Source organism: Gossypium arboreum, chromosome 13 (assembly GCF_025698485.1).
Source record: "Gossypium arboreum isolate Shixiya-1 chromosome 13, ASM2569848v2, whole genome shotgun sequence".
Taxonomy (NCBI): Eukaryota; Viridiplantae; Streptophyta; class Magnoliopsida; order Malvales; family Malvaceae; genus Gossypium; species Gossypium arboreum.
The window spans coordinates 124,392,940-124,530,064 of record NC_069082.1 but is presented as its reverse complement, the minus strand read 5'-3'; the positions used below and the strand labels follow the sequence as shown (position 1 = coordinate 124,530,064).

Below are 137,125 nucleotides of genomic sequence, written 5' to 3'. Positions count from 1 at the left end.
ATCAATTGAATTACACGAGAGAGAAAACAATTTTGAAAATCAATTTATATGGATAGTGTAGTACAACCCGACTTTGATACCATTATTGAAAAAAAATTTGCACAAAAATTTTTTAAAATTTTTCATAAAATCCAACTTTAATTGTGATTTATATAATAATAAATTTCATCAAATTTAATACATGTATTATTATGATAAGGAGATATGTCGAATCCTAGATCTAGCACCAAGGTGCTAGCATTTTAGTTTAGTTCTTTAGCCATGAGTTGATTGTAATTAAGGGAGATCGATTATAGAGCTAAATTAGACTTAATCATGTGTTGGATCGTTCGTCTAAGCTCAAAGGCTCGTCTGAAAAGTGGGAGGGCTTGACCAAAAATATAAACTTAAAAAATGGACCGAGCTTCTGGTAGGATTATTTGCCCGAGTTTGGCCCGACTTAGTCTAAAAAATTTAATACAGACAGGCCAAGTCGAGCTATGATTTAATATTTTTAACTTGGGTCGGGCTTAAACAGAATTTAAGCTCAATTTTTTGGGCCAACTCAGGCCTAGAAAATGGACCTAAAATTTTGAATCGACACTAACAAGACATCATCGGTTCTAGGTCTAACGCATCAACTGGGACAATTTCTTTGCCTTTTGAAGAAGTTAGAGCAAGTACAGAAGCATTGTCAGTAGAATTTAGCCACCCCTCAATAGAGATGGCGATGTCTACATCAATAATTTCCATTTCAAAAGAGCTACTTTAAACATATCCATGACCATATACGCTATATATTCAAAGGCAAGGCTTCGTTTTGTGGCAGAAGAATAAGGCGTTTATCTTCTCTTTTTAATCATCTGGTAATCTGGTTTTCAGAAGTGCCATTAGCAACTAATGAAAGCCATTTATTATATTCTCTTCGAAACCAGCAGGACTTTATCTGAACCATAAGAAGAATTGCCAGGGAATTGCAGAATGGAATTGGGACTGAGAGATTTTTTTTTTTTTTTTGGGGGGTGGGGCATCAAGAACAGGTTCTTCAAAATTAACATCTTGTAACACAAGAACTTAATTTATCATAACCAATTGAAACTATATGCAAAATCTATGGCATAAAACTTTTGTATTGGACTGAAATTATCGAGATCTTGTTAATCATAACCAACTGGATTTATACTTGTTCATCGGTATCCAAGGATTCTTCAAGGCAACTAATCTTGGGGAATGAGAGTTCATAGGTACAAGAGTTCTTTCAATGTTGAATCAAGATCAACTTGAAGGACTAAAAGTTTACATATAAAATTGGTATGAGATATCCAATCGTCAACTCGAAACCCGAACATAACTCAGACTACTGACTGCAACCCGAGTTTGGACCTCATCAGGTAGAGTCGTTGAGAGGCTCGAGGGAAGAGCTCGTGAGCTCAATTTGTACATCCCCAAGTGTTCGTGAACACATGGTATGAAGCCAAATGAATGAACCGAAAAGCACCCGGACCAGCAAACACATGTTAAGTCTAGGATAGTATATGTGTCGACATGTAAGGAGCCTTCTTAAAACGTCAATTCCATGAACGATAACCATATCATATAAATAATCCAATTCTCCCCACTAAGAGAACACATCAGAAACACTCAACAAAAACAAATGGAGATCCGTGTTAAAATCATTGCCAAAATTAGATATCTGTTGTAACAATGTTTGAATGAAAAATGTCTAAGTGTAAATGTCAATAGAATAATTAAAAATGAATGGTAGGATTTAATTGGATTTGATGAAAGTAATTAGCAAGTTACAGAGATTAGTTTAAATTAATCCATTTACTATTAAATAAATTAATTTAGTTGAACTCCAACACTTTGCCTATTAGTCAAAGATGATCAACCCACACCCACATCATGAGATTGAGAGGCAGGGACCGTGTGTTAGTGGTATTGTGTGTGGAAAATAAATTTCAGTAACGTGTGAGTTAAAAATTATATAAAAATTAACTTTTATTCACATTTTAACTCTAAATAAAATATTTTATTTGCAAAATTATAAATGCTTAAAAAAAAACTACTTTTAAATTTGACTATTTTTGCTAGAAGTGAATCTGATTCTAATGTTTTAAAGTCTATCATTAGCCCAATAAAGCTGCCATTCGCCAATCTCATGGGTCCAAAATCAGCCCAAATAGCTTAAGAACCACTTAAGTCACAAAGAAATCAGAGTTTCGGCCAATCAATAAAAGTTCCCTCACCCAAATTTCAACCTCACTGGAGATAACCTTATCCACCAATTCCAACTTGAGAAGCTGCCACGTAGGACATTGATAGATTTGTGGACGCCACGTGGCATCTGAAAATCTCAATTTCCCACCTCTCATTTCTTCGCCCCATACCCCCCACCTCTCAAAAACACACAATTGCAACCAAACAAAAAGAGGACAATTTCTTTTGGTTTTTAGACTTGCAGGGTGAAGAGAGCAAGCAAAAAGGAAAGAATCAATGGCATCCACTTCAGCTGCTTCAATGGCTCTGCCCTTAGCTGGAGCTACCCAAAACAGGGTGCCAAGCTCTGAGGCATTCTTTAAGCCACTTCCGGTGAAGCCATGGAGGGCAATGGGCGGTGTTAAAAGACCCAACGGAAGGCTCCAAGTCAAGGCTGGTGTTTCTTCGTTCAAGGAAAAGGCGGTGACGGGGTTGACAGCGGCAGCACTGACGACATCGATGATGATGCCACAGATGGCTCAAGCGGCTGATGGAGTCACCCCATCTCTCAAGAACTTCTTGCTCAGCATAGCGGCCGGGGGTGTGGTTCTGGTCGCCATTGTTGGAGCCGTAATTGGTGTGTCTAACTTCGACCCTGTCAAGCGGAGCTAAGCTCATATAATTCTCTCTCATGCTGTACATCTTTTTTCTCATCTTCCCTGTTTAATAATGTTTTCAGTAACGAACTTCTGGATGTATTTTGGCTGAGACCCTGTCAACTTCTGAAATTTCTACCTTTTTATTTACGCTACTTGAGAGGAGATACCGACGCTGCAACAACTCGTGAAAAACTTTTCGAGTAAAATTTGAACTTACGAATTTTACCAACCTTTTCATTTATATATATAATTATATTATTGCTCTTAATGTATATTATTAATCTTAACCTCAATCATTAGTCTGAGCTTGAATATATACAAATTTAAACGAGTTCAAACTTAATTATAAAAATTGATAAATGAGTTTAATTAAACTTTAACTTGAGTAACTCTATTTCAAGTTAAACTCGAGCTTAAAGATAAATATTTAATCGAGCTCAACCAAGTAACGAGCTCCGAATTTCAAACTAAACCCAAACTCAAACTTGCTTGTATCAAGATTATACCTCTAAATGCACCCTAGTGCCAGACAAAAAAGTACTCTCACAAAAAACTCGAACGTGAATGTTGGATAATACAAATATGTATCCGACACAAAATAATGTTCTTTTTTTCTAAAATTTTGCATGTTCAATTCACATATCCATCTTCGGATATCATGTTTACACGTTGTGAGTGTGATATATAAGTAAACAACAAAAACATACATTTTTTTCTCAATTTTTTTGCATGTATATGGAAGTTGCCAATACCATCATATCCTCTTAATCGTGTTTAGATATCATGAATATGCATGACTATATATGGTTGATCTTAATATAAACTATCAACCTCCATATTGGCATAGCAAATTTATGCAATTTAACTACGCATACTATATTCACCTTAGCAACCATAAACAGTAAGTAAAAACTTGCTTGCTAGAGTGTCAAATTGGGATATATATCTTACACGAGTATACTTAAATTTGAAACAGGAATCATATATCTTGAAGATTATCTTTATGTTAATTCATCAACAACGTAAACAAAAGACTGAATGGTGACAACTCGCAAACGTCACCATAGATTTAAAGCTCGATGTATCAAACTAAGAATTCTGAAGCAGTAAACATGCACTAAAATGTTAATGCCAAAGATCAAGAATATGCAGAATTATAGCCGCTATACAATCTTGAAAGGTCTCTACCAATCTGAATCACTAAAAGCAATTATGTAAATCGATGATGCCTAAGAAATGTTAAAGAACTACGTTGAACCAAAGCTACAGCTCCTAAATTCACTACTTAAAGTTCAGAATTGTTTTCTATTCGGCAAATTCTTTGTAACCATATCGAGAAGGTACCTGCTTTCTGCAGAGTAGTTCACCTTGTCAACCTTCACCACAGTGATTTTTACCCTCTGCTCGTCACCATAGAGTTCCTCTTTTATTTTAAGCCTAAACAAATATTGGTGAAAGAGTCGGCTGCGAATTATTTCACCGAATTGGGTATCGTCCTGCAATTCATATTTCAATAAATACATTTCCTTTGCCGAGCATCCCAAGATTTCTTCGCCAGCTTCCTGGAAAGCTGTTACCCAAGTGAGTCCTGTATGGTCTTGAATCTGGACCTGGAGAAGATATCTGTAATCACATTCCTCGAATTCTTGGTTGCAACGGTCACAAAGCCATCTTTTATTACCGGATTGTGTTACTTTCTTATTGCATTGTCTATCTCCAATCATCAATGGGCAGGCTGTATAACAGAAATTATCTGTTTTAATGAAAACTACAGTCGCCTTGGCTGTGACCCAATCTGGCTTATCAGATCTTCCGAGACCTTCGTCCTTGATCTGAGTCAAGGTTTTACGTATCTCATTTTTGGATCCTCCAGGCATAATTTCTTTAGAAATTGAGATAGAAGCTGTATTTCTCCCCCCACTTTCAAACCATGCTCTCAGGCCCTGTGCCTCTGGACAATCTGGATCTATAAAGAGCTGTGTGGAAGAAATAGTGCCAATGGACTTCCCATTGAAGTCATTGACCTTTCCAGCTTTAACCGCCAAAACTGGGAAAAGCCCAGAATCGACCATTTCTTGCAGCTTTTGACCTTCCTTGTTGCAGAAATCACCCCAAAGGGTTAGCTCAACACTCTTTCCAGATACATCCTTTAAATTCAGAATCCTTCTCTGAGTTTCCATACCATTCTTCCTCAAAATAGGAACTGAAGGGTTAACAGATATCACAATACCGATAACATCAAGTATAGAATTGTTTTCAGCACTCTCAATTTCAGTGATAGGTCTGAAGGAGAACTGTTGTCTTGGAATAGAGCCATCTTCATCAGGGCAAAGCTCCACGGTTGAATTTGATTCCAAGAATATCTCCCACTCATTCTTCAAATGGTTGAAATTCTTTTGCGCGGGTTTCAAGCTACCCTTTGAAATCAAGTAAACTTTACCAACTTCAATAACATTGTAGAAGCGATCAACAACAGCGTTGAAGCAAGTTACTCGTATTTCCCCTCCATCAGAGTCAAGGAGGTCAAAGGAGAAGACCTTCCCATCTCCTCTAGCATTGTTGTAGCGACGAAGGTCCCCTTTTGCAGTCACTCGAGCCTTGATAGCCCAACGTCCTTGATAAGGATTTAGAGCAGCAATAGGAATAATGCGTGCTGGTGCTTCATTCTTCATTATTGGGCCCTGAATTTTGTAATTTGGAGGTGGCTGGTATGCAGGTTGAATAGTTGGCTGAAAACTCTGGGCCTTATTAGCAGGAGCTGGGGCGCTATATCTATTATTGGTGGACCTCGTAGAAGGCTCAAACAAATTGTTATTAGGCATTGACTTGTTAGCTTCGGGCTCAGAACCCATAAGAAGTTTAGGATTCCCGATTATTTCATACTCTGGAATTATAGTCTCCATATTCAGCACAACAATAATCCTACACAAAGAGAACAAAAAATAATATATACATCCAAGGCCTCTTAAATGAACATTATGCCAACTCCCAATCAAAATAGCTGAGACTCGAAAGCAACAAAGTTCTTCTAAGGTGTACCCAATATAACATGAGAGCTAATAACTATCCACTGTCTAAAAAATATAAAGCTAATCTAATTTGCTGAAGCTACTAGCAAATTTGGTTTCAAATTATACACTTTGGACAATTAACTTTTATCTTACTTTATAACCAATACTTTGAAGTTGAATAATCTTCTTCACAAAGACCTTTGAACTTGTTACTCAGAAGGGGAAAAGATTAACAATAATTCATCTACTTAAAAGCTCCTTCAACTTTGTACACAGAGGACAATGAACTTTTACCTTACTTTATAACCCATACTTTGAAGTTGAATAATCTTCTTCATAAAGACCTTTTAACTTGTTACTCAGAAGGGGAAAAGATTAACAATAATTCATCTACTTAAAAGCTCCTTCAACGTTGTACACAGAGAACCAATCAAACTAATCGATAATAAATAAGAATTTGAATTTCTGTAACTAAGCAACAACAAAAATAAAAGTCCAAGTCCAACTTTTCTTTGGTATTAAAATAAAACGGTCTAAATTAAAACAAGCAAAAAAATCGTACATCAATATTCAAAGCATTCGGCTAACTGAGAAATTTGATAATCTAATAAAGGAATACAGATGTAAGAAATTTGCACCTGCGATTTTGGACAGTGCTGCAAATGTAATCGATCAACTGGATGATAGATCCTTTCTTGACTCGTCCGGTCCTGACTTGTTCATTGAGCTGAGTGGCGAGCATTGCGTGCTGAGTTGATTCAGAATCGGATAACAAAAACCGGTACCTCTCCTGAGAGTTGCCAATCAGCTTAATATCCACCACCTGAACCAACGGCTTGGAGTTAACATCGCCGCTGTTCATCATGGCAATCGCGTTGCGCGTGAGATTCACCGGCATCTTCTTCGTCGGTAAAAGTAGATCTCTGGTTTTAAAATAAAAGAACCCTAAACCACACAAAAAATATAGCAAAAATAAAAATAAAAAGAAAACACAAACAATGATGGAGTTTTGAATGGATTAATAAAGAGTAAAGATGAATTCAGAGGAGATACTGAGCTTTTGATTATGATAAAAAGGAAATTTTCCTTCGTATTTTTCCCTTGTTGGCGAGAGAGAAAATGAAAATTTGGATTCGATTTTGGAAACGAAAAATGGGCACCAAAATTCCTGTTTGGAGGCAAATTTACAGTTATATCCCCGTATTGCTGGCGCCTTCCGGATGATCCATTTTTTGAACTTATGGTTTAATTGAGCCTCGAGGTTTTCAAACTAAAACGCAGCGTTTTGGGCTTTTCTTCTTTTATAGTACCCAAAAGAATAAAATACTATAATGACGTTAATCAATTTCATTTGGGAAAAATGAATGTCTGATATAAAAGTTTAGGATAAACTATAAAAATAAAAATAGTTATTTTTATTTACTTTAAATTATATTTTAGTCACTTATATTTGAAATGTTATGTTTTAGTCATTTATATTATCGTTTTATTACAAAGTAGTCACTCTACCGTTAAAATCCGTTACCTCCCTAACTGCAGTCCTACGTGCCAGTCCAAATGGGTTTTAAATGTCAAATTAGATGTTCAGTTGCTGGGATGAAAATAGATTTTTAATTAAATAAATTTAATTTGGACCGCCATTAGGGAGATAATGAAACTTAACGGTAGAGTAATCGTTTCATAACAAAACAATAATATAAGTGACTAAAACGTAATATTTCAAACATAAGTAACTAAAATGTAATTTGAGGTAAAATAAAAGTGTCTATTTTATAGTTTACACAAAATTTTATGTTTTGATAATAATTTCTAAAATAAAAGCTTTTCAAAATTAAAATTAAAAGGCATATATTTGATACTGAATACTCTTAATATTTTACTATATTTTATTTATTTAGAGCTTATATTCGCTATTTTACTAAATTAACTTAAAATTTTTGATATTTACAAAATGACCTAGGTTCAAAAATAATCACCAAAATGACCTGAAATGAACAGTAGAATGGGGTTGTGGCCTGTTAATGGCCAGCACCAACACGTATTTTGCACCCATGATTGCCTGATGATTGTGTCAGGCTTTAAAAAATTAATTTTTTTAGTTTTGGCCTGTCAATGGCTGGCACCAGGGTATTTTTTTAAAAAATTATATCATACTGGTATACAAAAATACGAGTTTTTAAAAAAAAATTTGGTCCTAGCCTATCAATGGCTAAAGACACGATATTAAAAAATTAAAATTTTTTGAGTGGCGTGTCAATAGCCGACACCAAAATACGAATTTTTTAAAAAAAAATTTGTGCTGGCATGTCAATGGCCGGCACCATTGACAGGCTAGCATCAAAAAATTATTTTTTTAAAAAAACACGTATTTTGGTGCCGGCCATGGACAGGCCAGCACAAAAAAAATTATTTTTTTAAAAACTCATATTTTGGTGCCGGCCATTGACAGGCCAGCACCAAATAAATTTTTTTTAAAAAAACCCGTTGTAGGGCCCAATTTCAGCCCGGCCTAAACCACCAGGAACCAAAACCAAATACAAGCCAATTAAAGCCCAAATACCTACCTTTAAGTCCAAATCACAGCCTAAATCAAACACCTAATACAAAATTACAGACCAAGCCCAATTACCTAAACCCTAAGCAAACCCCAACAGCCCAAAAAAATAATAAAAACAAAAACAAAAAGCCTAGCAGCCAACACCATCAGCCTCCACAACCCAGGGCAGTCTCCAGGCACCGCACGTCTCACACTTCCTATGTGTCGTGCGCTGCTCCACCATGCCACAACAGTGATGCACTCACGCACGTACCTGAAAACGTGTAAAATGGGTTATAAATATTAGCTATAAAAGCCAATATACGATTTTGTATAGGGGGAGTTTTTTTTGGGGGGGAAGAAAGGGGAGATCTAAAAAAACAACAGTTGTACAACATACAATAGAGAGCACTTCAGGAAATACGAATAGATCAAGGGAGTTATTCTAAGGTTTTTACTTTCTTTATTTGCTCTATTTATTTTACTTTTGAATCTTCTATATATATCTACACATGTTTCGGGAAATATATAAAACGAAGGATATACCTTTCTTCGCCTGGAAAAAGAGCTCCGGCCGTCATGCATGTTGGTCACTGATGACGAAGCCGGTGGTGGTGATCTGCTGGAGTTTGGGTGTGAATCACAGGATGAGAGGGGGGTTTGAGAGCCTTCTCTTTGTTTTTAAAAAAAATGAATGAAGAGTAATGTTTTAATTTTTTTTTAATTTTCTAAAAAGTTTTTTTAATGATAAAAAAGGGAAACAAAATATGGTTTCAATTAATAATAAAACAAAACAACATTGGGGGGTGGGATCAGTATGCGTTTTGCCTGGATCCACGCGCATTTTACCTTTAATTGGGTAATTTGCGCAATTGGTCCCCTCATTCACGCTAGCATTCAATTGTGTCACGTTTAAGTTTTTTTAAATTATTTTAATTTGTCCCTGTAATCTGCGTGCTATTTCAATTTGGCCCTCCCCTTGGCACAGTATTTTGAGATTTGGGGCAGCTCCAATTTTAGTCCTCGAACATTTGTGCACATTTAATTTCGGCCCAAAATTCTGTTTTAATGATTTATTATGTTTATAAATTATCCCTTGGGTTTTGTTTTTTTCTCTTAATCCGGTTTTAGCTATTCATTTTTTTAAACATGTTGTTTTAATTTATTATTTAGAACTATTTTAATTTCACACTTTTTATTTATTTTATTTTCATGTGCATACTTGTCTATCTGAAACACTTCCATGTATTATTATTACTACTATATATATTATTTATATTAGGTTTTTCCAAGTATATATGTGTTGCTTTGTATATTTTATTAACATTATTTATTTTGGAATCTCATTTACACGCTACACATATTATCTGTTCTTATTTTTTATTTTGATACAGTTCAAGTTTTCATTCAAATTATTTACTTTATAATATTTGTTTTGAAATTCATTCGTACATTACTATTTAATATATTATTTCTTTTATTTTTTTCTATTCATTTTAAATTCTTATATCTATTACTGTTTTAAAATTTTCAGATAGTTTGTATATTAATATTTCCAAATTTTCTTCTTCCTATTATTCATTTTATTTTATTTTAAAATTTGTTATATTTTATTTGTGTGATTTATTTGAAACTTCTTTTAAAATTGGTTTCTTATTCATTAGCCCTTGGTTATAAATGGTGGTATTTGTATAATATATGATGTGCTGCTATTGCATGTATTCTAAGTTGTTCCTTGCATTTCCTTATTATTTTAGATTATTCATGAAATGTTATTGCCATGTGTTTTATTCCTTATGTTATCGAATTATCCCTTTTTAATAAAAATACATTTCATTTATTTATTACATTTTATTCAAAATTTTAAACAAGGCAATACTTGGTACTTGGGAGCTTTGAAAAATTGTGCCCTAACTTACTAGGTTCCAATTTTCCTCGTTGAACCTAAGTAACCGAGTACCCTTTTCAATCAAAACGTATAAGTTTCAAATAAAAGCTTATTCTCAGAAATTCGAGGTGTTGTGTCCTAACTCACTGGATATGACATTTTGTATCTCGAGATAATGATTTTTAAAAACATAAAGGCAATATTCTATGTTTGGAATTGTGAGAAATCGGGCCCTAACTTACTGGGTTCCGATTTTTCATTTGACCCAAATGATTGAATATCCTTTTTTAAACTTCACTGCATGAGTTTTAAAAAAATCAAAAGACAAGCTCAGTTTCGAAAATATGAAATTTCGTATCCTAACTCACTGGGTATGACATTTTATTTCTTCGAAATAAGAGGGTCTTAGCATCTCATTTAATTTATTCAAGTGTTTTTTAAAAAAAATAATAAAAGGATCGTATTCTAAACTCTTTTCAAACATTCGACGTTAAGGCATTGATTAATCAATTCGGTACCAATTTGGGACGTTACGAGGGTGCTAACCCTTCCTCGTACGTAACCGACTCCCGAATCCGTTTTCTAGTTTTTCGTAGACCAAAAATGTTGTTTTAATAAACCAAAATGCTTTATTAAAATGATTGATTAAAAGGTGACCCAATCACACCTAAACAAAAAGGATTGGTGGCGACTCCATACCTTGTTTAAAAGTCAATCCCCGTTTTTCAAAATAAAAATGGTTTCGACAACTTAACGACTCCACTGAGGAAGTCAATAAGAGAGTCAAGCCGTAAAATTGATTATTTTCTGTCTTTTTTGTCGAAAATTTAAAGTTTAGTTTTTAACATACGATTCTTTCATTGCGTTTTATTGGTTTTATGGTTCATCATCTTGTTTATGTTTTGTAATTTGAGTTTTTATGTCTCATTGCATCATTTTGCATGACCGTTCTGGCCGCACCTTTTAAGTGGAAGCGAGAAACTATTTCCTTCGTGAGGTTTTCATCTCCATGCAGGATAGTGGATTGCTTTTGGGATACATCTGTACCTATGTCTTTGTGAGGTTTTCACGTTCGTGTAGCCATAGGGAAATGTATCCCCCTGAACTGAACTTAATCCATATGAGCCTATAATGGGTGAGGATTGAGGAATCTGCTGGTTCAGGTACCCTTTTCTTTAGAACCGAACCACATATAGAAAGACTTAGGAGCCTACGCTAGGTAGAGCCATGCCAAATACTAGTAATCGCCCAAATTGATGCTTGATTATTTTTTTCATTTGCTTTTGACTTTTATTTTTGGTATATTATACTAACTTGTTGTGTTTTATTTTGGCCATAATTGCGTGTCATTCCATTTTAAAAAGGTGTCGATTCACGTTCAATTACTAATTTAGGAAGCTTATCATGGGGAACGAATTTCTTGATAAAGTGGAAGATAATGCGGCTGTCTGTGTATGGTCAGAGAAAACGCAATTAGAAAAAGGGGACAGTCTAGTTGAGGGGTATGCATCAGAATTGTGTGATTACACCCGTATCAATGTAACGCAAAATAACTTTCAGGAATTAAAGAAGATATGAGACCAGTGAGATGAAGAAACCAAGCAGTTGTTCTATCGTAGTTATGGGGATTTGCCTTACTTATTTGACATCAAGGTAGACAAGCATTTATTCCAAGCCCTCGCTCAGTATTGGAATCCCGCCTACAGTTGTTTCACCTTTGGGAGGGTAGATTTGGTACCTACTGTAGAAGAATATACAGCTTTACTTCATTGTTTGAAGATCCAGGTAGATAAGGCCTATTCGAGAGCCGCTTATGTCCTAACCTTTTTAAAGAAATTGATGAATATTACAGAAATGAGTGAACAGTGGATTGCTGTAAGGGTCAAGCAAAAAGGAGAATGTAAGTGCATCCCATGGAGGAGTTTAAGGGATTTGATTCTAGTACATCCTGATATGAAGAAGAGAGTTTACGTTTTTGCTTTGAGCATCTATGGTTTAATGATTTTTCCTAGGGCATTAGGGTGTATAGATGAGGCGGTCTCGGATCTCTTTGACCGACTTGACAAATGAGTCACACCTGTTCCTGCAATCTTAGCTGAAACATTTAGATCTTTGAACACATGCAGGAGAGCCGGCGAGGGCAGATTTATATGATGTGTGCAGTTATTATTAGCTTGGTTCTATAGCCATTTTTGGAAAGTGGATAAAGTTTCGTATCGGGTTTTTTCCGATAATTATTCCCCACTAAAGGAGATAACGGCCACGCTCAGAAGAGACGACATATCAGAAGAAAATTGGATCTCGCTTCTTCAAAATCTCCAGGAGGAGGATGTTGAGTGGAGAGCTCATTGGTTAAGTTCTGATGAAATTCTTTTCCGATGTGGGAATTTTAACTGGGTTCCTCTGCTCGAAATTTAGGGAGCCGTTAGGTATGCTCCTTTACTCGTACTAAAGCAATACAGATCGAGACAGTTCATACCGGTAACGCATGGGCTAGCTCAATTTAGATTCACATATGGGGGAGTTAACTGCAAAAAAAAGATTAAGGAGATTTCTACTGCTTGGAACCAGACTCGCTGGATGAACAGAGTTGCTGTAGGTGCAATGACAACCCCTGAATACACTACAGGAAAATAGACTTTTAGCAGCGTTTTTTTTTTGCCTTTAGTGGCGTTTTTAAGCGTCGGTAATACTTTTAGCGGTGCTTTCCCAAGCGCCGCAAAAAACGTCGCTATATGCAACGCCGCAAAAAACGTCGCTATATGCAACGCCGCAAAAATTAGTGGCGTTTTTTCGAAAAAACACCACTAAAGACCAGGACTTTTAGCGGCGCTTTTTTAAAAAACGCTGCTAAAGACCAGGACCTTTCGCGGCGCTTTTATAAAAACGCAGCTAAAGACCGGGACTTTTAGCGGCGCTTTTTTAAAAAACGCCGCTAAAGACCAGGACTTTTACGCTTTTTAAAAACGCCGAATTTGCCAGCTTTTGCAACATGTGTTTTTGCACCTATATCCAACCCTCCTACAAGAAATTCAACCAAAAACAACAAATATACCATGAAATCCAACCAAAACCCGCAAATTTAAATAATACTAAATTATACGAAAAATATATTATATAAATTGTAAATGAATATTCAAAATATTCTTAAAATAATGTTAAAAGTTACAAGAAAACAAATGTTTAAGATGGCGGATTTTGAAATTATCGAACATAGTCATCATAGATCAAGTCAGAGCTGGAGTTCATTGTATTTTCTGCTCGCTCGCCTCCCTCGCTGCTACCTCCGCCTCCTCGCCATCGCCTCCGCCTAAGTTGAGAAATTTGTTCATCTATGCTAGCTTGTATCAATAATAAAATATATAATTTAATTTCACCAAAAATATTCGACTCTACCACTACAAGCAATTTACGCTTAAAAATTTATAAATGTACTAAAACTTCATAGATGACTTTTAACATTAACACAAAAATGGAATCTGAGCTTTTTTTATGAAGAAGAAAGGAAAGGTATGGGGTGGATGGCTGTCCCCTTTCAATATCTAAAGCTTCCAATGCAATCCCTTAAGTTGAGATAATATTTAAAAATAATATATTATTACTATATTGAAATTTAAAAATAAATCAGTAATAAAATAAATCAGGCATTAGAAACTTCAGAACAAACTAACCTTGTCTTTGCTAAACCAACAGAACAACCTGTAATAATCAAGAAATAGTTTTCATTCAATAACAGAGGCAACTAACAAAATTTTGCCTACATCACTATTTAGAGTCCGATCCGCCAACAATAAGCAAACAAATTTGATGGAATGCCCAAACTAACAATGGTCGACAAATAAGCAACAAAAATAATGAAAACCGAACTTGCTCACTTGAATGAGATTATTCAATATCAAAAGACACCATCATATGACTAATTGAAGTAAAGAACTGAAAACATTATAAAATTTATAGAAATGCTTGATTATCATAAGTTTATTTGATGGGTAGTCTATTATTCGCAAATCTAAAACATTATCCCTCTTGAGCTTAATATGATTTATGGAATTTAACCAGATGGCCTAAAGAGTTCTAAGGAAGTGCTAATCACTACGAAAAAGGTCTATGCGCATAAAGAAGAAAAATCCGCTTTTCCTCACTAGAGTTCAAGAAACCTCATCGTCACAAGGACAATTGATGATCCACTTATTTTGTCAACAAGATAATTACCCAAAATAATTGAATGTTTATATTCCCTTAAAGAAACATTGATTAAGATTGGGCAACAGCTATGAGATAGATATCACACATGATATGGCTAGAAAATGAAGTTAACCATTAAATATATGCTTGTATGTATGTACGCACTAAGGGCAAAAATAATTAATTTCAATTCAGAAACTTCAAAACCCATACAGCTAAAAGCCAGCAAGTAACTACCCCAAAAAAGAAAATACAACACATGAAGTTTAACAGGAGAATGATACATTTAGATCTGATTTACAATTCAGATCATAAAGTGGTCAAAACTTCACCAGACTAAAGCAAGCATCATAAACTACTTACCAAAGATTGGTCAAGTTCAAGAGATGCTAATGAAACAACTCCTGCAAGTGTTTCAAGTGCTATTCCTACAAGAGTATAACATGGTTAACAAATAACAATCTCACAACTGGATTGAACAATGGATATTAAAAGAAGGTAAACAACTTTATCAAAGACATAACATCAGTGATAGGAGAAAAATGCTAAATGGTGGTTGTGCTGAACATTGTCTTCAAAAAAACAAGTTTTAGAATCTAGAAAAATCTTTACCAAAGAAAAAGGCATTAGATTCGGGATTATTAGAACTAAAGCGCCACCGCCATCACTCAAGGCGAAAGCCCGAAAACAACTTGTAACATAAAATCAACCATTCATGAAAAACATATATAGCTATACAAATCAGGGCATAGAAGTTGGTGAAGTGAAAAGTTTATATAAACATAAGATTAGAAGTTTGAGTTAGTTCAAGTAAAGAGACGCCACAAAGGCAAATGTCTCCATCCCAACAACTTGTCCCACCAAAATGCTTTTTGACTCTAGGATGAAGTAATAGAATCTGCTCAAACACATGAAATTCAAATCTTCCGAGAATATTTACTCTGGATGAATGATGAATAAAAATCCAAAATGATTAAAAAACACAACCAATCGATCAAACAAAAATCTCAATACAAAGAACAATTTTTTTCTCAATCCTATATTATATAAGCTAACAAACATTACTCTTAACACCATAAATAGATCCAATCAGCAGGTTATTAGTAAATAATAATGAACACTATTAACAAAGAAAAATTAACAGGATCTTTTGGAAAGTAAAGGACTTTGTTGGCTAAGGTTTCTAGCTCGGATTAAAGTTTTGAACTTGGAAGAGTTTTGAGGTACGTAAGAGAAGTTGCAACAGATGAGGTTGATTCTTGCTGACATTGTGAGAAACAGATTTTTTTCCCCTTTTTTATAAATGATTGATTCACATAAAGCTAAAAAATGATGACTTTCTTACAAACCTTAAAATGTGAGCTTAGATATTTGAAAACCCATGATAAAGAATAGGGAGATGGGGAACTAACTTCGGCTAGCTGCTAGATGCGGCTTGCAAAAAGACAAAGTGGATCCAAAACCCATCATTTTCATAAAGCAAATTTATTTGATTTTCCCATCTAAATTAAAACCCTTTAAAACAAGGGGGAGATTGAAGAAGAAAAATACATATTCTTAACCCTAGATTCCTTATATTTTGAACACCATAAACAATGGAACTAACTCATCATTACATACAAAAACCATGCTACAGAGGAACAAGCATGGAGGGGGTTCTTAACATAACAATGAACAAAGAAGATTAAGCCTATTAACAAAATTCACAAACAAATATTTGAAGTTCCATTTACTAATTCTTGAAATGTTCTTTCAAACAAAATTATAAACTAACAAAACTTACTCAAGTAATTAAAGAAAATGGATTTGAGATTCTAAATTTAGCAAAAATCAAAGCAAGAAGTGTACAGAAAGCGAACTGAAACAACACTTACTGCTTTGATGTAGTGATAACGAAGAATGATGGAATTCGTTGCTGGTAAAAGTAAATTTGATCCCTATTTTCAAATATTAATGATAATAAAAAAAACTGTCTTAATACAAGTAATATTTTATTAATATAACTAAATTATAATAGGGTTGACAGTGGCAGATTAGTGCTGGTTATTTAAAGATTATAAGAAGAGAAAAAAGAAGTATCACTTGTCGGCGGATAGGCTCATGAGCGTTCCAAAAGATATATGTTTCGACTGTATCAAGGCCCCCATCTTTAGCTTTTTGTATAAGATCTGGCCACATCTATATATACTACATATAAATAGTGTGTCGAGAAATCAATTCCATGTACCTAGATAGAAATGAAAGGTCAATTTCAAGTAAATATACCAGAGGGGTGCTACTAGGGTAGTGGATTGCACCAAAACAGTCCATTTAATTTGCAAAATTGCATCAAACAAAATCAAGACATAAGACAATAAATTTGAATGCTCAAAGATGAAAGAAGGCAAAAATCAAAACCAGCCTAGATAGAAATCATCAATGGGATTAGTTGTTAAGGGCAACTAACCTTTGATTACTTGTCCACTACCAAGCTCAAACTCAATGGGATCACCTCTTTCAAAACTGGAATCGAAAACCTTCCCATCAGTGAGCTTCCCCTGCAAAAAGGGATGAAAATTTATGTAAACCAAGAAACTCACACCTATTTGGTAGTAAACAATTAATTCTAACCATAAAAGTTTAGAAGCCAATATGTTATTGACCACAAAAATTCACACCAAATCATTTTCTTTTCTTCTTCTTTTTTCCCCTTCTTATACACCCTTTTATACAATGAATTAGAAATCTAATAATGGCACAAGCAAAATAATATTTGAAACTGGCATAAGTTTACATACATATATATTATATCCCAATAAGTAACACCCATAAAATTAGTACAAGTTGATGGCCTCTTACTATAATAAAGTACAGAAAATTGCTTAAACCAAACTTCTATTTCCAAAATCCAACGAAGGAACATGCTATAAAGTCGAAACCAATCTGACATATCAAAATATAAAAAAATGTTTAGCTCCTCATTTGTTACTAACAAAATCGTAAAGAATGACCTAAATTTTAGAAGAAAAGTGCAGGAGAAATAGGCACAATTAAATATTCTTCATTAATGTTTTAAAGGTCAAGAAATATGATATAAAACTTAACATCGAGATGGAGCTATAGAAACATTACCCGATAGTGTACTTTTACTCTATCACCTTTATGAGCCTGGAATTCACATGATGGAGGCTTATACTATGAAAAGGTGAGAATGAAATAGTTAATAAGATCACAAGCAATGATTAAACTGACCAAGAAGTTAGAAACAAAAATAACAGCTTGATTATCTCGTACATAAAAATAACTAAGGTTACCAAATGAAACGGAAAAATGTAAAACCTTACTCTATTTCAACTCTGCATTTCATTTGATTTCATGAAGAAACCTTACTGCTTTATTCGAGATAATGATACATGAACCAACCAATACTGCTAACCCTAAATAAACCAAGGCTTCCTCCGAATTAGAAGTGTACCAAAATAAAATCAGAATTAATTAAAACGAAAGAAAGTTGAATCTGCTACAATTTTTTTAAAAATATTAAATTAGAAGACAAGAGACGTTTCAACAATCGATTAGATCTGGAAATTATGACGCAGGATAATTAATAACCGAAAGAACATAATTGGATAAGAAACTTACCTAATGCGAAAAGAACCAACGGAAGCACAATCGGAACCACCTTCAACGCGCAGCTGATACTCATTTTGTTTCACTCTCTCTAACTCCGACTAATTCTCTCTCGACTTATATTCTCTGTAAATTTTGGCATTGCGATTTTATCTAAAGCAAATGCAATCCGAATACTTAAAATGGGAAAAAGAAATAAGTACAAACTTGTATTTGGGGGATTTGGTTAACGAGCGGGTAACCAAATTGGGTGAGCGGATTTTGCCTTTTTTAATAAAAATAATGGCCTTTTGTATGCTTTTCTAAAAAACGCCGGTAATTTTAGATTTTTATGCGTTTTCACTAAAAAAGGCCGCTATAGTTTGAATTTTTTGCGTTTTACCTAAAAACGCCACTATTGCTCAATTTTAATTTTAATTTATTTTAACATATTTTTTATTTTTTCTTTCAAATTTTTGTGTTGAGATTATCATTTTTGGATTTTTTAAATTTTGAATATTGAACTTTTAACTGAAATATAGACTAAAATTTTAATTTTAAATATTAAATTTTTAAGTTTTTATTTTGATTTAATCATAGAGATTTTAAAAATAAATACATCAATATATTTTTATATTGAATAAATATAAATATTTATGTATGCAATATATAAATATAAAATGATGTTATCTCAATAATTGTGTTAATAATTTATAAGAACTAGATTAAATTAAAGTTCATATATACAATTGCACCCCGATCCCCATATTTATCCCTAAACACCGAAAACTATAAATATCATTAACTCAACATTTTAAAATTAATACTCTATTTTATAATTATATAAGAAAATATTTATCATATAAATTAAAAAACTAATTAATTTAAAACCCTAAACTCTTAATCCTTAAACCATAAATATTAAAACATAAACCCTGAATCATGAACCCTTAACCCTTAACCCTTAACCCCTAACCCCTAACCCCTTACACCTAAACCTTAAACCCCAACCCTTAAACCACACTTAAACCATAATCCCTAAACCTTAAAATAGTAACTCATAAACATTAAACCCTTAACCATATAACGTAAACCCTAAACTATAATGATAATTAATTCAATATTTTAAAATTAATACTATCTCTTTCACAATTATATAAGAAAATATTTAACATATAAATTAAAAACTAATTGGTCATATACCAAAAATAATTACGGAAAACGGGAAAATGATAGATGAGATTACGAGATATTGACCGGAAGGCCCGTGGGAGGGTGAATCTTGGCGGTGGGAGGTTTAGGGTTTTAAGGATATAATTTAGTGTTTAGGGTTTTAAGGTTTAAAGGTTTATTCTTTTAGGGGTTATAGATTAGTGTTTATGATATTTTTTGGGGTTTAAGATTTTAGGGGTTATATAACTTTTAGCGGCGTTTTACAAAAAGCGCCGCTAATGCTCCGGCTTTTAGCGGCGTTTTACCAAAAGCGCCGCTAATGCTTTGTTTTTTAGCGGCGTTTTACCAAAAACGCCGCTATTTCTCTATTTTTAGTGGCGTTTTAACAAAAAAAACAAGTATTGCTCCGTTTTTAGCGGCATTTTTGGTAAAACGCCGCTATTGCTCTGTGTTTTACAATTTTTGCGGCGTTTTTTGATAAAACGCCTCTAAAAATGCCGCTAAAGCCCTATTTTCCTGTAGTGATATGATGGTTGGTGGAGTAGAAGAATTAATGATAATATCCCTCGACCAAGGTAAAAAGCCACTTGACCGATGGAAGAATACCTGCAAGTAGTCCCATCCGAGTTAAATATCATAAAGCAGGACTTCGAAAAGAGAAATTTAGAGTTAGAAAAAAAAGATAGAGCAATTGGATGAGGAAAAGATGCACTTGAGGTTAGATGCCGATGTGCAAAAACTTGAGGCCGATAAGTTAAAGAAGGGGAAGAGGAAGAGGAAGGTCGAAGAGGATTTCGACAGTTTGAAGGCTGACTACAAAAAGATACGTATGTCGATAAGAACAGCTGGATTGGGAAAGACATCAGAACAGTGGCGACAAGAAGTTCAAGAAGAGAAGGCCAGAGCCGATCAGTGGGAGAAAAAATTCCATGATGCTCGAGCACGTGAAAGCGCCTTGAAGAGGAGTTTGGTCGAGGGCCAAGATAAGAAACAGATATTAGCAGGTCGGTAGCTGAGTTAGAAAAGGCTTTGCATCAGAGTCGTGGTCATAAATTTGATATTGAATTAAAGGCTAGCCTGAGCAGAATCGAGGATTTGAAAGGCAGGGTAGAAGAACTTGAGGCTGCGCTACAGAATTGTGAACTTCAAATCCAATTCCTTGAGTCGAGTAATGAGCAGTGAAAAGACCAGCTCCATCGATCACAGGACCAGGTCAGGGATAGAGATTATATCATGGACGAAGCTATAGCTCATATACGAGAAGTGACCGATCATTTAAAGACTTTAGCGGTTCAGGCTGATGTGTTAAGTGTGAAGTATGAGTTAGAGTCAGAATAGGGTTGTGAGTTGGCTTGTCTCCTTAAGAGAATTAAAACTTTGAGCATGAAGGCCAAGCCATATATATGATCTGTTTTATGTAAAGATTTTTGTTTTCTAATAAAGTTTTCTAAATGAAATTGAATTAGAATCGATGCCTCTTTAGTCTTACATAATCTCATGAATTTGCATTACATCACATTATGTGTATCAAACTTCACAAAAGAATCCTAATTAACTAGTAATTATATTATAGTTACCCTAAAATACCAATACTACACGCGCAAAAAAACCAAAGCTATAGATCAAAGGCTGGAGAAGTTGGAACAAATGCAGAAAGAGATGCAGGAACAGATGCAAGCGCAGATGCAAGAACAGTTGGCCAAGATTTAGCAAAATATGAAGGATCAAATGCTGGAATCTCAAGAGGATATGATGAGCCAATTGACCCGGTTATTAGCTGGAAGGCCGAAAAAAGGGAAGAGTCTCATAGTCAATGCTGAGGATGATAGCGAAATCCTTGCTTACCCTCCAGGTTTCACCCCAGAAAACACCCCACCACAAAGGGCGTCTGTCAGCATCAAACCCTCAAATCAGGTTGGTATTTCGACATCGATGAATTTCCTGACGAATTCATGTTTTAAACCTGAAAAAAATCGTGTAAATCCTACAGTCCCTGACTTAAATGAAGTAGCGGAGGCAGAGAAGGGAAAAACGAAATTTCTCAAGCAAATTGAGGACCAATATAAATGGTTGGTGGAGAAATTCAAGGCGTTGGAAAGCGTTGATAATTATTACAGAATGGATGCCAAAGAGTTGAGCTTAATCCCAGATTTGGTACTCTCTCCTAAGTTCAAAATGCCAGAATTTGAAAAATACAGTGGAACTAGTTACCCTGAGGCTCACATCACGATGTTTTGTCAGAAGATGACTGGTCATGTCAATAATGATCAGTTATTAATTCACTATTTTTAGGACAGTTTGGCTGGGGCTGCGGCCTAATGGTACAATCAATTGAGTCGTGCCTAAGTTAAATCATGGAAAGACTTAGCATAGGCCTTCATGAAGCAGTATGGCCATGTGACCGACATAGCATCTGACAGGATAACATTACAGAACATAGAGAAGAAGTCAAATGAGAGTTTCAGGCAATACGCTCGGAGGTAGAGAGAAGTTGAGACACAAGTCCAACCTCCACTATTAGAAAAAGAAACAACTATGCTTGTCATCAATACCTTGAAAGCACCTTTTATTAATCACATACTGGGAAGCGCAACAAAGAGTTTTGCGGATGTAGTTATATCTGGAAAAATGATAGAGAACACAATAAGGTGCGGAAAGATAGAGGCTGGATAAGGCACCAGAAGGACAGCCCCAAAAAAAAGAAAAAATGAAGTCAGCAATGTAAGCGTGGGTTATACGAAACCACTCACCGTAAATCAACCAAAGGTAGTAACCACGGGTCAGCAAGCCTCGGCAAGGCAAGAGCCCAATACAAAATAGAATACGGAGAGACCCCAATTTACTCACATTCTAATAACGTATCGGAAGCTGTATAAAAATTTATTCGATACATACGTTGTATCCCCGTTCTATTTAAAACAGTTGCAGCCCCCATAGCCCAAGTGGTATGATGCAAGTGCCCAATGTGAATATTATGGGGGCATCGCGGGGCACTGATAGAGAACTGCACCTCTTTCAAAAGAGTAGTCGAAAGGCTCATCAATATGGGTGTTGTAAAATTCGATGAAGCACCCGGGGTAGAAAACCCGTTACCCAATTATAATGCTAATGGGGTAAACACATTAGTCGAAGATACAGAAAGTAGAAATAAGTTGGATGTAGCGGAAGTGAAAACCTCGATGAAGGAGGTTTTGAAGAAGATGGTAGAGAGAGGTCTAATTATGCAAAACTTTAGGAGCAAATCCCAAAAAACAGGGAACTATTGTGAGTTCCATAGAGAGGAGGACCATGATATTGAAACATGCGATAAATTCAGAACCCTGGTACAGGGTTTAATGGACAACAAGGAGCTGGAGTTCTTTGAGTTCACTGAGGTGAAAGATGTGTGCACCTCGAAGGTGAGGCTAAGAAAGAAGGTCTGTGAGGTGAATCACCCAGCGGTGATCATTTTAGACCGAGAGTAAATAAAGCTGGAGTAAGAACGACGCCAAAAGTGGTGATTCAAAAACTGGTGGCTTTTCCTTACAAGGATAACAATAAGGTGCCTTGGAAGTATAATTGTAATGCAACGACACCAAGAGAGGGGGGGCTGGTCAGCATGCTAGATATGAAAGCCGAGCCTGTGAAAGAGAAATTTTGATGTTTGAACAAGGGGAAGAGAGGATAAAACCACTGGCTAATGAACCGGTAACAGCGGATGAAGCTAAAGAATTTCTGAAGTTCTTGAAACACAATGAGTATAGTGTTGTGGAGCAGTTGCACAAACAGTCAACCCGCACCTCAGTACTAGCTTTGCTTCAAAATTCGGAGGCACACTGTAATGTGTTGATGAAGGTGTTGAATAAAACCTATGTCGCAGAAGACATTTCAGTGAACAAGCTGGACCGTCTCGTCAGCAATATAAGTGCTGATAACTTCATTTCTTTCAGCAATGATGAGATATCGCCAGGTGGCATAGGGTCCACCACAGCTCTGCAAATCACTACCCAGTGTAAAGGGGATACACTATCGGGGGTATTGATTGATAATGGGTTAGCACTGAATGTCTTACCTCTGTCCAAATTGAATAGGTTGCCTATAGATAGTTCTCATATGAAGACATGCCAGAACACAGTGAGAGCGTTCGATGTCACCGAGAGGAAAGTAATAGGTAGGATTGAGGTCCCCTTTTTGATCGGACCCAACACATACGAGGTAGACTTTCTCGTGATGGACATCAGGCCCTCTTATAATTGTTTACTGGGGAGGCATTGGATTCACTCAGCAGGAGCAGTACCGTCATCATTGCACCAGAAGCTGAAGTTAGTGACGATGGGCCGGTTGATAACTATAAATGCAGAGGAAGACATTATCGCATCCATTGCTAATGATGCGCCATATATCGAGAGTGATGATGAAACAATTGAGTGTTCCTTCCGGTAATTAAAATTCGTAAACGTAACTTTCATCATTAAATGAGGCAGGATTCCAACGCCAGAGATATCTGAAGCTACAAGGATGAGCTTACAACTGATAGTAGGAAAATAAACATTGCCCGGAATGGGGTTCGAAAAATACCTTCACGGACGAGTCGAAGTACTGGTGTTAGTTGAAAAATAGGATCATTTTGGCTTAAGACATAAGCCAGAGGCAAAACAGAAGAAGGAAGAGCTAGAAAAGAAACGGGAGAGACGAAGGGCACGACTGAGTGGGACAAAAGTCAAGTGGGAACCAATGACCTTCCCCCATATATCCAATACATTTGTGTCAGGAGGAATTATTCATCTTGAATCAGAGAGGACAAGAGAAGAGACAGTTGAAGAGCTGATGAGAAGTTTAAGCATTAATGCCATATCGGAGAAGAGGGCGATGGAAGGAAACTTATCAGGCATCCGTCCTTATGAGCTTGGAAGTGTCCTGAATAACTGGACTACGGAGGAAATTCCTTAGAGCTAGTACTGAGTAATGTTCAGAACTCACTTATTGTTTTAAGCCTAGAAACAGTAAGAATATTTTGTGAAATAGGTTCATGTTCAAACACCTTTGTTTTCAATAAGAAATGCATTTTTTTTTGTGTCTCATTCTGGGCAAATCTTTTTTCATATTCATATCATATTCATAATCATGCCATACAAATAAGCCACCATTGGATTTATTCTTTGGATATTTTTTCGTGTTATAATAGGTCTCCAGATATCAATGTCACGAGCAACACTGTTACGAATGCAGAATCTCTTTTTGAGCGGGATATATGTTTAGAGGGATCTCAAGTTTTGAAGATGAAAAAGATTGTGGGTTATCTCTGGATTTGTTAAATATGGTAGAATGAGAAGAGAAACAAATTCTACCCAATAAGGGGACAACCGAGAATGTGCCTTTGGAAGAAGGGAAAGAAGTGAAAATTAGAACTTGCATAACCGAGGGAGCAAGGCGAGACCTCGTTAAACTGCTACAAGAGTTCAAAGATGTCTTCGCATGGTCGTATCAAGACATGCCTGGGTTAAGAGCAGACAATACGGTACATCGAGTCCCCATAAAAGAAGAGCACAAGCCTGTTCAACAGAAGCTTCGAAGGATGAGACCCGATGTTGCAGTAAAAATAAGGGAAGATGTTAGAAAGCAATTCGAAGCTGGGTTTTTGCAAGTGGTGAATTACTCGGAATGGGTTGCCAATGTTGTCCCTGTCCCTAAGAAGGATGGCAAAGTGCGGATGTGTGTGGATTACAGAGACTTGAACAAGGCCAGCCCAAATGACAATTTCCTGTTGCCTCATATCGACACGTTGGTAGATAACATGGCGGGTTACTCGTTATTCTTTTTCATGAATAGTTTTTCTGGATACAATCAGATAAAGATGTATCCTGCAGACATGAAAAAGACCACATTCATAATATTGTGGGGAACATTTTAGTATAAAGTGATGTCATTCGAGTTAAAAAATACGGGAGCAATGTATTAAAGAACCATGGTGACCTTGTTTCACGACATGATGCATAAGGAGATTGAGGTTTACGTCGACGATATTATTGCAAAATCTCGAATAGAGGAAGAGCTCATACAGATTTTGAGGAAATTATTCTTGAGGCTGAGAAAATTCCAGCTAAAGCTCAATCCAACAAAGTGTACTTTCGGGGCTAGGTCAAGAAAGTTACCCGGTTTCGTTATCAATGAGAAAGGAATCGAGGTTGACCCCGACAAAGTCAAAGCTATACAACAATTACCCCCGCCACGTACTCAAAAGGAAGTCTGAGGTTTTCTGAGAAGATTAAATTACATTGCTCGGTTTATTTCGCAACTAACTGAGAAATGTGACCCCATATTTCGTCTTCTCAATAAACACAATCCAGGCGTATGGGATGAAAAGTGTCAGAAGACCTTTGATAAAGTTAAACAATATTTGTTAAATTCCCCAGTGCTAACACTTTCTAGCCCGGGTAAAAAATTAATATTGTATTTGACGGTATTTAACCACTCAATGGGATGTGTGCTTGGTCAACACGATGAGATAGGTAAGAAAGAAAAGGCGATATACTACCTTAGTAAGAAATTCACTGGATGTGAGATGAGATATCCGCCAATTGATAAGCTATGTTGTGCTTTGGTCTGGACAACTTGGAGATTGAGGCAGTACATGTTGTACCATACGACCTGGCTAATCTCGAAATTAGATCCTTTTAAGTTCATGATGGAATCAGCTGCTCTGAATGGAAGGATGGCCCAATTGCAAATTCTACTCTCCAGATTCAACATAATTTATGTGAGCCAGAAGGATATAAAAGAGAGTGCGATAGCGGATTTTCTGGCCAGTAGAGCTTTAGAATATTACGAGCCCTTGAACTTTGATTTCTCCAATGAATATCTAATGTATGTGGCAGCCCCTTGGAAACTGAATTTTGATGGAGTACCGAACGCCGTTGGCAATGGAATTGGGGCAGTCTTGGTATCCCTAAATGGATATCACTATCCTTTCACTTGCAAATTAGATTTTGATTGCACAAGTAATATGGCAGAATATGAAGCATATATCAAGGGTATCCGTGCAGATGTAGAGCACAAAATCAAGGTGTTAGATGTATATGAGGATTCCGCACTAGTGATCTATCAACTCAAATGTGAATGGGAAACAAGAGACTCAAAGTTGATCAGTTACTGAGAGCTGGTTCTAGACTTAATCAAGGTGTTTGATGATATCACTTTCCATTATCTCTCGCGTGATGAAAATCAGATGGCTGATGCCCTGGCTACGTTAATTTCCATGTTCAGCGCAAATAAACAAGAGGATATGAAGCCGATTCAGATGAGTATTTACTATGCTCCAGCTCATTACTGCAATATCAATGAAGAGGAAGAGAGGGATGATCATCCTTGGTATCAGGATATTCTTCGATATGTGAAAAATCGTGTATATCCTGATCAGGCAATCGAAAATGATAAAAGAACATTAAGGAGGAAAGCCGGTGACAATGTCTTAGACAGTGAAATCCTGTATAAAAGAAGAAAGGACCAAGTGCTGCTAAGACATGTTAACACTGTCGAAGCAAAGAAAATCTTGGAAGAAGTCCATGAAGGTGTCTGTGGAACGCATGCCAATGGGTTCACAATGGCTAGACAAATTATGAGATTCGGGTATTACTGGTCTACAATGGAAGGAAATTGCATCAATTATGCCAAAAAATGCCATAAGTGCTAAATTTATGGTGACAAGATCCATGTGCCTCTTTCATTTCTTCATGTCATGACTTCCCCATGGCCTTTCTCAATGTGGGCATGGACGTTATTGGGCCGATTTCGCCGAAGGCTTTTAACGGACATAATTTTATCTTTGTGGTCATTACTTCACCAAGTGGATGGAGGTTGCTTCATACGCCAATGTCACGAAGTCAGCAGTTAGCAAGTTCTTGAAAAAGGAAATTATATGTCAGTTTGGCATGCCAGAGAGAATCATATCTGACAACGAGTTAAATTTAAACAACAGCGTGATTGTAGAGGTCTGCAGTCACTTCAAAATTAAGCACCCCAACTCATCACCATACCGTCCGAAAATAAATGGGGCAGTTGAGGCTGCAAATAAAAATATAAAGAAGATCATGGGGAAAATGGCTGAGATTTACAAGAATTGGCATGAAAAGTTATTGTTTGCCCTCTATGCTTATCGAACGTCTGTCAGAACTTCTACCGGGGCAACACCTTTCTCGTTGGTTTATGAGATGGAGGCAGTTTTGCCTATCGAAGTCGAGATTCCTTCTCTCTGGGTTTTATCTGAATTGAGGCTAGATGAAGTAGAATGGGTCCAATCTCGGTACGACCAGCTGAACTTGATTAAAGAAAAGAGGCTGAAGGCTATCCATCATGGTCACATGTACCAAAAACGAATGATGCAAGCTTACAACAAGAAAGTTCGGCCAAGGGTATTCTAGGAAGGGGACTTGGTATTGAAAAAGATTCTCTCTATGCAAAAGGATTTTAGAGGGAAATGGATGCCAAACTGATAAGGACCTTATGTAGTGAAAAAGGTTTTTTCTGGAGGGGCACTAATATTAGCAGAAATGGATGGCAAAAGCTTCCCCAGCTCGGTAAATTCAGATTCGGTTAAGAAGTACTTCACCTGAAAAAGAAGAGGCCAATACGAAAACGCGCAATGGGCGCTTTGAAAAAAAAATAGAGAGGCTAAGGCGAAAACCCGCAAAGGGCGCTTTGAGACCAAAGGGGTTTTGAGTTGAAAACCTGAAAAAGGGCAGCTGAAATTTTGATCAAAGATGGGGCATGTTGCGACTTTGTTCTACCAGAATTAACAAGAAGGAGGAACATTACATCTTAGAGGCATCAACGAAATACTTCGGACCTCCTAAACACACATCTGGCTCCCAAGGGTTTTGAACAATCCAAATAGAGAAGTTCACGCTGCGATATCTGGGGCACCAATTTTTCATCTTATATATATTTTGTACCTTAGCAAAATCTGTTATCTTGATTAATTTGCTATCTCGAGTTTCGCTCTCAATAAAGTTTCATCTTATCCATTCTGATAGCCTTTTTCAAGCATTTCCTATTGCAATATTGGTTAATGGACTAATAACACTTTCATAAAAGGAGTTTTACATATTATTCTAGAAGCTTCTAAGTGGTGCAAGAACCCGAAACTGGTCAATTATTCAGAACCCACCAAACTTAAGGGTTAAAATTACCTGAGAAGTAGAAGTTTAAAGTTAGAACCATTGTTTCAGATGTTTGTTAAAGAAATCAGTTGAATAAGAAGAAATACGCCAATGACAAACGGGGAGCAATAACAGCTTAAACTTAAAAAAGGGCATTTTCATTACATTTTGCATTCATACAAATGTCATCCATAATACATCTAGTTAAGGGCGTTTGATTCATTTTAATCATAACATCCTAGTCATTTGGCATAAATATAGGCATATGAAACCAAGTCTATAGGACATGTTCTCCGGAGGACGGTGTAACGACATCGGTAGAAGATATAGATATTCCCTAAACAGTAGGGTAATAGGCCAAAAATTATAGATCTTATCTCCATGTATCGACTATGGAGCAGATCTTAGCCACCAGCCTTATCTCTCTAAGATAGCAAGAGAGCAGGTTGAAGATACAAGTCTTATCTTCCTGAAGTTGCAGGAAGCAGACTGGAAATTACAGATCTTATCTCCATGTACCGGCTATGGAGCAGATCAGAAATGGCGAGTCTTATCTCTATGTATCGTTTATGGAGCAGATTTTAGTCACCAGCCTTATCTCTCTAAGATAGCAAGAGAGCAGATTGAAGATACAAGTCTTATCTTCCTGAAGTTGCAAGAAGCAGACTGGAAATTATAGATCTTATCTCCATGTATCGGCTATGGAACAGATCAGAAATGGCAAGTCTTATCTCTATGTATCGGTTATGGGGCAGATTTTAGCCACCAACCTTATCTCTCTGAGGTAACAAGAGAGCAGGTTGAAGATATAAGTCTTATCTTCCTAAAGTTGTAGGAAGTAGGTTGTAAATTACGAATCTTATCTTCATGTATCGGCTATGGAGCAGATCGAAAATAGCGAATCTTATCTCCATGTATTGGCTATGGAGTAGATTTTAGCCACCAGTCTTATCTCTTTGAGGTAGCAAGAGAGCAAGTTGAAGATACAAGTCTTATCTTCCTAAAGTTGTAAGAAGCAGACTGGAAATTACAGATCTTATTGTAATATCCTGAATTAGGGCCTAATCGGAATAGTGGTTTCGTGACCACAAATCCGAGATAGAAATAATTATTTTACAATGATTTTGATGTTTATGATATGATTGCATGATTGTGTGAAAATTTCGTGATGAAATTCTATGCCTAAAGTGCTTAAATTGAAAGTAGGGACTAAATCGAATAAGTTGCAAAACTTGCATTCTAGAAGTTTTTAGTATGAAATTGTTTTGGAATATTAATGAGGAGGTCTTAAATAGCAATTTGACCAATTTTAAGTTCATGGACAAATTAGGACATGGAAGGAATTTTGGAAAGTTTAGTAGTAAGGGTATTTTGGTCATTTAGTTATTAAAATGAATTAAAAACAAAATTAAAAGCCAATTTTGTCCATCTTCTTCATTAGGCCGAAATTTCAAGGGTTCTCCATAGCTAGGGTTTGTTTCAAGCTTCCAAGCTCCATAGTAAGTGATTCCAAGCCCGCTTTTAATGATTTTTACGTTTTGAGATCCCTAACTCGATAAAGCTTATGTTAGCAATAATTTAACCTAGGGTTTATATTTGGAAAAATACCCATAGGTGAAATTTGTGTATTTTGATGTTTTATGATAGAATATGAAGTTTTAAATTATGTTAGACAACTTGTACTACTCGATTTTAAGCAAAAACGAGTAAAAGGGCTTAATCGGTAAAAATACCTAATAGTCACAAGTACATGTTAGAGTGAGAATTTGATGTTGCCATAGAAGAGAAAAGTGATCAGCATGTTGTAAAACATAAGAATAAGGAATAAAGTTTAATCCAGAGCCTAGGGGCAAAAATGTAAATATGCAAAAGTTTAGGGTAAAATTGTAATTTTGCCAAAATTTGAGTTAAGGATTAATTTGATAATTTGAGTATTAAATAAGCTAAATGTGTTATTTTAGATCAAGAAAGACGTGGAATCGACCTCAATCGAGGAAAAGAAAAGATTGTGGACTAAATTGCAAAATCTTTGTATTTTGGTACCAAGGTAAGTTCATGTGTAAATAATGTAGCATAATGGTTATTTTTAAGTTATTGATGTTAATTATATGCTATGCTGAATTTTATTATGAAATGTATGCTTTGTGGTTAATTTCAAATAATATGTAAATTATGTGAACTACTTGTTAAATATAATTGTTACCGAGTATTGATTTCGGCATTCTACGGAAGACGGCAAGGATAAGTGATCGAGGAAAAGCCCGTTTGAACCTTAGGAATAGATTAGGATACAAGTGACATGTCACTAGGATGGTTGAGCATCCGAACTCGTTGAGTTGAGTCCGAGTTCACTTATGGATGCGAATGTTCGAACTCGTTGAGTTGAGTCCGAGTTCGTGAGATGTAACTAGGCATCCGAACTCGTTGAGTTGAGTCCGAGTTCACTTATGGATGCGAACGCCGAGCTCGTTGAGTTGAGTCCGAGTTCGCTTATGGGCGGTTACATGATTGCTTGATTGAATATGTAGCACTTATGTGCAATTTATCCGTATCCAATTATATTCGATGTGTTCAACGGGTAAAGTTCTACTCAAATGGAGGAAAATTTCGAGATGTAAAGAGACGTATTGGTAAGTGATATGAAATGGATATTTTGGACAGGTATGTATTTAACCCTCGGGTTGAGTATTGATACAACCACTATAAGGTAATAAGATGATGAAAAATGATTAGAAATGTGATACGTGTTTTAGTGATGCATGCTAATGTTGATTGGTATGACTGTTTGTTATGTTACTTATTATTTGCATATGAACTTACTAAGCATTTATGCTTACTCCTCCTTCTTACTCATTGTAGTTTTGGACAAGCCACTCAGAGTCGGGATAGGTCAAGGCTCACCACACTATCCGAAGACTTTTGGTAAATGGCTCAGAAATTTAAGTATGGCATGTATAGCAATATACCTTTTGTGTAAATGATCTTATGGTATGGTGATGGAATGGTTGAGGAAATGCTTGATAATGATAAATTATGAAAATAGTTAGTTTAGATTATATTTGATGTTAAGGAAAATTAATAAGATACTTAGTGCATAAAACTCATAAAAGGGATGAAATTTGCCATAAACAGAATACTGCAGCAACACTGACGTGAGTTTGAAAATTTACTAAAATCATAGAAATTGAATTTGGTGATGGACTACATATCAAATTGAAGCTTATTATGTCTAGTTTCACATGAAACAAATGAAACAAGTAAAGGAATTATATGTTAGAAGATATTAGAATTTTAGTGAAACAGGGTCATAGCAGTTTCTGAATCCCTGTTCCAACTTTAGAAATTCACCATAAATTGTAAAGATATAATTAGGTAGTGTATTTTATATTATCAGAATCCTTATTGAGTCTATTTTCAGAATAAATAAACCTCATATTCATATGAATTTTGTACAGAGAGAAATATGGTTCGTAGTAAACAGAGGTCAGACCAGTCAAGTCCTGAAACAGGGGTAACTTTAACTAATAAACTGTACTAATTGGTCCAACCAAAAATTCTAAAAAAAAAAATAGTAGATAGGTATATGAGTCTAGATTTAGGGAAAATTTACGGATCTTGATTTCGAGTTTCGTAACTCGAGATATGATTTTTCTTGTGACTGTGATGCAAGTAGCTTAAAAGCTGCGAATGTAGAAATAAATAATCTAAAGTTCTAAATATGTTAAATTAAGCTTAGTAACACCTCATACTCGACTCCGGCGACGGTCTCGGGCGTGGGGGCGTTACACTTATCCTGCTATAGAGCAGGTCAGAAATGGCGAGTCTTATCTCCATGTATCGGCTACAGAGCAGATTTTAGCCACCGACCTTATCTCTCTAAGGTAGCAGTGGAGCAGATTGAAAATGAGTTTCTATACCCCTGAAGACGCAGTGGGTTAAAGTGAGGATACCAGAAGAAAGAAAGCACAAAGAAGTCAAGACTTAGCAAGACCGGGCAAAATTGGCCCTTTTAAAGTCTTTGCTCCGTTCTCGTTACACGACAATGAGCAAAAAAGGGCAGCTGTAGGGCCCAATTTCAGCACGGCCTAAACCACCAGGAACCAAAACCAAATACAAGCCAATTAAAGCCCAAATACCTACCTTTAAGTCCAAATCACAGCCCAAATCAAACATCTAAAACAAAATTACAGACCAAGCCCAATTACCTAAACCCTAAGCAAACCCCACCAGCCCAAAAAAATAATAAAAACAAAAACAAAAAGCCTAGCAGCCAACACCATCAGCCGCCATAACCCAGGGCAGTCTCCAGGCACCGCATGTCTCACGCTTCCTCCGCGTCGTGCGCTGCTCCACCATGCCACATCAGTGATGCACTTACGCACGTACCTGAAAACGTGTAAAATGGGTTGTAAATATTGGCTATAAAAGCCAATATACGATTTTGTATATGGGGAGGTTTTTTTTTAGGAGAAATGGGAGATCTAAAAAAATAACAGTTGTACAACATACAATAGAGAGCACTTCAGGAAATACGAACAGATCAAGGGAATTATTCTAAGGTTTTTACTTTCTTTATTTGCTCTATTTATTTTACTTTTGAATCTTCTATATATATATCTACACATATTTCGGGAAATATATAAAACGAATGAGATACCTTTCTTCGCCTGGAAAAGGAGCTCCGGCTGCCATACATGTTGGTCACTGATGATGAAGCCGGCGGTGGTGATCTGCTGGAGTTTGGGTGTGAATCACAGGATGAGAGGGGGGTTGAGAGCCTTCTCTCTGTTTTAAAAAAAATGAATGAAGAGTGATGTTTTAAATTTTTTTTTTATTTTCTAAAAAGTTTTTTTAATGATAAAAAGGGAAACAAAATATGGTTTCAATTAATATTAAAACAAAACAGCATTAGGGGGTGGGATCAGTATGCGTTTTGCCTGGATCCACGCGCATTTTACCTTTAATTGGGTAATTTGCGCAATTGGTCCTCTCCTTCGCGTTAGCATTCAATTGTGCCACGTTTAAGTTTTTTTAAATTATTTTAATTTGTCCCTGTAATCTGCGCGCTATTTCAATTTGGCCCTCCCCTTAGCACAGTATTTTGAGATTTGGGGCAGCTTCAGTTTTAGTCCTCGAACATTTGTGCACATTTAATTTCGGCCCAAAATTCTGTTTTAATGACTTATTATGTTTATAAATTATCCCTTGGGTTTTGTTTTTTCTCTTAATCCGGTTTTAGCTATTCATTTTTTTTAAACATGTTGATTTAATATATTATTTAGAACTATTTTAATTTCACACTCTTTTATTTATTTTATTTTCATGTGCATACTTGTCTATCTGAAACACTTTCATGTATTATTATTACTACTATATATATTATTTATATTAGGTTTTTCCAGTATATATGTATTGCTTTGTATATTTTAATTAACATTTTTATTTCGAATCTCATTTACGCGTTACACATATTATTTGTTCTTATTTTTTATTTTGATACAGTTCAAGCTTTTATTCAAATTATTTACTTTATAATATTTGTTTTGAAATTCATTCGTACATTACTATTTAATATATTATTTCTTTTATTTTTTCTATTCTTTTTAAATTCTTATATCTATTACTGCTTTAAATTTTCGTATAGTTTGTATAGTAATATTTCCAAATTTTCTTCTTCCTATTATTCATTTTATTTTATTTTAAAATTTGTTATATTTTATTGTGTGATTTATTTGAAACTTCTTTTAAAATTGGTTTCTTATTCATTAGCCCTTAGTTATAAATGGTGGTATTTGTATAATATATGATGTGCTGCTATTGCATGTATTCTAAGTTGTTCCTTGCATTTCCTTATTATTTTAGATTATTCATGAAATGTTATTGCCACGTGTTTTATTCCTTATGTTATCGAATTATCCCTTTTTAATAAAAATACATTTCACTTATTTATTACATTTTATTCAAAATTTTAAACAATGCAATACTTGGTACTTGGGAGCTTTGAAAAATTGTGTCCTAACTTACTGAGTTTCAATTTTCCTCGTTGAACCTAAGTAACCGAGTACCCTTTTCAATCAAAACGTATAAGTTTCAAATAAAAGCTTATTCTCAGAAATTCGAGGTGTTGTGTCCTAACTTACTGGATATGACATTTTGTATCTCGAGATAATGATTTCTAAAAACATAAAGGCAATATTCTATGTTTGGAATTGTGAGAAATCGAGCCCTAACTTACTGGGTTCCGATTTTTCATTTGACCCAAATGATTGAATATCCTTTTTTAAATTTCACAGCATGAGTTTTAAAAAAATCAAAAGACAAGCTCAGTTTCGAAAATATGAAATGTCGTATCCTAACTCACTGGGTATGACATTTTATTTCTTCGAAATAAGAGGGTCTTAGCATCTCATTTAATTTATTCAAGTGTTTTTTTTAAAATAAAAAAATAAAAGAATCGTATTCTAAACTCTTTTCAAACATTCGACGTTAAGGCATTGATTAATCAATTCGGTACCAATTTTGGACGTTACGAGGGTGCTAACCCTTCCTCGTGCGTAACCGACTCCCGAATCTATTTTTTAGTTTTTCGTAGACCAAAAATGTTGTTTTAATAAACCAAAATACTTTATTAAAATGATCGATTAAAAGGTGACCCGATCACACCTAAATAAAAAGGATTGGTGGCGACTCCATACTTTGTTTAAAAGTCGATCCCCGTTTTTCAAAATAAAAATAGTTTCGACACCCGTATTTTGGTGCCGGCCATTGACAGGCCAGCACAAAAAAAATATTTTTTTAAAAAACTCGTATTTTGGTGCCAAGCACCAATTTTTTTTAAAAAAACTCGTGTTTTTATATACTAGTATGAAACAATTTTAAAAAAAATACCCTAGTGCCTGCCATTGACAGGCCAAAACTAAAAAAATCAAGTTTTTAAAGTCTGACACAATCATCAGGTAATCATGGATGCAAAATACGAGTTGGTGGCGGCCATTGACAGGCCACAACCCCATTTTACTGTTCATTTCAGGTCATTTTGGTGATTACTTTTGAACCTGGGTCATTTTTATAAATATCAAAATTTTTTAGGTTAATTTAATAAAATAGCCTTATATTCTTATACACATTGTGTGCAAAACATAATTAACTAAAAAAACAAAAATAGTGGGGTAAACTTTTGTTTGGTTTGTATTGTTGTTATTGTAATATGCATGAAAATATAAGTTTAAGTGTGTTTAAGCATGAATTTTCTTCGATTCAAGAGTTTGGGAGTTATGAGTAGTAGTAGATTTATTTAATGGTTAGGTTATCTATCAAATTTGAAAGGATTTGGACAAAAATAAAAATATTATACTCGAAGAAAAAAAACTTGGGCAAAGAAATTTGGCCTAACCTGTTTTCAAAACTTCTAATATATTAAATTATGTTATTTATACATTGTATAATTTATAACACAAAAATAAATTTATAATAATATATAATACTATAATATAAATATTAAAAATTCTTAAGTTGTTTATATATAAAGTTTAATAAAGGGGAAATGAATAAAATTATTAAGTATTAAATTAAAAATAATATAAATATATTTTAAATAATTAAAAAATGGATATGTTTAAAATGGGTCTGAATTAATTATTTACAAATATTAAGGCTTGAACAAAATTTTATGTACATATTTCAAATCGAGCTAGACTTTGACAAGCATAATGTGTTTTAACATTATGGTTAAGTCCAACCTGAATCCGACCTGACCGTTAATACTTTTAAATAATATTAAGAACCATATAAAAGGGTAAATTACATTAGTAGTCACCTAAGTATTAATAAATTTATTTTTATCACTTAAATATGAAAAGTTACAAAATGGTCACCCCACTATTAGCAAATTTATTTATTTTAGTCATACAACTATGAGAAGTTACAAAATAGTCATCCAAGAATCATAGTTTTTAAAATTAACATAATAGAAATTTTAACCCTCAACATCTATAAATTATTTTAATTTAATATTGATTCTAAAAAATTAACCCTCAACATTTACACATTATGTAATTTAGTCACTCTCTCTTTCTTTCTTTTTCTTTTATTTGTGACATTGATGGTTAGTTTTAAAAGAATGAGAAAATATGATAATTATTATTTTGAATTTTTGGCGTTTCTATTTTTGTATATTTTAAATTATATTTAGATGATAAATTTATTTTTTAACTTTTTAGATGAAGGAGTCACAAAAAAAACTGCAAAAAATCAAAATACACATTGTGTAAATGTTGATGGTAAGATTTTTTAAAATTAAGATTATATTGACACAATATATAAATATTAAGGGTTGAAGTTATTATTATGCCAATTTTAAAAGCTTCCACCGTTAGCCCGCTTGTGACAAAAAAAGGTAAATTTAAATAGTTAGATGATTATTTTATAACTTTTCATAATTACATAGCCAAAAAAATTACTAATGACTGAGTGACCATTTTTAACTTTCTATAATTATGTGATTAAAAATAAAAGATACAAAAAAAGAACAATATAAAGTTATAAAATTATCATTCAACTATGAAAAATTACAGCTATTTTATTAAATTGACCCAAAAAATTTTAATATGTATAAAAATGACCCAAGTTAAAAAATAATCACTAAAATAACCTGAAATGAACAGTAGAATGGGGTTTTGGCCTGTCAATGGCCACCACCAACTCGTATTTTGGACCCATGATTGTCTGATAATTGTGTCAGGCTTTAAATTTTTTTTATTTTGGCCTGTCAATGGCCAACACCAGGGTAGTTTTTTTTAAAATCATATCATACTAGTATACAAAAATACCAGTATTTAAAAAAAATTGGTGCTGGCCTGTTAGTGGCTGGCACCAGAGTACGAATTTTAAAAAAAATATATATATACACCATAATCGAGAGTAAATGGTATTGCGTGACCGGAGGTGCCGATGGAAAAATATCCTTAGTGGTGGGTGTATGTGCTTCGGGATGCAACTCCAGGTGGTATGAGGACGATTCGGATCATGTCGAATGTTGAGGCTCGATGTCGTCACTAAAAATATCCTCGAACGATGGAGAAATTTCTCGCAACGGATTCGGATCCCGGTTGTGTGATGATGAGCCGGTTGTGTGTTGGCCATTGACAGGCTAGCACAAAAAAAAATTGATTTTTTTTTTGTATTTGGTGTTGGCCAAAAAAAATATTTTTTTTAAAACTCATACTCTGGTGCCGGCCATTGACAGGGCAGCATCAAAAAATTTTGATTTTTTTTTTGTACTTGGTGCCGGCCATTGACAGGCCAGCACCAAATTTTTTTTTTAAATACTGGTATTTTTGTCTACCAGTATGATACGATTTAAAAAAAATACCTTGGTGATGGCCATTGACAGGTCAAAACTAAAAAAAATAATTTTTTAAAGCCTGACACAATTATTAGGTAATAATGGGTCCAAAATACAAGTTGGTGGTGGCCATTAACAGGCCAAAACCCTATTCTATTGTTCATTTCAAATCATTTTGGTGATTGTTTTTGAACCTGGGTCATTTTTGTATATATTAAAATTTTTTGAGTCAATTTAGTAAAATAGCCAAAAATTACCCATATTAGATAGACAAAAAAGAAATTAGTTCCGATAGCTGCTGGTTTTTCCTGTCGCCTTAATGGAGTTTGATGATGCCTTTTTTTTAGGTTGTCGCGGCATGGTCTTCTTACGGAGGTCTTACAGACAGGTACATCTGCCGCCTTCGCCTCTGGCAACTCCACCATTCCTAGCGCTCTCCTCCAATGATGGTGGCATGGTGTTTTACGCACCAAGGTTTTATGGTTTTGTTGAGTCTAGGCTTCTCAAGCACGTTTTAACCACGTGGGCTTTCTTGGTTTTTTGGAGGTTTTTTATTTTTTATTTTTGACTTTTACTCTTGATTTATCTAATTAATTAATTAAAATTTGATGTTCATAATGATGATTTATAACATTAAAAAAAATCTAAACCCCCCAAAAAAAGTGGTCACTTCTAGAAAATCAATGATGCATTCATGTGAGTCTTTGTAGGCTTTCCAAAGATTAAGAAATGAATGGTGGCATATAAAGTAGGACCATCATCATCATCAAAAAGCGTCTTCTCAATCAGACAAATAAACATTTGCTTAATTCCGGGAATCATAGACTTCAACAAAGTCATACCAAGACAATTTTATTTACACAGAGAATCAATAAGTTAAAAGAAAAAAGCAGCCCCAACTATAGGTGTAGGCCCGGGTTGAGCTTGATATTTTGGGATAATACCATGAATGACCCTTGAATTATACTGTTTTTCCAATATGATACTTTTACTTTAAAAAAATGTGGATTTTAATATCTAAAGTCTTTTTCCACCTACTAAATTGGTTACCTCCCTCCATGTTGTTTAAGTGGTTTGCCGTTAAGGGATAGATGTTGGTCAAGAGTTTTAAAGCAGCTCTATACTCAAAGCGAGGATCAAAACTTTGACCACCGATTAAGGTAGGACAACCCCTTACCATATTACCTAACTTTTGTGGTGTATGTCTTCTAAATATTATTTGACTAATGTTCAAATTTTTCATAAATATTTTAAAAATTAATAATTTTCTAGAACATAAAAATAACTTTTACATGATATTTTTGAAAGATATTTTTACATAAAACTTTTAAGTTATTTTCTCTATTTCAAATATAAAATATTTATTTTTATATCATAAAAATAAAATTAATGAAATCAAGTTATGATCTTGCCTGAGTTCGAATTGCAGAATAGCCTTTTGTGATTATTTTAAAGATTATTTTGTAATTTTAAAAATTATTTTGATTATTTTGTAATTTTTGTTGAGAAAGATTAATTTGTTTATTTTCAAAATTAACAAGAACCAAAGGGGTATTTACACCAATTTATTATTCAAACTATTCGAATTATTAGAATTGTAAAATTTAACTCGACTCGAACTCGAAACTTTAATTACTTATTCAAATTGACTCGAATAACTAGAATAATTCAAAAAACTCGAAATTTAATTTTTTTATTTTTTCCAATCGAATTGAGTTTTTCCCACTATTAATTAGGAATTTATATCATGTCTCTTCTTTTTTAATAATTCTAGTGACAAATATCACTTCAAAATGGAAATTTTAAATTTATATATCATAATAAAAAGGATTTACTGTAAATGAGGGACCATTTGTGAAATTATCCCTTATATATTTACCCATATCTATGGCAAGAGCTGATCATGGGCTGGGCGGCCCGGCCCGGCCCGAAGGCCCGCCCGAAAAAAGGGAGGGTTTGGGTAAAAATATAGGCCGAAAAATGGGCTTGGGCAAAAAAGGAGGCCTGTTTAAAAAACGGGCAGGCCTCGAGTAAGAGTTTTTGGCCGGGCCTGCCCGTCCGGCCCGAATTATATATTAATATATATTTTTTATTTATTTTTAATTATTTTAAATTTTTAATATAACTATTTTTTATTATATTGTTAATTTGTGTATTGTTTTAAGAATTGTTTTAGTATTATTTTATTTGTTTTAATATTTATTTTATGTTTTTAAATATATTTGATTTATTATATTTTAAAATTTTTTTATTTAATGAAATAAGAAAAAAAAATTAATATCGGCCGGGCCGGGCCGGGCCGGGCTCGGGCTTAGTAATTTTATTTCGGGGCGGGCTTGGGCAAAATTTTAGGCCCATATTTCGGGCCGGGCCGGGGCCGGGCCTAGTAGACGGGCCTAAAATTTTATTTGGGCCCGGCCCGGCCCATGATCACCTCTAATTGCCATTAGTTTGAATACATATAAATATCTTATAAGCGGTCAAAAGGTCATTATCTTCTTATGTGAGATTCTGTTGTGGTGGTGGTGTGTGATTGGGAATCAAAAGATTATCTTAAATCTGCTTTTAGTTTCTCCAAAAAGCTAAATGAACAGTGATTTCTCATCAAAGAGAGAATCGGAAAATAATAAAATGGTTTTTTTTTTTTAAGAAGAAATGCTTTCTTGCTTGAGTGTAATTTTATTTAGGTTGGAGTGATATTCAAACCTGACAACCATTTGTTAGTATGAAATGTAATTTTGGATAAAATATTAATATTAAAAGTTAGATTACAGTTTGACCTTTTTACTAAATTAAAGTGTAAATTAGTAAAAAATTTAACCAATTTTGTTATTAAAAACTGGTTTATGTACTTTAACATGAGGTATACATAATATGTCACTGTTGTTTGATTACTTCATCAGTCATGTCAGTTTTTAAGAATAAAAATGAATGAAAAAAATAACTATTTTACTTTTTGATCTAATATATGAGATTATTTTACCTATTTTTAAATAAATAAGGCGATATATAATCTGAATCCGAGTAAAGGGTATCCATGGTGTTTTGATATCATAAAAGAAATAGCAACAGAGATCTTAAGATTACAATGGAGACTTTCCATTCAAAAGTAGATACCATTGAACTCAAAGAAAAAAAAAACCTTGAGTTCCTAGTGAAAAATAACTAAATTTTGGCATTTATATCATTGAAAAAAGAGTTTTAAACACATGATTCATACAATGCAATAGAAGGAAAATTTTCAGAATCTGACCATTTCTTTCTACAACCTGATCAACATCATCAAACCTCTGCAAATTCAATGCCACCATGGAAAAAGAATTACTTAAAAAAAAATCAGATTTTCTGTCCAATGGAATCAGGCAGGCCTGTTTCTCTTATGACCAGTTTTGCCGTCTGATTTCATGGCAGCACCACTTGAAGAATCCCCTTCAGATGAAGCATCCATGGATTTAGTGAAAGAACTTGAAAGATCACCATATAAATCAACCACTTTCCTTATGTTGTTATTAAGCTCCCTAATTAGACCAACATTCCTGGTCAAGTTGTGTGGGATCTTGGACTCATGATTCTGGTTTATCTCATTGATCAGCAACCTGTTCTGGTCTAATATGTTCTGCACCTGCACAAAACTCTTTTGAAATGTCTGCACCACCTTGCTGTCTATTTCACCAGTGCCAAGCCCTGAGTATGTATCACTGTCACCCTCCATTTTAAAATTTAAAACCAGACCTGAAACCTCAAATACAAACAAGAACATATATGAGAGAAAACAAAAGATGAGACAAATGTGTTAAATGTGATAATAAAACAACTACTAACATAACCATAGTTATTTTAAACCAAAAAAACCCAACATATAGATATAGGCAATGGGATTGTTTTAAATGGAGAGATAGGGACTCCATTGAAAAATTGGTAAAAGTATTATGAAGGTACCTATATTAGAGTTAGATTATATTTTACTCTTTTTACCGAAAAATAGAGTAAATTAGTTCCTTCTACTAAAAATTATGTTAAAAATTAGTTCTTATATACTAACATAAGTTATATTTGACATGTATTTGACATGTCACATGTGACTGTGTGGTTATTTTGTTATCCCACCACTAGTTTTTAACATTAGAAATTGAAGAAAATTTTAACATAATTAATTTATTCTATAATCTAACGTAAGAATCAACCCACTCAAAGATTTAAGGTAGGGTTGAATGGACGATGCGTTTGCCTACGATTAGTGTAAAAACAGCGATGACAATAAAATTAAATATTATAGCGATATTATAGCGTGAAACAAAATATAAACTAAATGCAACACATCTTACCGCCCATCCATTATGATAGTTTTACCATGAAAATTAATGAGATCTTCAGACCCCATAGGTTCTACTTTTCAGAAAAGGGAATCAGTATAGAAAAAGAATAACAAGCAATCGAATGCTAAAGCTTGGTGCAAGATGAAACGAGCTGCCATTGCTTGAATAAGTAAAAGCAAGGAGAGACTCACGTCGATAATATAGACGGACAACCGTCAATAAGCGAGCATAGTCACCGTGATGCGAAAGATTGATTATTATTATATTATAATAATATATTTATGATGAGATGTGAAAAAAGCAGATCCTATTTCCATAATAGGGAAGACCTTTTGTTTTTTTAAAAAATGTACTCAAGAAAAATAGTAATACCCACCTAAAAGCACTGAGTTTTCAAACAAGGATCTCAATTCTCAGGGACCAAAATGAAAAAAAGATGGCATTAGTAATCTTTTTAACAACAAAAATGAAAATCAGAAACATGAACAAGAAAATAACAAAACAAGAAAAATGCACGCAGATTTCATTTATGAAAATCAAATTAAACACAAAGTAGAAAAAATTTGCTTCAAATTCTGGGAAAAAAAAGATCATTCTAGAACCAAAAATGAAAAACGAAGAACGAAACTTTCGTAAAACTCTCCCAAATTGAAAGAAAAAACCCAGAAAAAAAAAACAGTGTATTACATGGAAATTTTGTATGAGAAACTTGTAATGATTACATTCAATATACTAATAAGATTATAGAAAAAAAAAGAAGATACTGTCATTAATAAGACATTTATGTAAGTACTTACCTTGAAAATCTAAAGCATTATATTCCGGGAAAGAGACACAGACTGAAAGGAGGAAGACGAGGGATTATCGAGGAACAAAGGGAAAAGATCGCCGATTAAATCGAATCTCAGGAACAAAAAAAACATAAAAGTTATTTTTTTCTGAATTATGAGAGAGTTTTTAGAGAGAGAGAGTATGTAGATTTGACGCTTGGAGTTCGGACACCATTATTCTACATATTTTTTAGTTCCACTAATTTTTTTTATATATATTCCACCTGCTTTTTTTATTAGTATTTTTGGAATTAATGTAATGAGATACGTAAATATAATGAAAATTAATAAAAATATGATAAATAAATTTTGTGTTTTGGTTCGATAGATATGATATTCATTATTTCAGGTTAAGGTGTGTAAATTTCGGGTCAAACTAAATTAAACCGAATTAATTTAGTTAGGGGTCAGTTAATAATTTTTTAGAAGTTCGGTTAACGGTTAATTCGGTTCGAAATCAGTCGGTTAACCAAATTAACCGAATATAATAAATAATATTATAATATATAAGTATTCGGTCGGTTCTGTTAATTTTTTGAAAATATAAATTAATCGGTCGGTTAAGTCGGTTAATTTTTTATATGTTTTATACTTGTTTTAACCAAAAATAAAAAAAATATATATAAATTTTGGTTAATTCGATTAACAGACCGAATTAACTGAAAAAGTTCGGTTCGGTTAATTTTTTTGAAAAAATTTTGATTTGGTTGATGGTTAAAGGTTAGAGGTTTAAAAGGGTCGGTTAATTCAGTTAATGGTAGTTCAGGTCGGTTAACTGATTGAACACCTCTAATTCCAGATGTAATTTAGATTTGAGTCGTGCTACTCGCATTGCTGTTATACAAAATCCCTCCTCTTGTAATTCACTAAAAAATGATAAATATGGAAATATTACAAATACGAAAATATTTTAAAATCTACCTAACAATTAGTTATTCTTGCTTCCAAAAAATTATTTTTTATGTAGAAAGAAACAAAACTCAAATACAATCATATGTTCTAAAAATAAATAAATACAATCATATGTCGTTTTTTTTAGGGTAAATTGTCAAAATAGTTACTTTTGTTTGTCTCAGATTACGTTTTAGTCACTTGAAATGTTACGTTTTAGCCAGTTACGTTATCGTGTTGTAATATTTTAGTCACTGAGCCGTTAATTATCGTTAGTGATGTAACAGCAAGCTGATGTGGCATGTTAAATCATCATTTCAAACGAAAATTTTAGGTTAAATCTACAATTGATCCCTATATTTTTTCATTTTTAGCAATTTAATTTTTTAACTTCCTTTTATTTTTTATTTTTCATTCTCTTTTGCTTCTCCTTCTGTCTTCCTCTTTTCTTCATTTTTTTAACGTAGTTTTTTTATGTTTTTCATTTGTTAAAACTAGTCCACAAGCTCGTCTCACTTCAAAAAATTAAATTATTGAAAAAAATAAAAATACAGTGACTAGTTTTAACAAATTAAAAACATAGAAAAACTACATTAAAAAGAAATAAAGAAGGGAGAAAAACAGAGGGAGAAGTAGAAGAAAATGGGGAAAAAAAAAAGAAAGTTAAAAAAAATAAAAGAAAAAATTAAATTACTAAAAACGAAAAAATATGGGGACTGGTTGTATAAATTAACCTAAAATTTTTATTTGAAATGATGATTTAACGTGTCACATCAGCTTACCACTACACGTTAACTGCAAACAGCTCAGTAACTAAAATGATACAATGCAATAACGTAAGTGGCTAAAAGGTAACATTTCAAATATAAGTAATTAAAATGTAACTCGAGATAAACAAAAATAACTATTTTAACAGTTTATCCTTTCTTTTAATACTTAATTCTTTTTAATTTTTTCTTTATGCACTTAAAATTTTAAAATACTTTTATTTTTAATTTTTGAATTTTTATTTCACATTTTAATAAAATTATTATAATCAAATTTTAAATGAAATTATAGAATTATACATCTAAAAACTCATTATAAACTAAAAGTTTTAAATATATATATATTTATTTTTGTTAATATGTACCGTGATATCAGCAGCGTAATGATTAACTCAATGGCAGTTAACAGTCACATTAGTACAACAAAATCAATAATGAAAACCATTGATTAAATAACTTAATTGATAAATTTTTACCTTTTGAAGTATTAATTAAATGCATTTCCATAAAAAAATTAATTATTTTTTTCAAAAAAGTACAAAACTTATTTTTACCCTTAAACTATTTTTTTTTTCTGAACAATTTCATTAAAAGTTCTGATCATAACTGCTCTTTTTAACATAATATTTAGACCTACTCATAGTCCCTCCCCAACTCATAAATAGGAGGGTAATGCGCTTCAGCGCACTCGAACTCACGTCCTCCTATATTGACAGTAATACTCATGTCAATCAATTTAAGACTCAATCGACAACCAATATAATTAAACCTTAAAAAAAACTTGACTCCTACAAAGCAACATCTTTAAATTCAAGCTTTTAGATAAATATATTTTTTATTTTAAAAAATTAAAAATATAAATTAATTTGATTTAGGTATATTTTGTTGATGACATAGACGGGAAGTAATCAGGTTGAGCTAAACTTGAATATTGTCAAGTCCAAACTCAATACTTAGTTCGAGTTTGATCAAATATCTATTTTTAAGCTCGTTTACTAATTTTTATACTCAAGCTCAAATTCAAGTTTGAGCTTAGCTCAATAATTAAGTTTAAAGTTAATAATATTTATTAAGCGCAATAACGTAGTTTAATAATATAAAAAAAACCCAAAAAAAATTACAAGTCGTTCGAATCAATTATTACTAAATTTGAATTTAACTTGATCGATAGCTCAAACTCGAGTTTAGCTCGGTAACTATGGAATCAATTGATGAGTGATTTTAGAGGGGTTCATTTAGGGGTGATTAAACTTCGATTAAAACTAAATTAACCGATCGAACCAATCTAATTAGTTAATTGGTCGGCGGCCAAACTTAATTCGGTTGGAGGTCAATTTATACTTATTTTAACCAAATAATAAAAAATATAAATTTCAATTAACCAATCAAATTAATCAAAATATTTCAATTCGATTAACAATTAAATAATTAAATAATTCCCCCAACCATTTGAAACTCTTAAGTTCATTAATCGCTACGTGGCTACTGAGAAAATGATGAAAATTTGGAAATTGAGGATGAAGGACCCCACAATCCAAAGAAATTTTTAAACAAACGTTAATGTTTGTTTGGTGGATGGAGATTTACTGTTAATTATAGATTATGATTGATGTTAATGTTTGTCTGGATCAAATGATATACATTTCATGTGATATTATGGGTTAACTATTTATTAATTAAATCTTAATTATGTGCTAATTACTTAATAAATTTTAAAACTTAAAGGTGCAATCTTTCTTTTATAGAAATTATAGGTGATTAATGACTTTTATACTTGAGAATATGAATAAATCTGTCCTGATATTTTATCTGGTTGTATTTTTTATTTATTAAACTTTCAATTTTATTCAATTTAAAAGTTTGTTGACGTTATTTCCCTTCTATATGCTGTCATTAGTGCTAGTCTAGTAGTTGGGCTTGGATGAGCGGTGCGTTTACTTGTTAGTGTAAAAACAGTAGTGGTGATGAGATTATATACTGTAGCGATATTATAGTATGAGATAAAAAGTAAACTAAACGCATCGCACCGCACCGCACCTAATAGCCCATCCAATACCACCCTTATCTTGTTCGGAATTCTAGTGTTTGGATTAGAATTACCAGGTAATGAATATATTATGATTTGTTGATAAGGTGGTATCAGGATTTGTGCCAACCTTGACCAGTCCTCTGTCTCAAGGTTCAATCCATTCATCATATGTTCTATAGGTTTGGATAGCTTGATGGAATGCCATTTTTATCACATTGATAAGGTTTGGGAATTTTCTTTCAAACATAACTTTACAACATCAGTTTTTAATATTTGAAATGAATGAAATTTCTAAAGGAACAGATCAATTCACTATTTGATTTGACGTACAAGTATTAATTTATACATTCTTTGAGTAAAAAGCAAAATACATTCTAGTCCTATTACAAAGACGTTTATTGTACTTTTAAGGTTAAAATATAATCTAAAATACTAAAAAGTATATAAATAAGAATAAAATAAATCTCAATATTACCTATAATATAAGGAATAATATAATACATATAATAAAACGTTAAATATTTATAAAATTTAAAATACTATTACGATCGACTAATAATGTCGTTGAAATCGGTTAAATCTATACTAGTCCGGACAAAGATTAAACCGGTTTCTGAATGAATCACTCAAATAACATCTCACTATTATTTGAGAGAAAAAATGGCAATAATGAAATGTAATATCCCAAATTAAGGCCTAATCGGAATAGTGGTTTCGTGACCACAAATCCGAGATAGAAATAATTATTTTATAATTATTTTGAGGTTTATGATATGATTGCATAATTGTGTGAAAATTTCGTGAAGAAATTTTTGGCATAACGAGTTTAATTTAAAGTTAGGGACTAAATCGAATAAGTTGTAAAACTTGCATTCTAGAAGTTTTTAGTATGAAATTGCTTTGAAATATTAATTAGGAGGTCTTAAATGGTAATTTGACCAATTTTAAGTTCATGGACAAAATTAGGACATGGAAGGAATTTTTGAAAAGTTTAGCAGTAAGGGCATTTTGGTCATTTGGATATTAAATGAAATAAAAATAGGAAAAATAACCCAAAATGATCATCTTCTCCATATTGTTCTGCCGATTTTTTCTCTCCTCCATAGCTGGGGTTTCTTCAACTTTCAAACTTCATAGTAAGTGATTTCAAGCCCCGTTTTTAATGATTTTTATGTTTTTGAAATCCCAGTAGCTCGATTTAGCTTATGTTAACAATAATTCAACCTATGGTTCATATTTGGAAAAATACCCATAGGTAAATTTTGTGTATTTTGGTGTTTTATGACAAAATATGAGGTTTTAAATTTTGTTAGACAACTTGTGCTACTCGGTTTTGAGTAAAAACGAGTAAAAAGGCTTAATCGGTAAAAATATTTAGTAGTCATAAATACATGTTAGAGTGAGAATTTGATGTTGCCATAGAAGGGAAAAATGATCAGAATGTCATAAAACATAATAATAAGGGATGAAGTTTAATTCCCGAGCCTAGGGGCAAAAGTGTAATTATGCAAAAGTTTAGGGGCAAAATGGTAATTTTTCCAAAGTTCGTATTAAGGACTGTTTTAATGAATGTATGTATTAAATAAGATTAATTTGGTATTATAGATCAAGAGAAACGAGATTCAAGTCGTGATCGAGGAAAAACAAAGTTCTGAGGAATAGACCCGATTGTTAAAAATTTTGTACCGAGGTAAGTTCATGTGTAAATAAGGTAGCATAATTGTTATTTTTAAGTTATTGATGTTAAATATATGATATGCTGATTTTTATCATAAAATATATGCTTTGTGGTTATTTTCGAATAAAATGCAAATTAAGTGTATTATTTGTTAAATATAAAGTGCTACCGAGTATTGGTTTCGGTATTTTACGGAAGATGGCAAGGAGATGTGTTCGAGGAAAATCCCGTTTGAACCTTAGGAATAGATTAGGATACAAGTGACATGTCATTAGGATGGTTGAACATCCGAACTCGTTGAGTTGAGTCCGAGCTCGTGAGATGTAACTAGGCATCCGAACTCGTTGAGTTGAGTCCGAGTTCACTTATGGATGCGAACGCCCGAGCTCGTTGAGTTGAGTCCAAGTTCACTTATGGGCGGGTTACATGGTAGCTTGGCTACAAATGTGGCACTTATGTGCAAATTATCCATGTATCCGAGTTATATTCCGATGTGTTCAACGGGTAAAATTTCTAGTGAAATGGAAGAACACTTAAGATGCAGGTGACGTATTGGTAAGTATTGTGAAATGGACACTTCGGACAGGTATGTACTTAACCTTCGGGTTGAAAATAGATACAACAACGATAAGGTGGTAAGATGATTAATGATGTTTAGAAATGTGATATATGTTTTGGTGATACCATACTAAGATTGTTTGGTATAATTGTATTGTTATGTTACTTGTTATTTGCATATGACTTACTAAGCATTTATGCTTACTCCCTCCTTTTCATTCACTGTAGTTTTGAACAAGCCGGCTTAGGAATCGGGACAGGTCGAAGGTTCGATCACACTATCCGAAGGACTCTTTTTGGTAAATGGCTTGTAAAACTTAAGTATGGCATGTATAGCAATACACCTATTTTGTGTAAATAATTTTGTGATATGGCCATGATTTGGTTGAGAAAATGCTTAATAATGATAAGTCATGGAAAATGCTAAGTTAGATCATGTTTGATGTCATGGAAGTTTAATATGTTATCTAGATCATAAAAACTCATGGAAAGATGAAATTTGCCATAAACAGAATATTACAGCAACACTGACATGAGTTTGAAAATTTACTAAAAATCATAGAAATTGAATTTGGTGATGGATTAAATATGACATTGAAGCCTAGTATGTCTAGTTTCATATAAAACAAATGAAACAAGTAAAGGAATTATATGTTATAAGATATTTGAATTTTAGTGAAATAGGGCCAGAACGATTTCTGGATTCCCTGTTCCAACTTTAGAAATTTACCATAAAATGTAAAAAAATAATTATGTGGTGTATTTTATATTCTTGGAATTCTTATTGAGTCTAGTTTCAGAATAAATAAACGGCATAGTCATAAAAACTTTTCACAGAGAGAAATATGGTTCGAAGTAAACAGAGGTCAGTCTAGTCAAGTCCTGAAATAGGGGTAACTTTAACTAATAAACTGTATTAATTGGCCCAACGAAAAATTCTAGAAAAAAATTAGTAAATAGATATATGAGTCTATATTTAAGGAAAATTTACAGATCTTGATTTAGAGTTTTGTAACTCAAGATATGATTTTTCTTGTAACTATGACGCAGGTAGCTAGAAAGCTGTGAATGTAGAAATAAATGATTCGAAGTTCTTAATTCGATAAATTATGTTCAGTAACACCTCAAGCTCGACTCCGGCGACGGTCTTGGGCGTGGGGGCGTTACATTTAATGGTATTAGAGCAGGTTTAGTCGGTTCTCGGACTACGTGTTGTATGTACGGATGTTGCTATACATGCCATATGTATAAATTGTGATAGTGTGACGACTTCTGACCTATTAAATGATTTTTTTTATAGTAAATGGATCCCGATCCAACTGCGGCTGATGATGTAGAGAGTAATGCACCAGCTCTGACTGAAGGGGTGGTGCCAACTGAAAATCCACCTCCTACTGTTGGTCAAGGAAGAGGAGAAGGGGCTCGGGAAGCCTTTCTCCAAATGATGAATGCTTGGTATACTGAGTTCGTTTGTACGAACCCAAATGCACAACCTCCCCCACCTCCCCCAATTCCTCAACCTATACCCCCGATGCCTCAGGGTGTGGATATGATAAAATTTCACAGAACTCCAGTTGATAGAATTCGTAAACAAGGGGCCGAAGAATTTAGGGCAAATATTGATGACGATGCTGAGAAAGCAGAGTTCTGGCTTGAAAATTCTATCCGGGTATTTGATGAATTATCTTGTACACCTGAAGAATGTTTGAAATGTGCTATATCTTTGTTGAGGGATTTAGCTTATAATTGGTGGAAGACTTTGATTTCGGTGGTACCGAAAGAGATGGTAACCTGGGAATTCTTTCAAGAAGAGTTTCGAAAGAAATATATTAGTGAAATATTTATTGATCAGAAACGTAAAGAGTTTCTTGAGCTGAAGCAAGGTAATATGATAGTCACAGAATATGAAAGAGAGTTTGTTCGATTGAGTAAGTATGCCAGAGAATATGTTCCTACAGAGGCCAAGATGTGCCGACGATTTGAAGACGGGCTCAACGAAGACATCAAGGTATTTGTTGGGATCCTTGAACTAAAAGAAATGGTGGTACTTGTCAATCGAGCTTGCAAGGTTGAAGAACTACTTAAGGAAAAGAAAAAGGTAGAATCTGAGACACGAAATTGGAAGAAAAGACCAATGAGTAATGCACCCTCACAACAACCCGGAAAGTCAAGAAATATGAATCCTAGTTCCCAAGTTTCAGCTGGGCAATCATATGGGAATTCTAAGAAGAAAAATGTGGGTCCTAAGTCCCAGACTACTTCGGCAGCTAGTGTAGAGAACTCGAGATTTGTTAAACCCGAGTGCCAGCGGTGTGGTAGAAATCATTATGGTCCGTGCAGAGCAAATGAATGTTTTCGATGTGGTTCTCCAAATCATTTTATTAGAGACTGCCCAGAGAGAGCTGAGAAAGAAAAATTTCAGTATACAAAAGCAAGTGATGCGGATTCGAGGGGAAGGTATCCAAGAAAAGCTGGGAATGAGGCAAGCAGTAAGAATGTAGCCAGAGATGCAGCAGTTAGATCTAAAGGTAGGGCTTCGGCTAGAACTTATGCTATTAAAGAGCGTGAAAATGCTTCATCACCCGATGTGATTACTGGTCTGTTTTCTCTTTATGATGTTAATGTTAATGCTTTAATTGATCCCGGTTCTACTCATTCGTATGTATGCATGAAACTGGTGTCTAGTATGAGTATACCTGTTGAGAACACAAAATTTATGATTAGAGTGTCGAATCCACTAGGCAAATGTGTGATAGTTGATAAAGTATGCAAGAAATGCCCTTTAATGATTCGGGGTCATTACTTTCCGGCCGACTTGATGTTGTTGCCGTTTGATGAATTTGATATTATTTTGGGTATGGATTGGTTGACATTGCATGATGCTATAGTAAATTGCAAAGAAAAGGTTATAGAATTAAAGTGTGAAAATGGTGAAACTCTGCGGGTTGAATCAAATAAATCAGAGGGGCATTGTCTAGTGTGATTTCTTCAATGTCGGCTCAAAGATATTTGAGAAAGGGTTATGAAGCTTATTTGGCGTATGTAATTAAATACAAAAGAAGTTGAAAAGAAAGTTGAATCAGTGTCGGTTGTGTGTGAATTTGCGGACGTATTTCCAGAAGAATTGCCGGGTTTGCCTCCAGTCAGGGAAGTAGAATTTGGTATTGATTTGATACCAGGAACAGTTCCTCGATTCCTCCATATAGAATGGCACCAGCAGAGTTGAAAGAATTAAAGTCGCAGTTGCAAGAGTTGACTGATTAAGGCTTTGTGAGACCGAGTTTTTCACCTTGGGGTGCTCCCGTGTTATTTGTGAAAAAGAAGGATGGTTCTATGAGATTGTGTGTTGACTATCGGCAATTAAACAGGGGTAACTTTAACTAATAAACTGTATTAATTGGCCCAACCAAAAATTCTAGAAAAAAATTAGTAAATAGATATATGAGTCTAGATTTAAGGAAAATTTACAGATCTTGATTTCGAGTTTTGTAACTCGAGATATAATTTTTCTTGTAACTGTGACGCAGGTAGCTAGAAAGCTGTGAATGTAGAAATAAATGATTCGAAGTTCTTAATTCGATAAATTATGTTCAGTAACACCTCAAGCTCGACTCCGGCGACGGTCTCGGGCGTGGGGGCGTTACATGAAATGTTATCTATCAGAGAAAAAAAGAGAGAAAAAAAGCATCATCAAAGCCATCAAATATTCATATGCATGAATGCCACAAATCCAATGTTCATTTATAATAATGGAATCAAGCTGGGAATACCCTTTTCTTGTTTCCACCTAAAGAATCATCTGTTTCAAGTTTCATCTGCAAATCCTTAAATAAATCAACTAAATTTGGCTTTCACATCATTTGTTTTCCCTCTGTATTGTGTAGAACTAACATCGAAAATCCGAAAAACCCGAAAAAATTGAACCCATCAGAGTTCACTCAAACTATTTAAAACTGAATCCAAATCTGGTGTTACAACAACATGCTTGTTAACTTCCCCAACAACACAACATTGCTTCTTTGCAGTATCAACAGCTACAACATCCTGTGCAAACACACAACTCAAACCCGGATTTACCTGCATCGATTCGGAGAAGTTGTTCAGACCAATCACCGGCACGACTTCGTCGTGTTGCAATTGAAAACATATGACAAATTCGGATAAATCTATGAATTGTCAAGTCACTTACATCATAAATGGTATCCCCTAACTTCAACTTGACGGCACCGCTTTTATACACTAGCATTTTTCCCATGAGACCTGCAGGTAACTCGGTTAACCCGCACGTCTTCTTTGCCGAACGTACAGTCCTGGATGAACCGGAGCTGCTAGCACCCTCGTGCCCGGCCTTTATAATCGGCAAAGTCGGTGGTAACTGAAGAAATAACATCATTGGTTCCAAGTTCTCCTCCTAAGCCAACCCATCAATAAGCATCATTATAAAAAACCAGGGGACAATAAAAAATATTAGATTCATGTACTTGTTTCATTACTAACCATTAAGCCAAGACCGACTGCAGGCTCAATCGAATTTTCACCGTAAGCTACATTTTGCGCGGCAAACTCCTCTTCGTCGAGAAACTCTACGATTGCGAAGTCAATAAGATGTAAACAGGTTTAAGTGGATAACAATGTCACATAGTCAGTTGTGTAGTATGGTGCAATGTCGGACATCAACAATCCCGTAATAACAGGACATATGACATATGACATACCTGGACTTCCGGAGTACGGTCTCCTCATAGGAAGGGTTAGAGGATAGTAACTGTAATAATCCTACAGGAAGCATTCAAACACAGAAAAACGGAAATACAAAACCAGTAAGTATGCAGGCCAGTCATATTGGATTGCATTAATAAACCAAAGTTAACATACCCATGGTTCTTTGTATTCTTTCTCCACTCTCAATCGCGATCCATGAACGCCACCTATAGAAACATCGACTATAAGAAACCGCTCGAAATTCAACTCGATCACTAGCGAGACATCTTATGTAAGGATAAGCATACCGCCGAAAGTTTCTCCGCTACTATGATTTGCACCTTTGGAAGTACCGAATGTTTTTATCGAAGCTCCTCCTCCGAAACCGAATGCAACTTGTGAAGACGAAACTGAACGTCAAGAAAAGCACAAAACTAAGAGCTTAGATGTAATGTGTCCCAATTTTTGTTCTTTTTATACAACCTTTACAATTACAAGTATCATTAGGATCTACCATTAAAAACAAAGCAACTAATCAACCAAAATTTTGCTCAAATGCTTCTTTGAACGAAATTTCCTAAATAACACATAACATATAGTGAAAAATTTACCTTTCTTTTCAACCTTAGGCTTTGTCCTTGCAGATGTTTGCTGTAAGAAAATAACACATAACGAGAAAAATCAATGCCTGTCATCAAGGAAACAGCAATGGAAAAAAAAAATTAGCGGAAAAAGAGTACATTTAAACGCTGAAGCAAATCCCTGGCTTGAACAGCATCAATGTCTTCGACCACTTCACTGAAACCAAACAATCAACGAAAAACAAACTAAACAAAAAAGACAAAAAAAAAACAGCTTTCGAAGTGAAGAAACCAATAAAAAAACGACATTTACGTTTTAACCTCAAGCTTTGGTGCTTTGCGGGGAGGAGCTTTGGGTGCAAATCTCATCTGCAAGAAACCCCAGAAAAAGAATCACAAAGAAAGCTCAAAAAAAAACATTGATGGAACAATGATCAATGGATATGAAGTTAAAAAAAGGTGTTGAAACAGACCTTTCTGGGGGCATTGGTTTGCTCTTTTTTTGGTTCCATTGGATGAACAAAGAGAATTGAAACAATGATCTGAATGGATTGGATAAACAAGGATTGAATCGAATTTGAATCAATGAATGAATGAATAAGGAGATGCGATTGAAACTTTGTAAAAACAGAGACGCAAAGCGATAGTGAAGAAAAAAAGGCGGCTAAAAGACAATAGCGAAACTATAGGTGTCGCCGAACGTGAAGTATTTATATGTGTAATAAACCTAGATCGAACCAAACTATTAAACAAAAAATAGGTGGCGGTTTAAATATTTAGGGTTAATGTCATGTTTGGCCCCTGCATTTTCACCTAATGTGTAATGTGGTATTCGTAAAAGCCAAATTCCAATTTGGTAATATTATATGGTGTATTAGTGTACCCAAAATCTTAACATCTCTTAATTTACACGATGACTTAATAATATCGGATAAATAAATATCATGTGTTGATTTTGAGTTGTGTTTAATGCTTAAAAAATAGAAATAGAAAAAAATATTCAAATAATTTAATCACTTGATAAAATCAATCAACCGGTAAAATTTATAAGCAAAATTCAAAAACAATTGTATAAAGTCATGTAACATCCATTTATTCGTTGTTGTCAAGTTAGCGGGCACATGACTACGTGATAGCTTAGTACATATACCAAATTAGACTTTTTATTTGTATAAGTACCATATTGTACATTAAGTTAAAGTTTAGAGGCCAACTGTGATATTAATCCAAATATTTAATATGTTATTTGTAAGTATTTAATAGCTTATGGAAGAACCGCAAGCTCTTCATCTTTCAAGGGAAAACTTGGAGTTCAAGCAAGATAATCAAAGTTTCAACTAGTTTGGTCAATCAATTTTCTTTAGTTGTTAGAGATGAATCGATTGACGGCTATGAACTCTTGTATGAGGAACAATTGACACGGGTTTGGACTTTTCTCAATGCTGATGGTGCTGTTCAAATGGAATCAGGGAGTGTAGCAGCAGAGGGAGTTATGCATGATTAGAATGGAGATTGGGTCTTTGGATATAATCGATTCCTAGGGACCTGCTTGGTCTTTGATGTCGAACTTTGGGGCATTTTAGATGACCTAAAACTCATCCAACAAAGAGAACATGATAAGGTGATAATCCAATTGAATAACTTGGAGGTTATTAAAGCCATACATGGAAGTGTTAAGAAGATTTCAAATTCTGCTCTGATTAGAAGAATACATCATATATTGTCTCAAGAAGGTTAATGGATATTACGACACATTCTTAAGGAGTATAACCAAAACGCGAATTATTTAGTCAAATTGGCTTTTGCAAAAAAAGAGGATTTACAATTATTTGAGATCCTTCCAAGAGAAGCACTAGAATTTCTTGAAGCAAACAAGGAAAGGAGTTTTTTTCTATGTAATTTAGTATTGTAATGTTTTATTTGCACAAAAAAAAAAAGTCTAAAATATGTATTTATGTAATGAGAGATAATATGATATATGTAAATATATAAAATTAAAATAAAATAAGATAGTGGTATTATGGTAGAATAAAATAAATGAAAAAGAACTTCATATGTTGATCGATGATCAAAGTGTTTACCGCTTGGTGTAACTAGAATTCGGTCACGCTAGTCAGTTGTCATATTCAGCAAAAATAAATAAATGAATGAAAAGAAATAAACATGTTATTTAGATATTTCAAATAAAATATTATATTTAAATAATTTTAAAATTTTATAAAAATATAATAATAAAAGAAAAATATATTTATACAATAATTCTTATCATTTGATCCGTGGTTAACATACATGTTAAGAAATCTTTACCTTTCTGTAGGTCCAACATAATTTATATATTTATATTATATTCTTGTTTATTTTTAAAGAGAAATATGCTTATTTAAATTTAATCCATATCAATGATTATATTATATAATATCTACAATACATATATAATATAAATTTGAAAAAAAATAAATGTAATTTTAAAAGCTAATAATTAAATAAAATCAAAACCTTAATTTCAGATTAATATTTTTATCCAAACCTTCTTAAAAAACAACAGATAAACCTCGAACATTAATAGATAGGATAAACTGATCCATAAAGACTTACAAACCGAACCGTTATCACTCCTAGTAAAGCATCACTTACAGTTGCATTACATCCATGCTTGCATTTAAGTTCATCTCTCCTTCCATTTACTTTTATCTGTTCCTTTCTACATTTTTTCTACAAACTAAACAACAATTCATTAGGTTCAACAGAACACGATGCTAACAAAACAGGCCAACACCATCTTTTTTTCAATTTCATGAGAAGGAATCCAGTCATACAAGTAAACATACATAATGATCATAAAACTCTGTCCGCGTCACTCTGGACCTGGGTGGAGTATCGATATCCTAATTTCTTCCGGTTTGTACTGCTTGAACCGATGCAATTAGTTGACTCGTGACATGAGTGTACTGGACGGCCGTGTGTTGTGAAGTATAGTGGTCTGCAAGTCCGTAATCTGAGAAGTTCGGTTCTATATGTATGAAATGGCCTGGCAATGATCGTTTAGAAATCGCATCTTTCCAAATATCAGAAAACTCCTCCATGATTTGTTTGGATTTCTCTAGTGAAGAAATCGGAAGATACTCCACCTGCGAAAAGGAATGAACAACTTCTATTGAACTACGGTTGCGCAATAAGTTTAACAACTAGGGTTTTTCCTGGACCCAACAGCTTAAAACACCAAAAAAGTACATTGGGATTTCAGGGAATAACACTGGATAGTTTAACCTGGAGACAGGGACAAGACGGTACCAGTATTGAATGTTGAAGCAAATGTAAGACGCTAGACATTCCAGTAAGTATGAACTCATAAGCATGCATTGATTTGCTCATCCTGACTCACAAAACCTGAAATCCTATCTATCCACCAGAAATTAGGATTTATATTTGAGAAAAATCAATATCAGCTTGTTTCCCAATCTCTGTAACACTGCCCTAAGATGATACATAAAAACCCACATTACTGAAAAACCTAATCTACATTAGCATTCTGAAAGCGTTATTAAAGTTTAAGACAAGTAATAACACAGTACCTCCATTAATATACCTCTAAGAACTACAAAATCATAAACACTTTGACATTCCGAAAAGAGTAAAAAATTCCAACCACATAACGATTTGCACACTGTTCTGGGTTTTTTATAATAAAAAAAATACTGAAGCTCTATCTATCCGCTATACAAATACTGAAAAATCAAACACCGCCTTGTTTTCGAATCTCAATGGCACTGCTCTAGGAGAAAAAAAGGAAACAACTTTGCCCATCATTTCATTAAAACGATACAGATAACCAGCTTCAGCAAAAAACAGACCTACATTAGCAGTCCGAAAATATGTTTTTAACTTTTAAAGTATTAAGACAAGTAACAACACAATACCTCCATTACTATTCCCCTAGTGACAGATTGCTATGAAATACACAATCATAAACACTTTAACATTCCGAAAATTAAGAACATTTCAACCGTGCAACGATTTGCACACTTGTTAGGATTAACAAACACCGAAATGGCAAAACCCTAATTACCCACTAGAAATCAGTGTAGTTATGGTGAAAAATCAAACATAAGCTTGTTTCCCAATTTTATGGCAGTGATTAAGGGGAAAAAGAACAACTTTATCCATCATTTAATCAAAATGATATAAAAACAGGCTTTAGTGAGAAAAAATCTACATTAGCATTCTAATTGATGCTCTAAAGTATAAGACAAAGTAATAATACAATACCTCCATCACTATTCCTCTCAAATTTTCAGAATGAGAAGGTACAACTTTGCCTACTCTCAATTGAAAGTCGCCTAGTTGGTATTGAAACCCCTACGAGAGAACAAAAATGATATCAGAAGTTCAAGCCCATTGCTTCAAATCCCCAACGATCCATAAATGAAAGGGATTTGAAAGAGAGAAGTGAAATCAAATTACCTCGAAATTAAGGGCGACCCTGGATTTATAAGACTGCAATTTCTCCATTATCAACTGAATAGAAGAATCAGATTCCAGGACAATCTTATTGAACCGAAGCACGAAATAGTACTTGTTTGGTTGTTCTGGAAGCGAAATCCCGATGAATTCACGCGGGAACTCGGCGGATAACGTTTGATCTGAAGAATAACGTAGTTTCATTAACCGATTGATCGAATTAGTGAACAGAGAAGGGAAAAAAGGGTTAAAAATAATAGGGGTGGAAGAAGTAGCTGACCTCGTAACATGGGTTTATAAAAAGTGAGAGTGGCTTTCCAACGACCTTCTTTGACGCCATTGATGCTCTCGACGCATTGCGAAACTTCGTTTAGGATTTGGCTGTTCACGGTTGATCCTGCATTGGGCTGCCAAAAGAAAACCCTAGGCAAAGAAAAAAAGAACGAGAAACGAAATTGAAAACTTTTATGGAAATCACTGGAGGAGAGTTTCAAGTTTGAATCGAAGATTTCCTTTTTTTTTTTTTGGTTTATTTACCATTTCAGAGGCATCGTCGTCGACTTCTTCCAGTAGCGATTGTAACGCTGATAAGCCGCCGGAAAATGTGACAGTAAACGGCGGACATAAGAGGCTCTAGGGACTTATATCTGCTTATAGATGAAAACGGTGTCGTAAATAAACCAAAAAAAAGAAAAGAAGGGTAAACTCAATTATTTAAAAAAAATTGTCATCTTTTATTAAATTACTTAAAAGATAATTTCACAGTTTTTAAAATTTACATAATAAAAATTTTAATCCTTAATATTTATATATTATATTAATTTGGTCTTAATTTTAAAAAATTAATCTTTAATATTTACACATTGTGCAATTTAGTTAAATTTAAAAGAATGAGAAATGATAATATTATTATCGTAGAATTTTTTAGTGTTTCGATTTTTGGTATATTTCTGATCAAATATAGTTGATAATTTTATTTTTTAACTTTTTAAGTGAAAAGGGTCACAAAGAATAGTAAAATTACAAAAAATCAAATTACACAATGTGTAAAGTTGAGAGTTAAATGTTTTAGAATCAAAACTAAATTGACACAAAGTATCAATGTTGCTAATATGCTAATTTTAAAAGTTGCCACATTATTTTTCATTAGTCATTTAACGACCGGTGATCGAAAAAGATAAAAATCGTATAATTAAATAAATATTTTGTAATTTTTCGTAATTGAATGATAAAAAAATTAACAATAGTTGCATCACAGCATAGTTTATCCTAAGAAAAAAATCACTATATATATATTAGATATATTGACATTTTTTGGTTCAAAATATATATTGATTATTTAAAAATTTTAATATTGTTGTTCTAATTTAAAAATGAAGGATTAATAGGTAAATTCCTAGATACGAATAAGTAATTATATAATTATTAAGGTGCAAAACAGAAATTCTAGTTATTATTCTAAACTCGCACATAATTATATATATATTTGAATAATTTTATTATAAATTCGATTATATTTGATTTTTAGATGATATTTAAAATTACCTATAATCCTTATTTAACTCATAAATAGGAAGATAATGCGTTTCAATACACTTTAATCTACGTATACGCATTGACAATAATACTCATACTAGTCGAACTAAGACTCAATCAACTATAGTTATATTTTTATAGATTAATTATTTGGTACATAAATATATTGATTATTCAATGTTAGATGAGAAAAGAAAAGTAAATAAGAATTTTAGATGAGAAAAAAGTAAATAAGAAATTTCTTTTAAATAGAAAAAAGGATTAAAAAGTAAATTCCAAAATATTAATCGAGTAATTACATAATTGTAATATTTTTAAGGGTTAATATCCAAATATTTCAATTTTATCCGTAAGGTTAAAATAATATAAAATGTCATTCTAGTCCCTTGACTTTTCTGTACGATTTTGTAATCTCAAGAAACCTTGTGTAGGGCTAGTTCTTCATTGCTTTTGAAATGTGTTTTTGAAAAGTGTTATGGAAAAATGCTTTTGAGAGTACTTTTGAGAAATGCTTTGGAAAAATTTAAGTGTTTGATATTGCTTTGTCAAAAGTCTTTTGAAAAGTAAAATGTCCATTTTAGACATGATATTATAAAGTAACAAATATGTATTTAAATAATGTTTAAATTAGTTAATATTATGATATTTTAGTAAAATATAAAAAATAATTTATTATAACTTATTGTTAATATTTTAATATATAATATTAATTTTAAATATTTCTAAGTAATTAATATTAATTATTTATTAAATTTAATTAGAATATATAAACTATATTTAAATATTTAAATATAATAATTAAATATTTGTAATTAGATATTGACACAATTGTTTTATTTTAAAAATATTTTTATTTTTAATTAATGCTTTTAACACATTTGTAAAACTCATATTAAATAACCAAGAAAGAGAACACAAAATAATAGCATCAAACATATTTTAAGTCAAAAAATAAGGTTAAAAAAAAAAATAACAGCCAAAAAATATTTTTTAGCTAAAAAAATTAAAATTTACTGCTTTTTCATCTCTAAAAAAGTTCATCTTAAAAATGATATATATCCTTCGTTACTTTTAAAAAAAAAAACTCTGTCCCAAAAGCAATGGATAACATGGTCGGCCCTCCTCTCCTTCCCATTCTCTTCCTCCTTAATTTTATCCTCTCTTCCAACCCCCCCCCCCCCCCAACTTTTTCTTTTCTTATGTTTTTTCTCCTTTCTTTGTCCACTTCTCCAACGACCATTCCACCAAGTTTTTTGTCTCAACCACTGGCGCTACGGGCCTTAGTTCCAGGAATCTCCTGTCTTTCACCTCTCCTTTTTTTTTTTAATTCTTTTCGCTGTGGCGGAATAACCCCAATATTTCTCCCCTTCCCCGTAGGCTTTTGGTCGCTGAAATGGTGGAGGAGAGATTCTTGGCCACCTTGTGGTCTTTCCACGAGTTTCCCTTGGAGCTTGGCTCATTTTCTCCGATCGGGAGTTTCCTCGGCCTTTGTCTTTTACCATTCTAGCAAAGGTTATTGTGTTTGGTAGACTGTCATCATCGATAGATCTCGACTGCTTGTGCATGGTGTTGACGAACTAGTTGCACACTTGCACTAGTCCCATGCAATCTACTTGTTGATGTTGCTCTAAAAGCTATGGATCTTCCTCAGTCGGTGGTTCTCAACGATTTCCACGATGGTGATGGTGATCCTTCTCATGGACCTTGCTACAGTTATCGCTCCCCTTGGTGGTGGTTTTGCTAACAGTGGGTACGACAACCCTATTTTCTCGGGTTTCTTCGACCAGACCACACTCTCTCCCTCCATTCCCACTTCTATCAACTTATCCCAAACCTCATTCTCTCCTCCTTACACTCGGACCACCCTATCCTACGAATATCGCCTTGTTAGTTAAAACGCAATAACATAGACTATTATTGCAGTTAGCAGTAGATTTAAGTTCTTGAAATTAAAAACCAGAAGTACATATCAGCACCTTGGGAGCAGCCATTCAATCTTATATACAATAGTATATATTTATGAACTATATATAAATCTGTTGCAGGCAAACTAGTGTAACCAGAAAGATAAAAAGTCATTGTTTCATTAAAAAAATTCACCCAAAATAGAAAAGCCAAAGGAAAATAATAAACAAAGGACTATATATATATAGTCTGAAATTCACAGAAACAAGTGAACCCCACTGAGTAAATTCTTGGCTTCCATTGCGGAAACCCTATCACTGGATATTCAACCACCTGCAAAATCCAAAATTTATGTCCCTTAAAAGCTGGCTAAAAGCAAAAACAGCCATATTCACAAGTTCATGTCTTTTTTTTTTCCCAATATACCATTATCGGACCTTGAAAATGCGGAAATCATGTAAAAGTGGAAGAAATGGAGATTGAGAGCTTGGTTGTTGAATCTGACGAACTTTTTGATGATTTATAATCATCATAATCAAGCCATGAATCTCTATGTTTTGGTGGCCATTCATCAATGAAACGATGGATTTTCCTTTTGGGTTTTCTTTTGTCATCATCATCCTGATCATGCTTGCTTTGTTTCAAGCTTTGAAGTTGCCATGAAGTACCATCCTCCATTGATGAACCTGAGAAGCTCCTCCTGGTCCCACAAGGCTCATGATACACCACTTGTTTTAACCTATATATAAACTCAAAAACCAGTAGTAAAAAAACTAAAAAGACATGAGCTTGAATTGAGTCCAAGGTTGTTTGTGACCGAACCTGTAAGAGCTTGAACCCAACAGACAAAGGGTGGGTTTTTCTGTTGATGCATGGGTTTCAAAGGAAGACAAGCTTAAAGACAAGCTTTGGGTTGCTGTTGAAGAAGGGTTCACCATTGTTATACCGGTACTAGCTGCTTCTTCTTCTTCCACATGCTTTCTTGAACGGTTCTTGCCTCTATGCATGTGTCTTTCACAGTACTTTGAATCAGTATAGGCTAATTTCGAGCACCTCCATTTTTTCCCATCTGTTCTTCGACACCTCCCTGGTTCCGGGTCCACTTTTCTCTCCATTCTCATCTCACCACCACAATTCCATCCAACTGCCAAACACAAAACAACAATGAAACACAACACAATTCACTACAAAAAAGTACAAAGTGGGGGACTCTTGCTTTTACTTTTATCATGTTGATGAGGCTCCAAGAAGCTTGTTTTGATGGTGAAGAGGAGATAAGATGGTATAGGGATGCCTAAAACCATGTACTTGAAGATTAAAACTTGGTTTTGAAGCTCTTCCCATTGAGTTGCAGTAAAAGGAAACCCGCTGCTGTTTCTTCCACTCATCATCATCATTCATTCAAGCAACTAAAAATTGAGTCTTTAGACCTCAATGTTTAATGAAAGAGTTGATCTATGATCAGCACTTCGTTTTATAACATTACTTGAGAGGCCTGCAAGTGCAAGAGTGCGTGTAGAGTAGGTATATATTTATTTGATTAAATTCTGTTAGAAGTCCCTAAACTTTATGAAAGTTATGAATTTAATCATTAAATTTGATCAATTTTAATTTTTATATTTTTCAAAAATTAAAATTTTAGGTATATCCATTTTATTAAGTACAATTGTAGATTTAGTTAGGAAGAGCAATTTTTGGTTAAACCAAGCTATTCAAGTTTTTCGATTTTGGTTTAGTAGGGAGAAATGGATCAGTCGATTTTGACTTAGATTTAATTAGCTAATTCGGTCGTTATCAATTTTGAATCTTAAAATTGAACTGACTGAAAAAATGATTTATTTTATATTATTTTTAAATTATTTGAAATATAAATATATTTAAAATAATATATAATAGATATATAATAATATAAATTAAACTCAAAACTTAAGGTCGATTAACAGAAAAAATCAACTGAACCAAGCGAGTCAAAGTCAATTTAATTTGATCGATTTTTTCAACTAAAGTCGGTCAAGTCAATTTTTTCATGTTAAAGTTAATTAAATAAGTTAAAAAAACCCGATTAACTAAACCGATTACTCTCCCCTAAATTCATTTTAAGTCTTTATATTTTTTGAATTCTAAAATTTTAATCTTAACGTAAAACGACAATTATTAATCCGTGAATAACATATGAAAATAGTAAACTAAAACGATATTTACACGTCATATCATGAAAATAATAGAACTTAATTAAAACTTTTAAGAATATAAAGATTAACGCCAAAATTTAACCTATTTATGTTGAGGGTACTATTTCCCAACTGCAAAATCCTTCTAAAAACACGGATGAAACTAATGGTTCTGATTATGATGCTGCTGCTGCCATGCCATTTTCTTCTCTCTTTTTCTTTTAATCTATCACTGACACTTGAAAATCATGAGAGAGAGAGAGTGGGGGCTTTAATATTAACTGCACATCTCTCTATTGCTTTCCTTTTTTCTGACATATCAGATTAAATTTGGTTCAATGGCTGCTCTTGGCTCTGACAATGCTACTGAAAACACATAAAAGAAATGGGTTAGTGGATTTGAAAAGACTGTAAAAAAAACAAAAGGCAGAAGGAGAAGTGTTGTTGTTATTATTATTATTATTATTGTAAGAGTTGGTGTCTGACAGTCTGAACCAAATGCCTGCTCTCATGGGAAGCTTGCACAGTTTTAAGCTTTTACTGCTACTTACTTTAAATTTTTTTGTTTATTATCTACTTCTTGCTTTTTCATGGTTACCCCAGTATTCCCCCACTTACCATACAATTCCTTTTCAATTTGGGAAACTGGGAAAATGAAAGGTTAGTTCTAGGGTTCTTTTGCAGCCTAACCAATTATGTGATTCAAATATCAATATATTTAATAAAATTATTTGTTTTTTTAAGTATTTTTATATATTTTTGAAAGATGATATATTCATAATTTAATTCAAGTTGAATATTTTAGATATAATACTTTTACCTTTTTCAAATTTAAGATTTAATGATAAATTTAGCTACTAATATTTATATATTTTATCAAAATAATCTTAATTGTATTTTTGAGTTTTTTCAACCATCAATTTTGTGTTTTTTTTCAAACTAACAAATTTGATGACAATAAGTTAAAAAAATTGAGCGTAAATGATATGAAATATTTTTAATAAGATGTAATTTATTATTTAGGTAATCCGATAAAATAATTACACGTGGAAAATAATAAAATAAATAAAATTTAAAAATAACTCTTAATTTAAAGGAAATAAACATAATTATCTAAGAAAAAGTTTCAAAACGAATGCATACATTTGTTTACCTAAAGGTTTCAAAAGATAATTAATAAATTAAATTGAAAATCTTGATTGTGTGCATTCATTTTGAAACTTGTTTTAGATAATTATTATTTTTCTTTAAATTAAGAGTTTTTTTAACTTCATGAATTATTTATTTATTTTATTATGTTTCACATGTAATTATTTTATTGTGTTATCTAAGTAATAAATTACATTTCATTAAAAATATTCTACGTATGAAATTTCACATCATCCTATTAAAAATCATCAAATCATTAGAAAAACATATTGAAGAAAAAGAACAAAGGTTGATAATACCATTAGTGTCATTTTGACAAAACATATAAAAGTTAGCGATCAAATTTGTCTTTAAGTTCAAATTTAATTATATTTGTATAGTTAGCTCTAGAGGTGTCCATGGGTTAGGCCGTGCCCAACAAAAAATTTAGGCCCGTGTGCTAGGCTCGGGCCCAAAAATGGTCTAAAATTGTGCTCAAATCCGGCTCGAATAAAAATGCTAAAATCGGAGCCAAAATCGGAGCCTGACCTGGCCTACCCATATTAAATTTTTATATCATTTTTAAAAATATATATAATAGATAAAAATACTAAAAACAGAATAAATTAAAAACTATGTATACTTAAATAACACTAAGATAAATGTAACTTAGCAAGAAAATGTGAAAAATAGTAACAAAATTAACAATAAAACAAAAGTTATCTAATATCCAAAAATAACAATAAAATAATAGCAACATAATTATGAAATAATAATAAAATAGAGAAAAAAAAAGAAAATGATTTTAAAAAAGCAACAAAAAATAGTAAAAAAAAGCAGGTTTTTTTTCATATTCTGGCAGGGTTGGATTAGGCTCAAACCAAAAAAGATTTACCCGAAGCTTAGACTGTTTTCTAAACATGTCTTGATTTTTTGCCCAAGCCTATTTTTTGGGCCTATGATTTTACCCAAACCCTCCCACTTTTTAAGTAGACCTTCAGGTCGAGCCGAATGACTCAACCCATCAACAGATCTAGTTAACTCTAAGACGTAACCTCAAGCTTATGATGAAAGTGGGCTTTAACTTTCTTCAAGCTCCAATCACATAGTCTAAATCCAAGTAACTTAAAACGAGCTAAATGTGTTAATTCAAGAATTTGTCAAAGTTATCAAGTTTGGAGAATGTGGAACTTAAGTCAATTTATAAATGAAACGGAATTGGAGGTCCAAAAGCTAAATATTTGACTCAAGAGTGCATGATATTGGAAGATGCTAACAAACTTTGTGCAAATAAACCCACACGCCTAGCCCATGAAGATGACCTCATTTGAAGTAGACTTACTTTATGTGGGACTTAGTTAAATCTTGATACCAAATGATATGGGCAGCAACCAAGAAACTTGGACTCCAAGGAACAAGAAGAACAAGGAAAACTCCAAAGATTGAAGAAACTTGAACTCCAAGGAAGTGAAGGTTTCTTGCTAGTGAAGAATGCTTGAACTTAGGTATAATGATAAGACACATTACACTTATAAGGACAAGATTCGTATTTGAATTTTAGAGATGAAATTGTCCGGAAAGACAATTACGAAACCTGAAATTTCAATCTCCATAAATAAATTGACATGCCAAAAGGAAAAATCGTCTCCTGTCAACCACAGAATGCTTGTCTTGCATTTACGTTGTGCATTCTAACATGTCATGCAGCAACTAAATAAATATATATATATATATATATATATATTTCCATTCTGCAAATTCATCCATCATTGAACTCAATTTTTTTTTTTGTATTATTAATATCCAGATGTAATACAATTCAATGAATATATCATATTTCCATCACTTATTCAAACCTTTTTAAACTTTTGCACGGGAACAACCTAAACCAATTCTCTTTTATCAAAAAAGGCAAATAGACCAAAAAATTAAAATAAACAACATTTTCTTATGAAGGATAGTTAGGGGTATAAAATCCCTCTCCCATCAAATGAATGTTTATCTATTACCTGTATCTCTTGATAACAGTATGCCTGAACCCTATTTGCTTTGCCCTGCTGATACCTCCATTGATGATGACTTCACATGCCTCCTCGGGAATTGCCCCCTTGAGCAGGCTTTTGTAGTGTGTTTTTTCTCAACCATTGAGTTGAATCGTGGTATTATATACGGTTTCATCCTTACGAAATGGTATGTCTGAAACATTGCCAGCAGAGTGCACACCCTCCTTTTCAGTAAGCTTTTTTACTTCGTAGCATTTAAAGACAATTCTATATTTCTTCTGTTCTTTCACAGATGCATCCCGGAAATGGATTTGCGTAAAAACTCTCCTCCAATTTTGGAAACTCTCCACGCTCTCTAAGATATGGAGCTCCATTTCGATCTTCGTGAAGCTTTTTCACTTTAGAACTGAATTTCTCCCAAGAAATATTTCCCTCATCATATTCATCCACAAGTCTTACAAAATTCATCCTGCACCAACAGATAGATGATTGTTTATACACATTTTGGTCCAGAAATTACAATGATTAGATGCCATAGAACTATTCATTCAAGAAAGAACGGAAACAACTATATTGAAAAGGTTAAGAATAGATCCAATCTAATAGGTAGCAAATTACCTGTCTGGGTTGATAGTCTTCTTGAAGTTCTCAAATCGCCTATGTCCTTGCACCGCCTTTGCCATATTTCCATCATAAGTATAAACAAATACATCACTCTGAAGGGCAACAACATAGTCTAGACCGGCCAACATGTTCTGATGGTTCTTGAAAGGATTCAATTCCTCATCTGTTGCAAGGGAGGAATGAGAGAAGATGTTAGGAAAATCCTCCTTAAGAGGCTCCATACTTCCATTTCCATAAGCTTCACCAGCTACCAAGTAAATCCGAGTACTTGGAGGGAAACCCAATGCTCTAAGCAAGAGGGAAGTCTCCCTCGGGGTCAGTGGACAACCACCGAACAACCTTCTCTCTGTCCCATTAATCTCTTTCTCCTTCCAATGGCTGACTTCATAACGCATCCTACGTAGCTCATCATCTTCTTCTGCTGTCAAACTATGACTGCAACCCGTAAATGCAAGCATATCCTTCTCGTACCTATAAATTAAACAAATAGAAGTAACATAAATCAGCCTTGCTTTCTTTGCAGCATATCAAGTTAATCAATGTCATTATTTATCAAGCGTACCATAAAATCCATTTTCATGATAATAAATGCTTAATCATGCCAAACACAAATAAGGCGAGTACAGAGGTATTCTTTTCGTTTCTGGGATAAGTGGGAACGTAGCATTCATAAGAAATAAATTTATTCTACTCACCTCAAATGTAGAGCAATATAAGGGCTTCCATTCTGGCGCATTCTAGAAATCAACGTGCTTCCAAGCTCTTCAATTGGAGCCGAATATTTTAGTGCCTTATAGCTTACCCGGCACCTCAGTTTTTGCACAGAACTTGGGATATCATTATTGGCAAGCCGAGAATCTGTGTGCGTAAAATAGATTACTTTATGCTGCTTCAGCAATGGAAGGACCTCTGCCTTATAATAGCTAACCTAAATCAGAAAACATGGCGGTTAGTTGCTACTAATCTCATAAGGAACAAGTAATACAAGATACATGTATGATGTGAGTTGACAGAAGCAAAACCGCTTGTACAGTTGTATAAATGGGCAACTAAAATTATTGCCATTTTCAGGCCAAAACAGAAACAAACATCCTCAATGATAGGTGCTTTGCGTATTTTCAGTAGACATTTGCCAATGACAAAGATAAGGTTGTAATGACCTTAGACCAGGAAATTGGCGTTTTGTTGAACGGTTCAATTCCAGAATACTCAGGTGGTATGGTCTCAACTATGCGGACATCATCCTTCAGGGTCTCGATGAAGTGCTGCCAGTCAAATAGATCTTTAAAGCCACTGCAAATATATCAAACCAATCAATTAGCTAACCGTACACAATAGTTCATCCCATGCAACACTTTTTTGACTTTAGCAGTTCATCCCATGCAACACTTTTTTGACTTTAGCCAAAAGAAGATGTGAAGCATGTCAATCTAGGGCATAACCATAAATTAGCCATACATTAATACCAATGGATGCCAGTTTTCAAAGGCCTCACAAAGAAAGCCTTGAGTAATTAGTGTGGAAATGTATCATTTCAGAACTGATCGGACAGGTTATAGATTTAGTATTATGTCAAGAAACATGTAAATACAGACTAATTCCTTTAGTATTCAACATTTGATCAGATCAAATTAGGGATATATGGATAGGTGCAAAACAGAAAATGTGAAAACATTAGCACAGTACACAAACAACCTAACCTTTCATCTGCCCAATACGAGGTGTGATCGAGTGAGGGAAGAACAAGTGTTGCCTTCATAATCTTAGCAACAGCAACCACATCACAGATCTGCATTCTAAAATTATTCATACATCAGACTGCAGTAATAATTAAAGGTCAGGCTATAAAAGAAACAATGAGAAACACACAACAAACAGACCCCAAATCTCATCTGATTCAGACCACCATTAGCATTCACAAGAATGTAGCCATTCGTCTTTGCATCTGGCTCTGCAAAGAGTGAAACACTTAGAAGCATAGAACAAACAAAAACATAGAAATCAATTACAACTTTGCAAACACACAAGAAACATCAAGGTGTCAGTAAACACACAAGTAGAAAGTAGGTAGAGAATATTAATGAAGCAGTAAGAATTCCATACTCTTATGATTCTTTGAATGGTCAATGCACTGGCTGAAATTCTCACTACTTGGTTTTGACCAAATACCTGAATGCTGGATAAAAATTAAACAAATCTCAACGTTCTTTTTGCTAATCAGAATAACAAGTTCCAAGTGTTCTTCGTTAATCATGTTCTTCAAGCAAACCAAGCAGATGTGAGATATTTTAAGGTGCAGACTTTAAACTTACTTCTGCTATGTCAGATGCCACTGTCATTAAGGTTCTATCTGAATCACTTCCTCCATCCCTGTACCCATAATCATGAGAGCCTTCATCCGTTCGCTTTAGTTGATTGGTGGAGGGATCAGGTAGATCCTAATTACAATAATAGAGATAGCACATTAGAAAGGAAAAGTCTTATGCAATGTTCTACAAGTGATCTATCATTAAACATAACTTATGCAGTAGGAAAAACACATGGGAGTACTTCAGTATAAAAGTTCTGTCATAGTGATCAACTAAAAGAAGGTGAAATTTACTCTCTGTGCACACCCAAAATTGATTAAGAAGAACCTGTAGAATGCAACTATTCCTATGTTATTCTGATTCTTTTTTAAGTATGTGTGTCCAACACCTATGTCCAGTGCATGTATGGATAGGAGTATGAAAATATGACCTTCCAACGATTCTCCAAATCCATAGAAAACACTAGAAAGAATTCAAAGCAGCCATGTTATACACATATAAGTATCCAATACTCACGTCCACATCCGAGTAACATAGAACTACTCCACTCCAGGCATAATAATATATGGTCTTGCGATGCAAAAACAATACTTAAGCCACTTACTTTTACTCCCTAATCATAAATACTTTCCGGAAGGGAAAAAAAGTACACAAGACAATAATCACCGTGCAAAATTTTCACATTAAAGAAAAGCCTAACAATCTCCAAAAATAGATCACATTTTTCACATTGATCCATCTGCATTAAATTCCAGTGCAAGTCAATTCATAAACAGCTAGAACAAAAATACTGCACATAATTCAAAAATAATGAAAAAGACCTGATTTGATGTTATGGTTTCGATAGCACATTAGCAAGGAAAAGTCTTATGCAATGTTCTACAAATGATTTATTGTTAAACATAACTTATGAAGCAAGAAAAGCACCTTGAGTAACATAGAATTAAAGTTTTCCACAAAAGTTAAGAACACAATATTCTTTCCCAATGATATGCTTAGTCCTCAACTAAAAGAAGGTGAAATTCACTCTCTAGTCTCTATATACACACTCCAACTCTTATATAAGTTATCTTTATCGATAACTGTGTCTAATGCATATTCAGACATGAATACGAGGATATAACTTTGTAAAGACCCTACAAATAAACCGAAAACATAAAAAAAATTGAATATACCCATGTCATATACATAACCAAATCCAAGTAATATAGAACTATCCACTCCAGGCTTATACATGGTCTTGAAATGCAAAAATGTTAATCAAGCTACTTACTATTACTCCCTAATTTCGTTTTTGTACCCATTAATATAGTTACCCATAAGGAATAAAAAAAGTAGACAAAGTAACAATCACCCGTTAATTTCCCAAGCAAGATCATTAAAGAAAGCTATAACAATCTCCAAAAATTGATCACATTTTTCACGTTGATCCATCAACATTAAATTTCAGTGCTAGTCAATTCATAAAACAGCTATAACAATTTTTTTTTAAAAATCATGAAATAAACCTGATTTGATGCTAAGGTTTCGATAGCAGATCCAAACCAACCAGTAGCACAAATCTTAAAAACACCCAAAAACAAACAAACTCCACAAAAAACCAAGAACATCCAATGCCCAAGCTTCTTCTTCTCTTTCAACCCGAAATCAAAAACCAAGGATCCAACACTGGGCTTCCTCAAGAACAACCCTTTCCTTTGACTCAACCCTTCGATTGAAACCAAACCCACAACTCCAACTTCCGATCTGGGGGAACTCGATTGCAGATCGATCTCGTGATGCACACTCAAGTTATTTCGGTTGCTCCCGTTGCTACTGCCGTTACTTGAACCACCGACAACGTTGTTGCCGGTACTGGTCTGGGAGTTGCCATTGTTGTTGCGCTTAAACGAGTGAGCTCGACGAGTCATTGGACCCGAAAAACGGGGACTGTTAACTCGCTGTGAAACGCCATCGCTCGTGTTGTGGTGATGCTGCGTATGGTGAGCCATTAAAATTTTATTACTCTTTAATGTTAACTAATAATATATTTATTTATAATAAGGAAAAAAAATTAAAATAAACTGAGTAAGGATTTTCGATTAAACCTCCATTATCAAAACCAATAACGAAACATAGATTTTTGCAGAATTTGGGTATTTTGAGCTCTGAAAATAATATAATTCGGAAATTTGTAAAAGCGCGTGTTTTAGGACAAGACAATGGCGGTGTTGGCCTCTCCGAATTTATTGTCGACGATTGGATTTTTTATATTTTTTCAAATTCTATAAATTGAATAAAAAAATATTACAACATGATTATATATTTTTAAGTTATTAAAATTTAGATAAATATAAATAATTTAGCAAAATAAAGTAAAGCTTGGTAAATTATAAAAATAGTCATTTTTGTTTACCTTGGATTACATTTTAGTCACTTATGTTCGAAATGTTATGTTTTAATCACTTACATTATCGTTTTGTTACGAAGCGGTCACTCTATCGTTAAACTCTGTTACCTCCCTAACAACAGCTGAATAAGTTTTAAATGCTAACTTAGATGTCTAATTGTTGGGATGAAAATAGGTTTTTAATTAAATAAATTTAATTTGAACTGTCATGTAGGACATTCAAATTGGCATTTAAAACTCATTTGGACTGCTGCATAGGACTGCCATTAGGGAGGTAATGAAGCTTAACGATAAAGTGACCACTTCGTAACAAAACGATAATGTAAGTTACTAAAACGTAACATTTTAACATAATGGGCTAAAATATAATATGAGACAAACAAAAGTGACTATTTTTATAAGTGATCATTATAAATACAATTAACGATTTTTCCCATTTATCCACCGTGCAAGAATTGTATATAGATGTTAGAATTTTACATTGGTTACGAATTTCAAAATATTGTATAATTGTTGATTGAGTATTAGCTAGATTGGCATAGACATTGTTGTCAATACAGAAGGATATAAGTTTGAATGCGTTGAAACGCATTATCCTCTTATTTATGGATTGAGAAAGGACTATAGATAAGTTGAAAAAGTGTCGTTAGTTACAACAGAAGTCATACATTTGAATTTTAAATATTTAGTTTGAAATTTAAAATTAAAAAATATTTCTTGTCACGCAATATTATAATTATTTGGCTTCTTTACTTTGTGAATAAATGTGATGGTTCATAAAGAGTCACTTAAGCACTTATTCGTGTGTTATAAATGGACCATTAGATTGGAGATTTAAACGTGTGTCCATTTACGATTTCTGGATCCAATAAAATTTTTATACAACACTTATCATATGGACAACTTAGAATTTACATATTAAAAATAATAATAACTCGTCTAATTTTTAATGACACTATTTTTATTTTTAAATACAATATATACAATTTGTTCCCATAATTGGTACACAAAGTGTTGAAATTTTGATAATATATTTTAAATATATTTCATATCAAATTCGACCCGACTTTGGATGATACGATATTGATACTTTGAAATTTGGATTAGAATGTTTTGAAAATTTGAGATTAATTTAAAATCTAAACTATAGTTTATGATATTTATGCAATTAACCCGTTTCAAATTCTATTTTTCTTCTTGAAATTAAAAAAATTAAAAATCCTCCTCCTCCTCCTCCTCCGCTTCCTCCTCCTCCTCCCTTTTGGGTTATTTTGGAGGTACCTTTTTAGTGTTACTATTAAGTTATGTTATAAATAAATCAAACTTTTAGTGTTAAATTGAGTTTGACGATAAAACAAAATTGCAATAGGTATCGATTAATATAACATTTGGTATATGAATTTGACAATTTTTATTTTTCGAATTTGGTATCTATTTTGTTTGTCCAAATTGATACCTTTTTTGTTAATTTGGTACTTCAGGTTTTTTTTCAATTTGGTATATGAACTTTGTATTATTTTCCTAATTTGACCCTAATTTTTTTGTTTAATTTGATACCTAACTTATCAAATGTTATACAAATTACCCAAAAATATTTACAATACTAATTTTTTACGATAGGAAGAAATAGCTAATATATGACGGACATGTGAAAATGCATAAAGCTTAATGACAAAAATAATTACATTTATTTAGAGTTTCATCTGTTTTACTAAATAATATGCTGAAATTATATTCTTTATCAAAGTTAAAATTACACTGATTATTAATGCATAGTTTAATATTCACAAAACTCTCAATTCCACAAAATATCCAAAAGCATAATTTGGCTTCTAATCATTTGTCATTTAATTTAATAAAATATAAATAAAATACAAAATTTAATCATTTGTCATTTGTCATTTGTAATTTGAATATTGCCCCAATGATTTAGAAAAGAACAAAGGGACATTTTTATTTTAGGACCTAAATCCAATGCCTCGTAAGAAAACTTTGTGCCGGCTTCTTTGTCTTTCTACTATTTATTTTTATTTAGAAATTAAGCTACCAAATTGGCAAATGGAATTGATTTGTCTACCTCCTGTTTTTTAATGCATGTTTCCTTTCTATTTTGAAACAAAAATATTCAAAAAGAAATTATATTTTTATTATTATTTTGAAAGATTAAGGTAATTTTTTATCTTCATTTTACGGTTTACGATTTCTTTTTTTCTTTTGAAATTATGGTTGTCTTTTAATAATATTATTGTCAATATTCAAGATTCTTTTAAAATTTTATATGTAATTATCTTGTAAAACCTATCACTTAAGTTAAAAAGAGCTTAAAAAGAATTCGCCTAATTAAGGGTTGATAAGATGCCTTGTAGAGGAGAATCTTAGAGTGGCATGCGGGGGTAAGAAAATGAAAAAAAAATTCAATTCAATCCTATAAATTAATATATAGTGAAATTTTACTTTGACCTCTTAAATGAAAAAAATCCTATAAATCGAATAATCTGATTTTCAATTTCAAATTTATCTTAATTTAAAAGTGCACATGATTGCTAGAATAAGACTAGATCGATAGGTTGGATTGATTGAACTAGAAACCAGTCGGTATGTCGTTCCAGACAATAGGATTGAATTTTTTAATAAACTACTTAAAACTAGTTAAACCGAGACCAAAAACTGATCGATGGTTGAATCGATTTTATTTTTTTATTTTTAATAATTTATTTAATTCAAACAGAGTTGATAATTGAACCAATTAAACCGATAACTACTGGTCTGATCGGTTCAATCGCAAATCTAGTTAAAACTATGGGTTTAGCTAAATTACATCAAATATTTAAGAGAATATGAAATGTTAAAATATGTCATAAGTCTCTACTATTCATAAATTTAAAATTTAATCTTTATAGTTTTATTTTTAAGATTTTAGTGCATATTGAGGCTAAAAATATTATAATATAATATATTAACAATGGAAATGATATATTTTTTAAAATTCAATTATTTTGTTATTATTTATTTATTTCAATACTTTATGTTATTTCCGAATGCCATATTGAATATTTTGGTTATTGACAAAAAAATTAAAAACAAAAAATTTATTTTAATTTTTTTGAAAAATAGATATACAATTATAGATCTTTCTAAAATGGAAATTTTTATTTAAACTTTTATAATTTATAAAATTTTAAATTAATAATAATAAAATATACTTTAACTCTTAAAATAATAAAATTTAATATAATCATTTAAAAATTATAAAAATATAAATTATTAAAATATTAAAATAATATATTTTTTTATCGAGTCCCACAAATTTTCTGACCCCACTGGTGCAATATATCAATCCAATTAGAAGAGTTTGGCAGGTTAAAGGCCTCCTATATTGACTTGGAAAAGTACAAAATTACCCTTTCATATAAAATATTTTCAAACAAACTTGAGTATTTTAAAGTAACTTTGTCATTTTGCCCAAAAACGTAACTTTGTCGTTAGAATGGAGTAAAAAAAGCTGAGACTTATATGTTATGCGGCGGAGAGACGTTAACTGCAGGTAAATCATGAAAACTTTTGGATTTTAATCATTTTTTATTTATTGGTGAAAAAAGAAAAATAAAATAGGATAAATTAAAAAAAGTCACTCAACTATAAAAGGTTTTCATTTTAGACACCAAAAATAAAAAATTTACAATTTAATCACTCACCCTACATGGTTTAATTATTTTTGTCACTCTCGTTAAAATCACAAATGACAAATTAACGTGGTAGTTAAAAAACTAATATAATAATAAATTTAGTCTTCAAATTTTACATAAGCATGTTAGTTTGCTATTAATAATTTTGACGAAAATGATCAAAATAATTGAACTATTTAACGTAAGTGCTTAAATTATAATTTTTTAATTTTAAATGTCTAAAATAAAATAAAATTATAAGTAGGTCACGAGTTGTATTTACCCAATAAAATATAAAATAATGGGAACACGTGAACGCATGTTAGATTTCCAAACTCAGGGGGGCCCACCCATGAATGACGCGGGAATTTCCACTTTCCGCAAGTAAGCTGTCTTTTAGACGATGACAGCTTTGATCCATAGGACATTCCTTTCAAGTTTCCAATATAAGAATTTTGTATGAGCTATCCTAAAATCCATTTTTTCTAATTTAATTATACCTTTAAAAATTGGGTAATTTTGAAGAAAATGTTTTTAAAAATAATTAGATATTTAAATCGAATTTTTCAATATTTAAGAAAATAAGTTGATTTTGAAAAGGAAAATAAAAATATGTTTAATTATTTTACCAAATGAGTTAATATGTCAAATTATTAAAGAAAATTTGTTTTGTAGAACATATTTTTCAAATAGGTCAACAAAATAATTTCTGTAAAATGCATTTTGTTTCTCTCTTCAAAATCAGTCTATTTTCCTAAATATTAAAGAAATTAGCCTATTTCTCCATTATCATCCAAAATCGGCATATATTGCTAATTTATCCCTTAAAATTGATTTTAAATAAATATTTATATAGAAAACAGAGGTTCTTTTACATGAATAATACAAAAAATTAATTATGAAAATATGACATGTCATTGATTATTTACAAGAATCGTGTGTTTTCAACATTAAATTTAGATGCCCCTAATGTATTAAGCTACACCAAGCCCAAAAGTAATCCTTCAGAAAACACTTATTTTAGAAGAAAAAATTAGTATTTTTTAAGTGGTGTCATCACATTGTTAGGCTATACCAAAAATCATTTGTATTTCTTTTAAATACCATATAATATTGAAGAAGTACAAAAAAATATTATTTTTTGTATTATTACGATATTTGTTCAGTATTTAAAGGAAATCAATATTTTTTTGTGTTGTCTGACAATGGGTTATTTTTGAGTTTGGTGCCGCTTGATACATTGGCGACTAATTTAATAAATATTTAATGTTGCAATTTTAACATAAGGACTATTTTGCTCAATCATCTAGCATGAGTTAATTTAATTATTTTTTGTACTAAAATATAATATAGGGGTTTTGGGGGGGGGGTTGTGATACTTTTAATATGAACAGTTTTAGCCGCAAATAATGATAATTGAAATCTTAAACATGTAGAATACTATAGGAAACTTTATGAATCAATGTAATTAAATCGAAGCAAAATGCATATTGTTAGCAATTCATAGCATTTACAATTTCTGGTTATCTATCCAAGTCACCTTTTCTCACCCATCCTAAATTTGTATCCAACTGAGTTTCATGCCTTATAACAGAGTAAGTACATCTGCTCTTCTTCTAACGCAGCGTTTGCCATTTCAACCACCTGAAATGGAGAATGCAAAATGTATATCAGAGACCCCATTCAGAAATCGACACAAAACCAAGCCGGGGACGTAAAACGGAGTCGATAAAATGGTATTACCTCAAAATTAAGCTTTCGGTACAGGTTGAATGCCGGTTTGTTGTCCCTACACACATGGACATATACGGATTTGATACCTGCAACACAAGGGACTGAAATCAGAAGTGGAATGGGAACCTTTTCCTTGGAAGGAAATGCTTGCAACTTTTTTTACCACTTAATTTGGCGAATTCAATAACAAAACGCATCATATTGCTGCCAATGCCTTGTCGACGGGCCGATTTCCTTGTGCATAAGTTCGAAATGTAAGCATATTTCTGAAGGTTTTTTGTGTTGATGATGGGGAAGCGATACTTCTTATGTTGCTGCAACAGGTTCGGATTCTCAAACGTTATGAACAAATCACTTAGTTATGAATGTTATAAAAGAATATTGCAGTGTATGTACCCCAGGAAAAGTCTCTCCATGTAACAGATGCCTAATGCTGATATCAAGGGTTCCAACTACGCTTTTAATCACCGTGCGTTGCACATTCAGATCCGGCTTACAAACCTGATAATTCGATAACAATGAGTAAAACTCTCGATCAAAAGCAAACAATGACATAACATAAGAACCTATGTTACTTGGACTTGGGAAGTCCTTTTGAACAGAAACACAGAAGCTTCGAATCGATCTAACCCTCACCCGAAAGAGACAACAAACACATTGAAAGGAATACCAATCTGGGAAAAGAAGAACATAAAAATAGAAACATTGTACCGCGACGACACATTTATTTATCTGCCCGAATTGCCCCCGGCATCGCATTTTCAAGGAATTGAACTCCTGTAAATCATGGAATGTTTGTAAACATTTCACATGTAACCCAAAATTCATATGTATATGCAAGTAATTAAGAGAAAGCCACTAGTCTGTCCTACCCGCTCAATGAAATCCATTTTGAGGTGTTCGATCAATCTGTATATGTATCATGAATAGATACAATCAGAGGCATCCATTTAAGAAACATTGCAAATACTGAGACTTGAATCTATATGAACTAAACCGAACTAAGCTCCAGGTTCATAAAAAGAGTACTGTATTTCTCTACATAAAAGAGCTACGTATCAGTCTGCTCTGCGTCTATATCTGTCTATATCTTATATAGTTACTTAAGGACTTAATTGAGAAACAAAAAGATTATACATTCACTTCAAGAAATAAATATTTAGAAATTTAATCCCTACTTTTCATCGCCTGGTTGATCTTCCCAGTGAGTTTCTGCTCTCAGATATGCCGCTACCTGACACAAAACAAAACAAAACAAAACAAAGAGCCATCAGCATTCATTTGATCAAATGAAACAAATTAAAAAGGTTAGAAACAGTATATACGTACCCACAATTCTTCATCGCGGACGGCCTGTCTCGCCACGTAATTTCCGAATACTAATTTCTTTTCGTGAAAAAGATCCTCATCCGACGGTTCTAGACTGTTGAATTTTAGATGAGTAATCAACGACGTTCGAGGCAATACCGAATGATCTTCCTTCCTCACCAGGCCGATTAATTTCGTATTCATTTTCCTAATAAAGAAAACGTACGATCATGAACCCTAAAAATCTTAGTTAACTTGAAGAAAAAGAAATCACAAAAAGACTCACGTAGTTGGAGTGAGCGAAATTGAATGAAGCTTGTGGCGGGGACTCGATCCATTGCAAGCGTAAGTAAAGAAATTAGTTCTTGGAAACGAAATGGTCGACATAGCTACTGAAATTTCCCCGGAATGGAAACTAAAAGCCGGGAAAACTTATACGCGAAGTTATTGCTTTACTTCTTTTTCAATGTTAATCAGTATAGTAGAAGAGAACGCAGTATATATATATAAGGCAAACTATGTTGCAAAGATGGAGCAGACGAGACTTTGAAATTACAGTTATTTAGTTTAGTCAGTTACCAACCGAATTTATTTTATTTTTCAAGGATATTTAATTTTTAATTAAAGAATTTGAAAATAAATTTGCAAAAGAGGAGTTTAACTTGTTGAATTCAAAAAAATTGATTTTTAATTTTAAATTGATCTTAAGTTAAAAGTGCGCATTATTATTAGAATTGGATCGGATCAGTTGGTCTGATTGATTGAACTAGAAATAGGCTGGTATGCCATTCCAAGCAATGAGATTGAATTTTTTAGTAAACTACTTAAAACCAGTTGAACCGAGATAAAAGATTAATCAATGGTTGAATAGATTTTACTTTTGATTTTAAATTTTTTTAATAATTTATTTAATTCAAATAGAGTTAATAATTGAAGCAATTAAACCGATAAGTGCTGATCAAGTCGGTTAGATCACAAGTCCAATTAAAATCATGGGTTTAGCTAAATTACATCCAATTTTTAAGAGAAGATGAAAGGTTAAAATATGTCATAAGTTTTTCTACTCTTCGAAAATTTAAAATTTAATCCCTATACTTATATTTTTAAGAATTTAGCGCCTATACTTTTTAGATTTCAAAATTTAGGTCTAACTGTTAATACTGTTAAGATTATTTTGCAAAATTCAAGTTCATTTTAACATCATTTTTTAATTACATTGCTACCAAGCGAGTATTTTTTTATTTGACACTAATAATTTTGACAAAAAAAGTTAACAATGTTAATAATTGGACATAAACTTTTAAAATTTGAAAAGTAAAGGAATTGAATATTAAATTTATGAAGAGTACCAGAATCACGAGAATTTATGGCATATTTTAACCAAAATGAAATTGTTTGAAAAGGAGAGCATAGAGATTTTGACACATAAATGAAGTGGAGACATGGCAATAAAGTATCCCCAAATGATTGGTGGGTCAATTATTTTAATTAATTAATTAATTAATTATATGGGCATGACAGAAATTAGTAAGAAGCATACAGTTTTGGTCGAAGAAAAAAACATGCAGCTCATCTATCCTATGGTCTTTATTTTGGTTAATTTATGAAAATGTTAATTAATATTTTTATATAATAATTAATGAATTATTAATACATTAAATAAAATAAATATTACAATGAATTAATCAATATTCATACAACTTTGTATTTATTCATGCATCATAAGTATTGGATTTTGTTTCTAACTCTTTTGGTTTCATTTGATAAAATTACTCAAAATTTCACTGTTTTTTTCTTCAAAGTTTTACTATTAATTATTATAAATGTGGAGTAATTATAAGTTAAAAATTAAATGGTTAAATATAAAATTAGTACCCAAACTTATTCATTTCTCCTAAATTGATACTTAAGATTATTTTTTGTCCTAAATTGGGTACTAATATAGTTGATGGAAAAAAATTAGGGTACTAATCTGAGACAAAAAGAAAACCTTAAGTATCAATATGGAATAAGTGGACAAATTCATATTACCAATTTTATATTTAACCCAAAATTAAATAGTGAAAACACATTAGAACAAATTTGATAATACATATTATTTCTTCAATAAAATATAAAGTAAAAAATTAGTTAAGAATATTGGTATGAACTAAATACTTAATTTTACTCAATAGTATACATCAGTGGCAAAACTAGGTGCTGGTACGGTTCCGTTCTCTCTCAAATGAAATTTTTTTTATATAGGTCCTTTTATAATTTACAAAACTTTAAATTAGTATTGATAAAATTACACTTTAACTTTCAAAAATGATAAAAGTTTGATTTATTTCTTTTAAAGTTGTAAATATATAGACTAATAGAATAGTGAAATTACATTTTACTATCCTAAAATATACAATTTAATTTCGATACTAAAATAAATTCGACTTTACCCAAATATATATAATATGTTTTATTATAGAGAGGGTTTACTCGTTTGTATATGTAACCACTAAAAAGTTATCACTTTGTTTGTCTTTTAAATATTAAAATCTAGACTTAAATTTTACCAAATGATTCTGACAGATAATACTGAATTTATTAATTTCGGTTTCACTTGGATAATAGTTTTTTTTTTCTTTAGAAAAAAACCAGGTTCGAATATAAAGATAAGTGAATTTTTTATTATAATAGCAAGGGCCTCGGCTCCCCTAAAATAAAAAAAATTCTATTTAGGTCCTTTATTGTTTAAAAATTTTAAATTAGTAAATGTTAAATTGCACTTTAGCCACTTAAAATGATAAAATTTGATTTAATCATTTAAATTTTTTTTAACTTTACGCCAATATGTATATAATATATATATTCACAATAACCATTGCAGAGATGATCCACTCGTTTGTATATGTAACCTCTAAAAGGTTACATAACTTTGTTTGTCTTTTAAATATCGAAATCTAGACTTAAATTTTACCAAATGATTCCTGACAAATAATCCTAATTTTATTGATTTCGGTTTCACTTGAATTATAATTTTTTTTCTTTAGAAAAAATCAAGTTTGAATGTAAAAATAAGTGAATTTTTTTTATTATAGTAGCCAAGGGTTGGAAGGGCCCCGGCTCCCCTAAAATGAAAAAATTTTTTTAGGCCCTTTAATTTTTTAAAAAATTTAAATTAGTAAAGGTAAAATTACACTTTGATCCCCTTAAAAATTATAAAAATTCGATTTAATCCTTTAATTTTTTTTCTCTAACTTTACCCCAATATAGATAATATATTTTTTCACAATAACCATTACAAAGAGGGTCCCTCGTTTGTATATATAATCCCTAAAAGATTACATCACTTTATTTGTATTTTAAATATTGAAATCTAAACTTAAATTTTACCAAATGATTCGTGACAGATAATCTTAATTTTATTGATTTCGATTTCACCTGGATTATAATTTTTTTATATTAGAAAAAAAACTAGGTTCGAATGTAAAGATAAGTGAGTTTTTTTATTATAGTAGCCAAAGGTTGGCAGGGCCCCGGCTCCCCTAAAATGGAAATTTTTTATTTAGGCCCTTTAATTTTTTAAAATTTTAAATTTGTAAAGATAAAATTACACTTTGACCCCCTAAAAATGATAAAAATTTAATTTAATCCTTTAAAATTCTTTTCTAACTTTACCTCGATATATATATAATTTTTTTTTCCCAATAACCATTGTAGAGAGGGTGCACTTGTTTGGATATGTAACCCCTAAAAGGTTACATCACTTTGTTTGTCTTTTAAATATTAAAATTTAGACTTAAATTTTACCAAATGATTCCTGACAGATAATCTCAAATTTATTGATTCCGGTTTCACTTGGATTTTAATTTATTTTTCTTTAGAAAAAAATCAAGTTCGAATGTAAAAATAAGTAAATTTTGTTATTGCCCGGCTCTCCTAAAATTAAAAATTTTCTATTTAGGCCATTTAATTTTTTAAATTAGTAAAAGTAAAATTATACTTTGGCCCCTAAAATGATAAAATTTAATTTAATCCTTTAAAATTCTTTTCTAACTTTACCCCAATATATATAATATATACTTTTCACAATAATCATTACAGAGAGGGTCCACTTGTTTGTATATGTAACCCCTAAAAAGTTACATCACTTTATTTGTCTTTTAAATATTAAAATCTAGACTTAAGTTTTACCAAATGATTCATGACAGATAATCCAAAATTTATTGATTTCGGTTTCACTTGAATTATAGTTTTTTTCTTTATAAAAAAATCAGACTCGAATGTAAAGATAAGTGAATTTTTTATTATAGTAGCCTAGGGCTGGCATGGGTCCCGGCTCTCCTAAAATAAAAAATTTTCTATTTAAGCCCTTTAATTTTTTTAAAATTTTAAATTAGTAAAAGTAAAATTATACATTGGCCCCCAAAAATGATAAAAATTTAATTAAATCAATTAAAATTCTTTTCTAACTTTACCCCAATGTATATAATATATATTTTTCACAATAACCATCACAGAGAGAGTCTACTTGTTTGTATATATAACCCCTAAAAGGTTACTTCACTTTGTTTGTCTTTTAAATATTGAAATCTAAACTTAAATTTTACCAAATGATTCTTGACAGATAATCCCAAATTAATTGATTTATGTTTCATTTGGATTATAGTTTTTTTCTTTAGAAAAAAAATCAGGTTCGAATGTAAAGATAAGTGAATTTTTTGTTATAGTAGTTAGGGGCTGGCAGGGGCCCTGACTCCCTTAAAATGAAAAAATTTCTATTTAGGTCTTTTAATTTTTTTAAATTTTAAATTAGTAAAGGTAAAATTATACTTTGACCCCTTAAAAATGATAAAAATTCGATTTAATCCTTTAAAATTCTTTTCTAACTTTACCCCAATATATATATCATATATTTTTTTCACAATAACCATTATAGAGAGGGTCCACTCGTTTGTATATGTAACCCATAAAAGGTTACATCACTTTGTTTGTCTTTTAAATATTGAAATCTGAACTTAAATTTTACCAAATGATTCCTGACAGATAATCCCAAATTGATTGATTTCGGTTTCACTTGGATTATAGTTTTTTTTCTTTAGAAAAAAAATTAGGTTCGAATGTAAAGATAAGTGGATTTTGTATTATAAGTTTCAACAAGGGAAAAACTAGGGGGCTGGCAGGAGCCCCAGCTCCCCTAAAAAGGTTAACAACGTTAATAATTGGACATGAACTTTTAAAAATTGAAAAGTAGAGGGATTGAATTGTAAATTTGTGAAGAGTAAGAGAACCACGAGAACTTATGGCATATTTTAACCACAACGAAATTGTTCGAAAAAGATAGCATAGAGATTTTGACATGTGAATGAAGTGGAGACATGACAATAAGGTATCTCGAAATAATTGGTGGGTCAATTATTTTAATTAATTAATTAATTATATGGGTATGACAAAAATTAGTAACAAGCACACGGTTTTGGTCAAAGGAAAAAACAAGCAGCTTATCTATCCTATGTTCTTTATTTTGGTTAATTTATGAAAAATGTTAATTAATGTTTTTATATATAATTAATGAATTATTAATACATTAAATAAAATAAATATTACAATGAATTAATCAATATTCATACAACTTTATATTTATTCATGCATTATAAGCATTGGATTTTGTTTCTAACTCTTTCGGTTTCATTTGATAAAATTACTCAAAATTTCACTGTTTTTTCTTTAAAGTTTTACTATTAATTATTACAAATGTGGAGTAATTATAATTTAAAATTAAAGGATTAAATATAAAATTGGTACTCGAATTTATTTACTTCTCCCATATTGATACTTAAGATTTTTTGTCCTAGATTGATACCAGAGCCTAACGTTGTTGCTTTTTTGTTGACTTGGACAAATGAAAGAAAAGAAAAATAATAACATCACCAAGATGTCACTATTAACACATGTCATTGTCTTATACCATCACCTGTCACAAAATTAACGACGTTAGGCTTGAGTGCTAATATAGTTGACGGGAAAAAAAGTTAGGATATTAATCTGGGACATAAAAAACCTTAGGTATTAATATGAGATAAGTGGGCAAATTCAGATTACCAATTTCATATTTAACCCAAAATCAAATAGTGAAAATACATTGGAGCAAATTTGATAATACATATTATTTCTTCGATATTAGATAAAGTAAAAATTAGTTAAGAATATTGGTACTGTCGAAACTATTTTAAACCATTTTTTTTAAGTTTTGGAAAAAATAAGGATTGACTTTAAAACGATGTATGGAGTCGTCACCACTCCTTTTTTTTTAGGTGTGATCGGATCACCTAATAAATAATTTTTATTAAAATATAAGAAACGAGTTCAGGAGTCGGTTACGTATGGGGAAGGATTAGCACCCTCGTAACGCCCAAAATTGGTACCAATAGACTAATTAATGTCCCGATGTTGAAAATTTGAAAAAAACATTAAAAATACGATCCCTTAAAAAATGTGAACAACTCAAGTTGGATTTGAAGAGTTGGATTTTAAGATTCACTCATTTCAAAGGAATAAAATACAATATCCAGCACGTTAGGACACGATTTTTCGAATTTTCAAACACGAAACACTGCCTTATTTTGAGGAATTTCTAAATTAACAATTATAAATCGGCTCAAGATATACTTGTTTAATTTATTTAAAGGTAAAAAAGCGCTTGATATTGGGCAAAAAACATTTGAAACTTTAAAGTCCGATGAAAATAACAATCATACAAGCATTGAATTGAGCATGAAATAAGTATATGCAACGATAAAATTATGTGAGTAATAAAAGGAAAATACAAACTAAGTTACATGCCATAGCAACATATCATATATTATATAAATACAAACTTTAATAATCAAAAGCTAATGAATTAGAAACCAATTTAGAGGAGTTCCAAACAAATTATACAAATGAAATATAACAAGTTTTAATATAAAATAAAATAGATAATAAGAAAGAAAGATAATTTGGAATCATTACTATACAAACTATACAAAATTTTAAAACAGTTAATAAATATAAGAATTTTTAAAAAAAGAAAAAAGAAAAAATATTACAATAATATACAAAAGATTTTTTAAAATAAATAATATGAAGTAGATAATATACAAAATAATACATATATCCATTTACATAAAAAACTTAATATAAATAATTGGTATATAAGAATATCAACATATAAAAATATTTGAAATAATGAAAATGACGAAATAGAGTTTATATATAAAAAAATGTAAAGGAGGAAAAAATATTTATAAAAAATGATATAACACAGCAATATATATACATAAAAAATTAAATTATGTGTAAATATAAAGAAAATGTATGAGGATATTTAAATTGACCATATTGAAATAAAAAAAACACATATTGAAATAATAGAAAAACTCAATTAAAATAGACCAAACTTAAAGGGATAATTAGTAAATAACTAGAACATCAAATTAAAGCCAAGGACCACAACTCAATGCGCACAAATTCTTAAGGACTGAAAACGAAAATGACCCAAATCTCCAAAACTCAGCACCTGGGCGTGGACCAAATCAGAACAACGCGTGAATTATAGGGAAAATTTAATAAAATGAATAAGGTGCTAATAGGGGTTAATTTAAAACTGGCGCGAATGGGAAGAACTGGAAGCGAAATTACCCATTTAAGGGAAACATGCGCAGATCCAGCCTGTCCACACGCAAGCTATCTCTTTCCCTTCCCCATGCCATAAAATTAAACATAACATTTATTATTTTTTTTTAAAAACATTAAAGATTTAGAAAACCCAAAACCTTTTTTTTCAAATTCTCTTTCTCCTTAAAAACATTTTACCCTTTTGTTTTTTTAAAAAAAAAACCAAAACTCTTTCTTCTTCCCCACTTCCCAGTCAAAGGACTAAAACCCAGCTCTCATTCGCCGCCTCATGCTCGGCCGTAAACAGCCATCGGAAGGCCGAAGTTCACCCCCTTTTGCCAGCGAATCGAAAGGTACGTCTCTCCCTTTTATAAAATGTTAGTTTGTATTTCGTGGACTCAAAAGAAAATGGAAAAAAAGAAAAAATAGAATAAAATAATGATGAAAAAACAGAATAAAATAATGATGAACAACCACCTTGAAGTATTCTTTTAACTACTCTTTGATTCTTTGTGTATATTTTGTATTCTCCGAAAAAAAAAAACAAGATTACATATTCGTGGCCTTATATAGCCATTTACAATCGTTTTTGTGCACATTTACAGGTATGGTGAACGTGGCTTGGACATGGTACGTGGGTGCATGGTGAACGATGGTGGAGAACGTGGGTAGTGCGTGGAGGTGGTAGCGGCGCTGGCCAAAGGGAGAGCCTCAAAGCTAGGGTTTGTTATTTCTTTAAAAAAAATTTGGGCCATTGGGCTTGTTTTAATGGGCCAAAATTATGTTTTGGGCCAGCATTTAAGCTTGGGCTTTAAATTTTGTAATGGACTATTTTGTTTTTGTTTTTGTTTTGTATGTGAATGGGTTGTAATTGGGTATTTGGGCCGGGCAAAATTGGGTTTTACAGGTACAAACTAAATACTTAATTTCATTTGATAGTATACATCAAACGCAAAACTAGGTGCTGGTAGGGTTTCGTTTTCTCTCAAATGGAAAATTTTTTCATTTAGATCCCTTTATAATTTACAAAACTTTAAATTAGTATTGATAAAATTACACTTTAACTTCCAAAAATGATAAAAGTTTGATTTATTTCTTTAAAAGTTGTAAAGGTATAGACAAATGAAATGGTTAAATTGTATTTTTACTATCGTAAAAATATACAATTTAATTCGATTCTCAAAAAATTTCTAACTTTACCCAAATATATATAATATATATTTTCACAATAACCATTATAGAGAGGGTATACTCGTTTGTATATGTAACCCTAAAAGTTACATCACTTTGTTTTTCTTTTAAATATTAAAATCTAGACTTAAATTTTACTAAATGATTTCTGACAGATAAATCCAAATTTATTGATTTCGGTTTCACTGGAATTATAATTTTTTCTTTAGAAAAAAATCAAGTTCGAATATAAAGATAATTAAATTTTTTATTATAATAGCCAGGGGCTAGTAGGGCCCGACTCTCCTAAAATAGAAAATTTTCTATTTAGGCCCTTTAATTTTTAAAAAAAATTAAATTAGTAAAGGTAAAATTATAATTTGGTTCCCCTAAAAATGATAAAAATTCAAATTAATCCTTTAATTTTTTTTCTAACTTTACCCCAATATAGATAATATATTTTTTCACAATAACCATTGCAGAGAGGATTCACTTGTTTGTTTATGTAACCCTTAAAAGGTTACATCACTTTATTTGTCTTTTAAATATTAAAATGTAGACTTAAATTTTACCAAATGATTCATGACAGATAATCTTAATTTTATTGATTCCGATTTCACTTGGATTATATATTTTTTAAGAAAAAAATTAGGTCCGAATGTAAAGATAAGTGAGTTTTTTCATTATAGTAACTAGGAGCTGGCAAGGGCCACGGCTCCCCTAAAATGGAAATTTTTTTGTTTAGCCCCTTTAATTTTTTTTAAATTTTAAATTAGTAAAGGTAAAATTGTATTTTGACCCTTAAAAATGATAAAATGTTGATTTAATCCTTTTAAAGTCTTTATTTCTAACTTTACCCCAATATATATATATATATATAATATTTTTTTCACAATAACTATTGTAGAGAGGGTGCACTTATTTGTAGATGTAACCCTTAAAAGGTTAAATCATTTTGTTTGTCTTTTAAATATTACGTCGAATATGGGAAAAGAGGTATTGAAGTTACATTTCAAAAATTCGTTATTTTCGCGCCTTCTTAGGTTAAATATTCCTAGTGTGTTTGTGACTTCTCTAAATTAAACACACTTATCATATTTCGTTACAAAGTAGTGCATGAAAAATATTATTGACACAATTTCAAACATTGATAAATATCAAAATTACATTTCAAATTTAAAAAAAAATTATAAATTATCGATGGAATTTTAGTTCGATTAACATGGGTATAATTGTTAATGGATTCAAATGAGTTAAATCTCATTATCAAAATTTTACTTCAAAGAAATGGATTATTAGGTGATTGATGCTGAACATTTCTCATTTTTTTAAAATAAGTATCACACATTGAAATTTCGCTGCGAAACAGGTTATTTTAATGGAAATTACCATTACTCTAAACTGAAATTACTATTCCTTCCTCTTTTACAAAGGTTTGACTTTACACCACGCAAAGGGGATTATTACTATTTAAACCCTATTTTTTTAAACCACTTAAATTATATCCCAAGCGAAACTGGCAAATTGAATGGTGGTGGCGGCGGCGAGGGTGAAGCTGGTTTGGGGCGTTTAGGCACAAATTTCCGAGCCCAAACATGTTTTCCGTTGATGGTAAACTTAGCTTTGACATTACCATTAAGGATATATTCAATGGCAGCCGGTGAGTGACACACGATCCGAGCAAACAACGGTTGTTCATTAGGCATCACATCTTGCATGTGCAATGACTCGATGCAATTCCCATACAGCCTGGTGAAGAATTCCCTAACTTCCCATTCATGAACCAGGTACCCTTTCGAGAACGTCACAAATATGGTCCGATCATCGGGATGGACTTCATTGGTTTGAGCAGCCGCTGGCAAAGAGTCAAATTGAACCCTAGGTGGTGCTGGTGTTGGTACTCGTGCTGCTAGTGGTGGTTGCACTTGCACTTGTCGTGGGTGCTGCCGCTGTTGCTGTTGATGGTACAGGCTAAGATCAGCTAAGCTCTGATGCGCTTTTCGTTCAACGGCCTGTTGCATGATGTCCTTCAACGCCCTCATGCAGACCTCGTTGACGAGCTTAGCAAGGCCACGCACCGCGATGAGCCGGTACTTGGCAAAGAACGGGAGAGCCAGCTCACTGTCGATCAGGCGCTGCATCAAAGGGGTATCGTTGCGTCTAGTGGACAACGGAGAGACTTTCTCGTTGTGAATGACGCCAAGACAAGCCAAAGCCTCATCGGCAAGCTCTTTCACCAGTACACGAGGCAAAGACAACAGTTTTGTCACAACCTTTTTAAACCCAACCCTCTCAAGCCACAACCATAACGCGATACAATGAAGCGATTCCACCGGGTCTCGGCATAGGTTCATTACAAGCACAGCGTACAACTCACGATCAATGTTGTGAAACATGTTGAATTGCTGGTCGGGAACGAAATAAGCACCTCGAGGAACCATAGCTTTCACCACCGAAACAAGTCCCTCTACTGTATCCATTGTTAACAATCACAACAACAACAACAATGAAATGAAAAACCAGCGAAACCAATTTATATATTTATGTGATATGAATTTGGGTATGAATGCAAAAGGAAAAGCAAACCTGATTCTCAGATAGGACTGGATTTGTCTCGATAAACACCCAACTCTAACACCAACCAGTTGCAACCAAGGGGAACCCAAGCACAAAACATGACTGTGCTTTGACTTCATTCATGTATATATACACGCATGTGTATGTATGTAGGTGTGTGTGTGTGTGTGTGAGACTGACTGCGAGTGTTGAGTGTGAACTGACCTATAGAATCATAAGTTTGCTCTTAAGAAATAAATGCCCGAAAACCAACAAAAAGTTTGCTGGCTTTAGTTGAGCAATTGAAGAAAGAAAATTATTGTTTATGGTAAGGTAATAATTACTAAAGGTATAGGCTTTGTATGGTAATTAGAGTTGGGATCATTTATAAACTTAGCCGTTTCAGTATTTGGGCATTCAAAAAAAAAAATTCAAATGTCTTAAAAAGCATAAAAAAGAATAAATTAAGAAATTAATTTAGCAACTATCTTTTAATTTAAGATTTTGATTATTCAACTCATTCGGTCTTAACTTAATTAACATTGATATTATTCTCAATGTAGGAGGATGTAGGTTTGGTACGCTAAAGTGCATTATTCTCCTTTTTTAAAGATTGAGGAGTTATGAGTAGTTTTAGGCTTTTTATAAAAAAAAATCTGATTATTCAAGTCCAAATATAATTATATGTAATCGTGATGTGTGGGTATTTGGTGGGGTTCTTTCATATTTTAGTCTCTTGTGCAACTTGATTTTATATTATAGTTGGTTGGCATATATTTATGGGTACATGCTCAAATTAGGGTTCAATTAATCTTTTAAAAGTTATTTATATAAGTGCCTAAGCTTTACATAAGTTCTCAAACAAGGATTTTTCACTTACTTCAGCTCATTTTGTAAAAAAAATTAGGTAAATGCTAACATGTTTAGAATAAAACACATAACACCCGAATCAGATATTACTTGAAAAGAAAAGAAAAGAATCATAATATAATTTGAAACCTGACATACGACATTTGAAAGGTTCTTATTTGAGCATTTTCGAAAAAGTTAAGCCCTTGTTCGATTATTTTGAAATGTTTAACCTTCATTTGAGCACTTTTACAAAAGTGAGGCTTTTGTATGACTATTTTAAAAAGTTTAGTCCTTATCTGAGGAATCATTAAAAAGCTGGATTCTAATTTGAGCATTTAGCCTATATATATATATATATTTTTTTGATAAACTAAGCTTAAAAAGTTTAGGCTTTCATAAGTTTTTTTTTTTTTTTTTTTATCAATGATTAAAATCAAGGGTAAACTATAAAAAAAAGTCACTTTTGTTTGCTTCAAATTTTATTTTAGTCACTTATGTTATCATTTTGTTACGAAGTGGTCGCTCTACCGTTAAACTCTGTTACCTCCCTAGCGAAAGTCCTACGTGGCAGTCTAAATGGTTTTAAATGCCAACTTGGATATCCAGTTTCTGGGATGAAAATAAGGTTTAATTAAATAAATTTAATTTGGACTACCACGTAGTACATCCAAGTTGGCATTTAAAACCCATTTGAACTACCACATAGGACCGCCATTAGGGAGGTAATGAAGTTTAACAGTAGACTGACCACTTCGTAACAAAACGATAGCGTAAGTGACCAAAATGTAACATTTTAAACATAAGTGACTAAAATGTAATCTGAGGCAAACAAAAGTGACTATTTTTGTAGTTTACACTTAAATCAATTAACAATGTTAAAGTTGATTCTATTCAAATATGAACTTGTAATAAAGTCTTGATTTTGAACTTAATCAAATAAATAAAAATGGGAAGCCTTAACTCAATTAGTATCGATGTTGCTGTCAGTGTAGGAGAATGTGGATTTAAGTACACTTCACTGAAACGCACTATTCTCCTATTTAAGGATTAGGAAGAGATTATGAATAGTTCTAAGCATTGTATAAAAAAATGAAAAACCTTATCTTTAATGTTAATAGATTTTTTATTTTTATTTTTGTTTAATGTTTTAAGTAAAAGAATAAATTGTCATAAGATTTGATTAAGAAAGGTTTATAATGAAATAAGGATTTAACAAATTCATTATGTGAGAAGCAATAAAATTAATTATCTACAAATTTGAAGAATTCTTTGAATTTTCCGAAGTAGTAACCATTAGAATAAATTGTTGTTATGAGATTAGAGTTATAATTTTGGTAAAAGAATTTTTCAATCTCTCGATTTGAAATTGAGTAAATTAATTCTTCTTAAAAAATTGAAGTAATTTAATCTACCAATTTCAAGAATGAACAACTAAAGACAATTATTTACAACATTAATATCTTCCATCAATTGTCATAACAAATTTAGCCTTTAATATTTATATATTTTGTTATTTTGGCATTAATTCTAAAAATTTAACAAATTCAGCCTAAAGAAGACTATATTAGTAACAAGTAAATCCTTTGTATGTAAGAAATCTCGATATATTTTTGGGATAAAGGTGAATCGCAAGGCTTAAGACAACTCATAAAGCACTTGATCATGATCAACTTTGTACACCTACATAGGTATTGAGCATTTACCTAGAAAAATGGAATTCCTTGGAATATATAATTGTAACTCCGTAAAATAGAATTGAATAACTTTTTTCTTACATATGGAACCATTCATGTGGGGATAACATATAAAACATTTGCAGATTTATACAAATGCTGTAGGATAAATTTATTAAATTGAGATTGTAATAGGTTAATTTAGCCCGGGCCGAAAACCAAAAAATAAATAGAAATAAGAGTTAAAAATTAAGAGTCCATATGTCCATTACAAAACCCAAAAACAAAAATACCTAATAGCCCAAGCGGCCCAAAAACTAAACATTTTCAGAAACCCTAGGGTTTCCTTTTGCGTTGTTTGCAGCCTCCAAGCCACCACCATCGCGCGCCACATCAACCTCCATACCCCCCACAGCTGGCCTCCTCCACCTGCAAGAAAAGAAAAAGAAAGGACAACAGCAAAATAGCAACCAAAAAGAACAAAAAAAAAAAAAAAAGATATTGTATTCGGCTATAAAAAGCCACCATATATCCTTGTCATTTTTTTTTAGACACAAAAATCAATCAAAAAAACCCACAAAAGTGGTTCTTTTATTCACTGTTTGTATTCATTTTTCAGATTAAAAAGGGTTATATATATTTTGGTAGCTTTATTTTTGCTATATTTCCGAAGGAAAACGAAAGTAAATAAAAAGTGAAATCTTACCTTTTTCGAGTTTGCGCCATCATGAGGCGAGTCGAGGTCGTCATCTCCAATGAAAGATGACATTTTGGGAACAGAGAAGTCGAAAGGCTAAAAAAATAATCTTTTTTTATTTTCCGGCAATGTGAACGGCGACACCGTCACTGGCGACATGCAATTAGCACATAAAATATGTCATTCTAGAGTATTATCACCTTGTATTTATTTTATTTAATTTTGGACCCTAAAATTCATTTTAACGCAATCAAGTCCTTCTCCTTTTAAATTTTAACTCTCTTTATTTATTTAGTTATTTATTTTTAAAATGGTTTTATTTAATGTATTGTTTAATATTTTATTTATTTAACTTCTTTTTAAACCAAATTTGTATTAGCTTTTATTTATTTATTTACCCACCCTTTTTAAATTAGCTTGTTTATTTTATTTTGCCCTTGTCATTGTCATTTTATTTCTCTTTTTATTTATCTATTTACTACTTTTCATGTACTTTCAAAATTTAAATTTATTATTATTATTGTTATTATTATTGTTATCATTATCATTTGCATTGTTATAAATATTATCGTTAATGTATATTAACTTTATCATTCATTAATGTTAAGGCTATATATGTTATATTTTATTATGCAATATTATGTCATTGTTACTTCAAATGAATGTTTCACTATTATTATTAGCCACGCATGATCTTTAACGGTTTAAACGACTTTTTTAAATATAATCAATTAATCGTATATCTTTTTAAATATTTCATAGATTTTTTTCTAAATTCGTAAAAAGGAAAATCTCGAAATAAGGCAATATTTCGCATTTAGAAAATTTGAGAAATCGTACCCTAACTTATGGGGTCTCGATTTTCTCGTTGAACTTAAATAGCAGAATATCCTTTCAAATTTAAAATACATGAATTTTAAATAAGATAGATGTAATATATTCCACGTTTAGAAACTCGAGAAGGTCGTGCCCTAATTTATGGGGTTTCAATTTTTTTCGTTGGATCTAAACAACCGAATATCCTTTTAAAAATCAAAGTACGAATTTTAAAATAAAACAATTAAAAGGCGAGCTTATATTAAAAGGTTCAAATGTCGTGTCCTAATTTACGGGATGTAATATTCTGTTACCTCAAGACAATAAGGCCTTCAATGTTCGATTCAATTTATTCAAGCATTTCTTTTAAATCAACATTAATAAAAAGTATCGTATTTTAAATTCTTTTCGAGTTTTCAACTTTCGACGTTTAAACATTAATTAATCAATTAGGTACCAATTTTGAGCGTTACGAAAATGCTAATTTTTACTTAGATCTAGCCGACTCCCGAACCTATTTTCTCGAATTTCGTAGACCAAAATTATTGTTTTAGTAAATCAAAACATTTTATTAAAATAATCGATCACGAAGTGATCCGATCACACCTCATCAAAAAAGATTAATGACGACTCTTATTTTTCATTTTCTTTTTAAATAAAAGTAGACCGTTTTCAAAAAAAAATGGTTTCGACAGGGACTAAATTGTAACTTTTTTACTTAAATAATCAAAACGAACTTACCCATAATTTAATGATTAATGGTGTAATTTACTGATATAAGATTGGTCTTATTCTAAAAACGTCTTCAATTCTTCATTTAAGCATAGAACAAAAAAGAAAAAGAGAAAAAAAAAAAACTAATTCCACTCCAAAAGTGTTGGGATTTGTCTATACATATTGGTGTGGAAGGAGTCAATTTAGGCTCCACGCTGCTCGCTTGATTCAGTTGAAGACGCATATGTTTGGTTTCTAAATGTTGAAATCTTCTTTTGTAATTCGAGGTTCGACATCCGCTCAACTTCCAATGCTCGCTCGAGCTATATACCAATATTCAACACTCACAATCGAGTCCAAGTATATATAAATAAGTATATGAAAAGGATCGTGGAGAAGTAGTTACCTTTGCTGCTCGAGTGCTCCATTCTCCTAGAATAGCTCTCAGTCTTTCATTCTCTTCGACATACTGTTTTGGGTTTTCAGCAAAAAATAAAATGAACAATGTCAATATAGCAGTGTAAGATTACAATAATTTTACCACTTTATTAATAGTAGGTGTTTGCAGCTTACCTGACTGTTAGTTGTTCGAACGCATTGGACCTCTGCTTCTGTGTCGGCTATTAAAGATCGAGCAAGTCTTAGTTCGGACTGCAGCTGATTCATCTGCAATTTGAATGGTTAATTGCTCGGTTTCTGATACAATCTACTACTATTGCACTTCCGTAAATAAGGCCGGGAACTAAGGTTGAATGCTTACTATCAATGCTCTGAAGTGGAACAAGTTCGGGCGCATAGAAAAAGAATGAACAAATTGGAGTTTAAATATTAAGAACACTCTGTCCCTAAGTACCTATCCAAAGCTGTAAATGTAATGCACAGGGACTCGAGTGTAAGTGTTGGATATGGATATATGTATGACATGTGTATTTTTCAAGTTTGAATGTATTTGAAGAGTCATATCCTTATATCCATGTCTGAAAAAGTGTCAGACACGGGTGTGAGAATAGATACTATAAAAAAAATAAAGAGTCGGAACAACATAGGGTTGTGGGTTTGCATACCAAATGCATGCCCTGATTCTTAACACCTTAAAACCTTACTCTTAGGCATAAGTAACCGAACAAGCAAAGCATGGTGCCTAAGACAACTACAAATAATATGCAAGAACAAAAGTTCAATTGTTCAAAAGAATATCTCTAACATCGATAAGGTTTTCATGTTTCCGATATTAACAAGGGTACCTCAGCTGAAACTGTTCGTAATTCTTGATCACGAGCTGCTAATAGATGGGCAAGATCGACCTGAAAAGAAGTCAAGAGTAAACCATTATTTTGACCGTTATGTGCATTTATCCCAACATTCATCCGTAAAGATAGATCATCACCTGAGGTGTGCTTCCATCATTAGATCCTTCAGATTTGCTCAAGCACTCTTGCAATCGAAGAATCTGCAATTAAAGACATATAACTTGTATAACAATATTCTGCTATAGTACTGCAAAAAGATTGAAGAAAAGAACTACGACGAATTATAGTTATAAGATGATCCAAGTACCTCCTCACTTAGAAAATGAAGGTTTTCACGCTGATACTGCAGTAAAGCCATTTGCTGATCAGAGAGTCGACCACCGTCATGATACCTGGTGCACCAAGCAGAAACAAACATAGCGCATAAACAGCAGCATTACTAGTGATGATTCGTAATTTCATATTAATCTTTGTCTCAGTTTCATGACAAGTGAATCTGCAACAACCATAATTAGGATGTCTAGAAACCAGCCGAGTTCCAGCAATGGCAAAATATTAAACTATCTACTTAAACTAAAGATTGAAAAACAAATTTCAATGCAGGCGGAATATCTTTCACGGCTGTAGGGCCTAGGACTAAGGAAGGCTGAAACCACCAAAACCTTGTCCAAGGAACGCCTCGACAGCTCATCAGAGACTGACATTTGCTAAACAGCCTACCACCTATGGCCCTAACTATATGACCTTGCTAGACATTGCATGCAAGGACACTTGGACTCTTGCCTATTGCATCGATGCCCATGTGTGAGCCCTTCAACAGGATAATACATCCTGCAAATATATTCGGAAGCACGTGTTTAAGGACCCTCCATGACTTAATCAGTAGCTCCCCCTCACAAGACACCTTATATTGTGAGGACCTCACCATGAAGGGTATAAATAACCCAACTCCATCATCTTCATCCTCAAGACGACCAACATTATGTTACTCTAGCAAACTATCTTCACACCACTTAAACGGTAATCCGACCACTAAGAGGCTCTCTACACCACTGCATGAACCTTCATCTCTCCACGACACACAAACCTTACATTAACAATGGTGAATCTTGAAAACATAGTTTGGATTGGATCGATAAATGATCTTCCATTACCTCAAATCTTCCAAAGGACTTGATGCTTGAAGGGGAGAATATAATGACTTCAAAACATCAGGCTGAGAATCCAATGAATTGTACTGATATACGTAACCTACAAGAACAACAATAATGCAGAAATATATAGGCACCGAACCAAATATTTGGAAAAGCCGACCTGAATAACTGAAAAAAAAAAGCTATCGGCATGTTTAATTTAATTAAACTCCTCAAATGGTATGCGAGCTTACCGATATACACACTCATAAAGAACCCAGAACATACTGCTTCAACCAACATAATAATCCTGCAAATCAAGCGGAATATTGCCAATGATACTTAGTTAAAATGTTATTATCATACGTAATTCATAACAAATTCCGAATTAACCCAACATTCCCAGCAATCAATAACATCATACTGACACAATTACAAATTGTAGCATAAAAATAATTAAAAACAGAATGAGCATAAAGGCTAAAAACTACTAAGAACAAATACTTAATGAAGTATTAAGCATAACCCAAAATAGGAATTATTGGTGAGTGCTGTACCTGAGTATAGTAGAGGTAGAAAGGATACGAATATAGGGTTCCCAGACCATGACAAGTATCATTCCAGCAGTTCCTAGTACAACAATAATGGGGTGACAAAAAAATGACCTTTTATTACAAAATTACAAAATCATAAGTAAAAGAAGTATAAACTATAAATTTAACATTATTCCTAACTGAAAAAGATTCCATAGAGATGAGCCACTATCGTTTGTGTGGATAAAAGGGATCGCTACATCCTAACGTAATAAAAACAAGTGCTTGCCTTCAAAGTACATAAAACATACTCACCATAAGCAGTAATGGCGAACGGTAGACGAACAATATGCTTCAACTTCTGACTGAAACTATAGTAACCCTACAAAAGAAAAAAGCATTTAGCATCTTCTACAAATTCAAGTGTCACTTAGAAGCCCCCGGAGTTGGAATAATTGGTAAAGTTACTTGTAAACGTATCTTCTGGACTTGATAAACATGGTATTGCTGAAAAATGCCTGTAAAATTCAAACAAGACCTTCTATATCAAATTAAAACATAAAGGAATATCGTCTTTGAATCTATAATATAAAGTACCCCATGGATGGCAGAGATCCAAAACAACATCTTTCATCTTTTTCATTCAATAAAAATACAAAATAAGACCTATAGCAAAGATACCTGTGACTATTAAAAGAACAACATCACAACTGCAAAGCAATGGTAAGACTAAATGCCCAATAGGCTGAAATATCCAAGGAGCTGCTGCAGCCAAGATTGCGTAACCTGCCTAAAAAATTTGAAAAACAATCAGACTTTTAAATGTAATGCACAGGGACTCGAGTGTAAGTGTTGGATATGGATATATGTATGACATGTGTATTTTTCAAGTTTGAATGTATTTGAAGAGTCATATCCTTATATCCATGTCTGAAAAAGTGTCAGACACGGGTGTGAGAATAGATACTATAAAAAAAATAAAGAGTCGGAACAACATAGGGTTGTGGGTTTGCATACCAAATGCATGCCCTGATTCTTAACACCTTAAAACCTTACTCTTAGGCATAAGTAACCGAACAAGCAAAGCATGGTGCCTAAGACAACTACAAATAATATGCAAGAACAAAAAGTTCAATTGTTCAAAAGAATATCTCTAACATCGATAAGGTTTTCATGTTTCCGATATTAACAAGGGTACCTCAGCTGAAACTGTTCGTAATTCTTGATCACGAGCTGCTAATAGATGGGCAAGATCGACCTGAAAAGAAGTCAAGAGTAAACCATTATTTTGACCGTTATGTGCACATTTATCCCAACATTCATCCGTAAAGATAGATCATCACCTGAGGTGTGCTTCCATCATTAGATCCTTCGTATTTGCTCAAGCACTCTTGCAATCGAAGAATCTGCAATTAAAGACATATAACTTGTATAACAATATTCTGCTATAGTACTGCAAAAAGATTGAAGAAAAGAACTACGACGAATTATAGTTATAAGATGATCCAAGTACCTCCTCACTTAGAAAATGAAGGTTTTCACGCTGATACTGCAGTAAAGCCATTTGCTGATCAGAGAGTCGACCACCGTCATGATACCTGGTGCACCAAGCAGAAACAAACATAGCGCATAAACAGCAGCATTACTAGTGATGATTCGTAATTTCATATTAATCTTTGTCTCAGTTTCATGACAAGTGAATCTGCAACAACCATAATTAGGATGTCTAGAAACCAGCCGAGTTCCAGCAATGGCAAAATATTAAACTATCTACTTAAACTAAAGATTGAAAAACAAATTTCAATGCAGGCGGAATATCTTTCACGGCTGTAGGGCCTAGGACTAAGGAAGGCTGAAACCACCAAAACCTTGTCCAAGGAACGCCTCGACAGCTCATCAGAGACTGACATTTGCTAAACAGCCTACCACCTATGGCCCTAACTATATGACCTTGCTAGACATTGCATGCAAGGACACTTGGACTCTTGCCTATTGCATCGATGCCCATGTGTGAGCCCTTCAACAGGATAATACATCCTGCAAATATATTCGGAAGCACGTGTTTAAGGACCCTCCATGACTTAATCAGTAGCTCCCCCTCACAAGACACCTTATATTGTGAGGACCTCACCATGAAGGGTATAAATAACCCAACTCCATCATCTTCATCCTCAAGACGACCAACATTATGTTACTCTAGCAAACTATCTTCACACCACTTAAACGGTAATCCGACCACTAAGAGGCTCTCTACACCACTGCATGAACCTTCATCTCTCCACGACACACAAACCTTACATTAACAATGGTGAATCTTGAAAACATAGTTTGGATTGGATCGATAAATGATCTTCCATTACCTCAAATCTTCCAAAGGACTTGATGCTTGAAGGGGAGAATATAATGACTTCAAAACATCAGGCTGAGAATCCAATGAATTGTACTGATATACGTAACCTACAAGAACAACAATAATGCAGAAATATATAGGCACCGAACCAAATATTTGGAAAAGCCGACCTGAATAACTGAAAAAAAAAAGCTATCGGCATGTTTAATTTAATTAAACTCCTCAAATGGTATGCGAGCTTACCGATATACACACTCATAAAGAACCCAGAACATACTGCTTCAACCAACATAATAATCCTGCAAATCAAGCGGAATATTGCCAATGATACTTAGTTAAAATGTTATTATCATACGTAATTCATAACAAATTCCGAATTAACCCAACATTCCCAGCAATCAATAACATCATACTGACACAATTACAAATTGTAGCATAAAAATAATTAAAAACAGAATGAGCATAAAGGCTAAAAACTACTAAGAACAAATACTTAATGAAGTATTAAGCATAACCCAAAATAGGAATTATTGGTGAGTGCTGTACCTGAGTATAGTAGAGGTAGAAAGGATACGAATATAGGGTTCCCAGACCATGACAAGTATCATTCCAGCAGTTCCTAGTACAACAATAATGGGGTGACAAAAAAATGACCTTTTATTACAAAATTACAAAATCATAAGTAAAAGAAGTATAAACTATAAATTTAACATTATTCCTAACTGAAAAAGATTCCATAGAGATGAGCCACTATCGTTTGTGTGGATAAAAGGGATCGCTACATCCTAACGTAATAAAAACAAGTGCTTGCCTTCAAAGTACATAAAACATACTCACCATAAGCAGTAATGGCGAACGGTAGACGAACAATATGCTTCAACTTCTGACTGAAACTATAGTAACCCTACAAAAGAAAAAAGCATTTAGCATCTTCTACAAATTCAAGTGTCACTTAGAAGCCCCCGGAGTTGGAATAATTGGTAAAGTTACTTGTAAACGTATCTTCTGGACTTGATAAACATGGTATTGCTGAAAAATGCCTGTAAAATTCAAACAAGACCTTCTATATCAAATTAAAACATAAAGGAATATCGTCTTTGAATCTATAATATAAAGTACCCCATGGATGGCAGAGATCCAAAACAACATCTTTCATCTTTTTCATTCAATAAAAATACAAAATAAGACCTATAGCAAAGATACCTGTGACTATTAAAAGAACAACATCACAACTGCAAAGCAATGGTAAGACTAAATGCCCAATAGGCTGAAATATCCAAGGAGCTGCTGCAGCCAAGATTGCGTAACCTGCCTAAAAAATTTGAAAAACAATCAGACTTTTGCTTAATGACAAATTGAAAGGGAAATAGCAAATGAACTTCAACTTGCCAGTATGAAACAATAAAAAACACCCCCAACTATACTCCTTGGTTTCCGGTGACCAAATAATGGAGCTTCATGAAGTATATCAAGGAACCTAGAAATGACACAAAAATGTGAAATTATACCCATTACTCATTTCAGTGAAAAAATTGCTAAGATCAAGTTAGATTAACAAAATTTGATTCCTAAAGTTTAAGTTCTGGGGAATGTTATCCCAAAATTTAAATTAAACAAGCGTAATTCTTGAATAATTTCATACAATAAAACCCAGAAAACTTAATTATTAAGGCATGAACGACAAACGAAATTTAGAAGTTCTTCAAGCAGAAGGATTCAAAGCTTACATAGCATCATTTTCTTGAGGAGATGTAGGATTGGAAGAAGCGTGCCTCTCATTAGACATCATCCACAAATTCTTTAAAAAAAAGGGTTCAACTTTTTTTCAATTTACTCAGTTTTCAGTGAAAAAAAAAAGCTGAATCGATACAGATTTCATCTAGTATCAGTTTTTTTTTTTTTTTTTTGCGGGGTTGGGGGTCAAGATTCAGTGCTGCAACAAACGTTCTTCGCTTGTTCTTGGCTATTTTTTTACCTCAATAAAAATGTCAAATGAAAATGGCATCCTATAGGCCCAATAGTCTTATATTGCTGGTTTAATCATGGACCAAGTGAGCCTCAATATGTTTAAGAGGAGACAAAAAAGCCTAAACCTTTAAACCCTTTGTCTTGTTTCGATAAACAGTAGTTGTGGTCTATCTTCTCAGGGCAGTGAAATGAGAGCCGGCAAAAAACATAAACCCTAGTACTACTGCCATTGATTCGCTTTGCAGGCATTACAGCTTATTTCCCCATTAAACAAAAACAGTGTCTGGTTCTCAATGTACCCTTTGATCTGTTTTAGTTATTGAATGCTTCAGATTCTTCGAGGGTTTAATCTCTTCTCTGGGTTAATATTATACTATCAATTAGTTCGAGGCTTCGAGCTACTGATCGTTTTGGCATCTCCATGAGAGTTCAATGAAAAATCCAACTTTGAACCTTGGGTGTCCATTAGAAAAACAAAGGGGTGTTTAATTAGGAGCTAGGTATGTCGTGGGGTTACAATCTTACAGATGACCCTTTTTTCATTGACAAATCGTGTCTCAAGGGTTCTTTCAGCCTCTACGGTCTTCATCCGTCATCGTCGCATCCAATTTCACGGTGGGTCTCATCCACAAGGCAATAAAGAGCCTAAGGCAATCCAAAAGCAAGAATCTTGGTTCGTTAAGGTTGTATGCACTCTCTTTGTTTACTCACAACCATTGGATGATGCCTGTTTGAGTTACTTGAACAACAATTTAACACCTTTAATTGAATTCGAAGTTGTTAAATGGTTAAAAAACCCAACATTTGGGTTGAAGGTTTTGGAGTTAAGTAGGTTAAATCTTAATATAAATCATTCTTTTTGGACTTATAATTTGCTTATTAGGTCATTTTGTTGTATGGGTTTATATGGTTCTGCTAGATTAGTTTTTGATTATATGAAGATTGATGGGCATCTACCTGATAGTACTTTGTTAGGGTTTATGATTTCATCATTTGGGAGAGCTGGTGAGTTTGGCATGGCAAGGAAATTGCTTGCTGAGGCTCAATCTGATGATGTAATGGTCACCATTTTTGCAGTGAACAACTTGTTGAATATGATGGTTAAGCAAAATAATCTAGAAGAGGCAGTTAGTTTGTATAAGGAGAATTTAGGGTCAAACTTTAACCCCGATACTTGGACGTTCAATATTCTAATTCGAGGCCTTTGCAGAGTTGGGAAAGTGGATCAGGCTTTCGAGTTTTTTAATGATATGAGGAGTTTTGGTTGTTTTCCTGATATCGTTACGTATAACACCATTATTAATGGGTTGTGTAGGGAATATGAGGTAGATAGAGGTCATAGTTTATTGAATGAAATTCGATTGAGAGATGATTGTGCACCGAATGTTGTGACTTATACATCGGTTATATCTGGTTATTGTAAGTTGAGGAAGATGGAGGAGGCATCTGCTCTTTTTGATGAGATGATGAGCTCCGGAACTTTGCCTAGTGTTGTTACTTTTAATGTTTTGATTGATGGCTTTGGCAAAGTTGGTGATATGCTTTCCGCTAAATCGTTGTATGAGAAGATGGCTTCTTTTGGTTGCATTCCTGATGTTGTTACCTTCACTTCGTTGATTAATGGATACTGTCAAATTGGAGATGTGAACCGGAGCTTGCAGCTTTGGGATGCAATGAAAGTGAAGAATGTATCTCCGAATGTTTATACCTTTGCAATTACTATTAATGCGTTATGCAAGGAAAATAGATTACGTGAGGCTTTTCGACTTTTGAGGGAGTTGCAATGTAGGAATATTGTTCCAAAACCATTTATCTTCAACCCTGTGATTGATGGGTTCTGCAAGGCTGGAAATTTGGATGAGGCCAATCGAATAGTAGCAGAGATGGAGAAGAAAAAATGCGATCCTGATAAAGTGACATTTACTATTCTCATTATCGGGCATTGTATGAAAGGAAGAATGCTGAAAGCAATTAGCATTTTCGATAAAATGTTATCAGTCGGTTGTACTCCAGATGATATTACGGTACGTTCATTGATTTCTTGCCTTTTGAAAGCCGGGATGCCTAAGGAAGCTTATCTCATTTCTACAATAACATCATGAAGATGGCTAGTTCATCCATGATAACAATGCTCTCTCGAGCATAAATAGGGACGTGGTTGTAGTGTGCTTAAGAAAAAAGATCCTGATGATTAAACTTGGTGTCATTCCAAAATACCGAGAAGGCTCATCATCATGCATCAACATCAAGTATCTGATTAAGCACATCCAGCTTGAAGCACAAATGGTGTTGCATTCGATAAGTAATGTCTTTGTTTCCTTTAGTTCAGATCATAAACTGCAATCATGCAATTTAGTATAAATTGACTGGTTAAATCGGATCTTTATGAAATTGCAGGTGAATGCATATGTATATATAGATGTATGATATTAGAACATCTGTTGTTGAACCTTATTCGTAGGACTTGAAGGATTTATGTCGAGTTGCGTTGTTGTTTCTACGGGTTTGCAGGATAGCAGATAAGCAGTTTTCGATATATCGGTTGGAACCATAATGGTACGTTGTCGTTGCTTCTTACATTATATAAGAGGGTGGTAGATAGGAGATTAAAAGCTACACCTTAAATCGGAATTTGGTAGGGGAACAACACCAATGAATGTTTAGCTTCAAATGCTGGATGATGCTATAGAAGGCTTGCATGATGTACCGTGGAGGTCAGCCATTTATCCTCGCAGTTCAGTACCTCGCCGTTCCATGTCCGATAAAATCTCCAACACAATAATATAAAATTGAAGCAATTCCATGTTTAGGGTAAGGGAAAAGGGTAGATCAACTTCCTTCTGTTAGATTTCATTTTTCCTTCTTTGTAGCTATTTGATATTGTTTTCTGCCATTTTCAGCCTCTTTCAGGATACATGCTACATGCAACGTTCAGTCTGTACAGATTGTCAGAAAATTTTCAAAAATTAATGAAATTTCTGCCTTTCCATCAAGAAAGCTAGTATTGTTGATGCAATTTCCTCAACACTGTGTTTTTGTGGAGATTTGATGAATAAAACCATATAAATTGATGGATTTTGTATTACACAAACACAAGAAGCATTTCAAAGATAAGATTTACATTAATGTCTTTGTTGTGTACAACAGATTATGTCTTTGAAATTATTGTATATTAAACGAAGCACCTTCAACATGTACCATGACATTGACCCCTTGCATTTTTAGACCATGGTTTAAAACACAAAGGAATGACAGAATTCAAGACGGTCTCTCAAGATCAAGCAACAACAGGGTATGATGCGCATGTTGCCACACCTGCAACCAAATTGGAGATAAAAAGCGAAGTCAATACAAGTATATTCCGAAAATACATAGAGAGTATCGTATCTCCATATCCGAATACAAGTTTTAAGACTTACCACACATGTTTTTCCCCATCTCCATCTTGAAGTAGCCATTGTCTCCCCATTGAGCTCCCCATGAGTTCTTGATGAGCCAATACGGAACACCGTTTTCAACACCATATCCAACTGCAAGAACGGCATGGTTCACATCCTGCAACATAAACCCCCCCAGTTAGCTATCTAACATTCACAACCAGATTCGAGTAAGACAATAAAAACCTTACCTGGGAAGTGGTACCACATTTGTCACTGGTGAAAACCCCCGTCTTGTAAAACCGGAAACCAGTGATAACTTGAAACGCGACACTAACTGGCCGGACCAACGCGACTGCATGCTTCAATTCGTCTTCAGCACCCTATGTTTTTCGATTGTCCAAAAGATGAAACCATTTAAATCCATAAGGGCTAAGGCAATTTGTTTTAAGCTTTATACAGAAAAAGCAAGGACCATGAAACTACTTACCAAGGTAATGTTGACAGAGTCAATGACTTGGACACCCACATTTTTAGCTGAGAATTTGCATTCACCATCTTTAGCAGTGTAAGGGTAAGCTTCCTCAGTGTCGAGGCCACCGTTGTATTTGATGTATTCGAAGGCTTGAGACGGCAACCCTCCGTGGCAACCAAAGTTATTAAAGGCTCCAGCACAGTCCACTAGCTGCTGCTCTGATAGAGAGATCCCTTTCCCAAATGCCTGATGATAAGCTGCCTCTAGTGCCCCAGTGGTACTGCAAATATCATAAAACGTCACATCTCGAAATTTTTTTACGAGCATATAATCCTTCAACTATATCGAAAAACTTAGAATTAGAAAGACCCGAGATCGAGCAAGGCTAACCTGAATGTCCAGCAAGACCCACAGGAGCCTTGTTCTTTGACAGGGCTGACAATGCCTGCTTCCCTCCAATCTTTCTGCAGATTTCGAAGAAAAGTCAAACTTACTAATATACCCGTATCCGAATATATGTAATATAGGATCATAATCTTTTTTTTGTACCAATTCAGGGAGGACGACATCAGTGAGTTGGTGATTGCCCTTTGTGGTGGCTGAGCAGTTTTGAGCAGCTCCAAGCCTGTGTTTTTGGAACTCGTCCCAGCTCCAATCAGCAAACTCTACATCGGTTGACTCAGTTAATAATCGAAGATCATGAGTGCACAGTGAGTCAAAGGAAGTTCAAGCAACTGAAGTGAACTGAGCTAAATCAAAAAAACGTACGATTAACAGCAAGAGTGTAAGATAAGCCTTTCTTGTTAGTGGATCGGATCAAATCCAAATTCTCTTTGAAAATCTGAAACCGAAGCTTCATTTCCTCCACCGTCTCGTACTTCCTTCCATGCCTAACCCCCCCCCCCCCAACAAAAAAAAAAAAAGAGTCAATTTTTCATCTAAAAATTCCATCTTTTTTTTTGCTTTTTAGTTCCAAAAACAAAAGAAATAAGATAAAGGGTGTATGAATTTGACTACTTGTAAGCAAAACGGGCGAAGGAGATAGCGTGACGTGTATGGCCAATGACACGAAGAACAGAGGACTCGTAGCCACGGAGACCGTCGGATACCATCCGAATAGGGTTGGAATCCTCGAAAGTTGATGCTGCGGCAAAGCAGCATAGCATAAGGATGATGGAGGAGACCAATGTTAATCGAGCCATGATTATGGGGTTTTCCTTTTCTCTGTGTTTCTTGCTCTGTTACGCTATTTTTGTGGAATATAGAAATTTAAAGCAGGGGATTCCCAATGGCTGTTTGGACTCTTGGCAGTGGGAAACGATTAGCCAATGGGAATAAATAGAATAATAAATTGATATAAACAATAAATGAATATTATATCCCATAAATAAAAATTAGGATAAATTGTGAACAATTTATTCTTTATAATTAATAAATATATATTTGTATTTAAAATATAAACAATTTTTAAATTTAAAATTAGGTAATTACTCTTAAAAATTTGTGTAGGTTATAGTAGATATGCTCATGGGCAGGATCGAATCGAGTTTGGATCAAACTTAAACATAATATTAACATACTTTAAAAATAATTAAAGTTTTTTCACAAAACAAATTAACTAAAGCGAATATTATAAAAATCAAATAGATGATCGAATCAATAAGATTATAAATTTCCAATTCAACAATAACTAAATTATAAAATTATAAAATTAATTCAGCAAATTTAATTGTCAAATTTTTTCTTTGTTTTTTGATTTTTTATCGATTCATAGCAACTTGCTTCAACTTCAATATATACCATCAATCAAACTATTGATTCCGATTCAATTAGTCAATTCAATTCTAACGTCACTGGCTAAGGCATAAATGATGTATTTATAAGAAGAAAATAATAAAAATTGTATAAAAAGTTTAACATATTTTAAATATATATTTTATAATAACATTTTCAAAATATAATGATAACCCTCAAATAAAATAAAATATAATGACAAAATTAAATAATGTTTAACAAAGCACGTGGTAGTTTGGGTATAGCTTTACAGGGTAGGTAAGATCTAATAATTGATATATTAGTATTTAATATTTCATTTTATTATAATTGTATTAAAATATTATTTAATTTTCCCGTTAAAATTTGGTCTTTGTACATCAATATAAGGTACATATGACACGTCGCGTATCACTAATTTTAATAGGCCTTCATAGTAATTTTTTTTTGTGTCTAATATGATGCATCCTCAAAAATACAATGCCTAAAACTATCAATAATTTCTTACCAACTGTTAAATAGGAATATAATGTGTTGCAACACACTCGAACTCACATTCTCCTGCACTGGCAATAATATCAATGCCAATCAAGTTAAGACTCAATCTGTGCTATATGAAAATTCATTTTAAATCCATGTATATAAAAGAAATAGGAGGAGGATATTAATTGATACATTCAAAATCAACGAGCAAACACAATAAAAAAATCGGTTAAAATATTGATGTTAATATTATATAAAGGGATCACTAAATTTTAATTTAAGAAGCTTACGTTTAAGTCATTCAATTTCAAATAACTATTAAAATTGCTACTGTATAATTTTTTATGTTCACACTATCTACATCAACTTAAAGTTTTTCTTCCCTTGCTTTTCTAAAATTCATTTTTTATCATAAATCAATTTTGATTGTTACGAATCAACAAACCAAAATCTAAATAGTTTTTTTCTTTAGTCACCGACATTAATTATCAGATCGATTTAGATCTAATGTATATTTGTCTATACGTCAATAGGTACTGATTCACTGTATTGATTGCCAATTTATCGCTTAGAGCTCACTACCAAGACTTTAAAAAGGAAAGTTAATAGTCCAGTGAACTGAAAAAAACTTTCAATTAGTTTAACGACTTAGATGAAAACTTTTAAATAATTCAATGACTATTTTATATCTTTTTAAAGTTAAGCAATTAAAATGTAATTTTATTGTAATTAATGACCTTGGTATAATTTACCCTTATGTATATATATATAACATAATGGTATACATGACAAACCAATTGATTATCCCAAAAAAATCAAAAACAAAAGATATGATTTGGACAAAGAACTGAAGAGATATTTTCATGTCAACATCAGAGAGTGGGCACTAATTGGCTTTTTCTCCTTTTTTTTTTTATTCCTACAAAGTCCAAATTATGTGGCATTTCTTTTTTTATTATTTCTATCAATTATATGGCAAATTTTTAATGTGGACAGTGACCTATAAATTATAAATTTAATTACAATATCTATTTCTTTTCACTTTAGTATTGTTGTTTTTTTATCAATTCAAAAGTTAGCCAAATTGATTTTATTTGGATAAAGATGTTGATTGTACCGTAAAATTTTAATGGTCATAATGTAATAGTTTACGTAATAATTTACATGTATTTTATTTTAAAAAAATATTATAGTTATCTCTATTTGATGGATGAGTTACTTCTCCTTCAGAAACAAGACTATGCTAAGGTCATTATTCAATCTGATAACCTTGAAAATGTTATCTCTATTTGTAGTAGCAAGCCTGATGGCTCAAAAAGCTCTTTAATAAGGAGGATTCAACAAATTCTAGTCTTTGAAGAGAAATGGTCTTTAAATTATGTTCCAAGAGAATCCAAACAGGTAGCAGATGCCTTAGCAAAAATGACTTTAACGAGGAGCGAAACATTACATATGTTTGAAGATTTCCCTTTGGAGATTAAGGAGATAATGAAGGAAGACTATACTCTCGATAATATGTCTAGGAATTAATCTTTGTATTTCTTTGTTTTATTTACCAAAAATATATATATCATAGTCGGCAATGAAGTATATATGGTCCGTCATGTAGATTATCTATCATTAAAATTTTAACAGTTTAATTAGTTATTATCCAAAAATATAATTGACTAAATTTTGAAGGATGATAATTAAAGTGATCCAAAAATTTAATGTCAAAGTCACAAAAGAATCAATATTATGATTTTGTTTCCGTAAGAGGACTTCTATAGTCCCTCTCAAAAAATAAAGTAATTTAATTCGGACAATTTTGAAAGTGAAAAATTAAAGACAATTAATTACAATTTTAATTGTTTTATCAATTGTACATATATTTTATTGGTATAATGACAAGTTTATCTCTCAATTTTTATATATTCTATTAATTTGATATTGTTTTGACAACTTTAGTCCAAAAATTTACATATTGTCAATTTAGTCTAAATTTAACATATTTAACACGTAACATTTACATATTCTCTCAATATTTACATAGAATATATAAATATTAAGGGCTAAATTTATTATTATACTAATCAAAATTGTATACATTAACATCGTAATTAATTAATTTTAATTGTCCACTTTCAAAATTGTTAACAATATATTACTTTAATTTAAAAAATTAATTTATTCAATATCAAAATTAAGGGTATGAAATAAGTGTTTTTACCTTCTTCTTTTTATTAATTAATTTCCTACTATACACCTACGAACACAGAAGATGTCTTGATGTATCAGTATAAATTAACTTGGGAGCTAAACACCTGTTTGTTTTCCTTGACATTATATATATATATATATATATATTAATGGTTGACCTGGACAACTTACGTTTTACTTTTCATACTTTTTTTTTTTGTATATTTTATGTTTATTTTACTGTTTATAATTAGGGTTGACGATTATCTTTTTAATAATAGCATTTTTAAAATTTAAACTTAAGTTCTTCTTTAAAAATGTAATGTGTTTTATTATTGCAAATATAAAAAAATTGAAAATATATAGTACTTTTATAGTTTTATTTTTATTTATATATAATATTGAAAATATAAAAATTGAAAAGATATTCAAAAACAAAAAGAAGATAAAGTTACCTTTATTAGATTGTTTGCCCCAAGGGCTAAGTTAGAAAACTTTTAGGGTTTATCTTTTAAATTTTAATAATCTATATCTTTATAATTTTTAAATGATTAAATTAAATTTTTATTGTGGGGTCAAAATGTAATTTTACTTTTTTTTAAACTTTTAAAAGATAAATGTTCAATTTTCTATTTTAGGGGGGGCGAAAGCCCTGTCAACTACCTAAATACATTACTGGTTTGCTTATTGAATAAAAATTATAGAGATACAAGCAAAAGTTGAGAGTTTGAAAAATAAAAAGAGAATGATAAATGAGGGCTTGCCTAAAATTATTCGTAGCCCTTTTCAACCCTCAAATTGAATAATAAGACATGCATATTCAAACTCACGTCTTCCTACCGTAATAATGTTGCTAATGCTTATCAAGTTATCTATAGTATTACGGTAGGATTTCATTGCTTATTTGTTTTTCTTTCAATTTAGTCCTATCTTTTATTTATAACAATAAACTTTTATTAATTATATAATTTTAGATAAAGGCACATTATCATTGTTACACAATTATTTTCTTAAATAAATGGTTATATATAATTATTTATTTTAACTTCAAGCATTATGTATTCACTTATTTAATTGAATATACTTACCTATAACTTTCTTGTCTAATTGAAATATATAATAAATAAAAATAAAATATTTTAGTCAAAAATCAAATAAATTATTTAAGTAAATATAAATTTTATTTTGTTAGAAAATAATTATCATAGAAAATATCTTTATGATTGCTATGTTCCAAAATCATATTTTATAAATAAACATGATCACAAAAATTATATATTTATTTTTATTAAAATATTAGCAGAAAAAATTATATAATATTTTTTTTTTAAGAAACAAACAACACATAGGATAAAAAAAATTTCATTTGGGCTTTCTTTCCAAGGTGAGTTAAATTGAAAGTGGAAGACGGGCTGGGCATGCAAGGATCTTGTCTCCTTGTTAAATGCAATAATAACAATTTTAGTTACTTATAATTATCATCACTTCAAATTAAGTCCTTTTAAAATAAGATTTTTTAACTTTAGCCTCCCTAAAATTTTGTAATTTTATTTCAGCTCCTCAAAACTAAATTCCTAACTCCATTCTAACAAGATAGTAAATCGAAATCATTTGTATATCGATTGAAATATCAATTCAGATCATAAACCAAAACAATAAAATTAAGATTTTCTTTCAGTATAAATTATGATCGGTATTGTTCGTACTGATGCAAGGTAATTGATATTGTACTCATAGATATATAATTTTTATTGAAATTGGTGCGTTTTAATACTAATTTATTTCGATATATTATTTTAAATTTAATTTTTATAAAATATTTATAAATATTAAATGAATGATACTACACTTATTTAGGCTGCCAAATATCATGATCCTCGACTGAGCAAACTAAAATTACATGTACAGTTATAAGTAAAAATATAAATACAATCATATGTAAATAATTATTATTTAGAATGAAGTTATTACAAAGCATAATCGAATTAAAAATTAGAATGTATTTAGAATTAAATTAGAATAAATTTGGATACAACTCACACGTAATAAAATTTAAACCCATAATATTTATGCACTGTAATTATGCTACGAAAATATTGTGAAAAAAGTTAGCATTGCTATCTTTTGGATTCTAACAATACTCTAAAATTTAATCAATGTTATTTGAATCAGATCAGTTAAGGTATCAATCTAATTAAAGGGTTCAATTGATTATCAACTCTTTTTATTACAAAAAAAAAAAATTTAACCAATTTAACCACCGATACAAATTACAATTACAAGAACCTTTGAATTTAATCACCCAAAAAAGTGTTCCATATGAGAGTCCACTTTGCAACTCCTATTTACCATTTGGTTAAGCTATAGATGAAATGGCAGTGTTAAAAAGGCATGGCGCATGAGAGGCATGCATATTTGAAGATGCCAAAATCTTGATATCCACTTACGTCCAAAAAAACTACAGAATGGTACACAGGAAGACATAAAAGTAGCAGGATGACAGGATGGATTCTCCTATACTTGTCCATGGGTTGGAGAAAATAAAAGGAATTGAGCAAAAATATAAGTTTGAAAAATGGGTTTAGGAAACAGATAAGGTTTTTTGGCCAAATCTTAGCTCGACTCGAATTTTTAATAAAAAAACTTTGTTGTTTTTGTTGTTATTTTCTCACTTTTTGTCATTGTTTTATTACTATTTTACTGTTACGTTGCTACTATTTTATTGTTAATGTTTGGATATAGTATTACATGTGTTTTATTATTAATTTTATTATTATTTTAGAGGTATTTACTTTTTAAATTATATTTATTTTAATATTATTTAAGTATATAAACTTTTTTTTTAATTTATTTACTAAACAAGGACAACTGGGTTAACAAACTACCCAAAATGTGGTCAACACCAAGTAATTTGTGACAATCACGTGGTGCGCAGGAAGCTCTGAATTCTGATGCCAACCATAGCCGGAAAAAAACTACACCAAAGATGGGCCCTAAATTCAGTGCATTACGCGTTTTAGAGCAACAGGGCAGAACTCTCCCGGCCACGACATGGAATCCTTTGTTTAAAACAGAGGTTATAATGAGTCAGAAAAACTCGGCGCCATTAAAAAATTTTATTGACTTTGAATCTCTAAGCTTTTGCATAATTTCCCCCTAATTGTCTTTGTTAATTACTTCACTTTTACCATGCAAATCTAGAAATAAAGAAATGGGATTCCTTTGGGGTAAATGTCTACAACACTAAATCCTTGATTTCATTCTTTAATATGTAAATGCATGACTACTTTTTCATTGTTTTTATATCTGTAATTCATGTAAACCCCCCCCCCAAACAAAAATTAAATTTGTGTATTTATATGATATGATTAGTGTTTATAGATATAACACATGTATACTCGAAATGGGTTCGTATCGTACGTAGGCAAATCCATATTATGTATTGAGTGTCCTCATCTTGAATATGCATGTGCGAATCCATAAAGGGTATGAGTCGTGATTAGCAGGTCAGTGGGTTGATAATAGTTAGTATCATAACAAGTAATTATATACGTGAAACTTTGATTGTAGTTCAAATATATATATGAACTTTAATTCTGATTTAATCATACACATTAAAAAAATAAATGCATTAGATTATTTTTATATTGGATAAATATAATTATTTGTGTATGTAATATATAAATATAAAACGATATTATATTTATAATTGTTTAAATGATTTGAGAGAATTAAATCAAATCAAAATTTCATGTATAAAACTGCACAAAATCAAAGTTCATATGTAATTTTGAGATTTCTTCCTATTGAAAAAAAATACATGTAAAAACCATATGTAACATTGGTTGAAACGAAAAAATTAAGATAATGAAAATCATCTTAAAATGGTATCCGTTGTTTTCTAAAAATTACGAACATTTAATAATTTCGCAACCGAATTGAATTGAAATTTTCTTAATTACAATATGGCCTCCTTGACTATGTTTAAGGTGAGGGCACGAGGAATTATTCTCTCAAATCACTCACCTACTCCCTCATTGACAAATATTCATCCTTTTGAAAGGATTTTAAGACATAAGAACCCCTCTTTTCTTGTTTTCTTACTTAAAGCATAGTTCCTGTCACCCAAGTCTTAATCACATGCTTCATTTTGCGTGGTAAAATTATTATTTAATTTCACAAGTTGGCCATAATTCTACTTACAAACTCTTTTTTTTTCTTGGTTTTTTCATTTTTGTTTTTAATGCACAGTAATTCCCACTATTCATCAAAATTTAGGGTTATTTTAATTTTTTTTTATATTATAATATTTAATTTTATTGATACTATTATTTTTATGCTCAACCGTAAGTAAACACACCAACTATTTAAAGGGGTGTTTAAAAGATTAGAGAAATGGGACCAAGAGGTATCTCCACCATCTATAGATAAATATGGGATATTTGGACCCACTTTGTATGATATTTGTTCGGAAAGGTCAACGTCAAAGAAGAATAATAAACCCTGAAAATGGAACGGACGTGGAAAAGTCAACAAAGTTAACGCGGTTGTGAGGTATCATGCATTCAAATTATTTCATCTTTGTCAGCCATATTGAAGCTTCTTTTTTTTCTTCTAATTTTATTAGATTTATGCATATATTCTAGAACATATATCACTATAATAATAGTATTTGCATGCCAAATCTTCTTCTATTACGAAGTCTAAACCAACCCTGATTTTAAATTTCAATGTATTAGTTTGATTGGTATAATATGAAGATAAATATAATGTTTTGATATGGATCACATTCCAAAGGCCAAAAAGCAAAGTTGTACTGTTTTCCTATCTACTACTTTAGAATAAAAATGGAGGAAGAGACTGTATGTATGTGTGCAGCCGCGTCATTTTTGTCTTAATCCCACTTTTGTAGATTTATCTACTCAATTTTTCCCATAATTAAACAAATTAAATAATGTCTTTTAATTTCTTTATATATTATTTTATAGAAACTTGTCACCACATCATTCATGTTTTTTTTCGAATAATTTAATGATATCATAGTAAATTTCATCATGTTGTTGACACATAATTTTAGTAATTTTTTTTATCCTAAACTTTAAACTCTAAATCTTAAACCTTAAACTCGAAACCCTAAATACTAAATTTAAAATATTACCCTTGAACCCCAAATTCTAAACTTTGATCTTAAGTTTAGAGTTCGAGATTCAAGATTTAGGCACAAATAAAATAGTATCACGTCACTAAATTTTAAAGATGACAAAGTACTATTATACACTCATCTATATTTACTATTTTTTTCAACTTAGTTTAACTTTATAATTTTTAATCATTTTTTCAGAAGTTAATATTTTTATTTTTGTGCAACCAACTTTTTAAAAAAATAGTTTCTAGACTGTGAATGTTTTCATTTTAAATTGATTTTTATTTTATATTATACATTTTTAAAAGTAGAAATTATATAGTATTCAATCTTCATAAATAAGAATTGTGTAAATTTTAAAGTTTATATATTATTTAATTTTTTTTAATGTATTTTGTGTTTTTCTATAAAAATGACTAAAGTTTAAGAGTTAATCATATCTAATATAATTTATTCCATTATTATATATACAAAGTTATAAACATGTGTGGAACTTTGAAGAATTCCTTCTATATTTATATGTTGTTTTGTAAAATGATTCCTCAAGAGTGATATATAAAGACAGTAGTATCATGGGGTGTTAGAAAGAAAAAAAAAAAAGAAGGGTTCAAATCTCTTTGTCTGTTGGGTTTCCAGACCAGTTATTGTTGGTGAATTTGATCTTAAAAGTGCCTCATTTCTGCTTCTAATGGCCGTAATGAAGTTTACATGGAGATCCATTATCCCAAGGTGTTCAAAGGGTATTGAAGAAGCAGAAGCAGAAGCAGAAGCAGAACCAGAGACAAAGAAACAAGATTCAAAACAAGGTTCTTTTTCCAGGCTTGCAATGATAGATTTAAGTTACCCAAGTTCGAGGTTCACCGAGGATCTTTCCACATCGCTTGCCGGTTCAAATCTATATGTTTTTACACTGGAGGAATTAAAGGTGATAACACAGTGCTTTTCATCGGCTAATTTTCTAGGTGAAGGTGGGTTCGGACCAGTTCATAAAGGGTTCATTGATGACAACCTTAGACCTGGTTTAGAAGCTCAGCCTGTTGCTGTTAAACTCTTGGATTTAGAAGGCTTGCAAGGACACAGAGAATGGCTGGTCAGTGATTTTTTTTTTTTTTTGAATTTCATGAATTTCCCTTCTGTTTTTTTCAATGCTTGAAAAAGTTTGAATCTTTTTGTTAACAGACAGAAGTGGTGTTTCTTGCACAACTGAGTCATCCACACTTGGTGAAACTGATTGGCTATTGCTGTGAAGATGAACATAGGCTGTTGGTGTATGAATATATGCCTAGAGGAAGCCTTGAAAACCAACTTTTTGCAAGTATGTTCTGTAAATTTACCTGTTTGGTTGGAAATTTTGTTCTTTATGTATTGAATTAATTTTAAATTATGAATCTTCCATTGATTTCAGAGTATTCAGTGCCACTTCCATGGTCGACAAGGATGAAAATTGCTCTTGGAGCTGCTAAGGGACTTGCTTATCTCCATGAAGCTGAAAAACCAGTCATTTACAGAGATTTTAAAGCTTCAAATATCTTGTTGGACTCGGTGAGTTTCTTGTCAGTTTTAGAACCTGAAACATGGTGGGGTCTTTCCTTATTTTCTGACATGTTTTTGTATTGTTCTTTTCTTTTACAGGATTACAGTGCTAAACTTTCAGATTTTGGGCTAGCAAAAGATGGTCCTGAAGGGGATAAAACCCATGTTTCAACCAGGGTAATGGGAACAAGAGGATATGCTGCTCCTGAATATATCATGACAGGTTACAAAAAATTTGATTCGAATTCATTTTTTTGTTCAATTTTGATGTTTTGGGTTAGAGTCTGATTGTAATTTGTTGTTTTTTTAGGTCACTTGACTGCTATGAGTGATGTTTATAGTTTCGGAGTTGTACTTTTGGAGCTTCTAACAGGGAGGAGATCTTTAGACAAGAGCCGGTCTCCGAGGGAACAGAATTTAGCCGAGTGGGCTCGGCCGATGTTGAATGAATCTCGGAGACTTGCTCGGATAATGGACCCTAAGCTCGAAGGGCAGTACTCAGAAACAGGGGCCCGCAAAGCGGCAGCATTGGCATACCAATGCCTTAGCCACCGTGCCAAACAGAGACCGAAAATGAGTGATGTGGTCAATATTTTGGAGCCACTGCTGGACTATGAAGAAACCTCGGTTGGGACCTTTGTTTACACAGTCCCAACTCACCAAAATGGTCGTTCGCCACCAAAGGATGATACGGACACTAAAGAATGTGAAGCCAAAACGGAGTTAAAGAAAGAGAACGGCGACCACCACAACCGCCACCATCATCGGAGAAGCCACAAAAGCCGCGATGGCCATAGGCATCGAAACAAATCATCGAGTCAATCTTCGGTCCATTCAGAAAACGAAACTTCGAAGCAAACCCTTGAAAACGGGTCTAATGAAGAATGCAATATAGACTAAGCACAAACTCGTACTTTTCACATTGTAAATAACTAGATATTGCCTTTTGGTTTGCCCACTTTGGAAAATGTTAAAAAGGGTGTTTTAAGTTTCAATTACAAGAATTTTTGTTTTACTCGAAGTTGCATTTTTGTTGCTTCAGAATAAAATAATCAAGAATAGGATCGATCAATCGGAAAATGTATTATTCATATAAAGATCCTTTAAATGGGAAGATTTATTAGTTGACATGAATAAAAATGGTATTAGAGCATATAACCATACAATAATCTCTTCTTTTGATATATTTATATATTTTACAATATTGAGCAAAGAAAAGAGGATGACTGAGTTTAAACTCGTGTTTTGTAAATGCTAAACAAAATTTTAATCATTACTTTAAATAAATATTGGCCAAGTATACGTATTTTATATTTTTCAGTGAATTTATATATTTCATTAATGGAAATATTTTTATTGTAGTAGGTAATTTTTTTTTAAACAAATATTCATAGTAGGTAATACTTAATAATCATTGGTTTCGTGCATAAGAAAATCTTATTTAGGCATGCCATATTATTAATTGATTTTTATATTTCTTGTTAAGTAATGGAAAAAAAATTAATTTAAATATAGTGTTATGCTAATATTTAATATTTAATATTTTAATTAAATTTCGTCTATCTATTTTTAATTTTTATAATGCTATTAATAATACATTTATTTATTTTGTTAATTTGGTAATGTGAAAGATTTTTTAAAATTATAATCGTATAACCGTAAGTGTATAAATATATATTTTGACATGATTCAAAATTGGTAAAAGTATTAAATAAGCTTTTATATTAAGAGTTAGATTGCATAAAAATCACGGATAAATGAGAAGAAATTTATTGATGTTGAAAAAAAAAACGAATGATATAAAAAGAGTTTCGACTACATCTATTTAAAATGTTGAAAAAAAATCCTAATCTAATCAATGTCAAGTAGCAAAATGGCTCTCGTCCCTCACATATCCCATTATTTTGTTACTGTATTTATTTCTTCAACAAGTGACGAGATTCGGGTCACACAAATTCTAACATGTACAGTAGTTCAAAGAACAAATTATTTTTTTTTGTTAAAAATTTCATCCTTCTGTACTATTTAAAACTGATGTGGTTAACGAAATAACCAGAAAGTGATACTTAATATGTCACATGTATAACATATTGGCATATAAAGATCAGCTTTTAACAGTAGAAATAAATGAAATTTTTAATAAAAAATTAAATTGCTCTTTGATCCAATGTATATGAACTAATTTACTTATTTTTTAATAAATGAAATAAAATTTAATCGACTCTTAATATAAAGATAATCACGGTATTTTCACAAAAGATGATATTTTCACAAAAGAAAAAGGGGGAATAAAAATATTGAAAGATGTGAAATACAGCTAAGATTAACGCGGATTATACTATTATTATGAAAAGGATCAAATCGCCCCCTCTTAAATTACTCTCTTTCCATTCCAATCCTTTTTGTCTAAATAAGTATGCTAGCAGCAGCCACTTGCATTATTGCAATTATATTTGTCCTGACATTACATATTATTTATTAATTCACTTCATTCACTAATTATAATATTAGGTTCATATTATCACTTTTAAAATATTATATGTATTTTTTTTATAAATTGTAAGAGGAGGTTAAAATTATAATTGTAACGTAACTAATACGATTTGAATCTATTACATTTAGGATAGTGAACACCCTAATTATCAGACTAACACACGAGATTTAAATATTTCATGTATTTAAATTTTAATATTTTATTTTTATAATTTTTTATTTCAATTAAATGAATTTTTTATTAAAAGAAAAGAAAAGAAAAGAGATGAATAGGTACAAATCTACTTGACCAACTGGCAAATGATTTTGGCCATTTATGAGTTTCAGTCGAACCAAACTAAGCGCGTTGAATTCTCAATTGAGGCTTTAATTTTAGAAAATAATTTTATTTTTTTCATGAAGACAACATAATAATTTTTTAACATTTTCATTAAAATGTTCTATATTATTATATATTTAATTTTTTACGTAATTTAATATATTATAAATTTAGAATTTGAGCCAGATTAGATTTAGTCTTTGAATGTTTAAGTTCGATCTCAATTTACATTTTGAATGGGCCTAATTTTTATTAAAACTATTTTTTTTAACAGAATAATTAGACTTATCCATGTGCTAGGCCGGGTGGTCCATTTAAAAACTCAAAGAGTTTGGGTAAAAATATAATCAAAAAATGGGTTTAGACAAAAAAGTAAAACATGTTTTCTAAATGGATCAGGCCTTGAGTAAGCTTCCTGGGCTCGCCCCGGCCCGAATTTGTAAAAAAAAATTACTACTATTTTTTTATTGTTTTTCCCCTATTTTTCATTGTTTTGCTTTTATATTACTACTATTTTGTTGTTATTATTTGGAAATCGTATAACTCTTGTTTTATTATTAATTTTGCTACTATTGTAGTAGAGGTATTTGCTTGTTAAGTTGTGCTTATATTAGTGTTATTTAAGTATATTTTAAAAAGAATTTCATTTGTTGAGAAATATTATTTTAATATTTTTAGTGTATTTGGTGTATTATATTTTTAAATTTATTTTTATATAAAATAATAATATAAAAATTTAATACAAGTGAACCAAGCTTGATTCGAATTTTAATATTTTTATCCGGGTTGAATTTGAACAAAATTTTAAACTCATTTTCTAGATTGAATCCATGTCTAAATTTTTATTTGATTCGACTTATAAATAATTTTTTTAATAATATTATTCAAACCTTTTCAAATTTTGAGTTGCTAATAACCTTTCTCTTACCCCCCAAAGTTAGTCCAGCAGAATTGGCAAAGCATTATTTTGGGATCCACATTGTCTGACTTGGTTTAATAGGTCTCATGGTTTTATAGTAAAAATAAAATAAAAATTGTATTGGTGTGGCAGCCTATAATGAACACACCATGATTCAAGAGGTACCATCAAATTCAATGCCTAAACATTAGCAGTGATTGCATGCAGGGTTCTGGGTATGTCCATAAAGAAGATATTTATGTGTAGGAAAAATCATATTGGTATACTATATTTAGGTATGTTTGTTTGTGTGATGAAGTGAAAGAAGAAGTGTATTAGGATAATTATCATCATCTGTCTAAAACTCTAATGGGTTTAGGCCGGATCCTAATGAGTTCGTGGGATAAGGTTACAGGCTAAGTTCACAAGTTGAGCTCGTTCTCCTGCGAGGTTGTACGTGCATAACATCATATAAACACATATTGAGTTCAGAGTATAATACGTGTCTATATGTATGAAGCCTACCTATCATATTATGTCAATAAATAGTAATGATTTCATATAAATATATAAATACCACAACCTGACGAAGATAAAGAAAAACACTCAACAACGTGGAAGAAAAAGACAGGGTTTCCTCAAAATCATTGAGCCCGCTGTTGCAGCCAAAGAATGATGGGTTTTTGCTGTTGTTGTAGTATTCTAGTGCTGGAAAATATGAAGAAGAAGCTGAGGAGGAGGAGTATGAAACTGTAAACTGTAGGCTAGGGCAGTGGGTTTTCTGGTTTCCTATTCACACAGGGAATGAAAAAAAAAATTAAACGTCGCCTGAGAGATTCGAACTCTCGCGGGGAAACCCCATGTACTTAGCAGGCACACGCCTTAACCACTCGGCCAAAGCGACGCTAATGACACGCTATTTTTGTATGATATTAATATCACGTAACTTTGATCATTAACATCAATCCATAAATCCAAACTTTAGGGTACCCTTTTTTCTTTTCTATCAGATTAAGACCCATCTGTCATTAAAGAAAACAAAAAGGTTGCTTAGATTTAGGTGCAAAAAATTGAATTATAATGAGGACACGTCTCAACTACCAATGCTTTTTGTTGGGGAACAAAACAAAAGCATCTCCCCTTCCCTCCACTCCCCCATGTGCCTTGCAATGTGTACTCACTATGAACACCTCCATTGGGAACCTTCTCATTCCTATATATCCTCCCAAATAATTCCATTCCCCAATCTCACACTTCACTCATCCCCTATATTTAGATAATTTTTCAATTTTATGAAGTTTTCTATATATAAAATTTAAAGTTTATTGAAATATTTAATACAAATAATTTTATAAAATGAATTCACTTTCTTTGACAAGGCACACTCATTTAGGGATATGATTATGTTTTATAATATATATATATAATAAACACCCACACTTTGAGATGCTCACTTTCCACATAGAAAATCATTAAAAAATACAACTACATTATCATTGCTATTAGTATTGTTTTTTTAGGGTTTGGTAATTTGTGTTGAAAAGTGTATGTAATGCAATATATATTAATAATATTAATGAAATATCAACTTTTAGTTGAACCAATTCAGAACCGTTGGATTATTTGTCCTTGAAAGCTTAATTTTATTGATTTAAAACCACAAAATCCTACCGCTCTTGATTAGGATGTGCGTGTGTGAGAGAGAGAGAGAGAGTGTGTGTGTGTGTTTTGTTTAGTGTTTAATATAGTAGGAAGCCACTCTTAAGCTTTCAACATGAGCTCGGTATCACTCAATTAGAAAGAGTCCCGTTGTCAAGTAAGAAGGTTGTGCTCATGGGCATTTTTCTGGTCTACTAGCAATGATTCGAAGTATTCTTTTTATAATATTACAGATAAAAAATAGAGTTATTGATTGTTGCCTTAGTTTACGTCGTTTAGATTTAGGTTAAGGTGTCAAATATGGATATATTAATTTTTTTAATGAAGCAATATTTAGTAAGGTAACGTATAGCTAAGATCGTTAAATTTTTAGTAAGTTTACGTTTTGGTTTAGGTTTGAGTTCCTTCTCTATTCACACCAGTTTCACCAATTGAAATCTCTTCTTCCTCTTCTCTTCTACAATTTGAGTTTTTATTTTTCTCATAAAATAGTTTTGAATGTCACAAATTCGCGAACCAAAATCCAAATAGTTTTCTTCTCCGATTTTCGACACTTACCATCATATCGACTTGGGTTTAAGGTATGTTTTTCTACTCATTGATAGCAACAGATCCACCGTACCAATCGTTAAATTGTTACTTAAAGCTCGCTAGTCAGACTTTAAAAAAAAAAACTTAACAATCCAGTGACTTAAATAAAGACTTTTGAATAGTTCAGTAACTTAAATGAAAACTTTCGAATAGTTCAATGACCATTTTGTAACTTTTTGAAGTTGATTGACATTGATGTAGTTTACCCTATTTAGTGTTTGAATTTGGTAATTTTTTTTTAATTTGCTCCCTGGATTTTTCTATCTATATTAGTCTTTCAACTCGACAACTTTTTCAATTTTAGTCCATATGATGTTGTAGTACTATGATATTATGCACATCATCACCTAAAAAATTATAATTTTTTATAAAAAAATTAGGTGATGATGTCGTCAAATGGACTAAAATCGAGAAAAGTTGTTAAAGGACTACTTTAGACACACAAAAATTTTTAAAATCAAACTAAATATATCTTACTTTATCCATTTATATATATAGAAGTTAGCATCATTGGCAGCTTAGGCCCTCTTCCTCAAATTATGCTCACTTCTTTTCCAATTTTCATTGAGCTTTTTCCTCCTTTAATTATTGGTCACAAATGATTATGTAAGAACCCCCATCAAAATTGATTAAATCCCCTAATCCAAGCTACCCTAATTGCATTGGATATGCAAACTAATTGAGGGCTTGGGGCCTTTCTCTTTCTCACTAAACCTTTAAAGAGAAGGGAAAAAAAAAAACACCCTTCTTAAAAGATATTTGCAATTTAAAAAAACATGTTTTTATGATAATTTATGAACTCTTGTAAATTAAATATTGCCTCCTTGTTTTAAGCACTTTCTAGTGTTAGTGAGTAACTGGTATTTTGCAAAGTTTTTAAAATTAGATTAGATCAATTGATTCACGAATTAGTTAAACCGAATTTTATTATACATCAAATTTTAAAAATATGAAATTATTATTATACACTCGTCCGTAAAGAAAATATTTTATGGACCATTTCACCACATTGTTCATGGTCCCTTTTCGATTATTTAATAATATTTTAATATTTTTTTTCATGTCATTGACACATAATTTTGGTAATTTTTTTTTGTAACCTGAACCCTGAATCTAGAATCCTGAACCAAAAACTTAGGACCCCAAACTCTTGCACCCTAAACTCGAATCCTAAACATCAAACTCATAATTTGTAATACTGAACTCTTAAATCTTAAACTTTAAACCCAAACATGTACCCTCGAACCCCCAAATCTAGAGCTTTAAATCTCAAATCCAAACCCTGAATCTCGGAGTTAATTCAGAGTTCGAGGTTCGAGGTTCAAAGTTCAAAATAAAATAATTACCAAAATTATGTGTTAATAACATGAAAAGAAGTACACAAAATTATTATTTTTTTAAAAAATTGGTTGCATAACATAAAAAATATTAACTTATGAAAAAAATTAAAATTTGTAAAAGAATAAAAGATGTTTATTTATAATTTAAAAATTAATTATTTTAAATCATTTAATCAAAGTTAAATTAATTTGGAGAAAATATTAAATATAGATAAGTGAATAATAATATTTTATTATCTTTAAAATTTAATAACGTGATACTATTTTATTGATGCTTAAAAATCGATAGTATTAATTGAGCCAAAAATTAATGAGGTGACTATTTTAACCATTAATTTACTTTCAGAAACAATTACTATGTGCATGTATATGTTAGTTTCTCTTGTGGTAAATAGGTCAGCTTTCATTATCATTGTTCCTTTTCTTTGCAAGACTATTAATCATGTGAAACCTAACCTTTTGAACTTAAATATAGTATATAAACTTTTTAAATTTATTTATTTAAGCATTGGGGATAATCCATTGGCTGAAGTTCAAAATCACCTATTATTTTATTCTTTTCATAATTCTTTATATGGTTAATGTTATAACAATTTAATTATTAAATTTGTTAATATATTTACGTATTACGTATACAATTGTACATTAAACTATAGTTATAGTTTTAAAATTTATCTCTTCAAGGAAGGGTTTAGTACCAATAAAGGCACATTTCCAAAATTACTCTTTCTAAAAATAATAATGGGTGTAGATCGAAAACCCAAAAACACGCTAACATAGACGTGTTTTTAAGGGATAATTCGAAAAAATGCTTCCATGTCAATGCTTTTTCCTTTGTGTCAGGCAAAAGCACGCTAACATGGACGCTTTTGGTCATGTAATCCCAGTTGAATTTGCTTTTCTTAAATTTATCAATATTATTCGAGAATTAAATTATCTCTTAAAAACACGTCTACGTCAGCATATTTTTGAGTTTTTAGTCTACACCCGTTATTATTTTTAAAAACAGTTCATTTCCATAAATAATTTCTTCATACTAAACCCTTCGAGGAACCATAAATTTTATGTATACATTGATTTGCCATGTAATTCAATATCAAATCATATAGTGTTCGTTTTTTTTTTTTAAGAAAAATGGACATGTGTTAATTTGGAATGGAAACTCTCAATTTCATGTGGCATCAATGTATAAAAATCATCACCATACAAGTTTGCATGTATAATTATGTTGCACTCAATAGTTTACCTTTTGTTTTTATTTTTCCTGAATTTTTTTTATGGGGATTTTCCCAAAACCCTATTTTACGGTGGAAAGCATATGTCAAAATTTATTCAAAGACGTTTAATTCATCTACAAATTTGGGATTATATAATATTTGATTTTGAAATTTTTATTATTTTAGCATATGAATTCGTAAACTAAATTCATTTTGTACTTTCATTCTACCAATATTTGATAATGTGATTAGTATTATTGAAATATGACTGGATTGGTTGATTAGGCCCTATTGGATCGAGAACTACTCAATATGTTGATTTAAACAAAAGGGTTGAACTAATTGAATCGTAAACTTCTAAAAATCAATAAAAATCGAAATCTAGAACAAATTTAGTAGTTGAACCAATTTAATTGGTTTAGTATTTTTAATTTTTATGAATATTTATTTATTTATTATTAGTCCAACAATTGAATCGAGAATCAATAGTTTGATCAATTCAATCATTGGTCTAGTTATTAGAGCACTATATGTGACACTCTAAGATTGTATCATGTCATTACTTGAAGATTTATATATTTCTTTTAGTTTTCAAGTGATGATGTGACATAATTTTAGAGTGTCACGTCATCAAATTTTTATATCTATTTTTGTGATAATTGATTTAATTACTATTTAATGACAAATGGCTTTTCACGAAAAATATGTAATGATTATCATGAGATCAAATAGGATCGATCCTATTGGAAGAATGAATTTTTCCCAAATAGATTAAGTGTATCCTATGATGGTAACACACTTATGACAATATCATTGGACGATCACTGATTAAGTAGTTTTCTAATGGTATGTAATTAGGGTAAGTTCAATCATGATACGATACTATAATGGAATGAGTTCATGACTGAATAAGTTTATAATTAATAAACGAAAAGCTGAAACTTAATTATAAACTATATCCATCTGCTGGCTCATTGAAACCAGAAATGAATTGCATATAGAACCAAATGAACAAAAATAAATAGAAATGATAAAGTTAGATAAGCGAGTCACATTCATAAATGAATGCGTTTTCTCGCTGAGTCTAGAGAATACTTGAAAATTAACTTATGATTTTTGAATTATTATTTAAATAATTGATGTCTGAAAATTAAATTAAATTAAAAATCCATTATGAATCCAATTGAATAAGTAAATTAAATATATTTGTGTCATAGATTCTTTTCCAAGAAAATTATTATGATTTTAACGGAATTAAAATTAAGTTAAGAAAATTACTTAATTAGAAATTAATTTAGTTAATGGAATTAATTAAATTAATAGAACCAATAATATTTATTTTGAAAAATAGAAAATAAGTATAAAATTTAATTAAATTATAAAATGTTGGGTTAAGAGTTTAAGAAACACTTATAATTGAGCTCAATGCAGGAGATGCCCAAATCCTTTCATCATAAGAGAGAGGGGTCACAAGCCAGAGTTTTATTTACTAAAGTGTGCCGCCCACCTCCTCCCTAGTTAGACTAGGAGAATTTTTATTTTTTTATTTTAAATAATATTATTTGTTCAACTCTTATTCAACAAGGATTCTCCCACCTCTTCCTATAAATAGATGTCACTAGTAAAGCTATGAACACACAATTTTTATATATTGTTATTCTGCCAGAAAGTAGTGAAAATTTATTTTTTAAGAATAAATTCTATTTTTTAGAGATTACGATTTGTACCGTTTCCTATTGTGATAATTATTTTCCCACTGAAAGAAATTAAATCATTTCTTGTTCTACATTTGGTTTATGTTGCTCGAACCCACACTCAACACAATTCGAGGTACGAATATAACAAAAAAGGTTGGGAACGATACAAATCCATCTTACACAAACACGTGTACTTTTCGAGAAAAAAATTATTAATATAAATATCACAAACTGACTCGATATTCAAAATTTTTAAACTTTCGTTATAAATAAAAACCATTTTCTTAACTAAATTTCTCCAATAATTACAAACTCAAACCTTCACAACTTTTGTTAATTCAGCTCCTACATTTTTTTTTCTTTAATTGCAAAAAGAAAATCATAAAGAAAAAGTTACAAAAATTTCCCAAAGGTGTCGACAAATTAAAGATAAAAAAGAAAAAGACCTTACTATTATTCACTATTCTTAAAGATTTTAACTAGCTTAGCACATGTACAGTCAAAATAAAGACAAGAAAAAAGACATAATCCTATTTTAACTAGTCTAGGGAGTGGCATGATCAATACTCAAATCAAAACTACATTTTGTATATGAATGATTTTTTCTTTTTAAATTATAAGAGAAGAACAAAAATTTAATAGCAACACGATTAACATGATTCAAACTTAGATTATATGTAGAACGATGAACACTTTAATCATTAAACTAACACATAGTATTAACTTTTTCGATGAATATTAATACAACTTTTCTTCTTTCTATTTCATCTATCCCCTTTCAGAAAATGCCATTCAAAACTATATCTATTTGCTTTTTTTTTTTTTCCCTTTTATCTTACATGTGTTGGTTGCCATGTGTTATAATTTATTATGGGAACTTTCAATTTAATATTTCATCAATTTATTAAAATTATCGCCATACAACATGATAGAAGTTTGTATAATTATCTTGCACTCAATCTTTTACTTTATTTTTCCTTTGTTTATTGGCCTTTTTCAAAGGGTGTGTAATCCTTTCTATCATGACAATGTTGGCGACGTTGGTACATTAGATCATAAGCTTTAGGTTTTCAAGTAAATATCAATAAGTAACATTAACTTGATGATAAGGTGAAGTTATTAAAACTTCAAAATCTCATGATTGAGTTCCATATGTGTATGAACGAATTCATTTGAATTTAATCGATTTTTTATTTAATGTTTCCTGAAAACGTGTTGAATATCGTTTATTACAAGTTATAACTTAAAATTAACTCAATTGAACCCATGCTAACTCTTTCATCCCTCAATTGAAAAGAACAAAGAAAAGAACAGACACCAATGTGTGGGTACAAGCTGGCCTGAGAAAGAGAAGGTATTAGAAAAAGAACTATTATGACAATCAATCACTTTGACTGATTATAGAACAAAACAGATCGATTGTCCTTTTTCAACATCAAAGCAACTCATTTTTATGATTAGTCGGTATACACATAAAGTGTATTCTATTATTTTATTTATTCAACCATGTTCAGATTTAAAGGTTTAATCTTTCGAAAGAAAATATAAAAATTAATTGTATAATTTAATTTAATATTTTTGCTTAAAATAATAATTTAACTCGTTAAATTAATTTATCGTTATATTATTAATAATAATTAATATTTAATAACTAAAATATTATAATATAATATAATTTTTCAAACATAAATTATTATTTTAATAATTTAGAAATTTCAATTTCACAGTCGTTGAAACAAAAGAAAAAGCAGAAAGATGGTTCATAAATTGCAGAAAGAGCGCATTGGAATTCGAAAAAATTGAAGAAAGAAAAGGGAAAGCAGTGGGGGCGTGCGGTGTTTATGCAGATAATCTATTTATTCAGATTTTGTGGGAGGCTTTGGTGCCTCGATTGGCGCCATTGTCCCCGGCTACATTAGACTACTCTTCCCCACCTACATTTCATGTGGCCCTATAACTCATAATCTCTCTCATATTTTAAGCATTTACTCGAGTTATTATAGCAAGTTAACTTGATTATATAGTAATTAAAAATATATTTATTTTATAAAATAATTTATATATTTTTTGTTTTAATATAAAAATACTATTGGATTTGAATTTTTCACACAATTTTTAATATTTTTTGTGATTTCAATTAATATATTATTTTATTTATTTATTATAAATATATTTACTACAGTATAAGATAATCATTTTCAATAAAATATAAATGGATTTAAGATGGTGTTATATATAATTTATTGTAAGACTTGTTTGATGTAATAATTAAAGCTTTTATTTGACACTTATGTGTTTAAATTTCAACAAATTTTTCCATCTCTTCCAATATTGCAATAATATAAGAAAATAACAACCTTTTAAATTAGCAAATTTAATAAAGGCCAAAAATTTTAAAAAAATTATGTGAATAAACCGATTTTAAAAAAATTACGGAAATAGATTTATGTTACTAAAAGTGATAGCACTAATATTTCTTTTTAATTCCTTGTGCCACCTATTAATATAGAAATAAACTTAGAAAATAAGTCTTTATATACACCCAAAGTCTCATTTTCTTTGTTTTCTTAAACTATGTGGAATATTGGATATGAGTATATATAGACTCATAATCCATTTGTAGCTTATAAGTAACCTTCAAATTATATATATATATATATATATTTAGATATTTAAATTTATTTTTTGTCACAAAACGATCTAAACTATAATTTCATAATGGCCTATACTATTATATCATTAGAAAAATTCTTTCAACTAATTAAGAATTGGTACATGACATTTTAATAATATTAAAAAAAATTTAATTGAAATACTATTTAATAATATCTCCCACACACACATATCTTCACCTTTCTCTCTTCGTTTATTCACAGCACCAAACATGAGCAAAAGATATTGGTATAAGAGTAAGTAATTTCAAATTATTTAAGAATGAACTGTAAATGGATTATGAATCTATATAAACTATATCTCATATCGCTTAAGTAAATAAGAGAAAATGAGACTTTGGATCTATATAAATACATATTTTGTAAGTTTTATTTTCATATTAATAGGTGGCACAAAAAAAAAATTAGTGCTGCCACTTTTAGTACTGATGCGACAAAAATTGCTTCTAGCTGGAAGCATTTTTCTGTAAATCACTTAAAAACGAAGTATTTTTTGTAAAATCAATCCATTCCCATAAAATTTTTAAAAAACAATTTCATGTACTTTTTTAAAAATTTTTGGCATTTATTAGTAAATTAGTCTTTTAAATTCGTCTCCAAAGTGTGTGCTTTTTACTAACAGTAGACATGATAATTATATCTCTACAATAATAACATCTTTAATTGAGTTGAGTAACCCATGTCAACTCAGTTGAAAATTATCAAAATTATTTTTAATATAAAAGTAAGTTATATTATTACGAGAATATTTTTATCTTTTTAGAAATTAATAAAATTTTACACATGATAAAATTAGGTGAATATTTGGTATCTTGGTAATATATATATTTATTTCACAAGCGGTGTTAAAAATTGACATGTGTCTTTTTTAAATATTTATTTTGTTAATATTTGATTATACTTCTATAGGAAACTTATCAACTCTTTAACCTTTCTTGTGAAATCTAAAACCTCTATTAATAATGTACTAGATATTTTCCCATTAAAATTGAACAAAAGATGTGACAAAATTTTAACTAAAATTGAAAATTATTTATCTATTTTTCTTCTACAATATAGAGAAATTAAATAATACATAAATTTTAACTGAATTTAAATATTTGTGAAATTTTAAAAGTAGAATACATGTTCAAACCTTAAAAATGACATTGTTGAGAAAAACTATTACGAACCAGAGTTGAATAAACCTATGCACAACTGTTATGTGTGCGCAGCTAATTCCACAATATATAGTTGTCATGTGTGGGTTTTGTTTAATTATATCTCAATGTACTCGAACATGTTATTGTGATTATAATGTATATGTAATTGTAAACTCTTCCCCTACCCCCCTAAAAAAAAAACAAAAAATTATTCTCATTTATGGTCCATAGAGATTGAATCCTTTCGGAATTTACTCCTCTTCCTCCTAACAATGTCGACTCCAATATTTGAACTTGAGTCTTTTATTGAAAGTATATTATATTCTACCATTACACCCAACACTTGTATTTAATTAAACTTAATTAAATTACTCATCAAATATATTAATCCATTAAATATCTAGTAAGTAGTATAAAGATTTTTTAAAATTAAAAATTAAAAAGTAAAGCAGATAACTAATTTGGTTAATCATTATTTGAAGGTTTATACATAATTTGGTATCCAAGTTTGACACTTATTTTCTAATGTGGTACATATGTTATTTTTTAATCCAACGTGACACTTGTATTTGACAAAAGTTATACATTTTAATACTTGAATGTAGCAGTGCTAATTTTAAGTATTTAATTTGAGTTTTAAAGTTGATTTGATGAAAATTTATAATTAGCTAATAATATCAGTAATTAACTTTTTTCTGAGAAAATTAACTTTTATTAAATCAACCCTAAAACTTTAAATAAATCACATCAATTGGACTGAATCGACAATAAATACAAAATGTACCAAACTCGAATGCTAAATAATATATTCAACCTTATATGAATTCAAATTCATTATCTAAAAAGATAAAATATCGAAATTCAAATATTATTTGAATTTTTTTATATCTAAACCCATAATAAAATAAAATTATATCCGCAGTTTTTGAAATCGTACTATGAAACATGATAGAAAGGAAAATAGGGAAGAAAACAGAGGAAGGGAAGAAGAAACGGGGGAGAATCCTCTGACGGCTGCAGCTTAGAATCGCATGTTTGAAATGGAGGGCAAGGAGCTGATCTGGACTCTACATTGCTGCATTTCAGCGCACGAGTTTAAAGACATTATCATTACTCTTTCTTTTTCGTTTTTTTTTTACTCCTCCTTTAACCAACCTGCCTTTCACTCTCTTGTCTCCTTTCTATATTTATTGTGTCAAGGTAAACATTTTGTTTTTTTTACTGATTAAGTTTTAGTTCGATTGATATGTGTTGAGTAATATTATATCGTATCTTATTAATAAGAACGTTCAGATATTTATATCATCACATCTCACGACTTGACCTCACTGTTTTGTCTTGACCTTATCATCCTTAGGACTGACATTCTGTGTGGGCTCCATACCTGCTGGACACATGTTTCGCCTTGAGTTGCCTGCAGTGTACGCGGTCTTCTCTGTTCCTAGGACTAACATTTTGAGCGAATTTTAGGCCTGTTGAATACATGTTTTACTCTGGGTTGCTTGCAGAACACGTAATCTCTCTTTTGCAAGCACCTTGGGTATATGTGAACTAGGACCACGATCGTCACTTGGTTCATGCAAGCTGAATCCACGAGCTCACATTGCGAATTAGATCTGCGAACTCTCCCTACTGTCTTCTTGCGATTTACCTCGCACTCAATCGTTTAGTGAGATTTATTCGGGTCACGAATAAGTGACCCAAATCCTATCTAATACTCCGGTTAGTAATCAAGAAAACATGGGTTCAAATATAATAAAATATATCATCCTTTTATTTATGTTATAAACAGTACGAGAAGAGTTTCACTTTTTCCCACTCTAAATTTAATTCAAGCTTAATATAGTTAGGCATGTATTGAAAAGGTGTTAAAGAAAAAGAGAAACTTTTGACTGTCCTGTCTCCTTTTTACTATTTCATTTCAGGTATATCAGAAGTAAGATTTATTTAATAAATAAATATAAAATGATGAAAAAGGGAAAAGAAAAATTCATTATAGATTTTATGAAATAAAATTTTAAATGAGAAGAGAACAATACCTTTAATATTATTTATGTATTTTCTATTTTGTTTATTCGCTATTTCATTTTTTAATTATAAAATAATAAGAACTTAAATGTATGTTAATGTGATATAAAATTAAAATTAAGTTAAACTTATATTCAAGGGATAATACTTTTTTACTCCTAAACTTCGCAATTTGGTTCAGCTCGGTACTTATACTTCTTTTAGTCACTTTGTTTAATGAATTTGGTAACTAGATACATCTTGATCATTGAATTTAAATTCTGTCAATATTTAATGATGTGATCAATGTTACTAGAACAGGATCTGATCGAACGAGTTGAGAACTGATCAATATAACAATCAGAACAAAAAGTTTAACCGAATGACTCATAAATTACTTGAAATTAGTAAAATAAAAAATAAACTTACAACCAATGAAATTTTAGCTTAACATTTGAGGTTAAGATTTTAGATTCGAGTCTAAATAAAATTATTAATTGAAAAAAACATACATATATTAATTGAAAATTACGACATATGATAATATTAGATAATTAATTAGATTTTTTACTATTTTTAATTGAAATTTATTGAATATAAAGATTAATGGTGAAAATATAAATAAAATTATACGTAGTTAATAAATAGTGAAATTATAAAATGAGGTTAATATCTTGCTTTTTAATGCTTCGAAAAATTATTATTTTATATAAAAACTTAAATTTTATTTGAAATCATAGTTAATAAAACTTTCGCTAAACTATAAAAATAGTCACTTTTATTTACTTTAGATTATATTTTAGTCACTTATGTTTGATATTTTATGTTTTAGTCACTTACATTATCGTTTTGTTACAAAATAATCACTCTACCGTTAAGCTTGTTATCTTCCTAACAGGGATCCTACGTGGCAATCTAAATTAAATTTATTTAATTAAAAACTTATTTTCATCCCAACAACTAGACATCTAAGTTAGCATTTAAAATCTATTTAGATTGCAGCTTAAGATTGCCGTTAGGGAGGTAGTAAAGTTTAACGATATAGTGACCACTTTATAACAAAATAATAACGTAAACTTTAATCAAAGGATGTAAAAGAAGAAAAGAAATTGTTGCTCACTCGTGCCTGTTTTAAATATATTTTTATCAAAATTCGGCATTTTAATTATTTTATTCATTATCTATATATTTTAATAATTATATTTTTCAAAATAGGATGTGTATATGACCCCGTGACTGATCTAATCTTTTTATTTGTCTTATGTTTATGAAGGAAAAGTTAAGATCTTTGACCCTAAAAAGAAAATCCTAAATATCTTCAACAAACTAATATAATAAATATGTTATTTTTAATTTAAATTATAATGTTATACATAAATTTAATTTAGTGTAATTATATATCTATATTTAATTTTATATACCATAAATGCTGTATACGTAACATTATTTTCTAATTCAATAAAATTAAAATTTAATGTGTGTAATTATACAAATTTAAAATTTATTTATTATAATATGTATTAAATCAAAATTTATTTATATTTATAAAGTTTGTTCCTAAAAAAATCAAATACAAAATGCATGCATATACAAATAAGGTATATTGATTTTTTTGGCCCTCTAACTTTACAAAAAAGTTATTTTAGCTCTCTATTTAATTTTTTATATCTTTTAATTCTTGAACTTGCATTTTTTTTGACAAATCACCCAAAATTGGATAGAAAAGTTAATGTTTGCTAATTTTGCTGATGTGGCATATATTATGGGACTAGAACTTTAGTCTCGCAGTTAGCGCGGCCTTAGATAATTTCTTTGATTCAAATCTACTTAAGTTAATCTAACACTCGCAAAAGTGAGAATTTTCGTAAAATTTCTCCAAGGCATAAAAAATAAAGCAGAAGCAACGAAAGAATAGTAAAGCCACAAGAAAGCTAAAACACGCCCAAGTGTTTGAGTAGATGCTTTCAATTAGTATTTACTTACTAAATAATATATTACAATTGATGATTGCAAACGAAGGGGATGACTTCTATTTATAGTTGAGCTACCTCAAAACTAACGATACAAATTTAGTTACATCAATGGAAGAGATTGAAGCCTATTTACAATTAATAGATTTACATAATTCCCAAATGCTACACAATTAAATCTTATCAAATTATAATCTCCTACAATATTCTAAAATTACTTTCTATATTTACCAATATATCCCTAATTTACGATAAGTGCTTCACTGGGCCACCAAAACTTCAAGCAGATGGGCTTCGTCACTTGTTCTTCAAATTGGACTAGTTTGAGTGAGTCAAACGAGCCCTATTTAATAGATTGACCTCTATGAGACACTCTTTGTGCTTTGGTTATGGACTTTGAACAATGATGCATGATATATACACATGGATTACCATGTAGATGACACATCAACATTTAATTATTTAAAAAAATAAAAAATAATTTTTTTATAGTTTTTAATAATTTAATAATTTTAATATTTAAAATTAAAAAAATTTAACTAGATGTTAGTGTGGCATCTACGTGGCAATCCACGTGTATACAACGTTAAAAAAATAAAAAAAAAACTTTAACTTTTCTATTTATTTTGTAGCGATTTGATAAAAAACGTAAAATTAAAAATTAAAAAACGTAAAATTAAATAGAGAATTAAAATAATTTTTTGTAAAATTAGAGGGGTAATACCAATACAATCTCCTCCATCCCAAACTTCTTTTCCCAATAAATTAACTTCATATAAGCTAGTTTTAATGTATACCATTTAATGCAAATCTACTAATTGGGTGGCAATGATCAAATGTTGAATTTCCCCACCAAATTATGGTAATTTCATTTAAAGGTTTAATACATTATATTCGCACCGAGTTTGACATTTTTTTTAACGTGGTATTTATGTTTTTTTTTTGTCTAATGTAGTATATGAATATTTAGTCAAAGTTACGTATTTTAATGTCAAAGGTAATGTTGTTAATTTTTTTGTGTGTTCAATTCGAGTTTTAAGGCTGATTAAATGTAAATTAATTACTACTAATTTAGGTTTGAAAGTTGATGTTAATTTTAAATTTATTTAATTTTTGTATTTAACTCGTGAAATACAAGTGTTGGTTGCACTGAAAAATATATTGTAATCTCAATGAAAAAAACAAATTTGAACATTGAAAATAATTTTGGTGAGAGAGATAACCACTTACCTCGAATATTGATCGTAAAATAGACATAAAATATATATTATTATTATTTAATAATAAATTTTCATTAAATTAATCCTAAAATTCAAACTAAACATTAATATTTAACACAATTACCTTTAAATACTAGAATGTATAATTTATATCAAATACATATATTGTATTAAACAAAAAAACCATAAATACGAAATTAAGAAAATATCAAATTCGGAAATCAAATAATAAATCAAACCTAATTTAAAATATTGCAATCTTGATTTCATTTTCAAACTCACCTACTTTCCCGGCTATCCGATCACCCATAATAGCAT

General features: G+C 31.7%; 15 protein-coding genes, 2 long non-coding RNA genes and 1 other non-coding gene across 22 annotated transcripts; 6 read left to right on the top strand and 12 right to left on the bottom strand.

The window, feature by feature from the left end:
* Positions 1-2,353: 2,353 nt before the first annotated feature.
* Positions 2,354-2,989, top strand: LOC108462888 (uncharacterized). The gene has a single exon (XM_017762802.2). The coding sequence runs from the start codon at positions 2,476-2,478 to the stop codon at positions 2,848-2,850; it is 375 nt and encodes a 124-aa protein (XP_017618291.1). The 5' UTR covers positions 2,354-2,475; the 3' UTR covers positions 2,851-2,989.
* A 944-nt stretch (positions 2,990-3,933) lies between these two features.
* Positions 3,934-7,087, bottom strand: LOC108461137 (replication protein A 70 kDa DNA-binding subunit A). The gene is made up of 2 exons (XM_017760857.2): positions 6,487-7,087; positions 3,934-5,759 (listed from the first exon to the last, which is right to left on the bottom strand). The coding sequence occupies exons 1-2, from the start codon at positions 6,744-6,746 to the stop codon at positions 4,130-4,132; spliced, it is 1,890 nt and encodes a 629-aa protein (XP_017616346.1). The 5' UTR covers positions 6,747-7,087; the 3' UTR covers positions 3,934-4,129.
* An 18,585-nt stretch (positions 7,088-25,672) lies between these two features.
* LOC108462466 (uncharacterized) lies at positions 25,673-26,887 on the top strand. Its single transcript, XM_017762411.1, has 2 exons — positions 25,673-26,290; positions 26,375-26,887. The coding sequence occupies exons 1-2, from the start codon at positions 25,673-25,675 to the stop codon at positions 26,885-26,887; spliced, it is 1,131 nt and encodes a 376-aa protein (XP_017617900.1).
* A 13,956-nt stretch (positions 26,888-40,843) lies between these two features.
* On the bottom strand, positions 40,844-43,061 carry LOC108463179 (protein ELF4-LIKE 3-like). Of its 2 annotated transcripts, none has more exons than XM_017763125.2 (2): positions 42,809-43,061; positions 40,844-41,434 (listed from the first exon to the last, which is right to left on the bottom strand). In XM_017763125.2, the coding sequence occupies exon 2, from the start codon at positions 41,405-41,407 to the stop codon at positions 41,054-41,056; it is 354 nt and encodes a 117-aa protein (XP_017618614.1). In that variant the 5' UTR covers positions 41,408-41,434; positions 42,809-43,061; the 3' UTR covers positions 40,844-41,053. The 2 variants fall into 2 exon arrangements, with proteins under 2 accessions (XP_017618614.1, XP_017618613.1); XM_017763124.2 differs by having other exon boundaries at positions 40,844-41,427.
* Positions 43,062-48,181: 5,120 nt separating this feature from the next.
* On the top strand, positions 48,182-49,200 carry LOC128286527 (uncharacterized). Its single transcript, XR_008277131.1, has 2 exons — positions 48,182-48,218; positions 48,993-49,200. It is a non-coding gene; the product is annotated as an uncharacterized LOC128286527 (long non-coding RNA).
* Positions 49,201-52,564: 3,364 nt separating this feature from the next.
* On the bottom strand, positions 52,565-54,728 carry LOC108463242 (uncharacterized). Its single transcript, XM_017763183.2, has 10 exons — positions 54,520-54,728; positions 54,360-54,415; positions 54,206-54,263; positions 54,077-54,116; positions 53,774-53,875; positions 53,640-53,692; positions 53,480-53,540; positions 53,262-53,347; positions 52,954-53,175; positions 52,565-52,841 (listed from the first exon to the last, which is right to left on the bottom strand). The coding sequence occupies exons 1-10, from the start codon at positions 54,556-54,558 to the stop codon at positions 52,692-52,694; spliced, it is 867 nt and encodes a 288-aa protein (XP_017618672.1). The 5' UTR covers positions 54,559-54,728; the 3' UTR covers positions 52,565-52,691.
* A 1,846-nt stretch (positions 54,729-56,574) lies between these two features.
* LOC108461559 (mediator of RNA polymerase II transcription subunit 20a) lies at positions 56,575-59,189 on the bottom strand. Of its 2 annotated transcripts, XM_017761430.2 has the most exons (5): positions 59,042-59,189; positions 58,785-58,927; positions 58,508-58,686; positions 58,313-58,402; positions 56,575-57,174 (listed from the first exon to the last, which is right to left on the bottom strand). In XM_017761430.2, exons 1-5 carry the CDS (start codon positions 59,053-59,055, stop codon positions 56,932-56,934), a joined length of 669 nt encoding a protein of 222 aa, XP_017616919.1. In that variant the 5' UTR covers positions 59,056-59,189; the 3' UTR covers positions 56,575-56,931. The 2 variants fall into 2 exon arrangements, with proteins under 2 accessions (XP_017616919.1, XP_052879662.1); XM_053023702.1 differs by lacking the exons at positions 58,313-58,402; positions 58,508-58,686; positions 58,785-58,927; positions 59,042-59,189 and adding an exon at positions 57,338-57,450.
* A 2,735-nt stretch (positions 59,190-61,924) lies between these two features.
* On the bottom strand, positions 61,925-63,479 carry LOC108463287 (growth-regulating factor 6-like). 2 transcript variants are annotated; one of them, XM_053024432.1, is made up of 4 exons: positions 63,168-63,479; positions 62,768-63,089; positions 62,372-62,684; positions 61,925-62,278 (listed from the first exon to the last, which is right to left on the bottom strand). In XM_053024432.1, the coding sequence occupies exons 1-3, from the start codon at positions 63,340-63,342 to the stop codon at positions 62,399-62,401; spliced, it is 783 nt and encodes a 260-aa protein (XP_052880392.1). In that variant the 5' UTR covers positions 63,343-63,479; the 3' UTR covers positions 61,925-62,278; positions 62,372-62,398. The 2 variants fall into 2 exon arrangements, with proteins under 2 accessions (XP_052880392.1, XP_017618722.1); XM_017763233.2 differs by having other exon boundaries at positions 62,383-62,684.
* Positions 63,480-67,013: 3,534 nt separating this feature from the next.
* On the bottom strand, positions 67,014-72,443 carry LOC108464542 (O-fucosyltransferase 35-like). Of its 2 annotated transcripts, XM_017764894.2 has the most exons (10): positions 72,268-72,443; positions 71,689-72,153; positions 70,184-70,309; positions 69,975-70,047; positions 69,752-69,822; positions 69,572-69,660; positions 69,032-69,164; positions 68,567-68,799; positions 67,866-68,342; positions 67,014-67,716 (listed from the first exon to the last, which is right to left on the bottom strand). In XM_017764894.2, exons 1-10 carry the CDS (start codon positions 72,271-72,273, stop codon positions 67,515-67,517), a joined length of 1,875 nt encoding a protein of 624 aa, XP_017620383.1. In that variant the 5' UTR covers positions 72,274-72,443; the 3' UTR covers positions 67,014-67,514. The 2 variants fall into 2 exon arrangements, with proteins under 2 accessions (XP_017620383.1, XP_052880286.1); XM_053024326.1 differs by having other exon boundaries at positions 71,689-72,439.
* Positions 72,444-78,610: 6,167 nt separating this feature from the next.
* On the bottom strand, positions 78,611-79,748 carry LOC128286450 (uncharacterized). The gene is made up of 4 exons (XM_053023758.1): positions 79,563-79,748; positions 79,298-79,484; positions 79,147-79,202; positions 78,611-78,877 (listed from the first exon to the last, which is right to left on the bottom strand). Exons 1-4 carry the CDS (start codon positions 79,661-79,663, stop codon positions 78,793-78,795), a joined length of 429 nt encoding a protein of 142 aa, XP_052879718.1. The 5' UTR covers positions 79,664-79,748; the 3' UTR covers positions 78,611-78,792.
* A 7,222-nt stretch (positions 79,749-86,970) lies between these two features.
* LOC108463337 (uncharacterized) lies at positions 86,971-87,858 on the top strand. The gene is made up of 2 exons (XR_001868057.2): positions 86,971-87,261; positions 87,514-87,858. It is a non-coding gene; the product is annotated as an uncharacterized LOC108463337 (long non-coding RNA).
* A 1,590-nt stretch (positions 87,859-89,448) lies between these two features.
* Positions 89,449-90,776, bottom strand: LOC108463533 (uncharacterized). The gene is made up of 2 exons (XM_017763462.2): positions 90,665-90,776; positions 89,449-90,548 (listed from the first exon to the last, which is right to left on the bottom strand). Exon 2 carries the CDS (start codon positions 90,517-90,519, stop codon positions 89,578-89,580), a length of 942 nt encoding a protein of 313 aa, XP_017618951.1. The 5' UTR covers positions 90,520-90,548; positions 90,665-90,776; the 3' UTR covers positions 89,449-89,577.
* Positions 90,777-95,419: 4,643 nt separating this feature from the next.
* On the bottom strand, positions 95,420-99,328 carry LOC108463951 (protein FIP1). The gene is made up of 13 exons (XM_053024612.1): positions 99,320-99,328; positions 98,984-99,092; positions 98,771-98,820; positions 98,618-98,684; positions 98,327-98,399; positions 98,024-98,079; positions 97,791-97,887; positions 96,944-97,028; positions 96,774-96,836; positions 96,631-96,690; positions 95,960-96,052; positions 95,793-95,855; positions 95,420-95,709 (listed from the first exon to the last, which is right to left on the bottom strand). Exons 1-13 carry the CDS (start codon positions 99,326-99,328, stop codon positions 95,590-95,592), a joined length of 945 nt encoding a protein of 314 aa, XP_052880572.1. The 3' UTR covers positions 95,420-95,589.
* LOC128286483 (protein FIP1-like) lies at positions 99,182-103,376 on the bottom strand. Its single transcript, XM_053023814.1, has 11 exons — positions 102,380-103,376; positions 102,038-102,129; positions 101,856-101,960; positions 101,643-101,692; positions 101,490-101,556; positions 101,199-101,271; positions 100,896-100,951; positions 100,663-100,759; positions 99,816-99,900; positions 99,646-99,708; positions 99,182-99,560 (listed from the first exon to the last, which is right to left on the bottom strand). Exons 1-11 carry the CDS (start codon positions 102,439-102,441, stop codon positions 99,474-99,476), a joined length of 837 nt encoding a protein of 278 aa, XP_052879774.1. The 5' UTR covers positions 102,442-103,376; the 3' UTR covers positions 99,182-99,473.
* On the top strand, positions 103,148-105,924 carry LOC108463950 (pentatricopeptide repeat-containing protein At2g06000). Its single transcript, XM_017763970.2, has 2 exons — positions 103,148-104,922; positions 105,132-105,924. Exon 1 carries the CDS (start codon positions 103,148-103,150, stop codon positions 104,720-104,722), a length of 1,575 nt encoding a protein of 524 aa, XP_017619459.1. The 3' UTR covers positions 104,723-104,922; positions 105,132-105,924.
* On the bottom strand, positions 105,665-107,819 carry LOC108463952 (thiol protease aleurain-like). The gene is made up of 8 exons (XM_017763977.2): positions 107,490-107,819; positions 107,241-107,362; positions 107,022-107,137; positions 106,863-106,936; positions 106,488-106,752; positions 106,249-106,380; positions 106,040-106,175; positions 105,665-105,935 (listed from the first exon to the last, which is right to left on the bottom strand). The coding sequence occupies exons 1-8, from the start codon at positions 107,672-107,674 to the stop codon at positions 105,898-105,900; spliced, it is 1,068 nt and encodes a 355-aa protein (XP_017619466.1). The 5' UTR covers positions 107,675-107,819; the 3' UTR covers positions 105,665-105,897.
* Positions 107,820-116,399: 8,580 nt separating this feature from the next.
* Positions 116,400-118,751, top strand: LOC108461786 (serine/threonine-protein kinase RIPK-like). Its single transcript, XM_017761718.2, has 5 exons — positions 116,400-117,139; positions 117,229-117,364; positions 117,455-117,591; positions 117,682-117,805; positions 117,893-118,751. The coding sequence occupies exons 1-5, from the start codon at positions 116,738-116,740 to the stop codon at positions 118,480-118,482; spliced, it is 1,389 nt and encodes a 462-aa protein (XP_017617207.1). The 5' UTR covers positions 116,400-116,737; the 3' UTR covers positions 118,483-118,751.
* Positions 118,752-122,114: 3,363 nt separating this feature from the next.
* Positions 122,115-122,196, bottom strand: TRNAS-GCU (transfer RNA serine (anticodon GCU)). Its single transcript has one exon. It is a non-coding gene; the product is annotated as a tRNA-Ser (tRNA).
* Between the last annotated feature and the right edge of the window lie 14,929 nt (positions 122,197-137,125).

Bases quoted from the DNA above. Each gene is read 5' to 3' on its own strand.
- LOC108462888 (XM_017762802.2), top strand. From the start codon at position 2,476: ATGGCATCCACTTCAGCTGCTTCAATGGCTCTGCCCTTAGCTGGAGCT.
- LOC108461137 (XM_017760857.2), bottom strand. From the start codon at position 6,746: ATGCCGGTGAATCTCACGCGCAACGCGATTGCCATGATGAACAGCGGC. The intron at 5,760-6,486 runs GTGCAAATTTCT...CTCTTTGTGTAG, and splicing joins AGCACTGTCCAAAATCGCAG to GATTATTGTTGTGCTGAATA.
- LOC108462466 (XM_017762411.1), top strand. From the start codon at position 25,673: ATGGGATGTGTGCTTGGTCAACACGATGAGATAGGTAAGAAAGAAAAG. The intron at 26,291-26,374 runs GTGATCTATCAA...GACTTAATCAAG, and splicing joins TATATGAGGATTCCGCACTA to GTGTTTGATGATATCACTTT.
- LOC108463179 (XM_017763125.2), bottom strand. From the start codon at position 41,407: ATGGAGGGTGACAGTGATACATACTCAGGGCTTGGCACTGGTGAAATA.
- LOC108463242 (XM_017763183.2), bottom strand. From the start codon at position 54,558: ATGGAACCAAAAAAAGAGCAAACCAATGCCCCCAGAAAG. The intron at 53,876-54,076 runs GTAAATTTTTCA...CTTGACGTTCAG, and splicing joins GCCTAAGGTTGAAAAGAAAG to TTTCGTCTTCACAAGTTGCA. The intron at 53,541-53,639 runs GTATGTTAACTT...TGCTTCCTGTAG, and splicing joins AAGAATACAAAGAACCATGG to GATTATTACAGTTACTATCC.
- LOC108461559 (XM_017761430.2), bottom strand. The intron at 58,403-58,507 runs GTAATTTGATTT...GTTCTCTCGTAG, and splicing joins GGGTCGCCCTTAATTTCGAG to GGGTTTCAATACCAACTAGG. The intron at 57,175-58,312 runs GTATTGTATTAT...TCCTTTTCGCAG, and splicing joins TGAGAGGAATAGTGATGGAG to GTGGAGTATCTTCCGATTTC.
- LOC108463287 (XM_053024432.1), bottom strand. From the start codon at position 63,342: ATGATGATGATGAGTGGAAGAAACAGCAGCGGGTTTCCTTTTACTGCA. The intron at 63,090-63,167 runs GTAAAAGCAAGA...TGTGTTTGGCAG, and splicing joins GCCTCATCAACATGATAAAA to TTGGATGGAATTGTGGTGGT. The intron at 62,685-62,767 runs GTTCGGTCACAA...GTTTATATATAG, and splicing joins TTGGGTTCAAGCTCTTACAG to GTTAAAACAAGTGGTGTATC.
- LOC108464542 (XM_053024326.1), bottom strand. From the start codon at position 72,171: ATGGCTCACCATACGCAGCATCACCACAACACGAGCGATGGCGTTTCA. The intron at 68,800-69,031 runs GTCATTACAACC...TTTCTGATTTAG, and splicing joins CGCCAATTTCCTGGTCTAAG to GTTAGCTATTATAAGGCAGA. The intron at 67,717-67,865 runs GTAATTTGCTAC...CTGTTGGTGCAG, and splicing joins AAGACTATCAACCCAGACAG to GATGAATTTTGTAAGACTTG.
- LOC128286450 (XM_053023758.1), bottom strand. From the start codon at position 79,663: ATGTCGACCATTTCGTTTCCAAGAACTAATTTCTTTACTTACGCTTGC. The intron at 79,203-79,297 runs GTACGTATATAC...GTTTTGTGTCAG, and splicing joins TCCGCGATGAAGAATTGTGG to GTAGCGGCATATCTGAGAGC. The intron at 78,878-79,146 runs GTAGGGATTAAA...ATACATATACAG, and splicing joins GATCAACCAGGCGATGAAAA to ATTGATCGAACACCTCAAAA.
- LOC108463533 (XM_017763462.2), bottom strand. From the start codon at position 90,519: ATGGTTCCTCGAGGTGCTTATTTCGTTCCCGACCAGCAATTCAACATG.
- LOC108463951 (XM_053024612.1), bottom strand. The intron at 96,837-96,943 runs GTACTTGGATCA...CTTTAATTGCAG, and splicing joins TTCATTTTCTAAGTGAGGAG to ATTCTTCGATTGCAAGAGTG. The intron at 95,710-95,792 runs GTAACTACTTCT...ATTGGTATATAG, and splicing joins GGAGCACTCGAGCAGCAAAG to CTCGAGCGAGCATTGGAAGT.
- LOC128286483 (XM_053023814.1), bottom strand. From the start codon at position 102,441: ATGATGTCTAATGAGAGGCACGCTTCTTCCAATCCTACATCTCCTCAA. The intron at 101,693-101,855 runs GTATCTTTGCTA...TGAATTTTACAG, and splicing joins TGTTCTTTTAATAGTCACAG to GCATTTTTCAGCAATACCAT. The intron at 101,557-101,642 runs GTAACTTTACCA...TTTCTTTTGTAG, and splicing joins TCCAGAAGATACGTTTACAA to GGTTACTATAGTTTCAGTCA.
- LOC108463950 (XM_017763970.2), top strand. From the start codon at position 103,148: ATGACCCTTTTTTCATTGACAAATCGTGTCTCAAGGGTTCTTTCAGCC.
- LOC108463952 (XM_017763977.2), bottom strand. From the start codon at position 107,674: ATGGCTCGATTAACATTGGTCTCCTCCATCATCCTTATGCTATGCTGC. The intron at 107,138-107,240 runs GTACGTTTTTTT...CAACCGATGTAG, and splicing joins TTACACTCTTGCTGTTAATC to AGTTTGCTGATTGGAGCTGG. The intron at 105,936-106,039 runs GTAAGTCTTAAA...ATTTGGTTGCAG, and splicing joins GATGGGGAAAAACATGTGTG to GTGTGGCAACATGCGCATCA.
- LOC108461786 (XM_017761718.2), top strand. From the start codon at position 116,738: ATGGCCGTAATGAAGTTTACATGGAGATCCATTATCCCAAGGTGTTCA. The intron at 117,365-117,454 runs GTATGTTCTGTA...CATTGATTTCAG, and splicing joins TGAAAACCAACTTTTTGCAA to AGTATTCAGTGCCACTTCCA. The intron at 117,806-117,892 runs GTTACAAAAAAT...TTGTTTTTTTAG, and splicing joins TCCTGAATATATCATGACAG to GTCACTTGACTGCTATGAGT.